This window comes from Triturus cristatus, chromosome 10 (assembly GCF_964204655.1).
Source record: "Triturus cristatus chromosome 10, aTriCri1.1, whole genome shotgun sequence".
Taxonomy (NCBI): Eukaryota; Metazoa; Chordata; class Amphibia; order Caudata; family Salamandridae; genus Triturus; species Triturus cristatus.
The window spans coordinates 98,808,749-98,952,927 of NC_140593.1; the positions used below are offsets into that span (position 1 = coordinate 98,808,749).

Sequence of the window (144,179 nt, forward strand, 5' to 3'; positions counted from 1 at the left end):
ATGAAGGGTCAAAATATGTGTGCATCTTGACTATTGGGTCCACGAGAGGCTCAAGTGATTCTCGCAGATGCATCAATTTAAGAATGGAGCATTCTTTTTTGGCTCAGTGAGCTTTTTTCTCTTGGCCCAATTCGCTCCCACAGGAGTCAGAGTCCCATGGGAGCGAGCGCCCTGATTTGCCACCAGCTACTTTAAAAAACATTTCATGGCAGCCGTTATAGGACTCGGGGAATAAATCTCCTGTCCCGAAGTTAAAAAAAGTAATATGATGGGGTAGGGAAGGGATGCCTTAACCCCCTAGACCTCATGGGTGGGACTCAGAGGGACCGCCCCTGGACAAAAACAAAAACAAAATTGATAATTTTTGCCACGATCTAGAGGGGCTCCAGCAGAAATGTAAAAATAAAAATATGGCGGCAGGGGGCCACATTCTTCAATTATAGGCGCCGAGGAGCCCACCCCTGGTCCGCATTGTTTATTTAAGGGGACAAGGCATGCTGTTCCCCTCCCTGAGCCATTTTAGGCCCTGGGGAGCCCACTCCTAGGGCCACATTATATACATAAGGGGAGGGGGTGCACGGCCCCCCTCCCCAGGCCATTTTTGGTCAGGGGGACCCCATCCCCCGCAGGGCATGAGTTCATAAATTAGGTCTCCCTCCTGAGACATTAATGGTTCTAGAAACCCACTCCCCCGAGGCCGGCTCAGTTGCTGTGTCCTAGGGATCCCATCCCTGGGACATAGCAGTTTCCCTGCCTGCACCGGCATGGGTAGGGACACCTTTGCAGGGAAACTTGTATTTGCTCCCTCTTGGCGGGAGCATTTTCAAATCTCCCATCCAAACGGGAGCAAACGTAAAGTCTGCTCCCAATGGGTGGGAACTTTGAAAATGCTCCCACCAGCTGGGAGCAGATTTTTTTATCTGTTTCCCCACCCACACTGATGCGGATGGGGAAACTGATCAAGAGATTGCACCCGCCCGGAGAGAGCAGCATAAATAGCAGCTTCCTCCAGGCGGGAGCAATGTCAGCTCCCACAGCATGCAGGGAGCCAGCTGAGGCAGCGGGGTCCCTGGGAACCCCCCCATGACCCTCAGCTAGTGTATGGTAAGTGCCCTGGTGGGACACCAGGGTACCCGCCCATAGAAAACACAGGCCCTGGAGGATGGAATACCCGGGGCCAGAATAGGTGCAAGAAGGGGGCTGTACGGCCCCTTCCCCTTTATCTTAATTAGTGGTTAATTAGTGGCCCTGCGGGATGGGGTTCACAGGACCTTTTGAAGGCTTGGGAAGGGGGCCATGCGGCCCCTCTCCCCTTTATGAAAAAAGGCCCTGGGCCTAAGAGGTTCGGGGAGGGGATCCATGTGCCCCACCCCTTTAAAATAATTAAGGCCCTGGGCCACACGGCTGTTATAAAATATTACGTTTTGTAATAAAATATTACTTTCCATTAAAAAAACTAGAAAATTCACTAAAAAAAACAAAGGTTAAAGTAACGTTATTATTGGCTCAAATAAATAGACCTGTTTTTTTTTTTTTTTAAAACCTTAGAAATTTACCAAAGAAAACAAAAGTTAAAGTAACGTTACAGTTAGGTGACTATGACAGTGATAAAATTAACATTTTGAAAAAAAACCCAAAGAAATTCATCAGTTATAGTGAGCATAGTTAGCAATAACTTGTGCCCCCGCCACGTACTGCTTATGACCTCACATATTACATCACTCATGACATGTTCTATGACATCATTTATGACATTACTGATGACATCTCCAATGATATCTTTGATGACATCACCGAAGACATCATCCAAACTTCTTTTGCCCACATTGCTCTATAAACAGGTATAGCATTAATGCTATGAAAGTAACGGCAAAATAGCTCAGAAAAATATAAAACAAAGAATGCCATTACAGATACAACTCACTTGGGTGTAGCGAGCATGTGTTATGTGCAACACTGACCTACTACCATACACTTCGTGGGTAGCCTACTTCACTTTAACAATCAACTGCGGATATATGGGAAACCCTCATTGCACATGGTATTCAATATGTATACAACTGTTCACAGAAAGCCAAGTTCCTCAAAATACTCAAAGTCTGTTCCATAATGAATGCCCTACTACGGACAGCTTGTATCTGCATTAAACACCTGACAGTCACTGAACCTACACAGAGAAATGAAGGTAATATGAGTAGAAAAGTGGGTACTGCAAACGGTGTTCACTCTATGGAGAAAATGTACTCTGTTGTAGACAGTGAAACAAAATATCTTGAGAAATACACTACAGAGTACTAAAAGGTATCTTCTAAGAACAGTGTACACTCTATGAAACACTTGGCGAAAAGGCCATATTCAATAAAATAACCAAGGCATGAAAGTTCTTAAGACAATAATACCTGCAACCTTCACACTGTGGTGAAAACTTTACAGATAGTCCATCTTCTGAAGCAATAGAAGCACATGAAAATAGGTCAACAACTCGTGCACACAGTATTCTCTGTTACGCAGCAGTATTCTCTGTTACACAGAAATTGTCATCTTGAGATGTTCAAAATCAAAAAAAAATACGTTATTTAGACAATCATGGCCATTAAAGTGCCAAGTGCCATAAAAAGATTGAAAGAAGGATCAATACACATTTTTAACTTTGTTATGTTAAAAATCATGCAACGAAAAACCAGCTTGTCGATTATACACGTTCAATCAATTCATGTAGCAAAACAAATTTAGAGCGCATTTTGATAAGACGACTTATGGTGTAAAAAATGAAGAATATCATGTAGAGCAGATAGCATTCTCTCTTGGTGATAATATTGCGGCTCAACTTGGGGTGAACATGTCACAATAGTCGTTGCACTTTTCAAATTGCAGCCATATAATTTAAGTACATCATTAATGAACAAAGAATAAAATCTTTAGAGATTAAACCATATGAGTGAGCCAGTTATTTCTATTTTATTTGCATGTTTTTGAGTTAATAGTGCATCAATAAAAACCTGTGATCTATGCAAAACAAATTAACTATCACAGACTTCTTAGCTGCATAATTTGTAACTTTGACTCTAACAAATCGGCCTAAGAAGCTGCAGCTTTTAAAACACTGGATTTTTCCTTAATAATTTGTACGCAATGTCCACGAATTTTATACATTTGGAAATCGCCTGCCACTGAGCATTGTTTAACAGACAACTAACGGCCGCTGGTAATGTACGTCACCCCTCATTAATCAACAGATGCCGAAGAAATCTTCATCGATCCTCGAGGAAGGCGGGACAAATGCAGAGCAGGTGTGATAACGATTCCTGAGACTGGCCACATAGTCAACATATTTTGGTTTCAGTTTAGTTGCCCATGCAGGTAGTAAGTCTAATGATAAAAAACAGCCCATCCAGAGGTGACAGAATTTCACTTTATAATATGGTGAAAACAGTTCCATGGTGTATTTTTGGGGCCCTTCCCTAGCATAACTGACGAGAACTTGAGATGATTCTGTCTAGTAACTCAACGCTGCTTACAATACTTAATATATAGTACGTAAAATCTTTGCTCTATTGCAAACTTTGTCTGTAGCGCCAAAACACTTGTGCGTAACATGTTTTAAACAAGTTAACTGTCACACAGGGTGCCTCTTCAATGCAAAGATTTATAAGGTGTTCAATACCTTTACATAGCAATGATGTACTACAAGCACATGTGATTCGTAAACACTTAAACACCCATTAGCTGGACAAAGGCTGTACAAAATTAGGTAGAGCAGTACTAAAGTAGTTACCCACTACTATGTAAACTATAAATCAAACTTATACACTTATTGGATGCTGTCTTTCATGATGTCATCAGTGATGTCATTTGAGATGTCATAAGTGATGTCATAAATGATGTCATAGAGCATGTCCTGAGTGATGTAATATGTAAGAGCATAATCAGTGCATGGCAGGGTGCAAGTTATAGTTAGCTTGGATAACTATAACTATGAATTTCTCTGTTTTTATTAATTCAAAATGTTAATGTTATCAGTGAGACGTTCACTTAACTATAATATTACTTTAACCTTTGTTTTTTTCATAAAGTTAAGGCTCATAAGAGATAACTTCAATCAATCAATCAGCATTTATAAAGCGCACTCTGTCACCCCTATGGGTATCTGGGCACTGTGTCTCCATTGAAGAGCCAGTCTTGAGCTCCTTTCTGAAGTCTACCAGCGAGGGGGCTGTGCGGAGCTGGAGGGGAAGGCCATTCCAGGGCTTGGCTGTGATCTAGGAGAAGGAGCAGCCACCGCTGTAGCTGAGACAGATATGAGGTGTGTGAGTGAGGGCGAGTGAGGAGGAGAACATATGTCTGGAGGGTTTGTGGGAGTTCAGTCAATGGCATGTGGTTGGATTTTGAACTCTCTTCTGGATGGGGAGCCAGTGGGAGTTTCTCAGGTGGGGGGATGATGTGGGTTCGTTTGTGGAGGTCCAGTATGAGTCCGGCTGTAGCGTTCTGTATGGTCCGGAGTCTTCTGAGGAGCTGGGTGGAGATGCCGGCATAGAGGGAGTCACCGTAGTCGAGGCGGCTGGTAACGAGGGCTTGAGTGGTGGTCTTTCTGGTGTTGGTTGGGTTTCATCTGAAGATCCTGCAGCACATGCGAAGTGTGTGGAAGCAGAAGAAGGCGACTGCATTGACATGACGTTTCATCGTCAGTTGGCTGTCGAGGGTGATGCTGATGTTGCATGCATGGTAAGTCGGAGTGGGGGTAGGAGGTGTTATTCCTGAAGATCAATACTTCAGTTTTGTCAGAGGTGAGTTGGAGGCAGGTATCTCTCTTTCATTTGGCTATGTTAGTCATGGTGTTGCAAAAGTAGGTTTTGGCATTGGAGGAGTACTTGGTGAGCAAGAGAATTAGTTGAGTGTCGTCGGTGTAGGAGATTATGTTGAGTCTGTGGGATCTGACGATGTCTGCGAGGGGGGTCATGTAGATGTTGAACAGGGTGGGGCTGAGGGATGATCCTTGAGGCAGTCGGATGCTCTGTGTGCGTCCTATAAGGAAGGAGGTGATCCACTTGAGGGCGTCTTGCTGTATGCCTATTTTGTAGAGTCTGTTGATGAGGGTGTTGTGGGAGACGGTGTCAAACTCTGTAGAGAGCTCAGGGCTGATCAGAGCCACAGTTTCTCTGTGGTCTAGGAGTGCTCTGATTTTGTCTGTGGATGCAATCAGACCGGTCTGAGTGCTGTGGATGGCATGGAATCCTGAGTGTGAGGCATCCAGTAGTTGGTTTTGGTCCAGGAATTCAGTGAGTGGCTGGTTGATTGCTTTCTCTTTGCTTTAGCTTAGTTGGGGAGATAGGAGATCAGACAATAATTTTTGAGATCTCTGATATTGGCAAAGGCTTTCTTTCAACTGTTGGTGAAAAAAGTGTTGTATTTAAATTGTTCTAGAAAAATTGGTTGTTTTGAAGTTAGATATATATAAATGTGGTGAGACCTCTTACATTTGTTCGACAATTGTTATGTTGTCTCATATCTTAGGTCAAACCTCCTCACAAAAATGGGCATCTGGAGGGCCATCAGAGCTAAATTGCGGACCTTGGGGGCCCATAAGCGCCATAGCCTGCATTTGCTGTAAACGATGGGAGGAATTGCGTTGCTGGACCAAGATAGTAGCTGAGGTCCAGATGGGGAAGTGCTCTCGGCAGCGGAAGCGGGTGCAGCGCACCCTGACCTCCCTCCCCCAACGGGCTGCATATTGCAGGTGGCGGCATATCCCCTGCTTGATGGGAAACGGAAGGCCAGAGAGCAGCGACAACAGGGTAAGTCTGATGTTCTGTGCATCGGCTGTTCCATGAATTAACTCTTTTTCTGTAGCTCAACTACAAATTAAGGAGTATATGTTGTGGCAGTGCAACATTAGGCACACATTTGCATACGTAGTTGTAAGTATATAATATGCAAGTATATTGAACTTGTATACCTATTTCTTTATATTCCCTCATTCCAAAGTGATTTCCATAGTATGATGATTTGTGACATGGAACTAACAGATATTTCTATCAATATCTATATATATCTCTCTCTCTCTCTCTCTCTATATATATATATATATATATATATAGATATTATCTACTGGCGGTCACCAGTAGATAGTTATAGTTACAACCTAGTTTTCATAGGAAATCTCAAAATTCTATTTTGAATAACTTTGGCGCCGGTTGACGAATCCTCGCGAAATTTTCAAAACTAATGGGGCGCTCCGCTCAGCTCCTACCCTGAAAGTCTCGGGGTGATTCGTCAAGCGGAGGCTGAGAAAAAGGGGGGGTCCCAAAACGCATTTTCCCCATGCATTTTTCCATAGGACCTTTAGACAAAGCTACAGCCCGAACTGCTGAACAGAATTACGTGAAATTTGGCAGAGAGGTAGCCATAAGGTCAAGGAAGTGCCTTTTGCAGGTCTGGTGTAAATCTGTTCAGTATTTCCTGAGAAAATAGCATTTAAAAGCATATCAATATCTATACGTGCGCACCGTGCGCGCAATGTGCGCGCACCCAGCCGTGCGCGAGCGCAATTCTGATTGGTTGTTAGATGTCGGTAAACATTCGAATCGGTTGAAACCAGGAAGTGTCGGCCGCCATTTTGTCTCTCGCAGTCTGAGGGGGTGAAAAAAAAAGGTGGAGAACGTGACAAGGGGGCAGAGTGGACAGTTCCTGACCCCCTAGCCTTGGTCAGGGGGTCACAGAAGGACCCCAAGGGAGAAAAAAACAATTTTTTTTAAAAAAAAAATCGCGAGGTGCGCGCACCCTGCGCGGACGGCACGCACTGCGAACCGTCGGTGCTCGGTGCGCGCACCTCGCGATTTAAAAAAAATAAAAATTTCACGGTGCGCGCACGGTAAAAAACCTGAAAAAAAAAATATTAATAAATACATAACTTAGCATTTAAAAAACCGTACAAATTCACTGAAAAAACCATAGGTTTCACACACGTTATAGTTACGAATTAGCATTTAAAAAACCTTGCAAATTCACTTAAAAAACCATAGGTTTCACACATGTTATAGTTAGCTGGACATTTCACTCGTAAAAAAACAATGAAATTCCCCCGTTATAGTTACTGCAGGCAACTATAACTCACGCGACCGCAATCCTCTGCTGATGACGTCAGATATTACATCACTGATGACATATGTGTCTTTATGAAAAATAAATATTTGTAATATATGTATAGCTAAAGATTAATGGAAGAAGACATGGGTAAATAAGTGTCTAAATACAGTGAAGTTGCGCTTGCCAGTAGGTAGTTATAGTTAGGACCAAGTTTCCATAGGAAAAGCATTTTTAGGTCTCGCCTTGCTATCGCGTAAGCGATTGCAAAGCGAGACTATGGTATACGGGTTTCAAAAGTGCTCCCAAAAAGCAGATTGCATGGCTAGCACGCGCACAATCACGCGCATCGTGCCGCCATGCAATCCGCCTTTTGGGAGCACTTCAAAGGGTCCGCTCCCCCGCCCCCAAGCGCGCGCGCGCCACGCTCCGCCGGGCTTGTTTTTCTTTTTTTTTTAAACTTCAAGCGCGAGGCAATGCTTGTTTTCAGTATTTGCGCGATTTCCTGGACTTCAAACGTGTTCATTTGAAGCTACGAATTTGCTACAGCTTATTTTATTCTTAGCTTAAACTATGCTAGAGTAATAGATGAAATTTAGTCCCCCCCCCCCCCGTTTCACTTTGGAAATTAGTTGAGCAGCTCCTGTTCGGTCTTTCACTGCAGTGGCTCATCACAGTCTACCGCTGCTCCTTTCATTCATTCACTGTTGCTGCTTCGGATATTGTGAATCAGTGTAGCTCTCTGCTGTGGATATGGAGGTGCCCAAGAATGCCCAGGTGAGGTCATGCCCCTTGCAGGGGCTCAGCTGCTGGCTTCGTCCTTTTGACTGCGTATCGGCGAGGTGCAGGGACTCTCATTTTGTTCACGAGAAATGGGTTGCAACTCGAAGCATGGCATAAACTAATGAGTTTAAAGGGGTAAGGAAAGTTGCAACAAAAGTGAGATAGATGCTCGCAGCATGGTGTGCATATTGTTGTATATGACTGCCCCGTCCTTGTAGGCATTTTAGGGTCCCATTCCTAATCTCTCTGTATGTATTGTCAATTTAATACGCACAAGCGTTTTTGACGAGTGGTGTGAAACTTAACTTAAATATGCCCTCTGACAAAAATGTTTACCATATTTTCGATTTGTAATGCAGTGATTCGCTTAGTTGCACTCCGCTCTGATTTGCATGGGAGGTAAATGGGAGAAGATGGGGTTTCCCGCCACTCCCCTTAGGAAGTGTTGAAGGTGAACTCGCCGAGCACGTGTGCTGCAGAGCGCTCCAGTGGCTGCATTTTTTCACCGTTGCACTCGGGCTGTTCGAAGACCGATTTTTGAAAAGCTAGTCAGTTGGGCGTTTTGGTGACACCGGGAGGCGTAGATTACCATAATTTGAGAAGAACTGACATTAATAGGGTAGCACATGCATTTGAACCAACAGTAATTTTATGCTGCCGGTGACAAAGCCAACAAGTCTAGCCTTTGCGAGCACCCATTTTTATGGTCTGGCTAGACTGTCGCCAGACAATTATGTGAGCATTGCTAGATAGGGAGGGGCGTTTTCTTCGCCCTCATGTTGAGAGTTAGCAGTATTTGGCATGTGTGTGCCACAAAAAAGTGCTTGCCCTTCAAACCACTGTGATCATTTTATTTATCCATATGCCCGAGGTTGCATTTTTAGGGGCACACATATGACGTTGTAATGCTGTTGAAGTGTCTCAGATCGCTAGATATTTTATGTTGGTTTTCTTTGGCAGCACACAGATGGGAGGAGGCACTCATTAATAAACAACGATTTTTAGCTCTGGCTTGGCTGTGCAACTACCACATGACCTTTTAACCTACACCAGTATTATTCTACAGTTCTTACCTTCCACACAAATATTTATACCATGCTATTTCCCTCTAATATGTCATATTACCAGAAAATATTTGTTTAAAGCCATACCTGTTGGCATAGCCAGTGCTTGTTTATTTTTTCAACTCTATGCAATATGCAGACGGTACATTGAACACAAATTGAAAACAATATGAATAATATAACAGTAAAAGAGTGGCCTAACATTCCAGTCCACAAGCGAACCAGTAAAATACTGACACTCCCAGTACAAGATAGCAATTGGATGAAATATGCTGACCTATTGCCCCTTCTTGTATACTGTGCACAGAGACAACATGTAAACCACGCTAAAGTAGACTATTGAGAGAGAAACACATTTTTTTTTAAATTCTGAAGTAAGATGGAAATAAACATTTTAATTGAATCAAAACCAGTCATAAAACCTTATGTGGTGATGTGCATATGATAAATATTAGCTGGAACCTGATTTCTGCGCAATATCGTTTATATGCTATGCAGTTTTATTAGCAAAATTTCAGGTTAGTGATAAAGTTTGTGGCCATTTCAACGGAAAATGTCTGTCTGTATATGACTGTGTGCTCCCACATCATACTTTAGTAATATATTTATTAAAAGTGTGAATTTTTAAATATGAACGGAGAAACGATGCCTGTCCCCGTTTTGATGACCATGCTGTTAGCCAACATAAGAGGTAAGTCAGGAGTCGTGTACTATATATGAGGACTAGATTTTTATTATACATGGAGCAAAAGTTTAGTCTATTAAATTAAATAAGAGTTTATGGAGAAATGCTGCACCTCTATATTTGAAGGTGCTCTTTTATGTGATAACGAAGACAGACTTTGGCAAAGCCAATAGGTTTCACCTATGCAAGATCTATAGGCTGTGCATTGATTTTTTTTTTTTAGAGTGGGCTGCTGTGCAACAATGCTTAAAGAAAAAAACAAAGCGATATGACATGTGTTATTTTTTGTTGTTGTTATTTTTTTTAAAAAACCTTAAGCCCTGTCTCACAGCACCACTGCTCTAAGCACTCTTAACAGTTAAGATTTTATGTTGCACTACAAAACTCTTTTCTTTCACCATTGACATAGCCACCAACAATGCCTCAAACATAACTGTGACATGTTTCTTATGTAATTTAGGTGCTGTCAATAAGCATGTACAAGGAATCTGCATTGTACTCGTTGAGAGTATGTTTCCGTCTTAAAAAAATCTAATTGAAACGTTTGAGCAAAAATCACAATTCAATGCTATCCCTCCGTTTCTAATTAACTGCAATTCAGTTAGAGCCTTTGTCACATTTAAACCCTCTGCGGAATTGCTAGTTACAGTTTAAAAACAACGTAAAAGTTGTAGAGTATAAACTTTTTCTCAAATATCAAACTACTTCAGCGTTATGCTGCTTTATTTTCAGTCTCCCTTTTCCTTCCAGTTCACACTAGCTATATCCTTTTCCCTCCAAAATGAAAACTGTTGTGCTCCAGGCCCCGATCCGCCTTATCGTACTAACGTTTGCACGGGTGTGTATATATACACACACAGAGTCCCACAAGCAGCTGTTAAAGTCGTTGCTATGCATGTATCAAGATCACTTCAAGCTGTGATGCACCGCAAATGCAACAAGCATTGGCATAGCCAATAGGTCTCGCCTTTGGGACCTTATAAGTGTTTAGCCATGCAACAGTTGCATAACTAAACACTTATAAGGTCCCAAAAGCGAGACCTATTGGCTATGCCAATGCTTGTTTGATTTGCTTATAACTTTGGCGTCGTTTGTCGAATCTTTACGAAATTTTCCCCAAAAATTATTTTTTCAGATAAGCTCCTATCTTTAAAGTTTGGGGGTGATTCGTCATGGGGGGCTGAGAAAACAGGGGGGTCCCAAAACGTGTTTTCTCCATGCAATTTTCATAGGAAACTTTAGACAAGGCCACAGGTCAAACTGTTGAAAGGAATTACGCCAAATTTGGCAGGGAGAAAGGTCTTGGTCCAGAAAGCACACTTTTGTTTAAATGGTGTAAATCCGTTCAGTAGTTTTTGAGAAATATCAAAATTTACAGATATCGATATTTGAGAATTCTGACATCTGATTGGCTGAGGCGTTACGAGCACGAGCTTGCGGCTCATTGGCTGTGAACGGTTGAATCTAGGAAGTGTTGGCAGCCATTTTGTGACTCAGTTGAAAGGAGTAGGGGGAAAAAAAGAGAAAAATTGGAAAAGAGGGTATAGTAAGAACACTGTGGACTTAATTTAAGCAGTCTGTACGGTGCAGAGGCAGGTAGTTTGAGTGTTGCGTAGGCCGCAGAAATCACGTCCGCAGAACAACGGTGCACAGTATTGCGGCAAGGTTGCGTTGTCTCTGGAAATCCCGTTGGGAAAACATTGCGCCGTATTGTGGCAGGCAGTGTGTAGGGTGCACACACAGGTAGTTTGAATGTTACGTAGGCCGTGGAAATCACGCCCGCAAAACAACGATGCACGGTATTGCGGCAATGTTCAGTAGGCTTGTGGAAATCATTTCAGGAAAACAACAATGCGCAGTATTGCGGCTTTCCTTTAATATAATGCGCAGTAATGTTTACTTATAATGCGGTGTTCACTTTTATCACGGATAGTGTCACTTTGTTAGAGGAAATTTAATATTATTTGGGAGGGCGTGTTCTGTCCCTGTGCGTGGAACAAAATTAAACGTTTAATTGGCTGAGGTGTTCCAACAACGAGCTTAATGTTCATTGGCTGTGAACCATTGCAAGTAGAAGTGTTGCTAGCCGTTCCCTCCACTGAGTAGCAAGGACATCTGATTGGCTCACATGGTCCAAGCAGGACCTTCCAGTGCTTAATGTTCATTGGCTGTGAACCATTGAAAGTAGAAGTGTTGCCAGCCATTCCCTTCCCCTCGCGGAGTAGCAGGGGCATCTGATTGGCTGACGTGTTCCAAGCAGGACCTTCCCAAGCTTAATGTTCATTGGCTGTAAACCATTGCAAGTAGAAGTGTTGTCAGCGATTCCCTCCCCCTCCGCGGAGTATCAGGGACATCTGATTGGGTAACGTGTTCCAAGCAGGACCTTCCCAAGCTTAATGTTCATTGGTTGTGAAGCATTAAAAGTAGAAGTGTTGGCAGCCATTCCCTCCCCCTCAGCGGAACACCATGGACATTTTATTGGCTAAAGTGTTCCGAGTACAAGTTTGCTCCTAATTGGCTGGGAACGGTTCACTGTTGTCAGCCATTTTGTGATGCACTTTAAAGGAGTACGGGAAAAGAAAGTAGTAGAGGGGAGGGCAGGAACACTATTAACTCTGTACAGTGGTCACAAGGTGGTGGACACGGACTGTGAAGGTAAAAATGGTTTTTTACATATTTTAAGGGCCATTTATATAACTTGCGTGGTGCCTACAAATCACGGCGGTCTTCTTTTGATTAAGTCCACGGGTGGGATACTTCCCAGGAGCACAATTTACTTAGAATGTGGTGTTTACTTTTCTGACGGGGAGGTGTGGTTGCGCTGCAAAAATTTCAGTCTAGGTTTGAAACTGTTTTTATTATGCAATCACAAATATACTTTCTTAGGACAGTGAAGCTGTATATATCAGCGGGGTGACAAATAAAAACGCAATTCATAAAATATCCCTTAAGCGGGGCCACACCCTCCCTTTTTTTTGTCGCCTATAGATTATAAAAGTGTTGTCCCATATTCTTGTTAATATAAAAGGGCATCAGTTACTTTTAGATAAAGTAGAAAAGAAGTGCTACAAGAAACACTCCCGCACTACATCATCTCAGGTCACAACAACAATATCAAGTTAAAAACAGCATTTTAGCAACTACTATTTTATAAAACATTAGCAGTGTTACAAACTGTGAGGTACTAAGTTATCAACGGAAATAACTGTAGTATATGTTGTTAATTTCTCGCTCAGATAGATCTCCAACCCCTTTGAACTGCTATAAAGTCACAGTATTCCACAGGAGAACAAGAATAAGGACCACAACAGAAAAATCAAAATTTTTACAATTTCAATTCTGTAGAACTTTGGAAAGTTCTGTCGTAGTGCTTAGAGGTCGCTCACTGCTCCGCTAACAGATCACGTACTCCTATAAGAACATATAGGATAGTAGTATAATATACACTACTATTCCTATATATTCTATAGGGAGAAGGAGAATATTTTCCAGCTGTGAATATGTTCAAAGCTTCTTTTCTCCAGGACTTCGAAATCTTTCGTGTTCGCGCCAACGGGTGATAAACTCCACTGAGGTCAGTATGAATGTGAATGTTACAATATACATACTCACACTATATGATCCCAGGGGGGAAACAGAGTAAGAACCAGAAGCTGCTGATGTTACATATAAATCTTTAGTCTTTGTGCCCACGGGTCACCAACACCTCTGAGGTCAAGTATAGTGTCAATATTATAATAAACAAAGTCACACTATATGAGCTCAAAGGAGCCAGAAAAGGAACAGTGTTTTCTCTATTCTGTCTGTTTCTGAATACAAGCTGCTGATGTTACATATAAATGGCAAAAACAATCAATAACACTTTTTTTCTAAATACAAATCTTTAAATAATCACAAATAGCTACGTATTATAAATATCTGCTGTGCCATAATCAAACAACTAACAACTCCGTAATATGTTTTGTTGTCGCAAAAGAAGAATCCGACGCTAAAAAACTGATCCTGCATCACAGAATGGACACGCGTACATAACTCGCAAAAACAAAACTAATCGATCAACGGGTGTGGTCTATATACTTTTTGGTTATTGAGTAGTCTATGGAAGGAACATGCGGCTCCGCCCATTTAGATGTCATGTTTTACAGTTCACACGTGCTCACGTTTGCACTGTTTAACTTGTGTACGTGTTGGGAAAAGTTACAAAATGTGAGGCGGTAAAGGTTTCGATTTCGATCCTCACACGTATAAGCTCCTTAATATGTACATACGTTGGAGAGCTTAAAAACTGTTACCCGGTAAACCGCGTCATTTCCTTTCTCGTGACTAAAAACATCTATTAATTGCCGTAATTCTAAATAGAAGATATTAAAAAAAAAAGTTCAAAATAGAAGAAAAAAAAATACGTGTTAATATTTTTCATCACTATGGTTTTAAATTAAAAAAATGCCAGTATTTGTAAAGCGTACATCTGTCTCCAGAGAGGTGTCCCGGCGCTCGAGGGCATCGGGAAGATTAAGCAAGGTATTGCCCACAGTGACATAGTGGCGGGCTAAGGTGCCGCCGGAGCCAGGAATCGACCTGTGAACGCTGTTGTTCAAAGTCAGGTATCATAGCTGCTGCGTCACAGTTTTTCCACACTTAGATGTTAATTAGTGCTAATTAAGTTTTAAACATTGTTAAATTATAACTTATAACAGACTACTGTCACAGTTAGTTTTTCACTACAAAAAGAATGCACGTTATTTTTAATTTACTTAAAAACAATATAGGTTTTAGGGACATTGTAGTTAGAAATTAGCATTTATAAAACACTTCGAAATTCACTGAAAAAACCATAGGTTTTAAATACGTTATAGTTAGAAATTAGCATTTAAAAAACCTTAGAAATTCACTGAAAAAAACCATGGGTTTCAGGGACGTTATAGTTAGTTGCATATTTCACTGTTATAAAACTCATATAAAACCAGAGAAATTTGCCCGTTACAGTTAGTTGAGCTAAGCATATCTAGTAACCCCGCAATCCACTGCTGATGTCGTCCCATATTACATCACTCATGACATGCTCAGTGACATCACTGATGACATCACTGATAACATCTCAAATGACATCACTGATGACATCACTGATGACATCAATCACATGATCATCTGATGCAGTTCTTCAGAACCAAATAACACCTTTCATACACTCACTCAAAAGTACATACCACTAATATGGAAACCATTCTCATTCAAATAGCAGTTGCTACATAGCTGCTAACTGCTTTATAGGTCTACATACACATCCACGCACAAATTCATACAGTGTGTTATACACACAGTCATTCATCAATACAGCCAATAATATAACCACTCATACACCTATATAAATACTCACACACTGCTACTTACCCTAACAGTTAATCTAAAACATAGTGAGTCACCCATAGAATTCTATCCAATGCCATTTACTTTTTTTACACAGTTATACACACAGCACATCACTTATTCACACACATATGTACTGTGTTTAACAATTATTGACATAACCATATACTTATCCATGGACGCACTGTCACAATCACTTGCTGTCACATATAGTCACTTATGTACTCTAATTCTGTAAAATACTGCCTTTTACATATGTAATTACTCACACATATATCAGTAACACATTGTTGCATTTACCAACAAAGCTATACATACATACGTTCAGTCACCAATACAGTCCTTAGCTCATACACTCATAAATGCGTACATGCACAAAAGTATTCAGTCACACATCCATGCATGGAGTCACACACCCACCCACGCATACAGACACTTTTGAACATAAACAGGTTCTAACGCAACACATCATTCATGAATATACATTAGCATATAAACATAAAACAATCTTAAACTTTTTAGAAACACAGTCTGTGGATGATGTCATCAGTGATGTCATCAGTGATGTCATTTGAGATGTTATCAGTGATGTCATCAGTGATGTCACTGAGCATGTCATGAGTGATGTAATATGTGACATCATCATCAGTGCATTGCGGGGGCGCAAGTTATACTTAGCTCAACTAACTATAACAGGTGAATTTCTCTGGTTTTATATGAGTGAAATGTGCAACTAACTATAACGTCCCTGAAACCTATGGGTTTTTCAGTGAATATATATATATGTTGTGCATTCTCTTCACCAACATTATTACATAAATATGAAAAAGTGTCAATGAATGAATATTTCTGAGGTTAAATTGAGACACATATTGAGAACCCTTGTTTTTGGTATAAATGTAGTCATTTTTCTGCCAACATATTCCTTTAATATAGTAACAACACAATATGCCCACAGATCCTATCTGAGGGTAACTTTCCAAGTAGTATATTTATGACTGTGTGGTCCCCACACTCATGGTAGAAACTGCACACATATAAAGTTAGGACATACCTATCTTTTTATAAGCGGAGTGTCTGCCACGAGTGAGGAGACTCCGCAGTCTTGCAGATACTACTCATAAAATGAGCTTGTGCATACCAAAAGAACCAAAACGTATACTAAAGTGTAAGTTTAACTATGTGAATCAGGCCCTGAGTATGTAAGATTGCTAAATGTAAAAAGTATTATGCCCTGGCAAACTAGCACACACACCAAGGATGGTCACTTTTAGCCTACCCCTAACCCATACTTACCGCCTATATGTATATAGGGTCATATTTTCTGATAATTAGCATCAATCTGGCTGCCTCGTTTTGGACCATTTGCAATTTTGCAGGTAGGGTTAAGTACAGAGAGCTGCAATTATCCAACCTGGTAGATGCATGTCTTCTGAATCTCTGTCATCTTTGTTGCAATGTAGATGGAGGCCCCAATCAATCTTAATCTCCAATGTATTAACACTATGAACAGGTGTGGGTTTTTGCCCAAGCAAAGAGTGCCAAAATGTATGATTCCAGAAGGGTGTCTGATGATAGGGGAGTAAATGTTTGTTTTAACACAATTTATTTTAAGAGGATTTCATGACATCCAGCTTAGAATACTTACCATGCAGGTATGCAAATGTATAGCTCCTGTGCTAGTGTCCCCATCAAACACCAATGAAATTTATGGATCATCCACATACATAGGAGCAGTTAGACTAAAGGATTGAATCAGGTGGGCCAACAGCATCAAGTATATATTACACAGCAGGGTGAAGATCATCAGCCCCTTTGGTTCTCCGGATGCCAAAATTGATTTGTAACAAATAAGAGCCCATTTCAGCCTAGGCAATCTGATTGGACAAAAAAACTCTGAAAAAAATTAGGATCAGTACTTTTGGAACCAAAGCCACCCAGGTGCTGTAACAGCACCAGGGGCCATATTATGTACTGGGTGCACTGTTTATGTTTGCGCCACAGTGCACCTTTAAAAAGATGCTTGGGGCGCAAACAAGAACAGTGTGTCCAATTACAATTAATGCTCTGCCCTCAGGGCAGCTGCAAACTATTGCTGCCCTGGGGGCAGACCTTTCAGTGAAATATAGAGTGGCAGCTTTAATCAGCCATTACATTTTTCTCTGTGCAGACAGCACCCGCCTTCACTTTAGAGAGGGGACAAAGATTCTCCTGCAGGTGGGTGCAATGAGTGACTGTTTGGGGGGTCCATAGGACCCGGTTTGTCCCCTTCATAGGGCTGCCCTCGGGGGTGCACAGAGAGTGTGCCACCTTTTTGAGGGTCACTGTCAGTGAGCTTCCTAATGGCTTCTTTGCACCCACATCCATAATATGGCACCGGTACAGAGGCAAAGAGATTCCCTCAATAGCACTGGCCAACACCCATGCAAATGAAGGAATACCCTCTCCAGCGTCAGTGGTCCATTCTGCAATGCCAAAGTGCTCTGAGGGTGCACATGCTTGTTGTGCTGCAGGGCACTTTGCGTAATATGACCCTAGTCGTTGACAGTATCAAATGCAGCTGACAGATCCATTAAGATCAGAGCCATAGTTACCTCTTGAACAACATAATCACACAAGTCTTCTAGTATGACCCTTACAACACTTTCTCTGCTACACCCAGCACAAAATCTAGCGTACATAGGATAAAGTAAGTTTTGGGATTTCACAAAAGAAGATAACTGGCTAAATACTGCTCGGTCAAATCATTTTTGGAAGAATTGACACTGGACTATAATTCTCCATGCACTCTGGATCTAACGATCTTTGTCTGGTACACAAGCTATGTACAATGAAGAGTTAATATTTGCTTCAGCAGAAGATGCATTTTTAGCAGGAGTTCTGTATGTCACCTAGCTGGCAGCACATGGCCCCTGAGCCAGATGGCCCACTGCTCTTTATTAGAGACAGACAGCTCTCATTATTCAGCCCAGAAAATTGAGTGAGCATCTTTAGCTCTTCAGTAGGACAAACACTGCATTCATGAATATCAACACTGGCAGAACTTTCAGACAAATAGGCTCTAATTGCCATTATTTTGTGCTACGAAAATCTGAAAACTTGAAACCTAGTTTTTGTAATATTAGGTGCATTTAAAATGTTGTCTGAGTAATGTGCCTCTTTAGTAGATTGCATTGCCTTTTTATACTTACAGGCCGCCTGCAGAGACATAGTTTGTTACATTGAAACTAGTAGTTTACTGAACTAGTCAATGGTTTTGGTGTTAGTTGCCTCCATGCCAAACCCTTGTCTTTTTACACTGTGATATACCTTCTTAGGACGCCATCATAGAGGTTGTGTACTGTTTTTATAACTGTAATACATTACGTATGGATAATTGTATGACTGGATGCCAGATGTGTGCCTGGTGTGAGATGTTATATACAAAACAATATTATATTCCATATAGGTACCCAAATATAGGCTCAGGTAACATCCCAACCTTTCACCTATATTCATCCCTACATTACATACATAACGGGCTGCTAGGACCGACCCTTTACCTACTTACAGTACTGCACACAGAATGCAGGTTTTTCCCTGAATGCTAACCTCATACATTATGCATGAGGATCCTTAGGTTCTTGGAAACTCAGCAAGACTACCATCTCCTGCATAATAACTATGTACAAGGTTAATTCCCGACGCCATCCTAAGTCCGACAGTGGTACAGCAAGGTAGAACCCCCGGGGATACCTCCTGGTATATAAACATCACATCTTGCTGAGATAGGGAGAGGAGATCAGGACTTCCATGCCGACACACTTACGTGAGACGCTGAAGCCCCTGCATGCAGATACTCCAGCTCGCAGTGGTCTGACATCCTTTGTAGGGTGTCTAACCCGAGACCAGGACGGGGTCCCACAGTTACTCACTTCATGTAATGGGGGTTGACTTTATCCTAGAGGGATTCTTGGCTTAATACCTACATACATGCTAGGTACAATTAGGTACATCTAGTTAGGGTAGCATCGTAGGAGTACGCATTTTATTGTCATGTATTTTATATACTTGCCTGTATTCATGATTATATCAGAATGGTAGAAATCTACCATCCTTTTACTTTCCTAGTGCTTCTAATCATCTATATCTGTTACTGTCTGATGAATGTTTCAGCACACCTATTTTACACTAGAATACCGACTGCTCAATAAATACTTATTGAAAACGTCCCTACTGTTTATTCTGTGTATCTCTCTGAGATTAAGTGAGCACGAGTGAATGAGCAAAAAGTAGTACACTGTTTCCACGGTCCTGAGGGATCAGGGTTGTCATGTTCGAGGGTTGCCAAGAACTATTCTCTTCTTGGTAAGAGGAGTTTCTAGTGGCACTCTGAGCTAGCTGGTATACAGGCCAACATACCCGGTGGGGGTGTCTGGAATCAGTCTGGACACCAACCCCGCAGTGTATGTTGTCTAAACGTGCAGATCCTATATAGGTTTTATAGGAACTACACGACAACAGTAGGCGTGAGTCAATTATAGTGACAAGCCAATGATACAGTCTCTAGGCAGGGCATGTTCACTGGGAGACTTTGTCAAATCTGGTCTATTTATTATATTAGGTTACGACAAAGGAAGCAAACCTGGCTTGTTTATTTGTACAAAGCATATCATAGAGCAAAGAAGCCCTTAATGGGAGATTGTCATCACATCGAGTTGAAGCTAATTTGTTATATGGAATCTCACAGATCACAGTAGTAGGCAAGGGTTTTGGCTACCTCCTCCAACAAACTCTCTGGTAGAATAGTTGCACTTTTAGAATCCTTCTTAGGCATCCATAATTTGGTTTGAATATTGTTTGCAACTCTAATTTTGTACATATTTATAATTTTATGACTTTCTGCATCAGCTTTTAGCACAAGATCCATCTGCAGTGATGTTCTTTTCCAGCTCTTGCCATCCCCACCAATTACCACTTATACTAGAACATGAGAGCCAGTGGTAGAAGGGGGAAAGGAGAATATGATAAGAGGGAAAACAGAGACACAGAACTCCCTAGCCTGCCTCATCCCTTCTGGGGTCCAAGAGGGCTTCAAATTCTTGTGCATCTCTACAAGACAACTAGATACCTATAGTAACTTCTCATTATAACTTTGAACATGACTGTGAATAACTGTAATTGAAATTACATACTTTAGTAATATCGCTGTTTAACCAAATTTCTGTGCTTTGAAATGGTTCTAGGAATTCCTGAAAGCCATAAATAATGAAACATAAACATCTTGCTAGATGCATATGTTTACACCTCTCCTAAGTTAGAATAACGACCACACACCATACTCGACTGCTGTAAACTGACAATATATATATGAGAACATCTTTAACGTCTTGTGATTTCCTACTTTTAGCTGTGTATATGTATACAAGACTTTTAACCCCTTATACACTCATGTATTAACATTTGTATACAAACAAGATATTCTTGTCGATTCAGTCCTGATGCCGTCACACAAACTTTAGCAGAACATACCACCCTTGTCTTTGCAATTCAGACTAATCTGCAAAATAGATCAAAATGTATTTTCAATTAGAAATAGCCTACAACTTCAGGACACTTCTCTAAGAGCTAAAATGTCCATAATGCAAGTCTTAGAGAACTAGAGGTTTTGACGGGTAAAAACAAACATCTATGTAGTGAGGGCCGGCTATAGAAACAATGTAGCACAAACTGCCTAGCTAGGATGCCAAGCACTACTAGGGGAGGTATAACTTAAGGTCTAAGATGACCACTACCTCTCAAGATGCATAGGACTCCTTGACCCACAGGGTAACGTTGTTTTCTCCTGATGATCTATCCCTGGTGCGTTCCAAACGTGCAATCAGCTTTAATCCAATAAGTACTAGCATACTGTACTGAATACGTCTTTCCTTTGCAACATGACAGTAAGTGATGCTTCCTGCCCAGTGACCAAACACTTTTTCCTGATTGCTACTTTAAGGGAACGTGTGTACTAGATACAGCAGACCTCAATTGGTTATGGTGGCAAGCAACTTTTATCGGAATTAATGGTTTTTTCGTTCTAATGAGCCCACTTCAGCCATTGGCTCTATTGTCCAGTGAGGGATGGCATTTTGCTTGATCACATCTGAACATCCGCCTGAAAATGAGTACACTTCAATGTCAGGGCTGGTGAGCCAGTCTTTCATTTTTCTATTTTCACTTTTGATGAGTCCCTTTTTATTTCTTTCCTTCTCCTTTTTTTCAACAATTTGGTTGATTGTTTTTAGAGAGAGCTACAGCTCTCCAGACAGTTTTACCAGGACACTGCCTTAGCATTAATATCATCTGCAGTGTGCCACCTTGTAGTGTAGTTCCTATTTCCCTAATAGGCTCTGCGCATTGGAATAATATACACTATAGATTTGACATAGGACTGAGGTCAGTATGCCCCTATCGAGTATATTAAACTTAATTACTTTGTGTGCCAGCTAACTCAGAGGCCACTAGAAATTCCTTGTGAAACAAGAAGGGAGTAGTTTCTGGCAAATGCATAAACATGACAACTTTGTTTCCCTCTAGAATCGGACACTCTCAGAATCGTGGAAACAATAGATAACAGTTTCACTCAGCTAATCGTGCATGCTTAGTTTCTGCAGATTTTACACAGAAAGAGTAGACGGGCGTTTCAATAAAAGGATTTATTGAACAGTCTTATTTCTCGTGTAAGAGATATGTGCTGTTACAATCATAAGACAGTATGCAAGATATATTATGTACAGCGTAAACAGTAGAAAGAAATAATACTGGGCTAGCATTATCTTTTAGCTATGACACATATATTCATATACACAAATAACATAGGCTAAAAATGCGAGTACTCATACGCTGCGTTCTCTAACTAGTTCTACCCCAGTGTACCTAAGTATAGGACAAGGTAAGAAGTAGGTGCTGTATTCTATAGTATGGTATGCTGTAGTTTGTATGCCAAGAGTCCCTCTAGGTTCTTGTCAGCTCCATACCTTAAGAATGAGAGAGGTTGGAATCTCTATCCGGTTCTCGAACTCTAACACCCCGCGAAGGGAGTCAGAACTCTGGAAGCTGGATTCTCTGCAAGCAGGAATGACAGCGTCTTGTCAGTGTGTCAGACAGGGACACAGGCTCCTCTAAGTCAAGGTCTCCTCCTTGCTTGCCGTCGTGGCGAGCAGTATCAAGTCTTACAGCCGAGCTGTGGCTTGCCATGGTACGGGAAGGTATATTCATACCTGGAAGATATTTAGTAATGTTTGCATTGACGTAAAGTCGGGCAGAGGAAGACGTCATGAATGAACCCTTAGGGTATAGTGATTCATGCATAATAAATGAGTTCTTGGAGAAATCAATAATCCTTAGCTAGGGAAACTCCCAACAGCTTAAGGGTCTGTTTTCTAAGAACTCTTTGTGACGTTGGGGTGGACGGATGTAGGTAACCATGCCTGTATTTGGATAGCATAGCTAATGCCTAAATAAGGACTGGGATCCTATGCCTATATAAGGGCAGTGCGAATTGTGCCTATAAAAGGACATGTATCAGGAAAACCTATATACGGATACCTAAAGAGGAATACAACACCCACTCCATTTTCGAATTAACGATTGTACTAAATGCTAAACAATAAAATGCTAAACATTAAAATTGAGTACCACACATTGCTAAAAACATTTCTAAAAGCATACTAAAATAAGTCTTTGTTATAAAAAAAACTTTAGCTAGACATAAAATGCAAAGGTGCTGTACATATTAAAGCTGTTGTTCATTCTAAGCATATGTTTACAAAAGATGCAAAAATTAATCATGAATATATACATAAGATGAAAACGGTTCATTATATATGAAAATTTCAAACGCCATTTCATGTCATGGTACATAAATGAAATTGTGGTGAATAAAGGTGACAATGTGTCCCTGGAAGTGTTCGAAGAAGTCTGTTCTCTATGAATATTTCTACTGTAAGCAGATTGAAATGAATTGCCATGTATATTCAATTTTAGAAAAAAATCAATTCTATGAAGCGTTCCAAGTTTTTATGTTCGATTTTGAAAATATGGAGGCCAAATTCATAACATCCCTGGTACACTGTGAGCCGAATCAAAGTCAGAGCAAGGGTCTGGTGAAAACATGAAATCCTCTACTCCTGTAGACAAAAGATCGTCTACCAATGTTGGTGATAGTTGAATACCTCGTTTAGAAGATTAACTGCACATAGATGTGAAGGATCGCCAGCAGCAATGTTCGATTCCGATGTTACCTGTGTGCCTGTTGATCTATCTGGTACCTCAGCAGTAGCATGTTGCGTCTGCGAGATCTCAATGAATGCTGTCATCAGGATTGGTAGCCTCTGGGGACAACACAGAGCATGGGCCGTTATCGCGTCCAGCAGAGTATCGATATCCGTTGGCATGACTGATGGGAGTGTTAGACAGATGTCTAGCACGCATTCTTCACCGCAAAGCTGGCAGCGAAGAGCAGGTAAGATGCAATCTTGACAGATTGGTCTGAATGACAGAAACCATGTTGTATTTAATTCTCATAGACGAGGTAAGCCCAAATATTGTACTATGCGCTCACGACACTTCTGTTCCAGGAGAGCTTTCTCCAAGTTGCTGGGAGTGACGCCTGTGGATTGGCTTGCCATGGCGTAGTAGTAGGAATAAAAATAGGAGTCCTGCAACGAGTGCTAGAATTAGTGGCAGACCACCAAACACTGAGTGCACAAAGTTTGGAATGATTCCGATGACTGCCTGAAAAGGTGCTAACAGTCCTGAACATATGCTCTAAAATACATGTACAGTGCCGCTCGTATCAGACATATTGAAGATACGTTCCATCATTTCTACGAAATGTATAGGGCAGGGCAGTTTGTACTTATTAAAGCCTGTATCTCAGCCAAAGTCCTTGCAATTTGTAGATCATAGGTTTCTTTGGTCGAGGTCAAAGGCACGGTTTGTTGTAAAAGCATGGCTTTCATTCTGCTTAAAGTATCAAATCGTATAGAAGAAACATTCAATGAAGGCCATAAAGGCGACTCCCTGACTGTGTCTATTTGGGGAAGAATACTTGCATACAGCAAGTGACCCTGGCACTAACCGTTACCAGATATGGGATTCCTGGCAGCATGCCACATCAACTCTGATCATTCAACATGAGGTAACTCCCATTCGAAAGTTGGCCAAACATTGGATTAATCACAGCAGCTGGTGTACCCTGCAGGTGGCAGGACAGGTTTGCCACAGAACCGTTACAAGCCCCGTGTCAACTAATATCCCGACAAATGAGTGACCCACTCAGTGCATTTTCACAGTGTGTACCGCTAATAAACACTTCACGACCCCCAATCCAACATCTGTGTGTGTAAGGAAAATCCCAGGATGTCTTAATGTATTCTTTACCCAACCTTTCATATTTGCCTGCTTGCATCTGTTTGAGGCAATACTGAAAAATGGAAATTTGTAACAGGCAGAGTTATTTTGCCATGAATGATCTATTCTGTAGCTGGTTTTTCTGCTACCGTAAACTGCAATTTTTCCAGTTTTTCAATGCTCAGCACTGTATACTTTGCTCCCCTTTATGCCAGTTTGATTTGTTTATCAGTGAGATTGTATTCTGTAAACAGAGATGACGTGTTGCTGAAACGCCAAGGTCACAGCCTGCACGCAAGGATTGCAGTGTCCAGCCTAATAACATGATAGAACGTAATTGAGATTGGCCTTGTTGCAGCATGCCTAAATCTTGTTCCAGTATGTCAATAGCAGAGGATACAATGTTGCCCAGTGAATATATCCTGGATGTCAGAGTCGTTAACCCATTGTCGACCACAAAGAGAGATTTCTCTTAATTTACACAATCAATTTCTCGTATTCTTTCTGCGGCTTCTACTTGTGTAACCTTCCATATTTCATTATAAGCAGCATAAATGCTGGCATATATTAAATGTTTTTGACGCGGTTTTCTTGGTCCTAGCAAGAAGTCCCGAAAGTCTGCGCCTTCTTTAAGTAAAGATAAGTGTTGTTTCATATCCTCGAGTGCAGATTTTTTTAACCATTCGATGCACAATCTTCCAACACTGTATGTTGTTACTATCCCTGGATGCTATCTTTGAACATAACGTGGGTCTGGCCTACTGATAGTAAAACCCTGTATTCTATTCAGGAATCTTTCTTGACAGATGTTTGTATCTGTGGGCCAGAGCAAACATTTTTCCCATTCAGGATCTGACCTGTTGTGTTCTAGTATGGTGTCTACTGTGACCGCTTTCTGTGAAGTGCTATTACTTGCAGGTGTTGGCACAGAAGGTGTGTTCATGTCCTTGATCTTGGCTAATCCAAGGCAAGGTGTTTGTTGCACAGAGTAATTCAAAAATATTATTTGCTGTGGGATGATACAGGCTCTAAACAATGCCTCTATCCCCTTTACTTGCCAATCTTTAGAACCCCAGACAGATTTTGTGTCAATTGCGTCTTTCCAAAAGTCAAACCCTTGTCTAGACAGTTGGGTAAGAAAGGCTGCAGAATAAATCTGTTTAGTATTTGTTAACATACTTTTCTGTCCTGTTTTGTTCACATTTCTATAGTAAAATGTTTCTGGAACAGATGTATTGTATCCTGAAAAATATGGAAACTTATCTGCAAATGTTTTCGAACTACCCTTTGGTGGTGTAGGACAATGTTCCCATTGGTTAAACATAAACACATTTCTAGGTGTTGCAGATTTATGCAAGAAATTATGACCATAGTGGTTATAACAATACAGCTGTTCGTAGTCTGATGAGCCCTCTAAGTTTTCATTGTTAGAAAATGCAGCAGACCTTTCTAGATCATACATCATGTTATTAACAGTCTCAATGTCCCAATCATCAGAATAGGTACTAGAGGTAATAAAGTCACTTAATGAAATTTTAAATTAGAGTGGAATCTTCAAAAGTTCAGACGGGCCGAATATATCAAAATCGGTTTTGTCCCAAACTGTAGCATCTTGTATAGGAACGGCTGTGATATTCACTGCTGACAAGTCTCTTGCTTCACGATGGGATGATTTGTGTGGCTTTAAAAGTAAGTTCACATGTTTACTTTCTGTGTCCAAATGAATATATCTGCCATTTACGAGCACGCTAATAGTCATTACTAAAGCTGGCCAAAGCAGAAAGAAAAATATTCCAGAAATAATCCATATCAGATGTGTCTCTTTCAGAAAATGAAAAAAGTTTTGTACTTGTTCTTTGTAAGTTTTTTGGGCTGGCGTCGTTTCGGGCTCACTTGGATCCTCAGAAAACGCATCAAAGTTAATAAGTAGCCGGAAAAGGTTCGGTCAATTGCTTGAATTGCATCAGGATTCGTTGAAATCGCTGGAACCAGTTGATCACGTGTTACATTGGTGTAGACAGGTGTGTCTGGACGAACTGTTATTTGAGTTTCAAGAGGGATGAGTTCCATAGCATGGTTGCATAGTCCTTCATCTGTTACTGCTGAATTCTTGATGGTGGTGAGCTTTTCAGTCTGAACCTCTTGGATAGTAGCGAGAGGAGTACGTCTGCTACTAGGTCGGAGTCCACGAGGCCTACTGTTTAGTATTGGCCACATAGTGTGGTTTTATGAGGTCGATTGACACACATCTTTTCTCCTTTCTTCCAGCAAGGGGCGGCAGAAGTACTGTTCTTGTTCCGTGGATAGCTAGGACAGGTACTGGTTGTCTGTAAGAAGGCCCAAATTCCTTCTTGTCCGCAATCTTCTCTCTGACTAGATCCCCAAGCTTTGGGATCCAGACAGGCCTTGCTGGGTCAGCTGTTTTTTCCCCAGTGGTGGTTGGCTTCAAGAACACGCTGCTTTGTTTCGATCTTAGTTCATTTAGATCCTGTAAAACAGCCAAACGATCTTTGATATCAAAGGGCTTATTTTCCACCACTGTGCCTTTACATTCGAGATCAGGAACCCACATCCTTGTCCCAAATAGGACCTCATATGGAGTGACCCTCCCCCCCCAGAGAACTTCTTGGCAAATTGTTTAATGAGCGTTGGACCCCATAAAGATGTTTGACCCACCCATCACCCGAACCTAATACTCTAGCTGTTATAGACTGCTTTATGTCCCAATTTTTCCTTTCCATAACAGAATTTCCCTCAGGATGAAAGGGAGAAGAGTACTGCAATGCTACACCCAAACTGGCCCTGACTTCTTTGGAAGCCAGAGAGCTAAACGCAGGGCTCTGGTCAGAATGTAGTGTGCCAATTGCGTATGTGCCGATAAAGACTCGCAAATCTTTTATAACAGTTCGAGCGTCAGCCGAGCGCTGAGGCCACATCCATAGTAACCTTGACTTAGTGTTTATGGGATTGCATTTGTCCAAAAGGATGCCTGTATGTATATAGTCTAATGGTGTCTAACAATGGTGTCTGTACTGGGCAGGCTACTTCGTAGTCTGGTTTCTGGTGGCATTCTGCACAACGCTGTCTATTGCAGCCTATGCAGTTATTGATGAAGATGTGAATAAGTGTATTCATTCCAGGCCACCAGTACATCTCTTTTAATGCTAATATTGTTTTAGAGATCCCCTGATGTGACAGACCCTCCCCCTGATGTGCTTCATAAATCAAAGCTGCTTTACGTTCCTTGTTTGGAATTACCCTATCCCCCACTCCAGGGATTCGAGCAAAGGGAACGTTGTTTGCATCAATTACATAAGAGTACTTGAGTGGAATTTTTTTGGGTAACGCTGCACCACTACATTTGCTTGAAGCATTGACAGCCAACAATACCTCACTGTCTATTTTAGTTTATGAACGAGTGATCGCAGCTACAGAAGCCGTTTGCACAGCCCCCTTCGCAGCCTCATCAGCCAAAGAATACCCTGCAACGTGAACGCCATCACGTTGATGACGCAGCGTGTGTATCACGTGAATATTTTGTAGTCCGTTTCGCACCTGAACTACTTGTTCCCAAAGCGTTTTATGCTTTATTGTGCCACCTTTTGCATCTTTAAATCCATTTTGAAGCCAATTCTGTAAATATTAATTATATGACTGAACACAGTAAAAGGAATCGTACACTATAAGTGTTGGGAATTCGGTATCCGTATTTTTGAGTGCCAGTTTGAATGCTTGTAGTTCAGCTCGCTGAGCTGTACAATCTCCTAGAGATTGAGTTTTAGTGACCAGAGGTCTGAAGATTCCATCTTGCATGCGACCTTTAACGATTGCGCATGCTGCACTGTAAGCTTGCTTACTCCCTGTAGCGGGTTGTGCTGATCTGTCAGTATAAATTATAAATTCATACTGATCAAGAGGAAGAATCTCAGTGGGCAGAGGACATTCATGTTCATATTGTAGGAATGCTTGTGTTTTTAAATCAGGATCAAAAACATATTTAACATCTGTTGCAGCAAGAGAATTAACCCATTGTATCCATCTTGGATGTAAAGCTTTTGCATTTGGAATGCTCACTTTTGTAACCGACTCTAAGGCTGGTACTGGAGTCATGACAATAATTTGTTTCCCCTGAGCTAGAGCTCTTTCTTTTGCTGCAGCGGTTTGAACTTCTGTCAGTATTTTTTCTGTTGAAGTGAAGCGCATTTCTGCTTGTTTATACAAATGTGATTTGTATGCAATAGGTACTTTTTTACCCTCATTAAATGTTAAATGGGTGAATCCGCATTGACCCGAAATTATTCAGATCACTAAATTGCGTGTATTTACACGTGTTTGTAAGTGATTTGTTGCAAACATGTTAGCTTGGAGTGAACTCAATATTTCTGTGTGTTCTTGTGTCCAATCATTGATTGAAAAATCAGGTTTTATTAATTTGTAGAGAGGTTTAATCCTTTCTGCATAATTTAGAATGTATGTTCTTCCAAAATTTAGGAAACCTAGAATCGACTGTACATTTTTCAGCGTTTTTTGAGGTTGGAGCAGCGCACACTTTTCTAAAAAGTGAGCTGCCAGGCTTTTGCCTTCACTTGAAAGCTCATATCCTAGGAAAAGGACATTGAGATGGGCAATTCTAGATTTTTTAAAGTTTAATTTATAGCCCTCAGAGGCAAAGCCAAGTATAATGGTACTCACCCTGTTCAAGTGCCTATCTATGTCATCCCCTGTCAGATATATGTCATCGACATATGACAATGCCTCATCATCATAAATTTATAGTAACTCTGTTACTCTTGTTGAGAATAACCCCGGACTGTTCTTAAACCCTTGTGGGAGCTGACAAAAGTGATGTGGGGTTCCCATTATTGAGAAAGCGGTTAAGTACCTGCTTTCAGGTGCTATGTTTTGACAAAAGAAACCATTTGAACTGTCTAATGTGGTTTTATATTTTTTACGCACAATGTTATTAATTAATGCTGTACTATGTGCATTTTGCACTGCAAATGTTTTAGAACAAGTGTTCAAGTGTCTGTAATCCAACACTAGATGATACGTTTTGTCTGGTTTGGATACAGGAAACAAAGGACTGTTCATTGAGGAGGTGCATGTTTCAATCACCCTTGGTAATCAAGTTGGTCTAAGATCTCCCTGATCTGTTTTTTAGCTTCTTGCTTTATTGGGTACTGCCTTTGTGCTGTAGGTTGATTTTTTAACTGTATTTTGTGGTGAGGTGAGTCCTCATCCCATCCTAGATGATTTTTGTATAATGCTGGGGCCTGGGCAACTGCCCATTTCCTGGCATAACTGTATTTTAAGTGAATTGGAGTATGGTTGGAGAAGGCTGGCATAATGATGTCCTCGCCATGTGGACATTCCCTGACAAATTCTGGTGGCCAGTCCTGTTCTGCTAGAAGTATATCATAACCCCTCGAAGGTTTCTCCCAAAAGAGTGCTTTCACTTTTCTTGGTATGTCTCCCTCCATCCGGAGTGTTATTTCATATAACCATTGTGGAGTACTAAACCTGGTGTCTACAGTCTCTACTGTTATGTCCTCATTCAAGTCCACTATCTCCAGAAGTTCCTTCAGGTTCAGGCGAGCTATTGTTACTTCTGCTGCACTGTCCAGCATTGTCTGAGCCCATTCTCCATTCTTGAGTTGTGTTCTCAGTATTCTCGGCATGTCTGATCTTCAGACCTGCTACCTTTTTCTTGGTGAATTGAGGTTTTCATTTATTTTTCAGAACGTGTGGATCGTCTTTGGACTTCAAGCGTTCTTCTTTCTGATCTGACCATCCTCTTCTTTCGGATGTCTGTGACGATATCTGAAAGGTACGAGAGGAATCTGTATCAGTATCCTGATACCTGTCAGGTTTTCTCAAATTATCCCTATTCCTGAGGTTATACCTCCTTTCAGAGAGCTCATTTTGAGGAGACCTACCACGTTTCTCTTTTGAATTTTGTTTATTAGTTTCCCACTTCTTTTTAGTAGATGTAGGATTTTGTTTAATAGAGTCCTACTCAGAACCTTCAGACAGTTTTGTCTAACTGTGTAATTCTATTAATTCTTGTATTTGATTAAGTAATTCCTCATCTGACAACTCTTCGATATCAGGATGAGGTGGGTAGCCGGCTAAAATCGGCCATGTTGCTCCTGGTCTACCTAGTGGACCCAGCCTGGTAATGTTTTTGTGATGTTTTAGGGCGCCTTTAAACCAGAGATCATGCTCCTGGTATGTGAGTTGAATTTCAATATCCTCGAAGGGAATATATTCCTCATGTGGTTCATCTTCTTTAAAGAAGTGAAACACTTTTGTTGTTGGATTTGATATTGGGAATACTATCCATGAATAGATTACCTCTGTCTGAAAAGATTTGTGTGCCTCTATCACAAAAACTGCTCTACCACCTCTTGGTGTTAGGCCATGTTGTATATGTTTTAGAGTGATGGCTCTTCTTATATTCAGATGGATAAGAATCGCATCCTCATTGGTTTCATTAAAACTGGTAGAATTTACAACGATATGTAATGCTTCGTCGGCTGGAACAGCCTCAGCATAATCCCCAAAATTGGACATTGTTTTTTGAAAAATGTAGAACAAGTTTCAAGGAAACAAAGATAAGGTGCACAATAGTTTGTAACACTGTATCCTTCAACGTTGAACAAACCAAACAGCTAATATAGGAGTTTTGTCCTATTCAGTTTTGATGGATACTTAACCTTACCCACTCCAAACGTCTTTGGAGTATGTGAGTAGGGGTCTCTGAGAAAAGCACGACTGAGTTACTTCAGTATCTAGCGTTAAATTACTGCCTTACCAAACGTTGAGCGCCATGTAGTGTAGTTCCTATTTCCCTAATAGGCTCTGCGCATTCGAATAATATAAACTATAGTTTTGGCATAGAACTGAGGTCAGTATGCCCCTATCGAGTATATTAAACTTAATTACTTTGTGTGCCAGCTATCTCAGAGGCCACTAGAAACTCCTTGTGAAACAAGAAGGGAGTAGTTTCTGGCAACCGCATAAACATGACAACTTTGTTTCCCTTTAGAATCGGAACACTCTCAGAATCGTGGAAACAATAGATAACAGTTTCACTCAGTCAATCATGCATGCTTAGTTTCTGCAGAGTTTACACAGAAAGAGTAGACGGGCGTTTCAATAAAAGGATTTCTTGAACAGTCTTATTTCTCGTGTAAGAGATATGTGCTGTTACAATCATAGGACAGTATGCAAGATATATTATGTACAGCGTAAACAGTAGAAATAAATAATACTGCGCTAGCATTATCTTTTAGCTATGACACATATATTCACATACACAAATAACATAGGCTAAAAATGCGAGTACTCATACGATGCGTTCTCTAACTAGTTCAACCCCAGTGTACCTAAGTGTAGGACAAGGTAAGAAGTAGGCGCTGTATTCTATAGTATGGTATGATATAGTTTGCATGCCAAGTATGTATGCCAAGAGTCCCTCTAGGTTCTTGTCAGCTCCATAACTTAAGAATGAGAGAGGTTGGAATCTCTATCCAGTTCTCGAACTCTAACACCCCGCGAAGGGAGTCAGAGCACTGGAAGCTGGATTCTCTGCGAGCAGGGATGACATGGTCTTGTCCGTGCGTCAGGCCGGGACACGGGCTCCTCTAAGTCGAGGTCTCCTCTTTGCTTGCCGTCATGATGAGCAGTATCAAGTCTTGCAGCCGAGTCGTGGCTTGCCATGATACGGGAAGGTATATCTATACCTGGAAGATGTTTAGGAATATTTGCATTGACGTAAAGTCGGGCAGAGGAAGATGTAATGAATGAACCCTTAGGGTATAGTGGTTCATGCATAATAAATGAGTTCTTGGAGAAATCAATAATTCTGAGCTAGGGAAACTCCCAACAGCTTAAGGGTTTGTTTTCTAGGAACTCGTTGTGACGTTGGGGTGGACGGATGTAGGTGACCATGCCTGTATTTGGATAGCATGGATAATGCCTAAATAAGGACTGGGATCCTATGCCTATATAAGAGCAATGCAAATTGTGCCTATATAAGGACAACTATCAGGAAAACCTATCTACGGACACCTAAAGCGGAATACAACAACCTCAACCATGGCCCCAGCTTCTAAACCAGGCAGGCATCTTGAACTGGCATTTCCCATAGTGTATCTTTGTTTTACCATTTTAAGATGGCCATCCAGTTGCTTCTAAATGTGGGGGCCATGTTGCAAGTGTAATGCAACAGTACACCATGTAGAACACCATTGCAAATTTATTTTTATTGCATGTATAAGCCTGCCAGTTATAGGCAGCCACATCTTTTCTTTTTCATATTTAAATTTTTAATTTCTCATGCATGTTTTTTTGTGTTTGGGTGTGTTTTTACTGTAGATGGTAAGTAAATGAAAGAATATGTGTCATGATCTGTGATATGGACTCATCTTTCCATGCCCGAGTGTCCCCTCCACCTAAGCATAATACTCTGAACTCACAAGTGCACACTCATTCCAACGAAGGAAAGGCTGGTGGGTCACTCAAAATGTTGGTGCATCTTGGCAAAAGTCTTCACATCTTTGAAGGACACACTATGCCTCGGTGCCTAAACACAAATTCAGAAACATTTCCATTGAAGCCATGGAGCTCTACAGTGTATGGAATTGGCTTGCTGCCATTTGGAATACATTGAGTTTTTTTATGTTTCTGCTTTGTCCGGACAGTTGAGGTGCTTGGTTGGCTCGTCCAGAACCTTATTACTTGTGAAATCCTTGGAGACTATTATCCTTTTGAAAGAATGGCTCAAAGTGAAGCTGAGTACATTTAAGAATTCTATGGATTGAAATTATATGCTGGAAACAAACAAATAGTATAGAGAACTTTTTCAGAGTTAAGCTTGAAAGAGTATTGAACTTATATTTCTAATTGAAGATTTGGATTCTAAAGCTATGTGAAGAGGCAGAAAGGATCCCCATTAACTTTAAAGACTTGGAATTTCACAATGCATATATTGTAAGGTAGTGGTGTGTGTTTAGTAAAGCGATTCATTGGTACCAGTGTAAGCTATATAATCCTGATGAATGTCGGGTTATCTTACAGTTTAAGAAAATAACCTTGAATATATATATAAAAACCTGAGAGCATGCACTCCTAAAACAGATAGCTGTTGTCTTTATTAGAGAAGGGAGTGAGGATTATGAAAAACTCGGGTAATATTAAAGCAAATACATTGTTTATGTTTCAGTTCCACCCACACATCAAATATTAAGGCATAGAGATATTTTGAGGTGATTTAATTTGCTAGAGCATTTTTTGTGACAGTTCAATACAGAGATAAGATAATAAAAATGTCCATCTTGTTTCAAGATATCCACTACAACCCAGTGGATGACCGCTCAGCCCTCCACAGGGCTTGGTCGCCCCACTCACTGCTGCCGCTCCTGCCTGCCTTTGACGCCTCCTGCCTGCAGATTCCTTCGCTCGCTGCCCGCTGCTCCTGAGAATTTCCCGCTGCTCCTGGGAATTTCCCGCTGCCTGCTGCTTCTTGGAATTTCCCGCCGCTGCCTCCCTGCGGCCCCGCCCCCCTGTGATTCCATTCGTCGCCCCGCTCCCGCCACCCAGCTGCTCCTCCCTCCCGGCTCCTTACTTAAGGGGACCACAGAGTGTGACCGCTCAGCCCTCCACAGGGCTTGGTCGCCCCACTCACTGCTGCCGCTCCTGCCTGCCTTTGCCGCCTCCTGCCTGCAGATTCCTTCGCTCGCTGCCCGCTGCTCCTGGGAATTTCCCGCTGCTCCTGGGAATTTCCCGCTGCCCGCTGCTTCTTGGAATTTCCTGCCGCTGCCTCCCTGCGGCCCCGCCCCCCTGTGATTCCATTCGCCGCCCCGCTCCCGCCACCCAGCTGCTCCTCCCTCCCGGCTCCTTACTTATGACGCCCCCAGAGCGACCGCGCAGCGGACGCGCGCAGCGGGAGCGCCGATTGAGCGCCGAAGGTGCGCCAAAGGTAAGCCCGTCTGCGCCCGTCCGCGCCTGGACCGCGCCCAGCGCCAGACCTCCTGGTCCTCGCCCTCGCCAGCACACCCTGCACATCTACGATGCCCAAACCCTCCACGCACTCAACGCCGGCCGAAACACTGCCTGCTACCGAGCCACCCCGAGACGCACCCACGGACCCTTCACCTGCCTGACCTGCCGCTTCACCGGCCTCCGACCCAACACCGCACCTGCTAAACCGAGCCCCAGCAACAAACACCTGATGTGCATCCTGCTCAACACCTGCTCCGTTCACAGGCATGCCGTCGAACTCTGGAACCTCCTCGACTCAACAGCACCAGACATCGCCTTCCTGACAGAAACCTGGATGAACGCCTCCTCAGCGCCCGACGTCGCCATCGCCGTCCCAGAAGGCCACAAAATCACCAGGAAGGACCGCGTCAACCAGACAGGAGGAGGCATCGCCATCATCCACAAGAACACCATCCGCATCACGACCAACTCCGATGACACCTTCACCTCCGCCGAACACCTCCACTTCCAGATACACACCGACCCCAAGACCACGCTCAGAGGCACCCTCGTCTACAGACCACCGGGACCACGCACACAGTTCAGCGAAGACATCACAGACTTCGTCAGCCCGCACGCCATCAATTCCACCGACTACATCCTCCTGGGGGACCTCAACTTCCACCTGGATGACAACAAGGACCGCAACACCACTGCTCTGCTGGACAACCTGGCCAACCTCGGACTCAAGCAACTGGTAACCACCCCCACCCACTATGCCGGCCACACGCTTGACCCAGTCTTCTCATCCAGCAAATACGTCACCTTCAGCCACTCCACCAATCTCCAGTGGACTGACCACAGCTGCGTCCACTTCAGCTTCAGTAAAACGACGACCCACCACCACCCTCAACAAGCCCCCCGCAGGAGCTGGAACAAGATCACCGGCGACCAGCTCACCACCTTCCTCAGCCAGAATCCCCCCACCAGCTCAACGGACCCCAACCAAGCCGCCAACAACCTCACACAGTGGATCACCAACTGCGCAGATGCCCTCGCACCACTGAAGAAGAACCCCCCCAGCAGACGCGGCAGCAAGAAAGCCTCCTGGTTCACCGACGAGCTCATCACCTCCAAGAAGAACTGCCGCTCCCTGGAGAACACCTGGCGCACCAACCAGACCACAGACAACATGACGGCCCTCAAACACGCCACCCGCAAACACCACCAACTGATCCGCGCCACAAAGAAGACAGCCTTCAAGGAACGACTGGACAACAACACCCACAACAGCAAGGAACTCTTCAGCATCGTCAAAGAGCTCTCCAACCCCGACGCCGGAAACAATGACATCACTCCCTCGCAAGACCTCTGCGACTCCCTCGCAGCCTTCTTCCACGACAAGATCGCCAACATTCACAACAGCTTCGGCCCACGAACCACGAACCCCACCACCGAACCGATGCCCCCCACCGCCACCCTCCGCACCTGGACCCCAGTCAGCACTGAAGACACAACACGCACAATGAACACCATCCACTCCGGATCCCCTACGGACCCCTGCCCACACCACATCTTCAACACGGCCGACCACATCATCGCACCCCACCTCCGCGACATCATCAACGCCTCCTTCAACACCGCCACCTTCCCGGAGTGCTGGAAACACGCCGAGATCAGTGCCCTGCTGAAGAAACCAACTGCAGACCCCTCCGACCTCAAGAACTACCACCCCATCTCGCTCCTCCCGTTTCCTGCCAAAGTCATCGAGAAGACCGTCAACAGACAGCTAGTCGCCTTCCTCGAGACCAACGGATTCCTCGACCACTCGCAATCCGGCTTCCGAGCCAACCACAGCACGGAGACCGCCCTCATCGCAGCCACAGACGACATCAGATCCCTAATGGACAACGGGGAAACTGCGGCCCTCATCCTCCTGGACCTCTCCGCAGCGTTCGACACTGTCTGCCACCGCACCCTGGTACAGTGCCTGAACAACACCGGCATCCAGGAGAAGGCCCTGGAGTGGATCACCTCATTCCTCGCCGGAAGAACCCAGAGAGTCCGCCTCCCCCCGTTCCGGTCAGCGGCCACCGAAGTCATCTGCGGTGTTCCACAAGGGTCATCGCTCAGCCCCACCCTCTTCAACGTCTAGATGAGCCCCCTCGCATCCATCGCACGTCAACACAACCTCAAGATCATCACCTATGCCGACGACACCCAGCTGATCCTCTCCCTCACCAGCGACCCAGACGCCGCCAGAGCCAGCCTACACGAAGGGATGAAAGACATCGCCGAATGGATGAAGAACAGCCCCCTGAAACTGAACTCAGACAAGACGGAGGTCCTCATCCTGGGATCATCACCCTCTGCCTGGGACGGCTCCTGGTGGCCCCCCGCCCTGGGAGCCACCCCCAAGCCAACGGACCACGCACACAACCTAGGCTTCATCCTGGACTCCTCCCTCTCGATGACCAGACAAGTCAACGCCGTCTCGTCTTCATGCTTCAACACCCTGCGCATGCTTCGAAAGATCTTCCGGTGGATCCCCACCGAGACCAGGAAGACGGTCACCCAGGCCCTCGTCACCAGTCGGCTGGACTACGGGAACGTCCTCTACGCCGGCACCGCCGCCAAACTCCAGAAGAAACTCCAACGGATCCAGAACGCCTCAGCACGACTCATCCTGGACATCCCCCGACACAGCCACATCTCCGGACACCTGAGAGACCTGCACTGGCTCCCCGTCAACAAAAGAATCACGTTCCGACTCCTCACCCACGCACACAAGGCCCTCCACGACCTGGGCCCCAATTTCCTCAATAGCCGCCTGACCTTCCACAAGCCCACCCGCCAGCTCCGCTCCGCCAGCCTCGCTCTCGCCACCGTCCCCCGAATCCGCAGAGCCACCGCCGGAGGAAGATCCTTCTCCTACCTGGCAGCCAAGACATGGAACTCCCTCCACATCCACCTCCGGACAACGCAAGACCATCTCGCCTTCAGGAAGCAACTCAAGACCTGGCTGTTCGAGCAGTAGCGTTCCCCCCCCCCCCAGCGCCTTGAGACCCTCCGGGTGAGCAGTGCGCTATACAAATGCCTATGATTGATTGATTGATTGAGTGGATATCAGCGAGCATTCCAGTGAGGAGTGAGAGTTGTGATAGCCAGTGTCTCTGTTCTCTCTCTTATCCCATTCCCCTTTCCCCTGGTCTACTGGTAACCAACATATTCCTATTGTGCGTGATTAGCCGCGAGTACAGTGAAGTGCAGAGAAGTTAATTGTCCTGTTGGATCAAGAATTCAGGTTAGTGCGTTCAGAGAATGAGTCAGTGGTGGATGAATGGATGCATGAGTAAAAGTATGAGTGAAAGAGTGCATGTATAGTGACTTGAGTGCCTACACTTAGGGCCATATGTAGGTAGCCTCACATTTACCGATTCATAAATACCGAATTTTACCGATTCGGTATTTATGAATCGGTAAATGTGATGTAGGTAATGATTCGGTAAAGTTTACCGAATCGGAAAAATTCGGTAATTATGAATCGGTATTTACCGATTCGGTAATGAGGCATACCTTCCCATTGATTCCTATGGGCCTGGAGGCCCATAGGAATCAATGGGAAGGTATGCCTCATTACCGATTCGGTAAATACCGATTCGGTAATGGGGGGAGCATATACAAGGGTGGCAGGGTGTCACATTGACACCCTGTTGCACCCCTGAATCTTGCATTTGTGCACATGTGGCGCACATACATGCCCTAAGGGCATGTATGTCTGCCACATGGCACTCTTAAATCAGCAAAATGTTGCTTTTTGCAAGGTATTCGTTATTTATCACCAACCTGTATTTGGTGGTAAATAACGAATTCTTAATACTGATTTTCACTCTTTAGAGTGCTCCCTACATTGCATTTCTGGATTCGGTATTTACCGAATCTGTATTTTACCGATTTCTTAATTTCCGTTTCGGTAAATACCGAATCCAGAAATGAGCCCCCTACATAGCAAATGCCTAAATACCGGTCGGTAATGGGATATTTACCGAATTTCGCCCGTTACCGACCGGTATTTGGCTTCCTACATGAGGCCCTTGGAGAGGTACTTTCAGTTATATGCAAGACTGACTGGCATTGCAACTAGTTCCTGGTGCTTCCTGTACTCCTGTCTGTCTGCTCTCCAGTCCTTGGGCCATGTGCAGACACACATAGTTGGAAGCATAGCGCACCACACACATCCATATTCTTTCACAGAAGCACACATATTCAAAGACACATATCTGCACTGATACACACATAGCTACTTGGAGATGGAGATAGACCTACAAAGACACATACACCCCGTCGAAACAAAATACGAACATGTAGCCGCTTCTTCACACACAGCCAGGCACATCACATACACAAATAAAGCTCACACTCATATAAAATTAAATAGTTACATTCACAGAATCACACATACACATGTCGAACAAGTACATACAAAACACTCACACAATCAGAGACGCACAGGCAGAAATAGTTACACAGATAGGCAGGCGTGCAATTAAAATGCCCCCCGCATATCAAACAATAATCACAAAGAGAAATATGCAGAAGTAGAAACACGCACGTGCAAATAGAGGAAGGACCACACATATACAGACTCACACATATGCTCACAGAAAAACAGACATGCACACAGGCACCAAAACACAGATGAAGACACAGGTCCAGTCACACTCATCCTGTCTCTCTCTCTCACACACATACACCATTCTGCCATACACTCCTGTAATTCTTACTATCAGATCAGTTCTAATTAATGACTCCATTTAAAACCTCAGTAGCCTGCTATCTTCCACGGTCCTCGTCTGCTGGAAGCAGGCCGCCCCTAGCGAGCCTCGTCCCTGCGTCCTCCTGCCGAGAGATGCTGACGGCCCAAGGGCTGAGATGAGAGTCAAGAGCAGAGACACGTCAAAGAGCTTCGAGGAATCTCCGGAGCCCAGCCCGCCTCCCCGGGAGAAGGCAAGCGTCTTATTATGCTGCCAACCTTATCAGCCGGTGCCATATGCTGCTCTCAGGGCTGGGGGGGCGGCGCAGAAACGCCTCATAACGGATTCTGCAGAAGCCAGCCCCCCACTCTCTCCCCGAGCTCCCCTGCCTGTGTGCCCGCCTCGTGTGGACGACAGCATCTAGGCGCTTAACACCTGACACCTTCAAGGTCATCCTTTCCCCTCTTCATAGTCACAGTTCTCATTTGGTGTTAACTAGTGAGGTGTCAACAGGACAACACGTTCCCAGCCACCGACTTTCCTTATACACGTCAAGGGCCTTGTGTAGGAAGGAGGGGGTCGCATTCTGAGCGGTGTTTTGCACCCACTGCTTTTCCACCTCGCCTTCATTTTGTGATGTGAATCATGTACTAATTGGTTGCGTCGCAAAATGCATATTCGTAAAGTCGCGAGACCTCCCTGCATCATAGTAAAAGCATTGCCACACAGAAACACTGTGGCCTAAAGCTCAAGCACAAAACTATTGCCAAGGGGAACATATACAGGGAAGCGTGGATCTGGCATTCCTCAAGCCACGCGCATGTTACTTGCTATAAATAGGCATGGTACATATTTGAAGTGTAGTTTAGTAAACCTATTCCCATCTAGATATGCTTACCTTCACACATTATTTGTAGTTGATACTTATACCACAATATTTTTGTGTTTCAATATTTTACCCTCAATATTCTGCTGATATACTGTATGAGGCAGGAGGCATTGTATGACCCTTGCAAATGCCTATGACTGCAGGAATGGGGGCTTGTAGGGCCCAGCATATTTCCACCCCTGCATTTGCATTATCTGTACAGAGAGAGTTCTGAGTGAGTAAATCTATTACAATGAGCAAGGAGAGGGCGCTCTGGGGAGAAATGCCCTCAAAGTTTGTGCATGCCAATCAACCTACTTGTTTGCACATATTCACAAACAGTTTCCTGACCTGTTCCAACCATGTAGATGATCAGAAATGTATTCCTGTCGAGGAGGGATCCAGTTCTCCTCTGAGCATTGGAACTGGCAAGGAACACTCCCAAAATTAGTGGGTATAGAGAAGAAGGTGTTTCTGTCCACTGTGTGTAGAGGGGGGCGGGGGGGGGGGGCGGACCTCGTGGAGCTTCACTGTGAAGAATTACGCGGAGCTATATAAAAAATTGGTATGATTTCACAGAGTTCCGTGAGTGGACGGAATTCAGCACGTCGCGCTGCTCGCACTGATTTTCATCACCAGGAGCTTGTCCAACACTGTAAAATCAGTGCCAACAGCACCAAACAGCACGCCCGAGAGCGCCGCTTCATTCTGCTGCCGGAATAGATTTACTACTAAAGTGGCAGCTTTCTCAACGCAAACGGTCGCGACTTGCCGCTGCTGCTTGTGTTGAGGAATCTCGCTGGGAGGCATTCTAGTGCCCAAAAATCATGATAGGAGACACAAGCTCTCGCTTGCACTCGCCAACTTAACGTTGGCGAGCTGCAGAAGAGAAAAAACTCCACCACGCGTTGGTTTGTGAAGTTTTGCCTGAACTCCACATTCCAAGAAGATAGTAGTTTTGTGTTGGTCCTGTCATTGGCGGTGCTGGTAGGGACAATGGGTGATGCAAGCTGCCGTGTCCTCCTGAAGAGGGCCCTGCACTTATTTTTATACAAATTAAGCATTGCATTGTGTTACGATAGGGGCTGCAAAGTAAATCCCAATTTTACACTTTGTGACTGTTTGCTTCACTATTGTCACACAAGCATGAAGCCAAGTGCTTGTAAATCAGGGCTGGAGTGTGGTTTTTGGGGTGGAGGGATGGGATGCTACGTTTGTGTGCTGAGGTAGGAAGAGTGCGACATGTTAAGAATGTGTGGAAGGGGAAAAAGGGAAATACGCCTTGCACATGTGTGCTGTGGAGGAGTGTCAGGGTGCCTGTTAAGGGAGATTCTTTGTTGTATTCCTTGTATAGCTTTTGAGGTGAGAGGAAGGGTAAGACACCAAGGGGAAAATGTACAAGCCCCTATCGCCACCACAATGTCACCTATAGTGACATTGTGGTGGCGATAGGGGCTGCACCTTATATACAAGGCAGCGTTAAGCCACTTAACGTGGCTTAACTCTGCCTTGTAAATAAGGCCCCCTCTCATGCTATGCTTAGCGTGAAAGGGGTGGACATTGGGTGTTGCGGTGGGCGTTCCACCGCAACACCCATTCATTTTGACGCTGCCCCCCATGTACAAGAGTGGCTTACATAGGAGGCACGGCCAAAATTTAGACCAGGTAAAACTGGTCTTAAGATGGCGAAACAATGAGAAATGCATTATTTCTCCTCGTTTTGCTTTTTCCATGTGTGCTGCTTTGTGCAGCACACATGGAAAAAGCAAACTGCCATGGTTTGTTTATGTAGAGGAATGTGCCCCTTCCTGTACATAAAAACAGTTTTAAAAAAAATGCAATTTTGTCACTTTCATGTGTGCTGCATGAAGCAGCACACATGAAAGTGACAGGATGGCATTTCTAGGATTGTTTATGTGCAGGAAGGGACACCTTCCTACACATCAACAATCCTCCCCTGCACGCAGACACCCAAGGGTGCCTGCGTTGGCGCTAAGTTGCTAAACTTAGCGCCATCGCAGGGGGAAACGCAGGGATGTGCCACATTCTTGTAAATATGGTGCAGCCTTGCATTTCAGAAGTGGAGGAGAGTGGCGTTAAGCCAGGAAGGCTAACGCCTTTCTCTGCCACTTCCTTGTACATATCCCCCTAGGTATGTGTGGGAGTGCAGGAGGGTTGGCACACCCAGTGTTTGTATGTGTTTAAGGTGGAGTGGCAGGAGGCCGAGTTTGTGCTCCTGGGCAGGGAGACATGTCTAGTAAATATGAGGACGCTAGATGGGCAAGAGGTAAGGAATGAGTGGGTTGAGCTGGTGCAAGAGCAGGGTAGCAGGTGCCATATTAAGGTAAAGTAGCAGAGGTCCTGGTTTGTGATTTTAGACTGTGCCCAGTGCGTGGCACAAACTTGCACCTGCACTGGAACAGCACACAACTGAAAGGAGGCTTGGGGATTAGGAACAGCTCGTCTGCTTTTCAACACAAGGGGGCTGCCCTGCTTTCAGAGATAGCCCTGTCGGCGGGTGCAGGCAGAGACTGTACCCACATATGCAGTCATACACAAGTGGATCAAGAGAGGAGTTGTTGCATGCCTGCATGCCTGGCTGGTTCAGCGATGTGATGAAGTAACGGGGCCCCTGCTAAACTGATACACAGCCCAGGCAGGGAATATACTAGTTAGAAAAAATGAAAAAACACCAGGCGCAGTGTGTATAACATATGGACCACATGTCGACTCTAGACTAGACAAATATTTTTTAACAATGCAACAACAATGAATACACACATGAATAAAGAAAGCAAATAAATACATTATACATTTCTTTAATATTCTTATATATTTTTTTGATACAAAAATATATTTTTTAAATAAATATAAATAAATATACCTGATACTAACAATGAATAGTATTAGTATCCACATATGTTTTCTTCCTAAAGATCTACAATATAAATGTATAGAGATGATGGTGTCATCAACTACAATTCAAGTTGATATACATTTGTTGGAGTACATGACTTTTTCTTAATTATAAATTCTCTAGATTGAATCAGGATAATAGATACTAGACAATTAGATGATGACGACTTATGAATAGCCAAATAATGATCTTTCAGAAAAGGCGGGGCAGAGAGTGCATTTGATAAAAGAATAGACACACATACAGCTTAACTGAGCCCTGTTGAGAGGCAGAAATGAAATTCCATTATACAAAAACATTCCAGTATGCTCTGGCACTCGTCTCTCACCCCTTCACTGCCCCTGTCACACCTCTGAATCTTTATTTTTCTACAACCTCCTAGGAATGCCACATCTACCTCTCCCCCTACCACTGTTTAACCCTACTCAATCACTACAATCAACATACATACACTCATGAGGATTATTGTTCTGGCCAAAAAATACAGTGGGCTAGCACATAGACCTTGATTACAAATTTGTAATGTTACTCTAGATGCTGACGGGCTGCAGTACATCAGGGTTCATCTTTAACATTTTAACATATGGATATGGTCTTCTATGACAAACAGTAGTGTCTTTTTTATCTCTCGCTTAGTTCTTGCATTGTTTTTTAATTTGTCAATTGTGAATACATTTGTTGTAGTTTTATGAAGGTTTTATCAATGCTGCTGCTATTACACACAATGTATTTGTATGATTAAGTTTTTAAATCCTGTGAACATTTAAATAAATTGTATTTACAAATTTGTAATCAAGGTCTATGTGCTAGTACACTGTGTTTTTTGGTCAGAACAATAATCCTCATGAGTGTATGTATGTTGATTGTAGTGATTGAGTAAGGTTAAACAGTGGTGAAGTTATCTCCAAAGGACAATCCTTTGCTTTTTTCTGATTGAACCCTAGTCCTTTGGGTGTTTAAGGGTCCTTCTCACTTTGTGTAAGAGTCAAATCAAAATATACCAGATTTTTAGATAGTGGGGAAAAGAGATAGGTGGTGGGCTGGGCCGCTGGGAGGGGGGCCCCCCTCCACGTGCTTTGCAGGGGGGCCCCCTCAAGTTTCATTACGCCATTGCTATGTGTGTTTCTGTAGTGTCTGATATCCTTTCTTTAGCTATCTGCATACCACCTAATTTGAGGACTGCCTTTTTACAGCAGTGAACCCCTGTTTGTAGGAAACCACACAAGAGTAGTACAAAAATTATAACTGGAAGCAATGAAGTGAAAAATTTGGACACCCATAGGGGGAGCCAGGATAAAATACTATGAAATCAGTCCTGCTATGGGACACCTCCCTCCTTCATCATGTCAGCTACTAGACGATGCAGTGCTTGGATGGCAAGAGTGAGAGTTTTATTTTTGAGATCATTTCCAGGAATAAACGTACCACAGGAATCAACAGTCTTGGGGGGCGTGGCTTGGGAGCCAACGATGGTGGATGCGTGAGCCGGAAGCTCCGCGCCAGCCGTGATGATTCTCCTGCCTACCGTGGTGTCCGCCGGAGACCAGGGGCGCACTGTGGTGTACCTGACGGCTGTGGTCTGGGGATGGGGCTGCCCCTGACAAAGATCTCCAGGGACCGGAGTGGAGTGGGCGCCTTGTGCTCCGGACGGGGGCTGAGCCTGGTCTGCGGTGTGCCTGGAGTGCCGCTCTGCAGAGAACACATCGGAAGGGAGGTGGGGCCCTGTGGGCGCTGTGAGGCGCCGAGCCAACATTGTGGCCGGGCAGAGAAACAGAGTGCGGGAGAGCGGTGTCGATGCTCGGGGCGCCCCCCCCCAAGCTGGAGGTGCGAGTCTGTGACCTGTATTCCCCCAGACCTTCCCAGGTGTTGCTTGACAGTTGACAGTGGAGTGGGGGCTTCGAGTGAGTGGTGGGGGCCAGGAGCAGTGCCCTGGGCCCGAGCTGCGACCTGGTGTTTTCTCCGCCTGTGAAAGGCAGTGGCAGTCCTGAGCGGGGTGCAGAAGCTGGTGCGCTCTGCTTATAGCAGACTGAGGCCTGAGGCGTGGCCTGTAGACCAGAGTGCGGTGGTGGAGTGCGACGGCGCTGAGCTGGCCGGGCTTCTGAGGGCTGCGCTCAAGTTGCGCCTGAATACCAGACTAGGGAGTGTCTGGTTGCGATGGGGGGTCCCCCGCAGTGGTTGATGCCCAGTGGGGGAGTGCGGCTGCCGAGTCTTTGACCCGGCTTGCATATTTGGTGTGAGCTGTGCGCTTTATTGGTGGATCTGGAGGCTGAGGGGCCCACATGCTGGAGTTGGTTGGCAAGCACGCTGTTGGAACTGAAAGGGGAGTGCGCTCTGCCCAGAGTAGGTATGAAACAGGACTGGGGAGTGCAGCGCTGCCTGGATTTTGGAGCTGAGTGCTGCACCTGGCTGCCTCCCCGGATCACGGCCCTGGTGCAGTACTGGGTGGCCCCCATTGTCCCTGCCACCTGATTGAGATGTCTTTTAGGGTAACCTGGTTCTGAGGCCTTGTTCTGTCCACTGCGAGGGCAGGACAAGGGAGTGAATCACGAAAGCAGTGAATCAAAAGTCCCCGGGGGGCACACAGTACAGTGCAGGGTGCAAGAACAAGTCATCCAAGGTACTGGAACTTTGGGTCTCTGCCCTGGAGTGGTGGATGGCTGACACCCTGGTGGCTTCCCCCCGACCACCTAGAGAGGGGCTCACAAGATCCACCGTTGGGTATTTCACCCCGCTGGTGATGGGGAAACCTAGGGGAAAGCAGGTGGGGTCTCCCCTGGACCATGATGATGTGACATCAGACCTGGTGCACAAGGAATCGGAGGGTGAGCCCCCGGAGGTCCCCGTCCAACAGCAACTGGCAAAAATTCTAGCAGCCATTGCTGACAGTAAAGCAACGCTGCACCAAGACATCAACACTGTGGCAGTGGTTCTGGATTTGTTGAGGACGGAACATGCTAAGCTAGCCGACGGGGTCAAGCAGACCGAATCCACCCTGGTGGTCATTGCCCCAGCGCATCAGTCCTTGTCTACTCAAATGGAGGAAGTGTCCAAACGAGTGGCTGCCCTGGAGTGGAGTGCTGAGGATGTAGAGGGAAGAAATCGAAGGAATAACGTGAGTCCTGGGTTTGGCGGAAGTGGTAGAGGGTAACGATATGATCCAGTACCTGGAGAGATGGCTCCGTGACGTGGTTGCACCGGAGGGCCTTTACCAATATTACACCTTGTAGAGGGCGCACTGTGTCCTGGCCAGGCCGCCAGCCTCGGGGAGGCCTCCGCATCCAGTGGTGGTCAGACTGCTCCACTTCAAGGACAGAGATGCGCTATTGCAGAAAGCACGCACGGAGGGACCATATTTGGTCGACAAAAGCAAAGTGTCCTTGTTTCCCGACTACACGTTGGAAGTTCAGAGGCGTCGCACCTCCTTCCTTGAAGTCAAAAGGGCTCTGCGCGATGAAGGGATCCAATACTCCTTGATGTTCCTGGCATGACTGTGCATAGTGCTGGATGGGAAGACACACTTTTGTGAGCACCCTAAGGCTGCTTGGGAGTGGCTGGAAGCCTATAAGACGGAGGGTAGGCTCGAGACGCTCTTGAGGGCGGCTCGGCCTTTGGCCAGGGAGCCCAGGAAGTGGTTGCGGAGGAGGCAGTGGCGGGGTAGTTCGAAGAAACTGTGCCCGTCTCAGACTGAAAAGGAATGAGCAGAGGCATCACAGGCGGTGGCAGTTATGATGCAGGGTCGGCGATTGTCGTCGGATGGCGGCACGGGTTTGAAGAAAGGGACTGATGACTCAGACTCTGATGGGTCCCTCAGTGACAGTGTTCAGCTGCCAGTTGTGACTCCGAACACAGCAGATGATATTATGTCAAATGTGAGATGTTGTTTAGGGTGTTCCATTGGTTGCTCCTGCGCCCTCCTCCTCCCTTGTGCTGCCTCTCACCCCCCCCTCTGTTTTGTGCTCATGTGCCTGCTTCCAATGCATGGCGTCTTGAAGTGGGGGGTGACAATGGCAATGGTCAGGTGCGCTCGGGGGGTGGGCTGGACTGGCCTATCACGGCTGGCGCACTCTGGGTGTTTATTGGTATGTTAGTTAGACGCCCGTGGTGACTGCCATGCTCCCCTTAGGTCCTAGCCTTGTCGCTTTGGGCCTCCTCTTGTTGATGCTGTTTTGTCTAAGGTTTGGGCGGGTGGCCGTTGCTAGACTGTCCTGGGGTCAGGGAGTTGGGGGAGGAGGGGGAAAATCATTTTGACCAATGCATACTCCATTCAAATTCATTTCCTGGAACATACGGGGAATGAGGTCAATGACCAAGCGCCATAAGATTTATGCGCATGTGGCTCTTTTACAGGAAACTCATTTGACTGGGGGTGAGGTGGCTAACCTACACAGGAGGTGGAGAGGCCGAATTTATGCCACCACTTACTCTGCTTTTGCTAGGGAGTACTGATATGGATGAGACCTGGGGACCCCTTTGAGCACACCCGCACCAAGGTAGATAGTGAGGGCAGGTACGTTCTGGTGGCTGTAAGGTTGGCTGGGAGAGAGGCGATGTTTGGGAGTGTGTATACGCCAAATGTAGATCAGTTGATATTCTTTCGGCTCAGTTGGTTGACTATGTGGGGGGGCACACTGTGATTGCTGGTGATTTTATTTGTGTGGCAGATACTGTGGCTGTCAGATCCCACCGCCACAGTTGGGGGCCCAGACCCACCGGGTTGCAGCAGGGTTTCGGAATTGGATCAGTCACTGGTGCCTGGAAGATGCCTGGAGGCTACAACATGCAACAGACAGGGAATACTCCTACTTCTCCCCTATGCTTCAAGTCCACACTAGGTTAGACACCTTCTTGTGCTCTCCTAGTTTCAGTACCTCTGTCACGCATACTGAGTACCTGGGTAGGACATTATCGGATCATAGTCCCCTGCTGCTGACGTACCAGCCTCTTGAGAGGCGGCCCCTGATTCCGCTGTGGAGACTGAATCCGCTAGCGTTGGAGGACGCCCCTTTCCGGGACTCTCTGAAGTCCCTTATTGAGATATATGTTTTGGTTAACGCCGGGTCGGCGTCCTCTGTCTTGGTGGAGTGGGAGGCATTTAAAGTGGTGGTGCGTGGCCACGGCCTGGGGCAAACCATTGGTGCACAGCGGGAAATTAAGCGCGAATTGCTGGATATGGAATCTCGAATCCGGCGTCTAGACAATGTTCAGGGGTTGAAGGCTACTGCTGCTGAGCGCCTGCAAGTGTCACACGCCAGCTACAACGAAGCGTTAGGAAGATTGAGGTGCCACAGTTACCGTGAATATCTTGACAGGGTGCAGAGGGAGGACGGAAGGGCCGGGTGACTCTTAGCATGGTTAATTAGCGCCGATCACGCAGGTTCAGACGGATCCGGGAGTGTTACTTCACGACCCTAATGCCGTTAACACCCAGTTTAGAACCGTTTATGAGAAGTTATTTTCTAGCCCTGGGCCGGTCTCTAGCTCGGATGTTCGGGAATTTCTGGAGGCACTGTCATTGCAGGCTCTGGACAATGAGGTGCAGGAGGACCTTGGGAGCCCAGTGACTCTACATGAAGTTAGAGCAGCTGTCACAGCCATGGCAAAGGGGAAGACGCTAGGTCCGGATGGACTTCCGGTGGAATTTTACAGGGCCTACATTGATCAATTGGCCCCCAGACTGGCGACCCTATATGCAGAGTCTTTGCACTGAGGTGCCTTTCCTTAGTCGACCCAGAGTGCGTCAGTGGCGCGCAAGAATAAGCAGGCACTAGGCTTAAATAGGGATTTCATGTTGGTACATCCTACCCCAGAAGTATAGTTGACATGTACGCCACCCTGCCTAGTGAGATCATTGAGAACCACACTGAAACTCTGCTGTTGTAAACGTTTTGTCGTGCAATTGTGGAAACGAAATCCATATATGTTAATAAAGCTATGTTTAAAAAAAAACAGGAATCGAAAATCTTGGCAAACACCCCACCCTCCATCGTGATAATCAAGTCCAACAGATAACGATGTTGTATCACCATGAGGCAGATGGCTCTTAGTTCTTCCTTGATAGCATTTAGGCCCAGCTCAGTGTTGTTGATCATCTTCAGCTGCCACTTGTTCAGTGCATGGCCCATTGTAGTTTTCCATAGGTTAGCCTAACTCTGCACGATAGATGCAGCATTTCCTTTGCGCACATTACTATGTAAACACGTTTATCTTTGTGCTACATTGCATTTTCACATAGAACTTGCAGCTGTTTGCACAATCCTGTTTTCGCGTTCTGTTCTTTCCTGTGATTTAGTCTGAACACATCAGACCAGGTCAAACAACAATGTCCCTTGTTATTTCGTTCTGGTCAGGTGCTAGCACCTAGACACAACACATGAGTGCAGCTGTTGTTTGTGAGAATTTTTGCCTTGTCATATAGGTATATCCAGTAATGTTACATACATAGAGAGAGAGACTTTTCAGAGAGAAGATCACGACTGTACCTGAGATATAGAATGTCTACCTGTGTACGCTAAGGTACGGGGTCCGCTACTAATCCAAGAGATCTTTGTTATATAATTATTCCACTTCTTTAGAAGGGGAGCGGGGGTTAGGCTTATCTGTCTTATAAAATGACAGGGCTTTTCATAATATATGGATTACTGGCTATACTAATGGTCTTTTTGTTAAGCATTTGTTTTCTGATTGTGGCACGAATACTGCATTCTAGAGTTTAAATAAACATTACAAACTTCCATCATGTCTCTTTCATATCTTATTGTGGATGAGTATGAGTGTGAGAGCAAAAGGGGGTGTCCTGTTACTGCGATCCCTGAGAGGGTCACTTACATATCCCTCTGGATATGGTTAGTAGGGCAAGTGAGACACTATAGCTAGCTGGACTCAGGCTGATGGGTTCCGAGGTAGTGTGGTGATTAAGTTCCTACTTACTGACCGTCTATGGTCCCCAGCATAATTCTGTTCCTGAGCAGAAGCCCTGCAACACAGCATTTCCCACCTGGTTATCTGTAACCAGCGGGTGTTCGCCTTCATTTGCAAGGTGAAGAAGGATATGTACCCTCCTGTGTTTCCTTGAGTTTCAGAAAACAATGTAAATTCTTCCGGAATGTCCTTGTACTGAGCTCAGCCAATATAATCAGCAGTTCTTCTTCTTAGAATCTGATACAACAGTGTTGTTTTCTTCTGTAGCGGATGTTCGGACAACTTAGACGGATCTACTACAGGGATGACCAGGGTTTGGGTGTAGATGGTCACGAAGGTGCAGAGGCCCTTCCATCTCAGGACGAGCTGAGTGTAGGCAAGCTGGCCACAATTCCAGTACATATCCATCAACGTGGAGGTGCCCCATTGCAGGTCCCTTATATGCAGTAGTTATGTTATGTTATGTTAAGCAAGGATTTGTAGAGCGCACAGCTACTCAACAGAGTGTCCCGGCGCTAGGACAGAAGAGACAGAAGACCTGAAACTCTAAGACCGAGAAGGGCTAGTTCATCCAGGTTATTGTTGGAACATCCAAGTTTTTAACAGTTTTCTAAAGACCAACAGGGTTGAGGCCTGCCTGAGTGGTAATGGCAGTCTGTTCCAAGCACGCTCCGCATGCACCTGAAAAGAGCGACTGCCACAGCGTGCTCTACAGAAGCTAGGCGTCCTAATTAGATGTTGATGTGCTGATCTAAGCGATCTGCTTGGCATATAGTAGAGGATTCTTTTCCGAATGTAATGGGCCCTCAGCCCGTGAAGTGATTTAAACGCAAGAACTAGGGCTTTAAAGAGAATTCTGGACCAAACCGGTAACCAGTGTAGATTCTTCAAATGATGAGAAGTCCAATCTCTGGGCCCTAGCTTGAGTACTGATCTGGCGGCTGAGTTCTGAACAATCTGAAGCCTGTTCAGTAAGAACTCCGGCTGGCCCAGATAGAGGACATTAACATAATCCAACCTGGAGGTGAGAAGAGCCTGCATCACCGTCTTTCTATGCGGGATCAGTAGCAGATAGAGAAATGTCCTCAACATTTTCAGGAGACCGAAACACGTGCCAGCCACTGTCTGAACTTGGGTTTTCATGGATAACATGTCATCCATCATTACTCCCAAGTTTTTGACAGTGTTAACTGCCATCTGGGGAGGAGACATTTCGTCTGGCCACCATTGTTTCCAGACATCTAGAGGGGGGGTACCAAAGAAGATAATTTCCGACTTCTCTGGGTTGCATTTAAGTTGGTTAGATTGAAACCAAGCAAACACTTCTGACAGACAATTTCTAATCTTCTGTCCGTTAAAATCTTCCCCCTTCCTACATGTGAACAACAACTGAGTGTCGTCCACGTAGGAAATAATCTTCTCCTCACCAGCTTCCGCCAAATTAGCCAAGGGGGTCATGTATAGATTAAACAATACTGGGCTCAACATAGAGCCCTGAGGGACCCCCACATTTAAGGGAGGATTCCTGGCTGAGAAGGGAGGAGACCAGACCTCTTGCTTTCTATCCTTCAAAAAGGAGGCAAACCATTTCAACACCATGCCACCTAAACTACACTCCTGCAATCTCTGCAGTAGGCGCTTGTGGGGCACGGTGTCGAAGGCTGCTGAGAGGTCCAAAAGAATCAGTACAGCTTTCCCTCCCTTATCTAGAGTCTCTTTGATGGTCTCAGAGACCTCAAGTAGGGCCGTCTCTGTACTAAAATTGGAACGGAAACCTGACTGGCTTGAGTGGAGAAGATTATTTGCTTCAGCAAAGTAGGAAACCACAGAGCGTACATATTTTTCTATTGTTTTAGCAAAAAACGGGAGCAGAGAGATGGGTCTATAGTTGGAAAGTATTGTTTGGTCTGCAGTGGGTTTTTTCAGCAGCGGAATCACTTTCGCACTTTTCCAATTCTCAGGAAACTGGCCAGTGCATAGGGACAGATTCAGGATACTATTAACTGTAGGTTTCAAAATCTTTGCCATAGAGGCTAGAAATTTAGCGGGGCAGGGATCCGATGGAGAACCCGACTTCAGACCCTTCATTATTGTTAAAGAAGATTTCTACAGGAATAGGGGGAAAGCAGGAAAGGAAAAGATTTCCTATCTTGATTTGATAATCGTACAGGGAGGAGTCCTTAGTTTCGGGCCTAAAAGAGGATTGGATCTCTGTTATTTTCGTATAAAAGAAATTAGATAACTGATTGATCCCATCCACGGAGAAGGAAGGATGATTCGACCCAACATTTGGTGACGAGAAGCTTTTCACAATGCTGAAAAGTTCTCTACTTTTATTCCCCGAGGATTCAATTTTACGTGCAAAAAATAATTTCTTTTCCTCCTGAATCCTCTTATGATAGGTTCTTATAGTTTTAAAAATATTTTTCAAGCTAAAGTCTTTCCTCCATGCTCTTTCCAGACGTTTACAGTCCTTTCTATCCTGAATCAAAGTGGCATTGAACCATGGAGCGGAGCGTCTAACGGGTTTAGGCGGTCGCGGGATCAAAGGGGCAAGGGCCCACGCGCCTTGCTTAACCCACTGTTCAAGGGATTCTATGTCCTGCTTCACAGTTGTCATTTGAATCAAGCGGTATTGTTCCTTTCCCTCTCAAACACAAAGAATACAGTGTAAGTTTCCGTGCAATTAGGGGTTACCCTTCACTTCCAACCAGGATCCCAGATTTCCCTGGCATGGACTGTCTGTGCTGGCGTTTGACTACCTCCCATGGGACTCATTTCACCTAGAGTCATCAAGGTGAACGGCCCTGCAATGGAATTCCATAATGATGGTCCATTTGTCATTAAAAAAGGCGGCCCCAAATATGTTAAGGGCCACCCTGGGACACAGATGGAGTGTTAGCGGACGTGTTTGGTGACTGGTGCGGTGGTTTTGCTACCTCCCAGAACCTCTTTTCTACAAAGTCTCAGGACGAAAAAGTGTCCTCCCCTATAGTACCCCTTCTGCGCATTCCTGTCTAGCTTGGTTTGAATGTCGGTTGGTTCGGTAAAAGGTACAGTGCTGAGGGGTTGGTCTCATACAGGGTGATGTTTACTACTGCTCAATTGGATTCCACTCAATCGGGTTGTATCTTGGCCTTAATCCTACATAGGTACAGATGGACAAGACATTGTGCTTTCTCTGGGGCTATCACTTAGAATTAGTAAAGTCTACTGCACCTACGGCGTGGGATGTCAGCACACATATGTGACACAACCTGTTCGTGGTTTGAGTGCCCACTGCGGGCATGTGCTTATAATCAATCAATCAATCAATCAATCAATCACTTATTTGTAGAGCGCACTAATCACCCGTGAGGGTCTCGAGGCGCTGAGCGGGGGTGGGGGTGCAGCTACTGCTCGAATAGCCAGGTCTTGAGAAGTCTCCTGAAGATCAGCAGGTCCTGGGTCTGTCGCAGCTGTGTGGGAAGGGTGTTCCATGTCTTGGCAGCGAGGTAGGAGAAAGATCTGTTGCCGGTGGAGGTCCTGTGGATGCGTCAGACGGTGGTGAGGGCAAGGTCAGCAGAGCGAAGCTGGCAGTTCGGGGTGTAGAAGGTGAGACGCTTGTTGAGGTAAGCTGGACCGGTGTTGTGTAGTGCTTTGTGGGCGTGGGTGAGGAGCTTGAAGGTGATCCTCTTGTTGACTGGAAGCCAGCACAGGTCTTTCAGGTGGGCCGTGGTTGGCGGGGTATGTCGAGGATAAGCCGCGCGGAGGTGTTCTGTATGCTTTGGAGCCTCTTCTGGAGTTTGATCGTGGTTCCCGCGTAGAGGGCGTTGCCGTAGTTCAGTCTGCTGCTGACGAGGGCCTGTGTGACCGTCTTTCTGGTTCTGGTGGGGATCCATCTGTAGATCTTGCGGAGCATGCAGAGCATGTTGAAGCAGGAGGAGGAGACGGTGTTGACTTGCTGGGTCATTGAGAGCGATGAGTCCAGGATGAACCCCAGATTGTGTGCGCGGTTGGCGGGTGTGGGTGCGGCTCCCAGGGCGGCAGGCCACCAAGAGTCATCCCAGGTGGAGGGAGTGGATCCGAGGATGAGGAACTCTGTCTTGTCAGAGTTGAGTTTCAGGCGGCTGGTCTGCATCCAACTGGCGACGGCCTTCATTCCTTCGTGGAGGTTGGTTTTGGCAGTGGCGGTGTTTTTGGTGAGTGAGAGGATCAGTTGAGTGTCGTCGGCGTAGGAGACGATGTTGAGGTTGTGCAAGCGGACGATGTTGGCGAGCGGTGTCATGTAGATGTTGAAAAGGGTAGGGCTGAGGGATGATCCTTGGGGCACGCCGCAGATGATCTTGGTGGCTTCGGAACAGAAAGGGGGAGGCGGACCCTCTGGGTTCTGTCATGAGGAAGGAGGTGGTCCAAGGCTTTGTCGCGTATTCCTGTGTCGTGTAGGCATGTGCGTAGGATGTGGTGGCAGACGGTGTTGAAGGCTGCGGAGAGGTCCAGGAGGATGAGGGCAGCAGCTCGCCGTTGTCTAGTTGGGTCCTGATGTCGTCTGTGGCAGCAATGAGGGCGGTTTCGGTGCTGTGATTGCTGCAGAATCCGGATTGGGACGGGTCCAGGATGTTGTTCTCCTCGAGGAAGTGGGTCAGTTGCCTGTTGACGATCATTTCCAATCTTATACCATGTGTTGTGTAGGAGTGCGCTCTGTAGTGAATGAGGAATGTTATGTTATGTTATATGTGATTTATACAGCGCACGGCTACTCCAAGGAGTGTCCCGGCGCTATAACTGACCACAGACAACCGACAAGAAACGGGAAAATACATGCCCTGGAAGCCAAAACCCAAAAAGAAAGAAGGGGGGGAGAGCTAGAGCATAAAAAGCCACGTCTTCAGATTACGTCTGAAGGACAAAAGATCAGAATTTTGACGGAGGGAGATAGGAAGACCATTCCAAAGGCGAGAGGCCATGACTTGAAAGGATCTTCCTCCAGTCCGTGAAAGCCTAAATTTAGGGATTACGGCGAGAGATTGAGAGGAAGATCTTAAGGAACGTTGAGGAGTATAGGGCTGCAATCTGTCTTGTAGATACGGGGCTCCAATCCCGTGAAGGGATTTAAAAGTCAGGACCAAAGCCTTAAAGTAAATTCTTTTCTTCACTGGAAGCCAGTGAAGTGGAGACAACAATTGAGAAGTATGAGTTCTGGGTTTGATAAGAAAAATAGACCTGGCTGCCACATTTTGGATAGTTTGTAACCGACTTAATAAGTACTCAGGAAGACCCAAGTATAAAGAGTTTACATAATCAAGTCTAGACAACACCAATGCCTGTACCACGGTTTTCCGGTGAGATATAGGAAGAAGAGGAAGGAAGTTTTTCAGCATCTTTATTATCCCAAAGCAAGTGCCGGTGACATTTTGAATTTGCATCTTCATGGAGAGAGCGGAGTCAAATTTAACTCCCAGGTTCTTTACGAGTGTCACTTCAGAGAGCGGGGGGGGACATATCATGCGGCCACCATGAAAGCCAAGCTTCGTGAGCTTGGGGGCCAAAAAAAATAATTTCTGATTTGTTGGAATTGCATTTTAATTGGTTATCATTAAACCAAGTAAAAATCTGCCCGAGACAGTTTCTAATACCTTCCCCATCAAATTCCAAACCCTTTTCACAGGTGAATAGTAATTGAGTATCGTCGGCGAAAGATACTATTTTAGCTCCGTATTTTTCAGCCACACGGGCGAGGGGGGCAATGTACAGATTAAATAGTGTGGGGCTAAGGATAGATCCCTGTGGAACCCCCACATTCAGGACAGGAATTTCGGCTGAGAAAGGTGGTGCCCACACTGTTTGAGTCCGATTGCTAAGAAAAGATCTCAACCATTTCAAGACCAGTCCTCCGACACCGCCCCTTTCCAACCTTTGAAGTAAAAGGTTGTGTGGGACGGTGTCGAAGGCCGCGGAGAGGTCGAGCAGCACCAACACTGCACTGCCACCCCTATCCAGCACTGTTTTGACCGTATCAGCCACCTCCAGCAGAGCTGTTTCTGTGCTGAAGTTGGCTCTAAAGCCGGACTGACTAGGGTGGAGAAGATTATTAACTTCAGAGAAGTCAGTGATAACTTTATTTACAAACTTTTTCAGCACTTTGGCGAAAAAGGGTAACAAAGAGATTGGTCTGTAGTTAGTAACATCATTGGGGTCGGCCTTGTATTTTTTTTAAAAGGGGTAAGATTTTTGCGCTTTTCCAGGTTTGCGGCATAAGTCCCTCCTGTAAGAGAGAATTTAGGATAATATTTACCATAGGATTAATCACTTCTGCAATAGCTGAAAGATTTTTAGCGGGACAGGGATCGGAGGGTGAGCCGGACTTAAGGCTCTTCATAATAGTAAGGGACTGATTGGGGCTGATATTGGGGAATTTCGTTAGACTTATGGCTTGCCCAAAATCCGAGGTCTTATCTTCACCAAGATTCCTCCTAAAAGAGTTTTGGATGTCCATAATTTTCTCATGGAATGCTAGTGTTTGGTTCATCATAAGTGTAAGTGAGGGGAGAGAGGTCCCTACGCAAGTGTTGTAAGAATGTTGAGGTAGGTTCCATGCAACTATGCACACTTTTGGCTCCAGAGGGGCACAAGAGCACCCATGCTAAAGGTGTACAAGAGTACATAAATACTTAACTTGGAAACATTTATAGATCTTGGGATGGTCTTCAGGGGAGATGTCTGTCATCTGGGCACCCAGGGGGGTCTTGTCTTTGGTGCAAAAAGAGTCTTTTATAAAAAGAGAAAATGCCTGTAAAGTCAACTTGTAGTCTGTGTTCTCCTGTGCCTTCGTTTTAGGGGTACACTCTATAGCTTCATTGTGCATGAAACTTTCTAGTGTGGAACTGGAAGGAGGGGGTGGCACATATTAGGAAATGGTCAGTTTAAGTTGTTTTAGCGTTACTTTATAAGGACTTTGGTCCCCGCTCTCCTCGCTATGGCAGGGCGAGTACTTTTCTCTGTGGGCTACTTCTGTTAAATGTATGTGTGTGTGTGTGTCATTTTATCAGTGCGGGGTGTCCTTTCGATCTGCATGTGCTGCATGCAATGTGAGGGGAAGTGAATGCTTAATAATTTTTAGGGGTTTTGTGGGTAATGGCGATGTTTCTGGATGGTGTTGTGTGATGCTGCTTCTAACGTAGCATACTGGAGGTAGTCTGGGAGTTGTTTGTGGCCCCTGTATGTCTCTGCAGGCGGTGACAGGGATTTTGTTTGTTTGTTGTGTTTTCTACAGGTCAGGTGTGCAGTTGGGATTCATTGTGATAGGCCCAATGCAGGTAATATTAATGGATTCGATGGATTTTCCCTGAGGATTAGATGTCATGTGGTTGCTTGCTTCAGAGTTTTGAGGACATTCTTGTTCTGGGTGTGGGGGAAACCTGGCTCCTGACACTGGATGTTTGCTTTGTATTGAAACTGTAAGTGGGCCTCAATTTGGTGGAAAGCCTGGGGCTGGTAACACTTAATTAGCTCGCACAAGGTTGAACTTAGATGACTGGTCCTGTGTGCCAGTATTTATACACCACTTGGGGGCTGCACTGCTCCCTCGTCAGACTGTCTCACCCCCCGGGCGTGGCCAGCCAACCCCGCCCTGTGGGATCAACAGCGGTCTTTTTCAATTTTTGCTGGACCAATTTGGTGTTGTCTCTTTGGGCTTGCTCCTGCTTTTCCCTGTCCTTCTCCTGTCTTTTCCGGGAATATTGTAATATGTGGGCCTGTATTTCTCACCAACGTTTGGTGCCTAAGCCCAACTATGCCATCTAGTCCTGTCGGTAGCTCAGTGGGTATTCCCTTTTTGAGGGTGTTGTAAAAGAACCGTGTAGGTCCAGGGCTGCCCTGTCTCTTGTCCCCATCTTTCCCTCATTCTATCTAGAAAATCAGTCACGGTCTCCCCAGGTTTCATGCTCTCTCCCATCAATCCGCTTATGTCTGGGTAGTCAGGGAATATCTCCCTCAGGTGCATCCATATCTGGTGTCTGAATGAGTCATGCTTGGCGTTGATCAGTGTGACTGTGGGGATGCAGGCTTGGGAAAACACTGTCGGTCTGCTCCCCAATGAGGCTGCTGAGCAGACTTTTGGTGTCACTTATAGCTACATTGATTCCCGCTGTGGTTTTCTCAAAACATGAGCTCCACTTTCCTGCCTCGCCCATCAATGACGGCAGCTTGTTCCCGATCCCTTCTTTGTCCACCTGTGCCCATGACACATGGATGGTTCCTTACACACCCTTCTGTAGTAGTCGACATATTTTGGCATGGAGCCACTCTGCCAGTTTCTCCCCGACTTAGGGGCAGATTTATGAGCCCCTTGCGCCACTTTTGCGTCACTTTTCCCATGTTAAAAGTGACGCACAAGGGGCTCATAAATCTGCCCCTCAGTGCTTCCATCTTCTCAGACATTCCTGCATGTAGGGGAAGTTCCATCGTGGATCACCCCCTCCGTGCCAGATGCAATCTTCCGTGACTAGCATGTCCTCTGGTTCGGAGGATCCCTACACCTGCAATGGTCTATTATACCGGCCCTTCTTTCGGTCCAGTAGGCCAACAGATGGCAAGATGGCGCACAAAGTCCTCACCGTCTACTCTGGACACTATCCCTCTAAGGGTCAGTTTGCATGACCGGCACATTCAGGGGGAGTGGCGGATGTCCTCACCATCGCTCTCCTCGTGCGTCCATAAAGACACCATTCTACTTCTCCTATGTCTTAGTTGTGTTTCAGTTAGGCTATCCAGATTTCTTATTTCTTGGTCGGCCCCTCTTCTATGCTCAGGCTCATCCTAATGTGGAGCACGGGACCTAGCTCTGGCTGACTCCAAGGCAGAGTGCATTGTTCTACCTTCCCATTGGGCTTCCAAGGTGAGAGCTCTTTCTCTCTCTATTCTCAACTAGAGCCTCGCCTCTAACTCCCACCTGGGCTGCCTTCTTCGTTCAATGCTGCGTGCTGTTCTTCTTGGTAGTGTTTTATCCTCACTCCCTGAAGCTTCCTCCACAGCTTGAGCATACCTTAGGGGAGCATATCCTAATGCTCCCCCCTCAGCTTTGGACCTTGGAAGGCTGGAACCCCTATCTTCCCCTCTGCTGGTGTTATCCTCCTCCAGAACTGCTATGAACCTCCCTCTGACTCTAGGGCGTTCGGAGAGGCGGTTGGGAGCATGTGCTCCTCATTCCGCTGGGGCTTGATGGGCTGGACCGATGGATGGGGGTTCAAACTTCGAGGGAGCCTGGCACTGGACTGGGAGGTGGCTGGCTTCAACTGGACAGGTTAGTCTGGTGGTCTCCCTACCCTAGGTCTGATGGCTTGCTGCCCGGTGGGAGGCCCACTGCTCCCCTCGACCAGTGATTGGTGTAATCCAGCACTGGGGCAGCTGGGATGGCAAGCATAAGAGAGAGCACTTCCCTGCTTGTGTATGGTGGGGGATGTGCGCACGCCTCACTTGCGGGCTCAAAGACAGCCCTACAGGACAGGGCCACCTCAAAGATGGCCTATAGTTCTAGTACGGCCTCTCGTTTAGCCATCTTTTGACATACATGTCTTGCCTGTATGTGTGTTCTTGTGTGCTCTATTATGTTGGTATCAAATGTTTCCCCCTCAGGCCAGGGAAATGCGTATATCTTGGTATGGGTGTGCCACTCATGGAAGTGTTTTGCCATGTCTCCATGATGGATTAGGAGACTAGTTAAGGAGTCTGTAAACTTTTAACTTACTTGAGATTTAAATAATTGCAAATTCTACTGTGATCATGGGGAAACTATGTACACTGGGTGTACCGGCAACAATCCGCTGGTCATGGGCTCTATTTTAAGAAAAACAATGCATCACAAAAACACTTAACAATTGACAAAGACAATCCACTGAAATAGTAACAACCTGTAAGAAAGCTCAATGGTTAGTTCAGAACAGGAAGAGCGGATTTTTAGCAGTGAAACAGCAAATATGAATTTGTGGGAACAAATGGTTTTTATTTAAAATGCGCCTAAACTTACTAACAGGCTATACCATTTAAGCATGAAATACAATTTCAGTCTCAATTTACAGAAGTTTTGGCCGGCAATATATACAGGCCTTGTTGTTCGATTACACATTATTGTAAAGCATGTAGATTCCGAACTACTCATGAACCATAAATACAACGATCTGATAAGGGGGACACAGGTGACTCTCGACCTCAACGAGAGCTAGTGTGTGCCAGTGTGTATGTGTCCAACTATCCGGCATGGGGAACACGTCATCACTGCGTGTGGTGTGCATGCTGTGCGCTGATTGGCTGAGTGTTCCTAACTAGAAGTGGCATCTGACTTTCTGGTATTTTGGGAACGCGCACCTTTGGCCAAATGTGTTCAATCTCCTCAGGCCTGTTTGTGGTGTAAGTGCCTATCTGGATGAGTATTAGGGCTTTCCCAGTTTGCGTGTTTGTCTACGGGCTGAGTGTAACCCCACCTGTGGCCTATCAATCAGTAGGCTTGGGTTTGGGTTGCAGGGCCTGTCTGACCACGCATCTCTGACTTGGGTTGATGGGGAGGTCATCTCGGGTGAATTCGACAGCAATGATACGAGTTTGTTATTACGTGTACATATAACATGGCGGTCATTGATATCATCTTAACCAACATTCTCATTATTATGCATACATTTGTCATAGAGTGTACCAAGATTGTTTTTACTGGTATTGGCATTGCTATGCATGCAAAGATTATGGCATTCCAATTACTGGTATTGACGTTGTTATGCGTGCATAAATCATGGCGTACATTGACATCACATTCACCGATATTAACAAATGAAACAGATTTGCAGCACAAAAATAATATTCTGTATCACAAAACTTATTTTTTATTTCACAGTTTTTTACAACCCATGCTGCAATATCCTTTGGAAGTGAAGGGGTGAGTACAAAAAAACGATTGCTATTATTCTCCAATGCATGGGGATTCACTTGTAATAGGTGTTGTTTGGAGCGGAGATACTAGCCAGAATGGTTGATCACCTGACCTTCTCGCCTAACTACTCCTAGTGCATAATCAGGCAAAAGCAGGAGATGCCTGGAATCTGTCTTGTCTCAGGTTTGCCTGCTTGCATCTCAGGTGATTTAAAGAAAATTCTCTGGTGGGTTTTGCAAATTCTCCAAACGCTTTCCTTCGCCGATATAAACGACTATCGAAGTAAATAAAAAGCTCTTACATATGAGAGCAGACCTAGGACACTTGGGCGTCACTCTCGCGCACGTCCCTGGCTGGCCCAGGGAGGCAGGGGCTTGACAGGCGCCTGTCTCCGGTTCCAGTCGTTAACCGGCTGAGGCGAGGGGTCAGGCCCCCTGATTTGCATGAAGATGGCGCCAATCGCCAGATGTCCCGGCCGCAGAGAGAGCCGTCTCACGGCCGGTGTATCTCTGATTTATAGCAGGACAGCTCTCGGCATTAGCGTGTTGATGAGCGCGCACAGTCATGCATACTAATGCGAAGGGCATCAAATATTTGTGACAAAGGCGCAGAAGAGAGGGTGAGGCAAATGTGCCGAAGCAGGCAGTCCAGGTGGGGGGCGGTGATCTGAAAGTGGGGCGAGCAGCAGGATTCCTGCCATAACTAGACAACAAGGAATGTTTGTGATGAACCAAGACAAGGCGCGCACCCAGCACTTTCACCTGAACTGAAAGCATCTCTGGGGACTGACTGGTGCACCTGAGAGAACACATTAGAACTGCATAAAAGCAACTACACCTGAGAAGATGCACATGTACAGTGAGACTATATTAGGAATAAGAACAATTTATTGGCGAGCATTTATAAATTCCCTCCTGCCCAGAATGCTAATTACAACTGGTGAGAGTACAAAAAACAAGAAGTTTCACACATTTTCATGTAAATCCGGCTGAAAATGGTTTCGACAAGTGAGAAAACGTGAAGCAGCGTTTTGCTTGTTACTGTGGGCGCACAATTTCTTTTAACAGCCGTACAGTAGGAAAATGTCTTATGCTTGAGAAACAGGCAACTGTGCTAGATTTTAATATTTAACATTTTTTTGTTGCACCCCCAGGCTACGAAGACATAAATAATTGACCTTTCACCCAGGAAGCATGTCGCCTCTCCCCCTGATTCAAACTCTGTGATAGAAGCAGGATCCTGGCTCAATTAAGGTGGTAACGAGCCACCGTTGTATGCTGTCAACACAAGAGGGCTCCAGAGTGGAAGTTAACATCTTAAATATGCCACTTTTGCTTGTGGAGTCAGAGCACAAAAACGGCAAAATGTTATTTTGCCTGGGACTCAAAAATCATTGAGCTGATACTGTGGGCCTCATTTATGAGAAGTGACGCATCGCTGCGTGAAAGCAGCGATGCGTCCCTTCTCAGTGCGCCCTCCTGGCGACATGATGGATGCGTCATATTTACAGTATGACGCATCATGTCGCAAGGAGTTACAGATACGTCAGTATTTCTGACGTATCTGTAGGCGCAAAAGTGACACATTGCTGGAGTGTGACAGAAAAGTGATGCAACTCCAGCAAAGTGTCCTTTCACATGGGGCAAGCCCCATGTGAAAGGGCCTGCGTCAGTCTTACGCCTGCTGTGAGGCAGGTGTAAGATATTGACGCATTTGCGTCCTAGAAGTGGTGCAGTGAAATCTCATAGATTTCACTGCATCACTTCTACGAGGCTTACTTACGTGGGAACGCCCACCCTGAATACATGATACCTGGCGCAGGTATAATGTGACGCAGGGGTTTACAAAGTGCCGCATCTAGGTTGATGTGTCACTTTGTAAATATGGTGCAAAAACGCTCACTTTTTACGCCACTGGTGCGTCACAAAAAGTGGCGCACCAGCGGCGCAGAAGTGACGCAAGGGCTCATAAATAAGCCCCTGTGTACCTAGCTGCGTGTCCTTAGCTAATCCATCAAAAACTGATGTCATATTATTTGCCAAATGCAAATGAACTGACCAAAGGATCCTAGGTGGGCAGATCATTTGCATCAGCCCCAGTCACTATTGCCTGCGAGTCTGGATTGGTGAAAAGGATTTAGGAGTAAACCCACCTCCTCATTGAACTAAAGCAGCCAAATTGATATTTGCACTTAAAAATCTACATTATAGCCAATCAAATCCCAGCAATTGCTCCAATTATCCAAGTGATGGCTATATTGTCCGATTTGTGTTGGCCCTGGGGTTGGAGAGAGTGTATCAAGCAGCTCCTTTGTTAAGCTGTAGATGTAGCGTGATGTGTAGTTTCAGAGTCATTGTGCTCTTCTTGATGTACTGTGCAATTCTAATAGCTAACTTATGACTTTTTGCTTAGGGGGTGCCTGTGGTTTGAATGCCTGAGCCTGTTATAAAGAAGCAGTGCTGTTCACTAATCATTAATTTGCATGTATTTGTTTTATTGTACAGTCATGGTAATCTGTTGTTAAAAGATAAAAGCATAATGAGTATAGGGAAGGTTGTGCCAGCATGGGTTGTCGTACTTTAATCTCTGTGACCGCGTAGGGGACAGGGCCCCACCCCTGTCTATCCCGGTATTAGCAAACCGCAAATGGTTAATGCGGTATGTACGAGTGCTTTATATATCGTTCTAGCTATGAATGCACTGTGTACACGTTATTCTGCTTCACTACGCGGGTTCCATTTTGGAGGCAGTGGCCATCTTGTGATTGCCCTCACATAGGCTATAATGAAGCAACTACGGGCCTTGGTATCCATGTGCCTTTCCATGACTCTTCTGTGACCTGGGCGGCTCGGTTCTACTGCCCCAGGTCAAACTGGTCTCACGAGCTCCCCTTCCTCCGGCCACCTGTGATTAGCATCAGGGCTCAGCGCACCATAAAGTCCTTTCATCACACACACGCCTCCGGCTAATCACTTTCGCACCTGCTTGTTCCTGCTTTATGGCTTGTTTCCCAAAACAGGAGATGCTCATGTTTATTGGGGCCTATTGATTATCTAATGTGGGATCTGAACCTTGCTGTGTAAATAATGGTGGGCTGGCTTAACTGGAATGTGGGATGGTCATCATGACTCTGCTCTTTCGTTTGAACTGTACACTTGTTTATTGCCGTATCATAAACCTAGGAATGTATGCCTGAGGAAGGGAAAACTGTATTTAAGATGTAGTCCGTTTCTATGATTTTCAGCAGTCTCCTGAGAACATACACGCTGTTGTACTTCTAGGATACCTGTAATTGGTCTGCAGCCAATAAATTAATCTTTGACTTCACCTAGAAGACTCTGTGTTTCTGTAGGTCTGGAACAGGGTGAACCCAGAAGTCATAGGGTGTGTGCCCCTGCACCGCTGGGTCTAAAATACCCAGTACTTCAGTTTGGCGCCCAACTCGGGACGATTTCAGCGGTACCGGTTCAAGCCAGAGGTTCGTGAGGAGCTTCGTGTGGAAATTCTGGAGGAAGGCCGCCACTTCATCGACCCCTGCATGTCGACGTGGTCCGAAAGTCTTTTCTGCGAGGTTCTCCGCGTCCCGACGGCTACGAAGGACTGCTGCCCTGATTAATCGACCTGTTTTGGACCCTTGACGAGTTTTGAGAGAGCGAAACAATCGAGAGAGTCTTCTGGTGACGCCATCGATCAGCAATATTTAGTTAAGTATAAGTGGAGCGTCTCCCATTTGTTTGGTATCCCTCGGGATCGTTTTGATTTGGAAATTTGGAGTTTGCAAACGCCAAAGCCAAAGGACTCGTGTATTCACGAGACTATCGTAATCGATAATCCTCTGACGTTTAGATCTAGACTAGTGAGCGAAGATGCCTGGTTCTAGAATATTTGGTAGAATATTTTGTTTGGGTTGTGGAAGAGATTTCCAGCTGGAGGAATCATGTCCGGTTCCTCCGGTTGGAACTCCAACTTATGAGCTCTATGTAAAACATGGCGTAGGCCCTATTGCATATAACGAAGTGTGGATCCACTACACCAGAAAAGACGGTGTTTTAAAATGGCCCCAAAATGGTAGTTTCGATACCGATATTTTAGATAATCTGGAAATTAAATTGTTTAAAAAGAAAGCCCGGCCGGCGATGTTTGATTCTTTCCGCTTGTGGCGAAAGGAAGCCAAACAGAAGGAAATTAAGCTAGCGAAAAAGAATAAAAGGGAGAGAGGTATGACAGTAATGCAAGCAGCTGTACAATTCAAAGACAATGAGGAGGAGCAGATGAATGAGCAATTGCACAGGCAGCGTAAGTTAGGGATCGACAAATGTTACCCAGCTTTACCGCACTCTAAACAGAATGAGTTAGAAGAAAAGGAGAAAGATCCCCTGATGTTGCATTTGTTGAGTTCGCCACCCCCGTATGCTCAAAATGCCACGGCGCCTCCCCAGCTTGTGAATATGCCACCTCCAGTCAATATACTGCAAGCCTTGCCGCTACCGCCAGCTGCTTTGCAGCCGGCTCCTATCCCTATAGCGCAGTCTTCTCAAGGGCCGCCAGTTGTGTTTCCAACTGCCCCCGCGCTTCCTGCGACTTTGCCTAGCATATTGACTGCCTCCCCTGATACTCTTCCTTGCACCACTCCAGTACCTGTTTCTGCATCCTCTTTTCTCCCCTCTGTTTATCCCCCTGTTTTCGCCTCAGCTTCTACTTCAGCGCGACAGCGCTTAGCTAATGTGGTTACTACATTAATGTCTCCTCTCTTTGAGTCATTTGGTGCGACTCCTGGTTTACAGCGTAAGCAATTGCGCAGTCAATTGCCTAACCCCGATGAGAAAAAGGTAATAGATCGCATGGCGCGTAGATGGATTGTTTTCCCTTCACTGTATGATGTGGAATCAGTTGTCAACGTTTTCCATCAATGGGATGCCCAAAACAGAGATATGTGTTTGAGAAAATGTGCGAAATTCTCTGTGAAGAATTGGAGGATAGTGGTAAAGACCCGAGCCCGCAGGAGTTGTGTAGAGTGAGGTTCGATTTTGGAACTGGTACAATTGTGGATCGCGAGGTAGATAAAGCAGTTGCGGTTGTATTATCCTTCAGGAATGATGATTGTCAACAGTCGTTGTTTGAACCTGATGTCCCTGTGGGAAAAAGGGTAAAAGCACGCCAATATCCAATGCGTGAGGTTCCCCCAGTTTGGAGACCTGCTGAACCAAATGCTAATCCACCTGTCTTAGCACATTTTCAGCGTATTTGGGTACATGTTCCATGGAAAAGATCTGAGGTGTTAGCACTTAAGCAGACATTGCCTGATCCCCGTAAAAACCCTACCGGTTATTATAAGGAGTTGTCACAAACTGCAGAATCCTGTGTAATGAATCTGGCTGATATAGATATGCTGTTTGGGAATGTGGTTCCACAGCCTTTGTGGGGATCCATTCGTAATATGGATCATGCTGCAGAACTAGGGGACACATGGGCTAACATCATCGCTGCTGACGCTAGACAGATTGGTGGCGCGAAACCAGAGCCTTTAATAGCAGAACTCCCTGGTAGAATCATCACGTATATGAAGACAATAATGCCCGCGATGCGCGTAAATTGGGACAAGCTATCTGCATGCAAGCAGAAGAAAGATGAAACAGTGTCAGACTTCTTTACCAGGTTTGAAGAAACGTTTATTGATCACAGTGGGCAAGATATGAGTACTGAGGGTGGCCAACGGTTATTTGTGGATAAATTTGTGCAGAATTTACTTCCTGACCTGTGTAAAAAGTTAAAAGATTCAGAAAGTTCTTGGGCTGTTTCCTCTTCAGCGCAAATACTGCTACTGCACAGTATTACGAGAACAGAGATAAAGATGAAAAAGATAGAACAGATAAAACGAAGGAACTAAAAACAAAGGTCCTTTTGCAGCAGGCCTATCCGCCACGTGGAGGTCAGAATAATTATAGGCAACCCCAAGGTGTCTATCACCAACCCCAACAATTTCAGAACAATCAGCAAATGACTGGGTATTATCAACCACGTGTCCCTGTAGGTCCCAACCAATGTTCATACTGCAAAGAGGAAGGTCATTTTAAATATAGTTGCCCTAAATTAATGCAGCGGAACGGTAATGCTTATGGCGCAAGAGGTAGGGGTGGTCAGCAAGTTCCTAGAGGCAGAGGGCGTGGAAATGCTCCCCAGAACGCGCGTCCTCTGCCGCCTCAAAATACCATCAATAGTTTTGACCAGCAAGCTAACACAACTAGTAATACAGCTCAGTATTACAATAATGATTATTATGCAGAGGACGGCGATGCAGAAAATAATGATTACTAGGACAGCCGTAGACAGAGAGAGGGAGTTGTTTCAGTGCCAGTGGATCAGAGCGGACCGTATGTTGAGGTGACTACAGCAAATGTAACGGAGCCCTTTCTGCTAGACACTGGTGCTGCAAAGAGTTCAATTATGCATTCAAAACTCCCTGGCGCACCTTTGTCTGGCGATATAAATGTTTCAGTAGGTTTTTCGGGCGCCCCAGTTAGAAACCCGATTTCTAGTCCCATGTCACTTTCTATTGGACCTTGCGAGCTGAAAGCACCCCTGATTCTAACAACAGGTTGTGGTGAGAATTTGCTAGGGTTAGATTTGTTGAAAAGATTACATGCTACACTGTATTGTTCACCGTCAGGGGTACAACTTACATTAGGCAGGAAAGTGATTTCCCCGATGTACTTGTCTAAAAATACAATGCCACCTGAATTGTCATCCCTTCCGGATGTCCTTTGGGCTACTGGTCCCAATGATGTGGACCTCTTGGAGATACCGCCATACGTGGTAACTTTAAAGGCTAATGTCAGACTGCCACGTATTCCCCAGTACAAGATCTCTAATGAAGGCCAGAAAGCATTGTTAGACATTGTCAGCGATTTGATTAATAAGGGTGTAATTGAAGAGACAAGAGGCAACGTTTGCAACAGCCCGATTTTACCTGTTTTAAAACGAACGGACCCTTCACAGCCACCTGTTTACAGATTTGTGATTGATCTTAGAGAGGTTAATAAGATTGTTGTGCCACAGTTTCCAGTTGTCCCTGATATAACTGCCTTGTTAACGATGATTCCAGCCTCTGCTGCATGGTTTTCAGTGATCGATTTAAAGAATGCTTTCTTTAGCATCCCAATTGCAGAAGAGAGCAGAGACATTTTTGGCTTTAGTCTGGGAGGCCGAAGCTTCCGCTTCAAACGCGCTCCCCAGGGCTTCTGTGAGAGTCCATCCATATACAGTCAAGCTTTGAAAGCGCAGCTTGATGCACTTGTTTTACCTAGTGGCGCTATTCTGATTCAGTACGTGGACGATTTACTAATCGCCGCGGATACTGAAAAGATCTGCAAAGAAGCCACATTGTCATTGTTGCGCCATTTATCTGCTTTCCATCATAAAGTGTCTCTCTCCAAGCTGCAATATTGTCGACAAGAAGTGACCTACTTAGGTCATCTCTTATCGAAGGAGAGAAGGAAACTGACCCCAGAAAGAATTCAAGCCATTGCGCAGTTGAGTGTGCCAAGAACACAGAGAGAAGTGCGTGCTTTCTTGGGCATTACCTCATACTGTAGGCACTGGATCCCAAATTTTTCCTTGTTGGCAAAACCTTTGTTAGCCTTAACATGCAAAGACACACCGAATCCTATCCCATGGTCTGAAGAGTGCCAGAAAAGTTTTGTGGAATTGCGCAATGCATTGTGTTCAGCACCTGTGTTGGGTACTCCTGACTACAGCAAGCCTTTTACATTGTATGTTCACGAGAAAGATGGTTGCGCATTATCAGTGTTAACACAGCCTTTTGGTGATAGACCGCGCCCATGCGCATATATTTCATCAACCTTGGACCCTGTAGCGAGGGCATTGCCAAGCTGTCTGAGAGCGACAGCTGCTGCAGCTATGTCTATCCGACAATCTGCTGGTTTGGTAATGGACAACACATTGATCGTTATGGTTCCACATGCTGTAGACACATTATTAAACAGAACCAAGACACAACACTTGACTAGTGCGCGATTATCAGGCTATGAGCTCACACTGTTAGCAAATCACATACACATAAAGAGATGCAACACGCTGAATCCAGCTACGTTATTGCCAAATCCAGCAGACCTAGATGAGAATGAGCAACATGACTGTCTGTTCAGAACAGAAGAAGAGACGAAAGGGAGAGTAGATCTAAAAGATACTCCCCTGACTGAGTGTGATGGTACTTTATGGGTGGATGGTTCGTGTTTCAAGCTCCCTAATGGTGATACGACTGCTGCATATGCTATCACGACGTTACACACGGTCGTGGAAACTGCACGAGTGCCACATAATTCGGCCCAAGCAGCAGAATTAATCGCCCTCACGAGAGCATGCGTGTTGTCTGAAGGAATGAGAGTGAATATATACACAGATAGCCAGTACGCCTTTGGCGTGGCTCACAATTTTGGACGACTGTGGAAAGAACGTGGGTTCCTGACGTCGCATGGAGATAAAATTCAGAATGGCAAGTTGGTGAATGATCTCCTTGAATCACTGACCCTACCATTACAAGTTGCGATTATGAAATGCAGTGCGCACAGGAAAATCACAGATGATGTTGGACGTGGGAATGCGTTTGCTGATGAGATCGCGAAAGAAACAGCACAGAATGTAAAGACTAGAATGTATATTGCAGGCCCCGCAAGATGGGTTGATGATGTTGGGATGTGTGAAAACACAATAGAGAGTGTGAAGTCGCTTCAAGCTGAAGCTACAGAGAAAGAATTAAGCAAGTGGAGAGAAAGTGTGGGTAAGTTAGATGAGAATGGTTGTTGGATTGATCTGACAGAACATAGGCGATGGTTGTTGCCCGATGCATATGTGCTTCCAGTAGTTACAATGGCACATGGGATGGCATATATCAGTACGAAAGGAATTTGTAAGTTGTTGGCTCCAGTATGGCAGAATGCTGGGATTCCCAAGTGTGCAGAGAATGTGGTCAAGAATTGCATGGTATGCTTGAAATACAACCCTGGTAGGGGAACCCCAACTCCAGCTGGTCATTTTGCACCCCCATCATACCCATTTGAAGTTTTGCAGCTGGACTTTATCCACATGGAAAGGTGCAACAACCTGAAATATGTACTGGTGGTTGTTTGTGCTTTCTCGAAGTGGATAGAGGCTTATCCTCTGAAAGATAACACTGCCCTGTCCACAGCCAAAGCTCTTGTGAAGGAGTTTTTTCCCAGGTTTGGAATGCCAAGAATGGTGTGGTGTGATAATGGAAGTGAGTTTGTGGGTAAAGTGATGAAGAATGTGTGTGAAGGGCTAGGTATAAAGCAAAAGTTCCACGCCGCAAATCACCCCAATCAGCGGGGTTAGTAGAGCGCTACAACGGTGCTCTAAAACTTAAGCTGGCCAAAATCCAGGCGAGCACCGGTCTTAAATGGCCTGATGCTCTGCCTTTAGCACTCCTGTCCACCAGAATGACCATACACTCACGAGTGGGACTTAGTCCCTATGAGGTCGTCTTTGGCCGCCCGGCTAATGTATGGGGCGCGCCAAGACCGGCGAAATTCAGTGAGATCGAGCATCCAGTACTACTCGATTACTTGTATGATTTGACTGTTAAACTGCGTGTTTTACATCAACAGGTGCATGATACTCTTCCTCAAGCTTCTGAAACTCCTGGACACCCTATCGACCCTGGCACATGGGTGCTGATTAGAAACTTCCAGCGCAAGAGCAACGACGAGCCTCGCTGGATCGGCCCTCACCTTGTACTTTTATCAACAAGATCAGCGGTGCGAGTGAAGGGGAAGAAACACTGGATCCATGGCACCCACTGCAAGGTAGTTCCCTTGCCCCTGCCATATAACCGGTGGGTCCAGGAGGGTATCGCCGACTCTGAGACAGACACTGTACCTCGTTTTGTATCATTCAGTGATGCACGCATAAAAGGCACAGTTTCAGACCAAGAGAGTGACAATATTCTGCAAGAGGCTGTGCCACTGTCAAATCGATTGGACACCACGGAGCCTGAACTTTTGTTCCAAGACCAAACAGCACCTGGCCGTCTCCGCTATAATTTGAGACCAAGGCCTATGGACAAATAAAGATTTCCTTACTATTTCCTTTTTGACATTTTAGCTCTCCCATCTGAAGGACTTTCTTGATTTTTGTTTTTCGAACCACCATCCGGGTTCAGCCGCAGGGTCGCGGTGCCAAGACTTTGGGGTACAGGCCGAAGACGTTAGGTCAACGGTTCTGGTTGGTCTAGGGCGTTTCCCTGGACTGACAGGCGTACTCCTTAGCAGAAGAAACTCATCCGCCGCGAGCGGCCCGATTAGAGGATGGAGTTTTTTTAAGATGGAGAGACCCGTTGAGGAAATGAACTTTAAAGCAAGGATGTGTAGAATTGTAAAAAGTAAATGTTTTGTATTTCTGTGCCTATTTATACTGTGTAGTATGATAATGTTTACTGTGGGATTTGTGTTTTTCTCCTCCCAGGAGCCCATTGCACCCACTGTACAGCCTATACCTCTTTCTACTGCCTCCTCACACTCTTTTCATCCTCTGCCTGAACATGAACAAACCAGACGATCAGAATTTGTAAATAACTCGTTTATTCAGCTCTTGCACCAACACCAACTAGTAATGAATACAACCAATTGCTGGGTCTGTGGGTTAATGCAACATACCATTAACAAGGGTATTCCCTATTTGGTGCTGCCCTTTAGTTACAATGGATCGTCATGGGCATTCCAGACCATGTTCCTCTACGCTCTAGATGCCTACTCCCCGCGACAACCGCGTTCCATCAGACCTAGTACAAATAATAAAGCCTTAGTGAGAGGAATTGCCGATATGAGTAGGGATATTGATGCATACTCATCCATTCCCAAAGAAGAGCTGAGAGCTTATGTAGGGTGGAATGCGACGGGGTATAGTATTAGTCTGGGTGAAAGACAGCGAAAAATCTCATCTCCAATCTGGGTCGTACCCCACATAGGTCGGTTCTGCTTACAGGGTAATGGTCAGAATCCTAGAGCCCAACTGGGAAGAAGTGACTGTACTGAAACGTACACTTTCCCGTCAAAGTTTTCTCCTGCGTTTTTGGCTGCCAAGGGTACATATTTCATCTGCAATGACCGAGCATACACATGGTTGCCCCCTGATTTCTCGGGCACATGTTATATTGCGAACTTGCTACCACCAACATTTACTGCTGCCGCTGACTATCACAAGACCAGAGTTGTGAGGGGCGTGATTAGTAAGGAGGATACTGCCGGTCAGGAAGCAGGAGACTTCTTCTTGGGTTTCCTGCCGTTTTGGGGACCTATGGTAAATAGTAGGAACCTGAGACAACTGACTCGTGTGGTTGAATCCACTGTCAATGTAACGGCTGGTGCCCTTGGTAATCTGACCGCTGAGCTCCAAGCGGATCGCCTTATGACTTTGCAGAACCGCATGGTTCTAGACGTTATTCTTGCAGACCGCGGTGGGGTATGTAAGGTTATCCAATCCAGTTGTTGCATTTTCATACCAGATAACGCTCCAACAGTCTATCAAGCCATCTCCAAACTCCATAAAATATCTGAAACCATACACGTGGATAAGGGAGACTGGTCACTGGTGGGGTGGTTCTGGGAACTGATATCTGCCTGGGGTTGGAAAGTTCTAATGGACATTGGAATGATCTTAGCCATTCTTTTCCTGTTCTGTCTGTGCTCCTGCGATATGTGGCCTCTGTGCTACCTTATGTGTAAGGAAACCTGTATCGAGGGACGAGCTAAGTAATAGGATGATGCTACAGCAACATCTCCATGACTTTGTGAACATTGACCTAGACTCGGATTAAGATGAGTATAGTGATTGCCTATGTAAGGGCAAAAGGAGGGTCTGTCGTACTTTAATCTCTGTGACCGCGTAGGGGACAGGGCCCCACCCCTGTCTATCCCGGTATTAGCAAACCGCAAATGGTTAATGCGGTATGTACGAGTGCTTTATATATCGTTCTAGCTTTGAATGCACTGTGTACACGTTATTCTGCTTCACTACGCGGGTTCCATTTTGGAGGCAGTGGCCATCTTGTGATTGCCCTCACATAGGCTATAATGAAGCAACTACGGGCCTTGGTATCCATGTGCCTTTCCATGACTCTTCTGTGACCTGGGCGGCTCGGTTCTACTGCCCCAGGTCAAACTGGTCTCACAAGCTCCCCTTCCTCCGGCCACCTGTGATTAGCATCAGGGCTCAGTGCACCATAAAGTCCTTTCATCACACACAAGCCTCCGGCTAATCACTTTCGCACCTGCTTGTTCCTGCTTTATGGCTTGTTTCCCAAAACAGGAGAAGCTCATGTTTATTGGGGCCTATCGATTATCTAATGTGGGATCTGAACCTTGCTGTGTAAATAATGGTGGGCTGGCTTAACTGGAATGTGGGATGGTCATCATGACTCTGCTCTTTCGTTTGAACTGTACACTTGTTTATTGCCGTATCATAAACCTAGGAATGTATGCCTGAGGCAGGGAAAATTGTATTTAAGATGAAGTCCGTTTCTATGATTTTCAGCAGTCTCCTGAGAACATACACGCTGTTGTACTTCTAGGATACCTGTAATTGGTCTGCAGCCAATAAATGAATCTTTGACTTCACCCAGAAGACTCTGTGTTTCTGTAGGTCTGGAACAGGGTGAACCCAGAAGTCATAGGGTGTGTGCCCCTGCACCGCTGGGTCTAAAATACCCAGTACTTCAGGGTATCCCCCGAACTATTTGTATACCCCATTACAGCTTCAGACGTCGTAGGTTTATTGGAATATGCCTCTTTCTCTCTGACCTCGCTAGCGGGTGACGGGGGATTTTAGAGCACAGAAATGAGTGGTAAGAGGTGTGCAGTCTGTGTAATTATCCTGGAGAGTCATTGGACCCAGTCTTGGATACCTGCCCAGCCTGCTTGCCTGTAAGAAATAAATATATAAAGACTATGGCAAGAGAGTAAAGTCCACTTGTAATGAGGTCATATTTCAGGATTTGAGAGGGGAGGGAGGGCCTGTGGTTAACTGGTGCAATTGTTTCATTTTTTTTAAATAGCTTGAATGTCCTGCCCATCAAGGCTGTGGAATTTCTTTGGCGGTTATAATGTTCCATTTTTGTTCCCAGTGGGGAGGTATCAAGTAGTCACTTCTGTAAGCTGCAGATGTAGCATAATGTGCATCTTCAGAGCTATTAAGTGTTCTTTAATTAATTTTCTTAGCTAACACTGCAACATTTTAATTGCTAAATTTATGGGTTTTGTATTTTTTGAGTGCCTGTAATTTCAATGTCTGAGACTGCTTTACAGACACAGTACTGTTCCCTTATCGTCCCTTTGTATTCATTTGTTTTGCTTTGCTGCGTTGATATGTTTTTGGATTTACAGATTTGTTTGTTCACATATTAAAGACGAGTTTACACACACACAATTTCTTACTGATAGTAGGAAAATAGTGCCCCTTTGTTAAATGTACCTACTGTGTAATATTTTGCTTCTGACTTGTTTCCACAACACTCTTCTTTAATGGTACAGTTCAACTCTGCTCATACAGTCTGTTCAGCAAAGGGGTCCTTTTAAGGTCTAACTTACAGACAACTTTTGCTGTCTGGTGTTGAAAGAACTTCTGTGTACAGGACCAATACTTAGAGTGGGTTTGGGTCAGCCCATTGTATATACTTTATTGGCTTTCTTGACAATCTAATTTTCTTGTTTCTTATTCAGTGTCTTTCCTTCCTCTTGTGTTTGTTCCAATGCCCCGTTCAGGAGCAGAGGTTTTTACAGTGTTTCTGTTCGGATGCATTTTGTCCTACACTTCGTACAACGACTTCTTTTTTAGGTCTCGCCTTGCTATCGCGTAAGCGATCGCAAAGTGAGACTATTGTAAGGGGCATTTAAAAGTGCTCCGAAAAGCGTATTGCATGGCGAGCACGCGCACAATCACGCGCATCGTGCCGCCATGCAATCCGTTTGGCATCGCACTTCAAAGGGTCCGCTCACCCGCCTGGAATGCACTCCCCCGCCCCCGCCAAGCGCACACGCCACGCTTCGCCGGGCTTGTCTTGTTTTTCTTGTTCACCTCGCCGCTCTTCTGTCGGTCTCATCCACCCTCTATCATTTTCTCCTGCCCTTTCTTAACTTCTGTGTCTTTGTTTGCTGTCATTGCTTATTTCTTTCTTCCTGTTTTCATCTGCTCTCTCTCTATATATATATTATCCTCGTTGCCATCCTCGCTTCTCTGCCATTCTCTTTTCTCTATCACGCTCTTGTCCTGTGATTTGTGACCCTTGTGCACGATGTTTTGTACGGCTTTGGTTTCATACATTTTGGGAAGCTAGCCTCGGTTTTTGTGAAGCTTATGCACATTGGAGGGCTTTGTTTCTATATGTTTTCTGAAGGTGGCCACTGTTTTTGTGAAGAGCATGCTGCAGTCACTGAGCTCTCTGCCTGCAGCTTTTAGACAGTCTGCCTGTTGCATCCTCCCTGGCCGTCTTCCTCCGATTCACATTCCCTATCCCTGCAGCTTGGTATTTAATCCTGTGAGTGCCCATTCCGTGCCACCGAGACAAACTGGCCATCTTTTTTACAGATCCTGCATACAGAACAACTATTAATTCCCTATGTGACGCGCAGCGTAAACAACACTCATTATCGGGTTTCTGCTTTAATCATAATTGACGAATGTTTCACAAAATGTAGACACCTCTTAGTCTACATCAGACCCCTGTGCTGTGAACCAGTGACTGCAGTGTAGAAGTGCACGGTATAGCCCCTTCCCCCTCTTTATAATGTAAACAATGGAAGCCCAGCCCTTAACATAAACAATCCTGTTTAAAGTGCTAGCCCCTGCTGCAAATTCTCACAAACAGCGCTTTCATCTCCCCCCCGCCCCCCACATCCCTCCCCCAAGCCCCTTCCACTCCTACACACGGTACAGGTCTTATCAAAGTCGTGCTACGTAAAATGTCCCTTTAAAGCAAAACGAGTCTTCAAACCCAAAAAGTAAGTCTCAAACTGAATTATCCCTCCCTACAGAATGTATATTTTTTCCTCATCTCGTCAACCAAGATTATCCCAGTTTCTCGTATAGTCCATGGGCCAAATTCGGTCTCACTGTCAAATCATTATTTTTTTTTGGCAATTTTATATAACGCAAACACGACCCAAAGGGGTTCTAGGGCTTTACATGAGCACCGGCTACATTACACAAGGTCATATTAGTCTCTTTTATACACTGAATTGCGCAGGATCACAGAATGTTAAGCTAATGCTGCTGAGACTCAAACATGGTTCACCAGTTTCAAAGTTGGTTACTCAGGCCCTAGCGCATTCCAAGTCAACTGCAATTTAAAGGCAGCAAAGATCACTGGATGCAGACTGCGCCTCGCTCTTAGCAAACATTCAACCCCACATAATTCAACACAGCGCTACACAATTATGTGGCACACAATTTCACAACACACAAATGCACACCACAAAATTCAACTATTGACCATCGCATAATTTCACACAACACAAATCAACACAATTCAACTCCACATCATTCGAAATGCCACATAAATACAATCCATCAAATTCAACTCCACACATTTCCACTCTGCTCCATGCCACCTAATTCCACTTCACATAACACCACTCCATGCAAAATAATTCCATTACACTCCACGCAACAAAATTCAACTCCAGATAATTCCACTCCACATAATTACACTTCAACCTACATACTTACACTTCACACCACATAATTACACTCCATATCTATCCACTCAGCTCCAAAACACATTACACTCAACAAAATTCAACTTCGGCATGCCCTGTATTTACACTCCACATAATTCCACACCATACCACACAATTCCACACAATGCCACGCCACACAATTCAATGCAGCACAATTCCATACCACACAGAATAATAACACTCTATTCCATACCATACAGTTACACTCCACATAATCTACTCCATGCCACATAGCAACACTCCACATAAATACACTTCACACCATGCCACATTATTTCGCTCAACATAATTTCACTCAGTGCCACACAATTCCACACAACACAATTCAACTCCACACACTTCCATTCCACGACACAAAATTCTACTCCACAACACATAATTCAACTAGATACCACATACATCCAATCCACACCACAGAATCCACACCATGCCACATAATTCTACAACATACTACATAATTCCACTCAATACATGGCACTTTACGACACACAATACCACTAGACATATGCCCACTAAACTTAATACTGCATAATTAATATCCACATAATTCTATTGCACACCATACCACATAAATCCACCTCACAGAACTCCACTCAATGGCACACAATTCCAAGTGCATGATATCGGCAGGACTTTCTGATTGCAAAACTGACTAGTTAATTTTTTGTGAAGTGCACTGAAAACAGGATTTATCATTAAAGATATTTAGACATAGGGAAAAGCTATACAGTAGTAGTCACTAAATAATAAGCCATTATTCTATTAAATAAATGTTAACATTTGTGAATACATCAAATGAATATTTTTGTAAACAAAGTAAGTAAGTGAGTAATTCAAATAATACGACAAATCATCAAAAAAGGTCATACTCTTTGATAAATATTACGTTAGAAATATGCCAATTGATTATTGTCACATATGAGTGCGCATTAGGTACATTGTGTAAGAGAACTCCATTTCTCTCATTGTTTTATGGGCCAAAGATTGGAATATGTAAGTAAGAGCATCTAAGAACAGAATAAGAAAGATATGATTGACAGCTATGAGTATGTGCGTGAAAACATAGGCCTAGGAGGCCCAAGTGTGGACCCCACCCCCCATAAAATCAAACGAAACAATGACTTGCCAAAACATTTCGATTTGTGTACAGACATGTTTTTTATTTCTCCAAAACATAACATCAGAGAAAAGTATAGCCTTAACATTAAGCATTCTACATGAACCAGAGAAAGATTAACAGCTGTCTTCACATTATCATATTTAGAAATTATAGCACATCTCAAAGACAGTACGAGCTAACAGTTGCACCCTGCTAAAATTACCAGAGAATATATATCTAATTACAATTTCTCCTGGCAGGATAATTTACATAGCACTCAGGCCCACAATTTACAATTCTACTCGGACCACCATCATCCCTAAGCGATGGTCCTCGACCTCCATATTCCGAACAGCTGCCGAGAAACCAGATCCTGCCCAGCACCAGATATAACGAGCATTTGCAATGCAATAGGTCTCGCGTTTTAGAAACTTTGACCTATTGGTATTGTAAATGACAATGCCTTCGATTACTGCAGGCTTTTTAAACACGTAAATAAAAGGCATTGTCATTTACAATGCCAATAGCTCAAAATCCCGCAATTGCGAGACCTATTGCATTGCAAATGCTTGTTTCTTTTGAACTTCATGGGAGTATATGTGTCACCGCCCCTCTCTTGTGTTTGTTTTTTCTTTTTTTTTAAACTGTTTTGTCCCCTTTCCGGTTCACATTTTGCTGTCATCACTTCCTCTGTTGCTTTCCCACCTTTCCTAACTTTATGTTGTTTTTAAATTTTGTAGCACTCAATGGGAGTGTGTCTTTCTCCTATGTCTGCTTATGTGTCTTTTGTCCTACCATGCCTACCACATCTATGCTACCATGCCTACCTATAAGACCTATCATACCTCCTTAGCATACTTAAACTAATATACCTATTTACCACACTTGTAAACCATGTCTAACATACCTGTCTACCTACCGTATCCACCTTCAATACCTACCTACCATATCTGACCTACCACACCAAACTTACTCAACCTACCATACTTATCTACCATAACTACCTGTCATACCTACCACACCTATGTGCCATACCTACTATAAATTTAATTTCTAACCTACCATAGCTCGCCTACCATATCTAACCAACCATATTTTCTACCGCACGTACCATAACTACTATACCTAACTCTCCATACCTAACCTACCTACCATACCTAACCTATCATACCCTTTACAATAAAAATAAAACTAACAACACATCCTAACTCTCTCAGAACCGCCACTCTCTAAACCAAAAACAGTAACACTCGGCATATTAAAATACAGCTCTATCAACTTAAACATTTACTAACTCTTTGAACATTTTTAATAACAAATAAAATTAAACTATCATTCTTTCTTCTTTACTAACGTTATACTATTGTAAAATAGTAAATTATGCACTATTAATCTAAACAAAAGCATACCTAACTAATGCATTATTTAAAAAGTAAGTTTCATTTGCTTTTGATTCCTTATAAATGTTGTGCAATTCCAACTTAGAGCCCTTCCTGCCCTTATCGTAATTGGGCCCTGACCGTCGGTCAGAGCCCTCCTGCCCTCATCGTAATCACCGTTTCGGATTCCCTTCCAACCAAGCCATGTCGATGGGCTCGGTAGGAACGGAATCTGAATTAGTCTTCCGAATGGCTTATGACGGAGAGCTCGGAGAGCCCGTCCGCCATTCGGAAAGCCCACAGTAATCCCCCGGCCGGCTCTTTCCGGCCGCGGGATTACGATGGCAGTTTCCCACTGCCTTTTTGTGCCGGCCATTCAGGCACAAAAAGGCATTGGGAAACAGCTTTGGGGCCCCCCCAGTAGGGCCCCCAATGGGTGCAAGGCTGGCGAATGGCAGCCTAGTGGGCACCTATGGTGCCCCCTGTTGATCCCTGCACCAGGTGGCAGGCACCTCACCTGGTGCAGGGATGAACTGCACCCCTGCTCTTTGCTATGAGAGTATGCGTTCCGTTCGGAATGCACGCTCTCATAGCACAGTATAGGATTGTGACTGGATATGGTTTACTTGCATCCTAATTCCTGGGCTGGAAGATTGGAGGTTGTTCGGTTCAGGAACGATGCCGGACGGACTTGGGTCGGCCCGGCATCATACTCTGCCCCATAATTTGTGTTCTAATGTTATAGCTATGACAGAAGACGCTTCTCCTTTAATAATGTTATTTAGCTAAAGCAATAATTACAGTATACAACAAAAGCACCAAGTAAGACGTATTGACATTTTCAATGCTTATTTTTTGCTTCTTGATAGCTTTATCTTGGGGGCCTAACACTCCCAGGGACATACAGGGCCCTGAACTCTTCTAGCTGTACAATGATAGTCTGGGGATTTGTACCAATACCAGGCCCATCCTTAGTATGCTTGGTCTGTGTCAAGTGGGTGTGGCTTAAACTAAGACCCTGGCTTTGCGTTTCTTAGGTTTGTTTTCCCACCTACAGATGCCTGAACTTAGTTAAGTGCACCAATGCTTAAATGTCGAAAGTACAGGTTGTTGCAGCCTCACACAACTGCACTCAATACATAGTCAATGTGGTGTCTGCGCTTTCTGGGTTACTAACATTCCCTTAAAAGGGGTCAGGGAGCGGGACTCAGCGGTAATTCAAACCCCATTGTCTTCTTTAGAAATTCACGCACAAGTTCTGCACTTAGAGATTAGACACTTTATAAGTAAAAGTGTTTCATTTCAACAGTCTCATCCTATTGCCTAGTACATGTAAAATAACCACACAGAATATTATTAAAACGGCACTAATGCATGTTAAGAACCACGAGAATAATATGAACGTTTCTACCATAGTTGAAATGTCATTTCTGATTGGCCATTCACCCTAAAGACAACTTCTAGGTGCGACACTGTGAGTAGCTGAACTTTCGTAGGATTCAGAACACTGCACGCATGCTTATAGCACGAAACTGTAGTTATCAGCAGCCGGGAGATTGTTCCCTTGAAAGGAACACAGACAACAGCTGGGCTCAGCCCCTCTCTGCTCATACTTGGCTTGGTATCAGCTCTCAACAAAGGACTGGATGCTGCGGCATGTGGTAACCTGTAGATCTCTGGCAGCATCTTATGCGATATCGTGAGCGAAGACCCTCTCTAATCCAATGGCCACTTGATGAGATTCCTATACTGTTGATCACCGATCTTATCTTAAATGGGGAATTTCTGACATAGCCTGTGTGTGTCAAACTACTAGTCTTGGACACATTAGTATGAAAAACATGGTAGAAATGCATCAATTCAGACTGAATTGTTCATGTTGCTGTTATTAGGGATGGGCGTAACTTTTATAATTCAACATATCATAATGACGCGGAATTACCTAAACATTCAGGAAGATTTAGCTTGAATAACGCGAGAAGAGTAATTCTGCATTTAGGGTTATTTCTTTTTTTGCGCTAAGAAAAACACGCTAAACACAAAAGAACACAAATAGTGAGTGTGAGCTTGCTAAATGTGCTCAAGGGGTAGGATTTTCCACCAACTTGATATTTTCTTAGTGCAAAATCCACCCTTGTGTCCAACATGAATGTAGGGATCTATTTTGCGCTCAGAAATTGAGCTAAGGCAGCAAGCACAACTAATGAGAGCGAGCAGCCACTCGTGCTCGCTCAATGTGCTCTCGTGCTGGGATTCCCCCTCCCAAATTAATCCTAATTATGCAAGGAGGAGTAATTGCATCATTATCGGAAATTCCATGTCATACAGTAACATGGAATTACCGAAATGACTCCAGTTACTCCGCAGTGACTGAAATTCCGCCCAGGCCTAGTTGTTATTGGCTGATCTTGAGATGCAGACATCAAGGCCCTTTTTACAGACTGATGTCGCATTAGGCGTCTTATTGATCTTATTGTCTGGATGACGTGACACCTTCACAGGTTCTTAGAAAGTTAAGGACAGATGGCCACTACGTCAAAGGTAGACTTGCCGATGAGTAGGCAGAAAAGCGAGTCTTAGCCTGCTCAAAATGGAGCCTTGTCTTGGGTATTTATGTCACCCCCGGATTGCACATCTGAATATGATGCAGTTGGGTCAAATGCATACCTATATAAATTAGGATTCCATGCTCTCGGAAATAAGATATAAACTTCTATATTTAAAAATGAATTAATAAAATCAGCCCATACATAAAATCCATATATTTAAAATATCGTAAAATATAAGAAATAGCATAAATTAAAGGAGTGAGCTCTACATGAATACTTTTCTCCAAACCTTGCATGTTTTCAGTGATGAAAATATTTAACATTTTACATTATTTAAAAGTTGCTATGGGAGTCATTATCAATAAAATCATTTTATATCATGATGTTTGTCAAGAAGAAATGCTTTTTGGCGATTAAACAAACCAGGCATGATGCTGAATATACCCAACTGGAAACATAAATGTGGCTTAAAGAAAAATAATTTGTTAAAATTGTATCACTTCACGACACAGGCTTTGTGATAGGTACAAATTCCTGTGCATGTTCTTTGTCAATCATCAGTTACCCTTTAGTCCTCCTCTGATGAAATTTTGATGACCTCTGGTTCACTATTACCATGCGTGTGGTTTTGGAAAAAGACAGCTGTAGTTGGCTCAGGAAGTCAATGGACTAGGAAGTAACTCTAAAGCACAGAGCGATGGTGGAAGCTCCTCGTCTGGAGGCCTGGATGACAGCTGTGACTCCAGCCAATCTCCAGGTAACTCTTCGAAGAGTGACATTGGTGATATTGATACATCATAGTGAGCATCTTGCAGTAGTGACAAATCCATTGCTTGGCATTGCTTCTGGTGTGATTACAATGATTGCGGAAGCGCTTCCAAGTCTAGTAATACCTAGGCCTGGGTGGTAAATTCCGTTCCGCTCGCGGAATTTGGGTAATTTCGCGTTCCGCGGAGAACACGGAATTGCCCAAAATTCTGCTTTCCGCGGCTTCGCGGAATGTTTTGCTTGTTCGCGATCTCAAAATACGTGTTCGCGAGATATTTCCCCCTGAGCATGCAAACAGTGGTCGCAAACAGGAAAAAAGCATCGCGAACAAGCAATTCCGCGTGTTCGCGACTAAGCAAATTCCGCCCATCCCTAGTAATACCACTGTAGCTGCTCCAGAAGTAGTTCCAAAATGATTTCAACTGGACAATTCATGCACATGAAGACGGTTTCACTTGCAGAGTATCTATTTTGTGAAACGACAACATCCAATTTTCACTGAGTTCAGAAAGCCATGCATGTCTCAGATAACGTGCAAAGGTTTCTCTGCACTTTGGCTCAGATGGATACGTGTACTCCATGTTGATGGTTTTCATTTCAAATTCGGAGGAAGATGACAATAACACAAACGATGAGTAGAAAAATGGGGCAAACTCATCTAAAAGGCCTAGAGAACAAAGAGTGAAAAAATTATGATATTAGTCCGAACACCTCTTTAAAACCAGTCACCAAACCAGATCTGATGTTCTTAAAAAGTGCCTAATACCAGTTGTAGACGTGTTGAAAATCGTATGAACGATAACAACAAAATGAGTTGATCATCGTGTCTGTAACAGCCTCTGAATAACAAAAGCAGTTCTGGCTGTCTGTAAGTTATAGATTTCTGACACAGACGTTAAAGGGACTTTTTTTTATTGTAAATGCATGTCCTTCTTAGCAACAATAGGCCAATGGACACCTTTGATTGCATGTTGAGGCGGTGGGGACAAAGTTATTCCATATCACTCTATTGTTTTAGAAATCATAATCACGTAAGGTTATCCAGGTTCCTACCCGCAGCAAATGATATTGGTTTATTTAAAAAAAGCTTGTGGTGCGTGGGGATGGATAAAGTGGGAATAACCAACAGGACACAAATGAATCAAGGCATTACACATCCCATGCACCGAACATGAATCACACAGCAGTGAATGGCCGGGAGGATTCTCACAGCCAGAAACTGATAAATGCAGGTTCATCTTCATCTTCATTTAAATACATGTAAGAAAAGGGAAATTTCCACAAATGGAATAGATGTAAATTGTAAATTTGTTCCCCTCCCTAATGATGTGCACTTTTGAAAATCATGAAAATGAAAAGTTGTAATAGGCAGGATATTAACTTCTTGTGTAAGCTGTATAACAGGTGGATTTTCACCAACTGAAAAAGGTGTTTCTTACATTTGCTCATTGATTATTAATGTGTATGTAGATTCTTTTTTGGCCAATTGTTTTATTGATCAGGGCCAGATTGTAAGGCTCAAAAATGGCAGTTTCATTCAGAAGTTGCCATGGCACATAACCTGATCAAAGAGTTTGTAAAGCCCAATTTAATTGCAATATAGCTCTTAACTGAGCCTTGCCATCCAGTATAAGATGTAAATCTCATTGAATACGATCTAAGGCTAGGGGCGGATGTTATTTAAGGAGTACACTCTTTTGGAAAGTGTGTGAATGGCCTTTATTGATCATTTTAAAAGCTGCTTGCAGGTTTTCTTCATTTATCTGTTGAATGCTTTCTGCAGCTTTATCTGAGTATGTGTTGCATTCATTATAGATGGCATTTATATCTGTCACTATAAATTGTTTATTTCTAGTGGGGCATGATCCAGGAGGAAATCAGAAAGATCCATGTCTTTGTTAACTATGGACAAATGCTCTTTCACAGTCAGAAGCCTGGAATGTGCTCATCAACGATGACACAGCTTCCCCACACAATATATTGCGATGACTACAGGTGTGCGACTGTTATATCATTGATCAGGGCGATTGGCTTTAGGACAAGGGACATTGGGGAAAAAACCATTTTATGCATGTTTTGGAATCATAAGGCCAAGCATAATGATAGGCCTCCAGAAAGGAACTAGGAGGAATTATAGGTTACATTTTGAATCATTTCATTTATGTACGATATGTTCATTTGAGTTTGCCAACTGGTGAATAGTGTAGAATTAACCTTTGGTATTAAGGGTTTCTTAAGGTCTTTCTTGGTTTCAAATCCCAGACAGGTAGTCTGATGGGTAGTTTCAGCCATAAAAAGCATTTCATTTGGTATGCTGCATGCTCTAAACAGGGCTTTTTTTTAACCCCGAACCTGCCAAAATTTGGTTTCCCAAATGCTTTTCTCATCTATATTTTCCGTCCATTACTCATATCCCTGTATGGCTAAGTTCTGGTTAAATTCCTCTGAGTAAATCATTTTATTAGTAGTGATTACATTTTTCTGGAGATGTTATGCTCATTGTGAAAATAGAAAGCTGACGGATGTGACCTGTCCTCACTCTGGAAATAGGGAAATGTATTTAAGAAATGTGGATGACTATTAAGGGGTGGAGCTTCCCAGTGCTCCTACTGTGTATAACTGTATATCTCTTGAGGATACTTAGCTCTATGTAAGTAATAGTGTGCATAATAATGGAAACAATATATTTCTTTATAGTTCAATGTATTCAAATAAGGATCTTCATTATTCAAAGTGGTTGCACCTGTAAATCGGATATTTTACGTTTTACAGTTTCAGTATCCCAATCATCTGAAACGGAACCAGGAAAAATTGCATTATTCATTGAAACTTTCATCACATATGGAAATTGCAATGTGTAGGAAATTTGGTAACTGGTTGAGGGGTGAAACCCTACTTAAGCAGCAAGCACTATCCTTGCCAGGGTGAAGTGCCAAGCAAACCCCAAATTAATCTGTGGTTAACCCTCTGGTAGCTTGGCACAGAGCAGTCAGGCTTTAACCCAAGAAGGTTTCTAAGCAATCAGTAGAACCAGAATTTTAAAGATTTAAGTGAATAAAGCTGCAAAAGACACAAAGCGCCAATTATGGTTATCTGGCCTCGCCGGACCAGAACAAAGTCACAAGTTCAGGCCGACTGCGGTGGAGCCCTGGCCAGCTATAGGGACCCAGTTAGGTTCGCTGAACAAGAGTACCTTAAATTCTCTCTGTGGAGTGTTGCGAGGTCCCCCATCGAGGATGCATCATGCAGCAAAGGTGATGCGAGGTCCTGGTCTGAGATTTGTCATGCAGTGTGGTTCCAAGGGGCTGCAAGGTTGGGATGCAAGGCCCTGCATTATTGTCGAGAAGACCCTAGATGAGGTGTTTGCAATGCAAATTCCTGCATCGAGGATGTGTCATGTACTGACTGGTTCCGAAGAAGTTGCTGGGCTTGTGATGTGGAGTCCTGCATTGTCATTGAGGCTGCCACTGTCAAGAAGCTTGCGATGTAAGGGCCTGTTTTGCGCAGCAGCAATTCCGATGAGGCTGCAGGCTGCGAGGGCGATGTGAAATCCTTGCGCCTGGAAAGTCCGTGCAGCAGAGGCGATGCTCTGGTTCTGCTCAGGGTTGTGCAGTGCAGAAGAAGGGATGCGTTGGTTTTGCTTGGTCCATGGATTGCTGGCAGGGCACCTTAAGGTCCACTTCCGAGGGTCCAGGACTGGGGTGCACCACTTGGCAGGGTAAGACTTACAGTTGCAGAGTCTGGGTGCTTGTTGCAAGGCACTAGCCTTTGGAATCACTCTGGTGGTCCTGGGTGCATGTTGCAGGTCAGACCTTCTCTGTATTAGGTTGGATCCTGTCTTACAACCCATTCACTAGTGTAAATGTCCCTGATATCCTCGGGTGCTATGCGAGAGAAGACTACTCGTACTACTTCCTAGCCTTGGGGTGCTTCCCTAATGAGTGGAAACCAATCATCTCCTGTTAGTATAATGTCAAAGTCTTCAGCTAAATGTGGCCAGAAAACGTCTTTAATTGTGCGTGGTATATCCCCTTCAATCTGTATATCCAAATAATAAACCCTATTAGGAAGATTTAAATGTTTCACTATGCATGCCTTTACAACGCAGTTTTTACATCGCAACATCCTTTACAACGCACACATTTACATTGCATGCCACTACAACGAATTGTTTAAAACTACTATTACAACGCCTACCATTACATTGCATTTAAGGTAACTGTTGGATAGTGTAGGGGTAAAAATTACTATTCTAACTCCAGGGGGTGCAACAGTAGGGTAAGTGTTAGATAGTGTAGGGGTAAAAATTACTATTCTAACTCTAGGGGGTGCAACAGTAGGGTAAGTGTTGGACAATGTAGGGGTAAAAATTACTATTCTAACTCCAAGGGGTGCAACAGTAGGGTAAGTGTTGGATTGTGTATGGGTACTATGCGTTGTAATGACATGCATTGTAATGACATGCGATGTAATGCCTGCGTTGTAGTGACATGACTTGTAGTGTCATGCGTTGTAGTGACATGCAATGTAATGGCTGCGTTGTAGTGACATGCGTTGTAAAGAATGTTGCGATGTAATGACTACGTTGTAAATGTAGTGCGATATAATGACTGCGTTGTAAAGGTTGTTTCCCTAAATTATAACTACCCAAACAAAATGTCCGAGATACGGGAGATACGGTCCGTCTTTTATCTCTCCCCACTGCTTCTTCTTACCCTCTGTTATTGGATATCCTAAACTGAACCCTCATTGTCACTTTTAGGTTTTAAATGAGGTTTAGGTTTCATGTACCCAAGGTTTCATGGCCCACAGAGGTGTAAACCTCTGAAATTATTCTCAGTAGTTCCCGTTCATGGTCTTGAACTGGAACGGCTGCAAGCCCTTGGTGAATGGCCGAAGCCGAAGTTCTTCCTTACTGTTGCTAAGGGTAATCGAGGAGGAGACTGTGGAAAAGTGTCCCATTAGCTCCATACCTACGTCCAGAGTCAGAGCAACCCTGTGCTTATTTTGTACAGGTTTCAAGACTTAAGGGAGAACTGCCAGTGAAGGCGAGCTATGCCTGTCAGTGTAAATGCATGTGAATCTACTTCCCAGGGACTGCACTCCTCTTTGGGTAGGACTGGCACATTTGGGATATATTTCCCAAATTTACCAATCAAACCTATAACCTTCATTGTTGGCTGGTCGCCATCACCAATGAGGCCTACCTTACCAAACATAAGTTTTCTCACAAGGTTGCTATCATGGAAACTGTCAGCAAAATTGGAAATATGCATAATATAGTTTTAAAACCTATGTAGAACCCCTCGTCATGTGTCACAGTGCTTTTCTGGAAATACATATGTCACATTAAAGCCATGCCTGATTGTATTGCAACATGAATACAATAATTTCTTAGAGTATGCATTCGACAGACTTACGGCCTAGACGGCTAATAACTATTTGAATGAAAATCCTAACAAATGTGTGCTAGAGCCCCATATTTTATTCAGAACTGCATTCTGACATTAGTCTCATTAACAAAACAGAGAACTGGAATCCTACTGCTCTCTGGAATCTGCAGAACTATGTGTAGTGATTACAGCCGCAAGGCCATCTGACTTGTACGGATCTGAATTGGAAGGAATCAGAAACAGTTATTTATTTTTATTTATTTATTTGTAGATTTATTTAGCTTGTACAAGACCTGGGAGCATTTGTCTTTGGGAGTGTGAATAAAGATGTTGTGATCAACCATATCAAATGCCACTGACAGGTCGAGGAGGACTAGAAGGCACGAGTCTCCTTCGATGAAGAGATGAAAATCATCATCAACAATTTGTACAACCCGGTGTGAAGCCTGATTGGAGGTTGTTGAGTAAGTCATGTTCTTGAAGGAATTTCCTAAATTGGATGGAGACACAGATTTCCAGGATCTTTGCCATGAAAGCTAGGGTGCTGATACATTTGCTTGCCTTTCTGGAAAGCACTTCTGCAAAAAGGACATTGCCAGTGTTCAGAAGAAGCAACATAAGACCTGCATGGGAACATCCTTTCCTCTCTCCATGGGTAATAATTGGCGACACAGGTATAAAAGGATGCTAGAAATAGAGAGGAGAGGAACACTGGTAGTGGTTGCCGAGGGGACATGCGGAAGAGCCTATTCCGACTGCAGATCGAACAATGTCATATATGCAGTGAAACTTGCATGACTTGAAGTAATTAGGTATCATAGCCAACCACAGATAATTAATAATATGGCTGGAAGCATATATGCAAATTAAGTAGGGATTAGGCTATTGGAGTACGGATGTGTGATTAAATATTTTGGAGCTTTTCTAGCAATTGCTCTAATTTTTATAATTGCTGAGATTTTCATGATAATCACCATCTTTCTGATACACATAATTTGTAGATGAATAATGCATAACCATAAACAGTAAAACTCATGAGAGACACCTGCTAATTCTCTTTTTTCCAAAGATAGAATGATACATACTTTTCCTCTTGGGGCTTTGGAGATCTCCTGGCTGTGCCCCCTACACAGCAGGGAACAAGACACCCTTTTAAGAAGGTCTAAAAAGGAACATCTTAGTGCAAATCACTAGCCCAAGGTGTTATCTGAGGGCAATACCTCAACCCTTGCTTGTCAAGTAAATCAGCGTGGGCCCGATTGACAGAGGTAACTGATACTTTTGAGTAATTTCTACTTTTGAGTAATTTCTGCTTTTGAGTAAGCGTAATACGTTTCAATATTCACAAACTTCTAGTGTAAATTTACTACAAAAGTGAAGTTGCATGTCTCCAGCCCCTGTGTATAACTGTCTTACTCCTGTATGAGTCCCTTCCTAATACCCTACATGGGACTCCCTAAATCAGTCTTACTCTTTACTAATCCCTTCCCTTTTGAAGTAAGTCTGCCCCATTTTCCACCAACACCCTCCAGTGCCTCCCACATTTACTCCTAAAATGTAAACATGCATGTGCAGCAACTGTGTGGTCAGGGCGGAGAAATCCACACTCGTACGTATAGGGAGTGCGGAGGTGTAAACTCCCTAGGTAGTTTGTGAAGAACACTTTGTAGCATGCTTTGTGGTAGTACAAAATGTACAAAATGTACTACGAAGTGCAGCTGGTATATCAGACCCAAAGATTCCATGTTACAAAATTTATAAAATTACAAATATATGCAAAATTACAGTTCACAAAACAATATACAAACCATCTGAAAATGGCCTAATGCAAATTATCACATTGCGAATAATTTTGAGTGTTTGTCAGAAGTGGGTAAGCAACAACAACATCCTAGCCCACAACAGTATCATGTGACATTGCATGTAATAAAATATCCATCAACAGCCTTTAACATAGTGTAATGATGCACCATTAAAGTCCCACTGGCTTTAACAGATCCTTTAGGACGGCTACTTTCGGTGTAACTTTCATAATAAAATATGAGACCTATGCTATCTGACATACATTTTTCTAAAGGGCAAATCAAGCATGTAGCCTTTAACATGGACTTGACACCATAACCACATCAGCCGTACAGAATTCAGCATAAGCTTTCCCACAAGGCAACCCTTCAGGGAAATCAACACCAAAAACGATGCGTTCCGCAGTAATCTGTGAAAATCCATGCAACGCTAGGCCAGTCTGCAGGCTTTAACATTGTGTAATAACAATCCACCCTTACAGGCGTATTGGTTTTAACATAAGGACTTTGCTATAAGTAAGTCAGACCTACTGCGTTTTTTGTACATTTTCAGAAATAATGTGACACCTATGGCTACTGGCAATACATTTTCCCAATGAACTGATCTAGCTTCTTGTCATCCCAACTCAGGCCTGGTGTGTTGCACATGAGCTTTCCCACAACACAGCTATCAGTATACTGGTGATAAAATTACAAATATTTACAAAACTATGGCTAGCAAAACAATATGGAACCCTTCCTAAAATAATATAGCAAGAATTTTAAATGTACAAATCTTCTACAATGAGGGTTTTTCACAGGGGAATAGCCGACAGCAGTACCCTTGCGTACTGTGGTGAGCTATAAGATCGCCTTTAACGAAAGAATTTCCCACAAGCTTTACCACAGGATAATGACAATCCACCCTTTAAGTCCTATCAGTTTCAACATATGCTTTTCACAATAAATTAGACAGGCCTACTGCCTTTGTTGTAACTTTTCATAACAAAAAGATCAGGTGTATAGCTTTGGCCAATGACTTGACACTATAACCAAATAAGGGCACAATTTAGTTATAGGTGGACTATTCGTTTCTCCGCCAGGACGACTGAGTAAAATTAATAAGTTGCCATTCCTGTCCAGTCAAAATCTGCAGTGAAGTAAAACAAAGTTTGGGCGGAGACAAACCCTCAACTCTGTTCTGCTTCTTAAATCTCTTTTTCTGTTGATCACATAAGGTCTGGCAACAACAACACTGCCAAGCCAGAACTAAAAATAATAGAAAGAATGACTGTCATTGACTCCTCAAGACCTGGCTCTTCGAGCAGTAGCAGCATTCCCCACCCCTCAGCACCTTGAGACCCTCACGGGTAAGTAGTGCGCTCTACAAATGCTTTCATTGATTGATTGATTGATCGACTCCATTTCTCGTCCTAATTTGTCTAAAGATAGCGTCTGGCTGCTTAAAAAAAAAACACGTCATTTTATTAGCCATACTTCGGTGCCATCTCATCAATGTTTGCTGTGTGTTGGAGGCCCCCTTACCTCACTGCAGAACATGTACTGGCAGCTTCTTGAAGCGGGTAAAAGCCTTTCTGTGATCTTATTACAGCCCCGTTGGGCTACAGGGCACCATCCATGCATCATCGTAATGTCTTGTCACAGTGACAAATAGCAGTGAGAGCAGCAGCCTATTGTGAGTGGGCTTTTTAAAAAACTTGATGCTAACTTACCGAGACAGCTACTCCATTTTCCTGCCACGTCGCCACATGGTGTTACCTTCTTTCCCATACCCAGTGACCACACAAACCGTCAAGGGAACGGGCAAGACGGTAAAATAGCTTGGCGGGTTGAGATTTACTGCAGAGAACCGTGGGTAGCCTGCAAGACACAGCGGGTCTGATTCAGCCTTTCATCTTTTGCAGGTGATAAGCGGATCACCATTGAGTAGGGAAGGAGCGCATCATGCGGTTTTGCAGTTTCACTGCCTTGTAACAATTGCAGGTGTTTTCCTAATGGTGTGGAGTGGGGACATCTGATAACCCAACAGTTGGACACTTATTCGGTCTGCAAAAAATAAGCTTTTTCCATAATGAAGGGCTTGTGCGTGTGCTACATAAATGGTTAATGTCAGCATTGTTAACCCACTGATATTGCTACATTTTTTTAAGTTGTTTCCGAAATCTATTCAATCACTATTTAAAATCTCAACAAATGCGACATGATTTGTTTCACCAACTTAATACATTGCTATTGTGATCGTTTATACCACATTTCTGCGGTTTGCACATGCTGTTTCAGGCTGAGTAGGATTGCTGGGATCTGAATTCAAGATCTTCCTACCACTGCATATATCAGCAGTGAGCATTTAACTCTGAGTCGTCCGACCTGAGAATTAGTATCATTTAGTCTCGTTGTTGTAGTCGGAGGTGGAAATATAATCTGTAATCGAATGATTCGAACAGCGAGAGTTTTAATGTATGGATTGCTGGATATATTAAATCCAGCAGGTTTGAATGAAGAACAAAACATTGCTTGTTTTTTTTCTTTCTAGAAAGAGCATTTGTTCTTGTGTTTTAAACCACAAACAGCATGAAATATTGATGAGAAACCCAAAAAGTGTAACACTCTTGAACTTCGAGTGAAAGAAAATACGTGTGACTCGATGAGATTCTACAATAGTCAACATAGATCCAGGGCTTTAAGTGGGATGAAAAAACTGGGGGGGAGGGTGTCTCTCAACAGGGCGTGGCCAATGTAATTAGGGGCTTGGCTTAAAAATAGGTGAGCTAAAAATCTGTGCTGAGCATAGTGTGCCGCTCGACTTGTATTACGCGGTTTCTGTCTTTGCATCCAGATATATGATACAAGTAACATCAAACCTACAACAAGTCAGGACTATTGGCTTTGCCAATGGTTGTTAGTTGCATAAGATAAATGAGCAGTAACTACAACTTGTATATAATATTTAAAAAACTTCCACAATGTTGCTGCTCCTGAGTTTTAAGAAGAGAAGGGAAATCTGGATAGAAAATTACTCTTTTAAGGATTTCCCTTCCCCTACAACCCTCACCTGGCATGACGTCATGGCCGTCACTTCTCCTCTAGTGAGAAGTGAGCAGTGTGAGCAGCGCACAGGATGTGCCTGCTGTCACTGCAGTCCGGAACAAAACGACCATCTGTGCGTGGGCACAAAACAGAGCCCGATAGAGACCCGTTTCGAGGCCCCCTTTAAAAAAACTGCCGGTGCTCAGCACAGGTGAGACCCGGCCTACTTAAAGCCCTGCATGGATCCACTTTAAAAGAAGAAAAACTGCATAAACCACCATAGTTAGAAACTCGTGATTCTAATGAATACAATTTCTGCTTGAATGCAGGAAGAAGAAGGGGGGCCTCCGATGTGTATTGGTGGAGTGGGCGGTCAGCACCATAGTGCCGGCCTATTGCCCCCGGGCTGGGGGCTAGAAGTCATCCTACTGCGATTGGTGCAGACTATGTTTCCGGAGTGACCCCATGGTGCCGCAGACTGCTAGGGCGCGGCGCTGCACGGAGTCGAGGAGGGTACGGCACCTGACGGGGAGAGGTGGCATTCTTGAGAGTGTAGATGATGCCAAGAAGAACAAGGGGGACGGGAGGTGAGCCTGCAGTTGCCCCCTACTTTCAACTCCCCTTTGCTCGATACTGCTGATGTGCCATCCCCTTCAAGAGTACACCTCGGCATATGCAGGACTGATGAGGCGTGCAGGCTGGAGCCATTGAGTTATTGCATATTTATGCATCCATGGAAAAATGCTGTCCTTATCTTGCAATAAAGTGCAACCCACCCACAGTACCTTTACAGATGGTACGTATGTATTTGTTGATGGTCTTCGCAAGACACAGACCAAGTGACTGCTTCACTCCACCAGTCCATCATTTCTTAATCCTTGAGTAATGAGGCTACCAAACCCCTCTCAGTGCTGAACCCTATTTTGATATTTGAGCAGTTCATTCTGAACCCTTCATATTTTACCACAAAAGATAATAATGAGGCTAAATGTGTGTCCTTTCCACCATGTGTTGGAAGTTCTAAAAGTACCCAGACTTTATGGATTCTCCGGGAGAAAACTGAGAAACTAATCAAAATATAGCAAACATTTGATTTTTATTTGGAAAATTGGTGAAAAAGTGCTGCGCAAAAAAGTCAGCCTTTTTTTCTCTGAAAACTGCATCAACAAAATGTTTGCGATGCTAAGATTTTTATCTTTCCACATTTGAGGAATAGACAGAGCGATTTAAAAATCACAGTTTTTGCATTTTTCTGAATGGTGTTTACTGTTTCTTATTTTTGCAGTTTATCCTTTCTTGCAGTTTGTGGGAGAAACATATGTGAAACCAGATAGCTGCCCATTAAAAAGAAAAGTAGACAAAAGTAAATAGGAAAAAACAGAAATAGGTGTCAATGTTTTCAACTGAAGTTTTCTCACCTATAACCAATGTACAAAAGTAATATAATGTTATGACCCATCACATTTATATACTGTGTTTATTGGTTGTCCAAAAATACTCAGTACTCACAGCCTAGGGTGACCAGATTCCCCAAAACAAACAAGCATTTGCAATGCAATAGGTCTCGCGTTTACGCGAGTATGAGCTAATGACATTGCAAATAACAATGCCTTTTATTTTAAAAGGCATTGTCATTTACAATGCAAATAGCGTAAATTCGTGTAAATGCGAGACCTATTGCATTGCAAATGCTTGTTATTTACTGCTCCAAAATAGGCTTCTGACATCTTTGAATGGTAAATAAAAAAACAATGACTACACCCTGCCATATGCATGTATGTGTGGTCATATATACGTTTTCAGACATCATGCCGGACAGCCGTACTATGCTGACCTATACATGTGCAGTGCATGCCTGCTCATGCAAGTGCTTGTACGTCATTGCACTTTTTTTTTGCCAATGTTCGGCATTGGCAAAAATTTTTTTTTTTTTTCGCTGATGTGGAACAGCATTGACAAATGCGTTAGCAAAGTCAATAGGTGTCCATTGCTTTTATAAGCATGACTGATTGTCTTTGCCAATGCTTGTTGTAGTTTTCGGTAGCTGCCTGTATGTGCTTTGATACACCGAAGGGAGAAGGCATAGCCAGCCTGGCAGCAGGGAGGTCTGCAGGTGGGCCTGGTGAGCTCGTGCAGGAGGATTTAAGGGTAAGTGCAGTGGCAAAAGGTGCTTGGGCTATTACCATCGGTTAGAACCTTGCAGGCGACAGAGCATACAATGCCAATGGGGGGGAGAGTGGGCAGAGTATTTCCACACCATGATCTTGTGCCCGAGGTGAGAAGTGTTTTTCACTCTGTGAAAGCCTGCGCTGCGCAAAGTAGCAGGCTGGGAAAGGGTGAGAAACAAAAATTCAAGGAATGGTAGTAACATAGCGAGTTGCAAGTGTCTTGGGGCTCACCATTTCAACAATGGGAACTTCAAGAAACAAACATTGGCCGCGCGGTCGTGAAATTAACGCCGCGCGGCCATGAAAGAGAAAGTGAGCCACACGGTAACATGGAAGGGGGGGGGGGCGGTGAGTGCTAAAGCAACACAGGGAAGGCTGGCATATGGTGATCACTTTCGCGGCCGCTTTGATGTTCTCAATGGCCGCGCCGCTCACTGAGAACATCAAAGCGGCCGCGAAAGTGATCAGCAGGCTGACAAATGGTGCGCACGCCCGGCGCAAATGCACTGTAGTTGGCGGCCTGAAAAGCACTAGTTTGCACTTCCAAATCCCGCTTTCTAAAGCTCTCGCCAGAGCAGCGCTAAAGCACTGGCTCAGGCGAGATCTAAAAACCAGGACAGGTCATAAACATTGAAGTAGGACTACAGTTTACACTGGTGGCTGACTGGATCTTGGTGCAGGCAGTGACTTCTGACTCCAGTGAGCAGGGTCATGCTGGCGGTTCGGACACGCTGTTGCCCCAATGGCTGGCATAATGTCATTCTTGCTGCGTTGTAGAAAGAAAAGGGAAATCCCGAAAGAAAATGTCTCTCTTTAAAGGAATTCCCTTCCCACAACAACCTCATCTGGAGTGATGTCACGCCGTAACATCTCCAGTAGTGAGAAGTAAGCATGCGCACATCTTTTTAACACCAGTGCGTACTCAGCCACTACTCAAAAACCGGGACATTTCTGTGCTCATCCCAGCCACTATCCCAAACAAGCATTAAAAATGCAATAGGTCTCGCCTTTTATTAAGCTATAGCCATTTGCTTTGCTATACAATACCATTAGCAAAGCAAATGGCTTTAACTTAACCAAAGGCAAGACCTGTTGCATTTTCAATGCTTGTTAAGATTAATAAGAATGTTGCCGGTGTTACAGTAAGCCTATGATTTGGTGGAAAAGAGACTAAGGGCTTCATTTAGAGTTCGGCAGGCGAGATACTTCGTCACAATGGTGACGGATATCCCGCCCACCGAAATATAAATCCCAAAGGATATTATGGGATTTATATTAGATATCCATCACCGTTGTGACGGAGCAACCCGCCCACCAAAATCTAAATCAGGCCCTAAATACTAAAAGATGTAATACTGGTATGTGTTGTGAGTGAAAAACAGCATAGTCGTTGTGCGGGAATGCACAGTCTGATAGACTGGAGTTGGCAGAATTATTTAAGGTTCAGTAAATGGAATGTGTTTTATTTTAAATATTGCCAACAAATATGATGCTGTCTGAATAAGATGCTAACTTCATCCAGTAAATAAGATGCCAGCTGAATAGGATACTAACTTTAGCCTCTGAATAAGACACTGACCGAATCAGAGGCTAACTTTAGGATCGTCAGTAAGTGCGCAAAAGTTGCCAATGCTGTGTGGGTGCTGCCTAGAGCAAAGGCCGACTCTGCCTGAGGCTCTAGCAGCAGGAGACCGAGGAAGGTCTGGCTGAAGCAGGAAGGTTTCCTTTCTTGAAGAGCAGCAAATTGAATTCAAAAGAGCTATTCCTGCTGAAAACACAATTGGGGAGTTCGGATGGAGAGGCCGTGCCAGGGTGAAGCTGAATCCACAACTGGTCCAGACGAACTGAGTACAAATAAGAAGCGCACATTGTTCTTGTTTGCATACCTGTGTGTGATAAAGAGCATCAATTTCTGCTACAATATTACCCGGGACAGTCTCCAACTTGTCGGGACTGTCCCTGCAAAAACGAGACAGTTGGCAACTATGCATTGTATGTCTTCTTCGCTTTTCTATTTATTTACTTTACAGTAAGAGCAAAGCCAGTTTCTAGACGATTAGATTATGCATATAAAGGAAATTAATGCTTTGTTCTGGTCACAATTAAGTGGCACGTATAAGAATTCAAATGTCACTCATGTCAATCTAAAAACAAAGAAATGGCACACAAAAGCAAAGTGAAAACTTAGCAGCTATTCACCCACAACTGGCACCCTCGCTGGCCGTGAATTGAGCTGTGTGTATGATAAACGGAAACCCTCTGACAGCTGGAAAGAAGGATGATATTTAAAAACGCTTGCATGTTTTAATTAACTAATGAAGACACTGTAAGCGCACTCCCAACCAAATTCCAACGGCCAGAGCGGGGGAGCTGGGGAACCAGGTTCAAGTCTCGGCGTCCGCTCAACATCCTGTGATTGTGGGCAAATCGCTTAATATCCCCGAGCCTACCAAAAATGAATGTGTCCTTGTGTAAGTAACTGGTGCTCGTGTAAAGCGCTCCAATACCTTCGGGTCGAGTTCACGAATAAAAAAAACTGAAACAGATGAGCTTCTCAACCGTGCAAATGGGAGGAAACCTGAGAGCTTTTTTTGTTGTAGATTTATATAGCGCGAAATCGACCTTTACATGAGCACCAGTTACGTTTCATAAGGACACGTTCATATTTTGGTGGGCGCGGGAAGATTAAGTGATTTGTCCAGCATCACAGGATGCAGAGCCGACACCGAAGCTCAGCTCGAACGCGGTTCCCCAGCTCCAACGTCGGCAGCTCTGGCCTTAAGGCTACATTCTCTTTCCTTTACGTTTGCCACTTCCAGTAATTCAGACTGTTACTTCCACCACTGAATGATCGGTGTATAATGTCTAACATCAAGTGTTGTGCCCTTCTTTGATGCACGTGTGAACCTGCCCCTGAGCCCTCTAACAGCCTACTGACAATACAAATACAAAAATACAGCGCATTAGGGAACTAACGTTCTCAGCCACCGCTGGTTTCTGCTTTTCTCTGGCTGGCTGCTGGGAGTTGTAGTTCAAAACCACGCCCCCCTCATGTTCGTTCCTTTCTAGTGAATAGAGAAAAGACTCACCTTCCCAGAGTTATCTGCGCGCATCCTGCTTCCTGCTCGGACATATTTTCTCGCTGTGTCAGATTGTAAACAAACAGCAGGGTATTCTTTTAAAGAGAGAAGAAGAGCTTTGCACGGTTTAGAGGCAGGGGCCGGGACCGGCAGGCTTCTGGAAGATTCAGAGTGGGTCTGTGCAGGTGCACTCAGCGGTTGTTAGTGGGAGGTTATAGCCGGCAGCTGCCGTAGCAGCGCAGAGTTCAGGGCCCTATGGACGACAGCAAGGTAAGCGCCAGCAATGCAGCCTCAAGGTGACGCCCCCTGCCTATAGAGATGTCCACATAGCTCAATTTCCTATCTGCCGTGAAAGCACAATTTTATGCTTGCTTGTACGCTGCCCATTTTGTTCGGGTTAGTAATGAGAGAAAGGAGAATGTTGTGCGTAAAAGGCTAGGAAAGCATTTGCCTAGGTGTTGCCTAGCACAGACTTGAAAACTGTGTATGCATGCATGTTAGTAACGTTTGTTACCCGCTATCGTCTATGGGGTGAGTCTGATGATACTTTCCATTGACAGGCGAAGATGAATCAATGCGCTCCAAAAGACAAGCAATGCTCGCGGGAAGCCTCGCGCCAGCTCCTGGGGTCGAGTGGTGGCTGCGCTCGAGCACACCGCCATGCACGCATGGGGACAAAAATATGCACGCGCATGTGCACAAAGATGGCGTCAGACTGTCCACATGCGCGTGCATTTTTTTGTCCCTATGCGTGCATGTTTAGCTTTGCGGATGGCGAGAGCAGCCATCTTTGTTCTTTTGGATGCGCATGCATTCAGCTTTGGCTGAATCGATTCCAAAAGGTCCTCTCCATGTCGAGGGCAGCGCATGCGCTGCTTTCGCCAGGCGAGACCTAAAAACAGGAAATGTATTCAGTTTGGAAGAAAGTGTCGGGACACCGGGACACTTCACAAAAAACCGGACCATCTGGGGAACACCGGGACGTCTGGTCACCCTATCACAGCCATCTACTAAACTGTATCTTATAATCATTTTTCATTGTGCACAAAACATGCTTCAATTCATGAGGTAAAATATTAGGAATAAAAAAGCAGGAAAAGTCTGCATTTTTAGAATATGCTCAAGAATCTGAATTTAGGATTAGTGGTTACTTCTGGGACCCTGAATTTGGGATTATCCATAATGATGTGTGATTCACTGGGTGTTTTGCAAAATGTTATCGTCCTTCCACGCATACATTTGGGTGCCACAAATGGATACAAATTCAAAAGAGAATCCCAAAGCACACCCAATTCAAACGTCTCATGCACACATACAAAGCCCTACACAACACAGGACCAGAATTCCTGAAGAGCTGCATGCACTTTCACCAACCCACCAGACACCTACCCTCTGCCTTGCTCTCACTCGCACACATTCCCCGCATCCGCAAATGCAAAACAGGAGGCTGCTCATTCTTCTACATCGCACCCAAGACATGGAACGACCTCCCTCAATATATCAGAGCCTCCTCCTCACTTCTTGAGTTCCGCAAGAAACTGAACGCCTAGCTCTTCATATAAGCACCTTGGGGACCACACACCTACACACCTGCTCAAGCGCCTGGATACCCTCTTGGGTGATTGGTGCACGATACAAATCGACATAACATAACATAACATAACAGATGTTTTGCAATTCTAAGGCTCCATGCTTTTCTCAATAAAAATGATACCCCGCTTGTGTGAGTGGCCTTCCACTGGTAACAGGAAAAGGCCCAAGATACAATGTGAAGAAATTGAGATTTTTCCTTGGAATTTAGATTTTTCCGGTCATGTGGGTAGCTAAGGTATTTGGTAGGGGTTGGTATAACTGGTCTAATCCTTTCTAGAGTAATTACTCATAATCACCGCAAAGTTACTCATAATTATGCACAATTACGTGTAAAGCTTACTCCAGCATTCAGCCCTATTTTTTTTAGAGCAAAATAAACCCTTGTGTTTAAAATAGACTACAGGATGCATTTTGCACTAAGAAAATAGCACTAAATGGTACAGGACACAAACAGCCGTAGCCAGCAACCGCTTGCTCTCCTATAGTTTGTTGTTCCTGCACTCCTGCAATACAAGTTTTGGCCCAAATTACTCATAAGTACTCCAGCTGGCATAATATTGTAATTTCGGTAATTTTGTTTCACATGAGTAATGTGCAATTACTGAAATTACTCTGATTATTCAACCATAAATAAAATTTCACCCAGGCCTAGCATTTGGACCCAGGGTTGCCTGGCAACGAGAAAACTCCTATCCTCATAAATTTGTGAATATGACACCCAGGAGAGTTCAGGCTGGTGTGGCGTATGTGAATCCCAACACCTTTTCTTATGCAGAATTTCCTGCAAACATTAAGCTCTGTATAAATGTATAGCTCTCTCAGATTGTCCCTTCCAAGGGAAGGAAACATGGTTTTGCACCTGGGAGCCTTGGGTCACCATGTCCCCCGTTCTCCCGCACCCAGGAGAGGTATGGGGCTAGGGGAGAGTCTCCTGCTGACATAGAAGCTAACCCCCCCAGTGCAAAAAAATAACATTTTGTCTTTTCTGGGAGCAGAGGGGAAATTACCTCCACCCCCAGGGAAGTGAACACACTGGGCACTATTTTGGATTTGACTCCTATGCAGTTGGTGGCCTTGCAAACTTCCCCCTTCTCTACTCCCCCAAGTGAATATAAAGTGTGAGCAACTCCTGTCTGAGGTGAAATTTGCTTACAAATTGTAAGCCCTGAGAGTTTGTGCCCTAATTGGCTTTTGTCATCTGCTTGCAATCATCATATATATAGTTTAGCTTTATTGGTTCTTTGAAAATTGTTGAACTACTTGCTTTTCCGTTCCCCTTATTGACTTCTTCCAGGGTTTTTCTGCTTCTAATGTGTTTGTATCACACTCTCACTTCCACTACATTGCATTGATATTCTCTTCTCAGATCACACACAATCATCAAATTTCTCTATGCGCAAACATTTCTCCAAGTACAACATTTGAGCAAGAACGTTTTAGATAGAAAACAAATACGGCACTTGCTGGATGACGGATGCCCAGGGATTAGGTCAGGTAATGGAGGAGAGGTCTGTGGCCAGTTCTGATACCAAGACTGCACCTGAGGGAGAGGATCATAGATAAGAATTTGGAAGTGATTTCTTTACTTTGTGGGCTTCCAAAAGAAGAACATGGCGATGCAGTACTGCACAAGTGCAACCTGTGCCACAGAGGAACAGTGACCCTGTAGCGCAATCTCTAGTACAAACAGGCTGTACGCAGAACATAGAAAGAGTATTCAATTGGCTGCCCCCCCCAATAGATCCCTACATCTATTTCCCCCTTCTACTGGCTATGCTGGATGTAAAGCTAATATATTGCGATTGTTTTCCAATTGGCTACTTCCAAATTTTTGTGGATGACGTGTCCCTTGAGGAAATTGTGCAGCAATCACATTTTCATGCTCAACAGTTTTTGTGGGATCACAGAGAAACTCTGGCACCTCATTCTAGGGCTCACTTGTGGACTCCCACTTCACTTGGGGAGCTTAAAATATTTTGGAGCCTTACATTGCTCATTGAAATATTGCATAACCTATCAGTACAGTCTTGCTGGTTGTCTGTGGTGGTTTGTGCAACACCCAGCTTCCTATCAGTCATGATCCGAGATTGTTTTTTGACACTGCAACCTATGCTTCATTTCAGTGATAACTCTGCAGTATTGCCACCCAGTCATCAAGACCATGACAGATAGTTCAAAATTCTGTCTACCACAGATTATTTCTCTGTTAAGTTTCCTGAGATTTATACTCCAGGGAAGAATATAGTTTTCAGCAAGTCTTTGATCTTTTGAAAATGGTGGCTGCTGATTTGGCAGTATATACCAAGCAAGAGAGCTCGGTGTGGCATCAAGCGCTATGTGTTGTGTGAGAGCTCCACTGGTTATGCATTTTGGCTAAGAGTGTATACTGGGAAGGTCTCTAGTATAAATGCCGCTGCTTGCTTTTTCACATTAAGAAGTAGTGAAAAGATATCATTGGACCTTATGCAGTCATTTTTTCACAAAGGTAGTAGCCTTAATGCGTACAATTTCAGTGCAGAAGTATCGCTGTTCAGCAAACTCTACAACGTTGTACAATGCTGGTAGCTGGCACTGTGGCTTGTGGGACAATTTAAAGTCACCCCAAAGGAATCTTTTATGAGCTTGTTAGTAAACAGCTCCTAAAAGGTCAGCACCGTGCATGGCAATGCATAAAACTGCTTGGTCTGAAATTCTCTGACAGACGAGATGTTCATGGTTTGAAGTCATTCTAAAGTGCAGAAGCTCAACTGTATACTTGAATATAACACATACATAGATGTGGTTGAAAAAAATGCCCTGACACTTCAACCATGTGATGCAACTCAGAAAACTTGAACCAGAAGCAAGAAGATGGATAGCTATGTAATCCATTTGGCAGCATAACATGTAGATGTTGTCCATTGTCAAACTACCAAGAGAAGGCTGATGTCTTTCCTTGACTCAGAATTTTCTGTCATCATTATCCTCACAGTGGTACAAGCAGTAGCATCTACTTCATCTTTTGTGGCGAATGTTGCAAACCTGTAGGACCAGCAATTTGCAGACATCATTTCTAAAATAGGGAAGAAGAGTAGACAATATTACAAATGCAGAGTTTGTACTAGGCGAAGAAAGAAGCAGGATACTCATTGCTACTGCCCCAGAGCCCATTTAAGCCAAGTCTTGGCCTTCAACTTGCATCACTTTACACCACACAAAAGTGAAGCCTTGGGAGGTGGACAGAAGTGGAACATTCAGTTGAAGAGTTAGTATGTGACTTTTAATGGGAGTGCATTGATACATTACTTCCATAAACTATTACTTGACTTACCTATGCACCTCTTGAATAGTTTCATCCAAAATGGAAAGCCTTTCTAATAGTTCCCACCTGAGGTATCGCCAAAATTACTGTGTTCTTCACTGATTCTAGTAAATAGGTACATGTTAGTCATACTTCCTACCTGCTTACGACCTTCATCCTCCCTCAGAACATGGCGGATTGTACATCTGTCATTTTACAACGGCGTTATGGACACTGTATATAGTGGTAGATGGGACATCATCACATTTTGCCTGAGTATCTGTTCAGCTAAATCAGGGGTCTCCAGCCTTTTCTGTAAATCCCCATGAGCAACTGAAGGCTAAGAAACTCTTACATTGTTACCAGACACCCTCATGCCCAGCTTCATTGACTGTAAGCCAAATGCCCATAGAGCCAGATACTATGGTTTGATCAAAATACTTCAACTAGGGCACTATGACAAGGCTGCAATGTGTGGCAGTGAGAGCTTGGTCTTTGGAGATGTATGGACATGTGTGTGTACGAATGGGAGGTATGTGTATGGATGACTGAGAGCTTGCTTTGTTTATACTTGTGGCACAGGACATACCTTTGCCATATGTGGCACCGTTACATGATTAACACAAACATACAACCTTTTTTTTTAAATGAGAGAAATTTAAAGTGCAGAAAAAGGTTCTGTAAAAATTATTACAATATGGAACAATTTCGGCACTTTAATGGCTGCATTTTTCAGGTATAAATATGGCACTGTACCTACCACCCGCTCGGAGCAAGATGCCTGCTGTGTGTAAATGCTACACTTTGAAACGGCTTCACATTTACAAATAGCAGGCATATTTCTCTCAGTGGCCTGTAGACACGGTGCCATATTTATAATAGAAAAATACAGCCATTTGTTTAAATCGGAGGAATCCAAAGTCTAGAAACATGCTTCATAAAGCATTAAGATGCTTTTTACCCCTCAACACCTTACCTCTACTTCTCCTTTTTAATTGTGCCTCATTATGCTGTAATGCTTACGTTGTTTTTGTACAATTTTGTTACAAGCTTTGGCAAATAAAATTCCACTCTATGAAATTAAATGATTTAAATCATAGAGCTTGACTTGATGGGTAAGAAGAAGTCTGCATTTTTAATTTCTTTTGGAAGAGACGGTTATTTGTAAAGAGATGAAGCGCTTACTAGGGCTGTAAGTTGAGGAAAAAAAACACCCCCCAGAAAATATTGAGGGCCCTGTGCCCCATCATAAAAAGTGAAGCATGGTCTCTACACCACTTTCCCCAAATTGGGGCCAATAGTCGCCAGCTGCGAGGGGCTCCCACACTCTGTCACCGTGCAGACCGGTGAGAAGTAGATGACAGACACCATGTGTCGACCTCGTGTGTAGGGGGGGGGTGACATGGCAAGCATTGGCTACAGAGCTTCGACAGTGGTGGCCGAGGCAGTTTGCCTCGGATATGCCTGGGTACATTCTACTGTGTCTTGGAAAACTGAATGAAGTGCAACCCCTTCAGCACTTGACTCTCAGTGTTAACTATGGTGAGCAGTCCCAGGCTTCTCAGGGTGGTAGTGTGGGGTGCTCAAGCTCTGCACTCAACAAACACACATTAGTAAAATAAATAAGTGCCCAACCTCATGCTAGACTTACAAAAAAAAGTACTTTAATGCACACTAGAACTTAGGACTATGCATATGAAAATGTACACAGTGCACGTTTTTCTCATGGTGCTAGCGTAGGTCAATGCCTCTTCCCACTATTGAAGCCGGTCCTCCCTTATGGTCCAGGCGGTTCCTTCAGCGCATCTGGTTCTAGTGTGATTACCCTCAGTTGCAGGTTACCCCATAGTCTTGTGTTACTTTAGTCCTTTTTAACTCAGTCCACAGGTTCTCACTCAATGAGTCTCTTTTGGTCAACTGGCCAGTGCCTCTCGGGCGGCTGCTTGGTTCTTCCGATGCTCGCTCGCTCACCCTGTTGCAGGCTGAGCACCAGTCTGCAGTTCCTCTTCTCCTCAGCGGTCGCAACTGGGTGATGCTGTTGTGGTCATAGACAGCTGCTCAAGAGAGTCTTCTTACGGCTACTTGGGTCCAGATGGGTACTGGGGCGGCTATGCATGACCTGTGGTCAAGCAGATAGTGAGTCCCTGTACAGGCCTTGCTGGTTGGAGAATGGACCATAGCTTCAGGCAGACTTTGGTCTCAGGTTGCACAGCAGCTGTGGGTCGCACAACAATTGAGTGCAGGTGCAGCAGCTCTGGGCCAACTCCTAGTTTCACAATTCAGGCACAGCGGCTTAAGTTGTGCAGCAATATCACAGATCAGACTCAGTAACTCAGGTCGTGCCTTAGTTTAACAGACTGGGCTCAGCAGCCCAGGTCCCATGGTAACTTCATGATTCTCACCGGGAGTCACACTGGAGAGTTGGGGGCCCACTGACACCAAAGCACATAGATCACCTATCTACAGTCCTCCACAGACACACTGCACCTGGGTCACGTTGCACCTTGCTTCTCCTTGACAGTTACTCCTGGAGGGTAGGCAAGCTCCTTCCCTCTTGCAGCAGGTAGGTTTCCTTCTAGGTGCTTCCGGGCAGGTAATAAGCTCTTCAGTAAGGGGTAGACTCGGTGATGCCCCTCACCTCTGGGAACCTGGCTGTCAGGCAGACACCAGCTTTGGTTGAACAGTACTTAAAGTACTTGTGGAGCATTCCCTTCCTTTGTCCTACAGAACTTGGATCTGGAACAACAGGTGGGTCAGTGGGAACCACTTTTAGGCATTCAAAGCAGATACAAGATGTGGATCCATTGTCTGGACTTTCAGAACTAGGTTGCAGTGGGTTTCTTTTCAAGTGTCCTCTCCAGGCTGGTCGCCAGACCCAGCCTTTGTATGGAGTGATGCTTCTTAGAGCAAGGTAGGCTCCAGCCGGAAGCACCCACAACAGAGGCACAAAAGTGCGAGCTTTCTGTACTTCACTGTCATCAGCCACACCACAGAGAGATCAAGGGAGAGACAAAAGACAGGTCTTAGCTAAGGAGTCCCTTCAGTGCTTAATTTAAGCCAGTGGTTGCTAGTGGGGACCACTGTCACTCATTTTTGGGGACCACCACATATTTTTCCTTATCAGACATTTACAGAGAGTGAGTAAAACACACAAAGTGGAAATAAGGTGATGGACAAAGACAGAAAGACCATTGCAAAGGGGGAAAATAGGAACTTGCAAGAGTGAGACAAAGGGGCGGGAGTGTCTGGTAGTGGAATTAAAAGGGATGGGATGCCTTGGTATTCGGTGTGCTGACATGTAATCGCGCCGGATGGGGGTCCTTGAGCAGAGCTTTGGGCACCAACACTCATTCTGTCACAAACTAAGCACTGGGTCCCTTTCACCTTGAATAACAGAATGTAGTACCAACTTTCACCACCATCATCAACAAGATGCCAGTGCTTTAGGGAGGCTAATCAGCAGCTCCTCCCATCGAAAGGTCGGATGGAATTTCTAAAGGAGCCTTCTCTTTCTCCACTTCATTGTCTAGGACTCCTCTCTCCAACTTTAGGAATGTAAGCAATACTCTACCAATGTCTGGGAAAAGAGCTTCACCTCCAACTAGTGCCCAAGGTCAGGCCTGTGGTTTACCAAATGGATCCCACAGGCCTCTATTACTCTGGGCAGCTCATGCACACCATGCATGTACCATGCAGGCCACATACACAAAAACGCATAACATACAGTTGGGATGTTAGTGCTACCGCTTTCTTTTGGACTCCTCGTAACTTAGCTATAGAAGTTGAATTGCTTCCCCGATTCAATTTTTTACACTTCTAACTTTCTGCAAGGGACCATTTACCCCTCAATAAACAGCTTTGGAGACAACAGAGGCCAGGTGAAGAAAGACAAATGAAATGTAAAAAGTGTGGTAGAAAAAAATCTAGGTGAGGCGAATAGGCCTGGCTGTATCCCAGCTCTCACTAGTATAGGGATCGGCTGTGTTGCACTTAGGAGCTACCAGTCACATGTACACCCATAGAAGAAAGAAGGAAAGAGTACTGTCGGCCACTGTAACAGAGCCCATATAGCATCACTTCACATCCTGTGATATAACGTCCTGTGATGTGGTGGAAGCAGTTTGGAAGTTGGCTCTCCTGGTCTAGAAGTAGAGATGATCAGGAAGGGAATTTAAAAGTTTGTGAATTAATTTGAAGAAGGCCCCTGATTGAGTGTCAGTAGTTCCAAACAGGACAGTGACGACTGAAACCTAGGGCCTCATTTACAAGAGGCCTGCACTGCCGAAGCATGACTTTCAATGACATACGATGGTGCAGGCCTCTCAATCCTTTCTACGAGACCACGAATAGCCACCCTGCGTTTCTTTTCATGGCCTCATAGATATGATGTAAGGCAACGCAGCCCATGTCGCTGCGTTGGCTCACCTTATGTCCGGAAGGCATGTTATGGGCATGTTCCTACACATCGCCCATGGATTTTGGCACACTCACAGATTTACCACATAGTGGAAATCTGGAAATGTGTCAAAACCGTGCGCATCCCCAGGGGGTGGCAGAACAATGAGAAATAACGTTATTTCCTCCTTGTATGTTTGCTGCATTATGGAGCACACATAGAACGTGGAAAATGACTCCATTGCTTTTATGCAGGAAGGTGTTCCTTCCTGCACAAAAACATTCATTCCAACAATGCGGACACCCATTCACCATGGTGCAAGGGTGCCTGTGTTGGTGCAAGGCAGCTATTTGTGCGCCTTGGAAGACAACAATGCGCCGTATTGCATAGATACAGCACATTCCTACCCTTTTTTTTACGCAGGGCAGAGCAGCAAAGTGACTTACTGTGCTGTCCTGTGTCAAAATCCTGTAAATGAAGCCCCTGGTGCTCACGGGATCAATGAAAATACTATGATGAGAAAGAAAACTCTTCCATTGTAGGAATATGTGGTCATTCATCAATAAGAACCTCGTTACTTCCAATGTACATGCGCCTGAATTATTTCCCAAGTCTGCTGTTACATTGTGCTATATTAATACACAAATGAGCATACAACTTCAATAAAGGTACTCTGTGCTAAGGGTGAGCAAAAACAGGCCTTTGTTCCTGTGAGATTATGGAATGCAGTAAAAAGTAACAAAATTGTGCTTTTAGAGCCTAATACGGTTGCCTCTGTCTCACATGTCTTTTTAGGTCTCGCCTAGCTATTGCGTTTACGCAATCGCTAGGCGAGACTCTAGTAAGAGGGGCATTTCAAAGTGTTCCCAAAAGTGGATTGCATGGCGAGCACGCGCACAATCACGTGCATCGTGCCGCCATGCAATCCGTTTGGGGAAGCGCTTCAGCCCACTGGCGCGTGCACGTGTAGCCACAGCCTCGGCATCATACTTCAAAGGGTCCGCTCCCCCGCCTGGAATACGCTTCCCCGCCCCGCCACAGCATGCCGAGAGATTGTTTCCTCATGGCGCCTCTCACAACTGTCCCTCCCCCACCACAGGGCTAGTCTCACGGACGCATTGCCATCCATCGATTTCACTTTCATGCCCGGAGGAGGCGGCGGCAAAGTAGTCCTTACAATGTAAGAAATACTTTTAATCTTTCACTTCAACTTCCACAGGAAACTACTGAGAAGAGATTTCTCCAATTTTGGTGAGCAAAAAGAGCTTTTAGCGGCTTTTTTTTTTTTTAGGTTTCACTATGTTTTCTGTTTGAGACCGTTCCGCGATTTCCTTCCGTAGACAAAAAAACAAGCAAACCCTCACGTTAATAAAGATGCTTCTTAGATTTCAAGACCTTAATCCATTTTTTTTTACATCCAAGTAAGCGGTACGGGACGCAGAAACAAAAGAAAATGCGGTCCACAACAGGAAGGGAAAATCCTTTTTCTTCACTAAAGACTTTTACATTTGTGAATTATACCGCCGTCCAGAAGCGACACAAAACCAGATCTATACCGTCCAGTTAGTGAACAGTAGCAAAAAAAAGCTGAAATGTTTTAAAACCGCTTACCTTTAAATAGGTTTTCAATCCTGTATAGTGGAATCGGCAGAGACGTGCACACTTATAAAGTTATAAAGTTTCAAAAGTGCACAACATTATAGAAAGGACGTCCCAAGCAATTAGTTGCACGTCAGTTATTTTCTCTACCAATGTTTTGGAATGTACAGTGCTGGTTTTTCCATCAAAGTTCCGGTGTCCTCGTACAAAACATACAACATAAGAGAAAAAAAAAATAAAGCTCCACAAAGTATCTGTATGCCGCGGGACTCCTTCCAAGTTCTGATGTCCTCTTTCCTGTCTGTAACTTTTCGCGAGCTTGTCCACCCTCTCCTCCGGCCCCAAGGAAAAAAGTTTATTTTTTTTCTCTTGCAATTCCGCACAAATCCACAAGTCGTTTGGGACCTTGTTAGGGGGTTGTTTATCTGCTCCTGTCCCCACGCATTCCCTTATATGCACACATTGCAAACACTGTTTGTTTACTGTATATTTATATTTTTAACAAAATACTAGCTCCAATACTTTGTAAATCATTAACTTCTGTTTTTACCATAATCTTTCAGAACTAGTGTCATAGCAACATCAGGAAATGTATGCGTGCTTTTTCACTGCCACTTATGGTTTTTGAAAAGATTTTGGTCTTTTATGCCTCAAAAGTCATTATTTACCTTTTAGATAATATCAAATTCGGTAGCAGCAGCATGCATTTTTATAAATGCTTGACATGTTTAGGGGCTCTTTCACATTATAAACATTTCAACCTCTGATGCCTTTTCAGTAATTACATTGTTTAGGTGATTACACATTTTAAAACATGTTTTCATGCCACCAGCACACAGTTCAGTATTCGCTACTGCTTGTATTTGTCACCCCGTCTGAGCCACGCACCCCACACCATACACACAGAAGGCCTGGCTGCGTCCATTTACAGCTTGCTGGCTTTTCTTTTAATATTGTTCTTTCATAAAAGCGAATACTTGCTTCTTTTAAAAATAATTCTTACTCCCATGCACTATTCTGTCACTAGTGAACACTCTATGCCATTTCATTGTATAGGTCCTCATACATTTAGCATTTCCACAATTATTCCGTTGGCTGCAGAAGCCTCTCAAGTAAGCTTATTTTTGTGAACAAACCATAAAGTTTACTTTGACAGGATGCAGAAGCCTCTTAATTCCCTTTATCTTTATTCCCAACAACCCGTTTCTACCATTCAGCACCCCAACATATAAACAGGAGGCCTAGCTGCAATAGGTCTCACATTACTATTGGTGTGGCATTATTATTTGAAACGCCAATAGCTCAAACATTCAATAATGCGAGACCTATTGCATTGCAAATGCTTGTTTCATTAGAGCGTGCATTTCCGTTAAAAAAAAGTCTCACGGGATATCGGCAAGAGACTAGTTCACGAAAACAAACGTTCCTTCGCAATATATTTTTTACAAGAAGGAGTCTCCCAGTTGCAAAAGTTATGTGAAATTGCATGATGGGAAATTTCAAGTAATGCCGGGAATTTCAGACAACACAAAATTGGGTACATTTCACTAGCGCAAATACAATTCCTCCCAATCCTACAGCTGGAACATTGCTATGAATGTTACATTTTAATACAGACAGAACATAAAACAATTTATTGGGACACCGCTGCGGATGCTCCTCTGTGATATTGCACCCCCAGCGCCCCAGGGGGGCTTGGGGGGGGTAGGCGACCGTAGGGAGTCCCCACCCCCGGGCAGTTTGGGAGGGGGTGTGGGGGGGGGGGTCTGCCGGCCTCGCGCGCCCTTTTTCGTATTTGGGCTCCTTTTTTAGCCAGATGTAGCCCAAATATAGCCCAAGTGTAGCCCAAATGTAGCCCAAATATAGCCAGGTATAAAGCACTGCGGTCACCTGCTCCCGGCCACCATTTTAGGTTTGGTGACCTGGTGGCTGGGAGCTAGGCTAGTGGAGTGTTTTTTGTCAGGGTTTTCAGGTTGTGTTGTCAGGTTTTGCGAGGATTTGTCGGTGTTAGCGATGGCTGATCAGGATTATCGAGTCCTTGAAGCCCTCCGGCTGCTATCGGAGGCGGGCCGGATGGACCTGGTGGTGGGTGAGGTCGCGCGGCCGGCGCGCCCTCCGCGGCAGGCCTCAGCGGGAGTTGCAGCGGCAGTGGCTGCTTGTGCTTCACCGAAGCGTTCAAGGATGTCGGTAAGTGAGCGGGGCCGTTCGCGGGGGAGAAAGGCCCCCGCTCAGTACGGCAAAGCGCGTCGATCAGGGTCGTATGAGGTGGCGGGGGAGGCGGGTGTTGCGGAGCATGCGGCCGGGTCCGGGGCGGGCTTTAATGTGGATGCCGCGCTCCTGTTAGCATCTCCCGCGGTGGGGGGTAAGCGCGGGGGCGGGCGGGTATCGAAGAAACGCTCCTCGTCTGGGCTGGAGAGCAGGAGGGAGGGGGGTCGCGTAACGTACGAGGCCCGGACTGCCGGCTTGCGGCCGGCTTCGTGTCAGGTGCGTTCGGGAGTTTTGCCTGTCAGGCCAGTAGGGAGGGAAGTGAGTGAGAGTGGTTCTTTTCCCTGGAGTGTGGGTGGGCTTGTGGTGGGAGGGGAGGCGGCAGGGGAGCAGGTGCCGGTTCATGTGGTTGGTGAGGGGTCCCATGAGGTGCGCTTGGGGGATGAGAGGCACTGGGTTAGTGGAGAGGCAGAACTCGGTAGCCCCTTGTTGTTCTCTCCAGTTTCTTCTGTTGGGGGCACAGCTGTATCGGTAGGGGCGAGCTCTCTGGGTGAAAGGGAATGGGCGCAGGGGGCAGGGTGGGGTTCGCGGCAGGTTTTGAAGGCACGGGGTGAGCAGGTAGTTTTTGGGAAATCGTTTTCTTCAGGTGGGGGGGCTGGCCATCATGCAGGGAGGAGGCGCAGGGGAGGGCTAGCGACATGGGGGGTAGGGGGGAGGGCTGGTTGTTGGACGTAGGGGAGTCAGCTGGGGGGCCTGGAAGGAGAGGGCCTAGATATATTCCCTTCGTGGGCTGAGGGTGTTCGGGGCCTTGCTGGGGAGGGTGTATCGGGGTGGGCAGGCGCTCGGGGGCAGGTCAGGGTGGGGGGGGACATGACGGGGGGGGGGTTTGTGGGGCGAGCGGTCGGGACGGCACGAGGTTGGGCAGGGCGCTGTCGGGGGGGGAAGGGTATAGGGAGGTTTCGGAGTCTGCTTTGGGGCACGCTATGCTGGAGTGGAGCGGGGAAGAGGACGAGGGGGTGTCTTCGCAGCTAGTGGGGGGGAGGAGAGCTGGTTTTTCTAGTGGCGGTTTCTCAGTTGAGGGTTGTTTGAGTGGTACCGGGTCGCGGGTACCAGGTAGTTTTCAGGGTCCCAGCACACCAGTCCAAACCTTTTCTTTACAGGGTAGGATACGGAGCAGAGCAGCAGACTCGGTAGGGCGAGGTGCGGCCCATTATCGCCGAGGAGAAGGGAGGATGAGGCCCTGCGCGGCACATTCCGTACCGGCGGGGGATCCCGTCGCGGCCAGCTCACGAAGGTCCGGCGCGACCTCGCTGGCCCCAACGTCACGGCGGTCAAGGTGGACGGAGTTCTCCAATGGGATGGATTGTTATGTTAATCGAGGTAGGGGGGAGGACCGGCGAGTACAGTCGGCTCCCCCGCGAGGTGGTTTTAAGGCCGCGGAGGCCGGTTGTGCTATTTCTGGGTCCGGTAAGGCCCGTGTGGTGGAATTTGCTGAGGAGAATTTGCTGGTGGACGAGCCAATATTGCTCGATTATGAGGAAGACAGCCCCGAGGAAGGGGAAATACGGGGTTATGAGGAGGGGGGACAATCTCATGTTTCTCGCAGTCTGTTACAGGTGTCAGGTGCGGCACACATTGCACAGCCCGTGGTGGTGAAATCCAAAGGAGAGCACGGCCCGTCAGCGAGGGCGCATCCTCCAAGGGATTCTTCTGAGAGGTCGGCGAGGCGGGCGGAGTCGGTCCGCACACCCTCTTTAGAGCCAGGTGAGAGCGCTAAAGCACAGGCCAAACCTATTATGGTGTCTGTGGGGTCTGGGGAGGAGGGGGGAGGGGGTGTGTCGGAGGGGAGATTATATAAGGGGAAGTATGTGAAAGATACAGGGGTTGGCACGGGGACGGAAGGAACGTTGCCGGGGGCCAAGGTGGAGAGTGGGTCAAATACGGAGACAGGTGATGGTAAGGACAAGCCACAGAGCAAAGAGTTAAAGATCAAGAAGCTCCCGTATATGGGGGTGACTAAGCCTTTAGGTGCCCATTTAATGTTAGCAACTAAGGAGCGTATTTGGAAGGGCGAATATGTGGAGATTTTAAAGCTCTTACATAGGGAGGTGAGGTCTAAGGAGGGCTCTAAGGAGGAGGAGTACGAATTGGCTAAGCGCCCAAAGGTGCCGCTGACGATTGAAAATTGGACGGCGGCATTTTTAATTTATGCCAGTGTATACTGTGAAAAGTTTCCCGAGCGCTGCGTGGCCATATTCAAGTATATGGATGTTATACGGAAGGCCCAGATTACAGGTAATGGTTACGCTTGGGCACAGAATGACGAGGAATTTAGGGCCCGTATGGCTTGGGATTCAGAAGCAAAATGGGGTGAGCTAGATAATGATCTGTGGCAACATACCATGGGGGCCGCACCAGGAGGTAAGATTATTTTTACGGCTAGTGGTCTGCCTCTAGTTTATCGTCCCTTTCAGGGAAAGCCCACCCGGGGTGGGAGGCTCAGCCGCATCACAGACTGGGGTCGGGGCATGTTGGGATTTCAACAAAGGCCTGTGTACTCGGGAGTATTGCAAATACCGTCACGAGTGTTCCAAGTGCGGCAAGCGGCACCCTCTCATCAACTGCTGGGGCGTTAGGCCATCAGGCGGACAGCAAGGGCAGCAGGCAGGTGCAGGGATGTCTGGCAATGCACAGCAGTCGCAGGGTGGATGGGGGGGTAGGGGCGCACAGGGTTCTGGGCCAAAGGGCTCCTACGCCAATTAAATTGGCTCAGCTGGAGGAAGCATTGGAGGGCTACGGGGATTTGGTGGCAAAACAGACACTTTTGGATGGTTTCACGTGGGGTTTTCATTTGGGGTACCACGGGCCCCGGCAGAGAAGGTGGGCGGATAATTTGAAATCCGCATCAGAGCACAAACTGGTGGTGCGTGAGAAATTGTGTAAAGAAGTGCAGGAAGGGAGGATGGCAGGCCCGTTTGGAGAGTGGCCAGTTCATAATTTGATCATTTCCCCTATTGGTGTGGTGCCCAAGAAAGAGGAGGGGCAGTTTCAGCTGATTCAACACTTGTCATGGCCTGAAGGGTCGTCAGTAAATGATTTTATCGATGAAGACGCTGCTTCGGTGTCATACTCCTCAGTTGACGTCACCATGTCACTTGTCGTGACCGCGGGCGCAGCTGCATGGCATGGCAAAGTGTGATATCAAGTCGGCTTTTAGGCTGCTCCCGGTTCATCCGGATGACTGGCCTTTGTTGGGTATACAATTCGAGGGTAAATGGTATGTGGACAAGGCGCTACCTATGGGTTGCTCGGTGTCATGTGCTCTTTTTGAACTGTTCAGCACTTTTTTGCAGTGGTTTTTCACGCATCGCACTGGTCACAGCTGGGTCACCCATTATTTGGACGATTTCTTCTTTGTGGGCTCTACGGGCTCTTCGGAGTGCCGGCATGCTCTGGAATCTTTTCATGAGCTTATGGAGGAATTGGGGGTTCCGTTGGCTCCGGAGAAAACAATGGGGCCCGATACGGTCATCTCCTTTCTGGGAATTGAGCTTGACTCAGTTGCGATGCAGGCTCGTTTGCCTGAGGATAAGAAATCCAAAATGCTGGCTTTGCTGGACACGATGTTGGCCCGACCGAAGGTGACAGTAAAGGACATCCAGGTGTTGTTAGGCTATTTGAATTTTGCTTGCAGGGTGGTAAGGGCGGGGCGGACTTTCTGTAGGTGCCTGGGCCGGGCTTTGGCAGGTCAGCATTTACCTCACCATCACGTGCGTTTGTCGGCAGGCGTGAATGAGGATCTGCGTATGTGGTCCGTTTTCTTGCACTCCTTTAACGGGGTACCATTGGCCAGGGATGAGGATGTGCAGTGGGATGTGCAAATGTTTTCGGACGCAGCGGGCAGCGATGGTTTGGCATTTATTGGCAGGGGCGATGGTGTGCTGAGAAATGGCCACAGGAGTGGAGGAATGGTGGGCGGAGCATTGCCTTTTTGGAGCTTTTTCCACTTTTGGTGGCTTTGACCATTTGGGGAGAGGAGCTGGCACATAAGAGGGTCCGTTTCCGTGTGGACAACATGGCGGTGGTGCAAATAGTCAATAGGCAGTCAGCCAGGGATGAGCAGATTTTGAAATTGATGAGGGTGTTTGTGCTGGGCTGTTTGCGCTATGATATTTCATTCAGGGCTTTGCATGTGCCAGGTGTGGACAATGACATTGCGGATGCTTTGTCTCGTTCGCAGTGGGGGAGATTCCATGGGCTGGCCAAGGAGGCGGACAGGACACCGACCCCGATGCCGGAGCACCTCTGGTCTGTCGGCAACGTAGGGTATTTCAACTGGTGGTAGGTTCTTTGTCTGTTTCCACTCGTACAGCATATGCATTGGCATGGAAGGAATTTTTGTCCTCAGGAGCTTGTAGGATGGAGGAGTCGTGGCGCAGTTCGGAAGATGTGGTTCAATTTATCCTTGACCTCATTGAGAAGGGTCTGTCTAGAGTCACTATTGCTGGGAAGCTGGCAGGGATTGCCTTTATGGGTAAGCTTTTTTGGGGTTATTCCCCGTCTGCTGGGGAAATAGGACGCAGGATGCTTGAGGGTTGGGCTAGAGAGCGGGGTGGAACCGTGATGTCTCGTTTACCTATTTCTTGGCAGACGTTAGCACGTTTGTTGACAGTTTTGCCTGTAGTTTGCAGGGATGATTTTGAGGCTGCGTTGTTTGCCACCCTTATGGTGTTCATGTTTTTTGGGGCGTTTCGGGTTTCTGAGCTCCTCGGGACCAAGGTAAAGCGGGGTATTCGTTGGCACGACGTGTTTTTCACGGACACAGGTGTGAACATTTGGTTGGCTAGTTCCAAAACAGATCAGAGAGGGGTTGGTAAAGGGGTGTGGTTGGAAGCGGGAGCCCCTAGTTGTACCTGTCCGCTGCGTTTGGCGAGGCAATGGAAGACACTATCAGGGGGTGATGGGGGCGATTTGGTTTTCCGGCACATCGATGGGTCGCGCGTCTCTGACTATCAGCTGCGTATGGTCCTGCGCAAAGGGTTACAGCATATGGGTTTGGATGGGGCACAGTTTGGGACGCACTCTTTTAGGATTGGGGCTGTGACTGAGGCGCATAACCGGGGTTGGTCTCAGGGCGAGATAATGCGCTTAGGGCGATGGTCATCAGATTGCTTTAAAAAATATGTGAGAGAAAATGCAGCTTCGGAGCCTGCGTCCACCTCTTTGTTATGAGTCTCATTCTTGTTTTTCTTTTCAGGTTCGGTGGCTGGGCCACACGCAAAGGAATTGACAGTGTGGATCGTGGGGCATTCCTTCGTCAAGTGGGCACATGTTCAAGCGTGCAAAAGTTATTTTGGGGGAAGTTTGGGTTTTAATGACAGCCTTTTTCGTGTGATCTGGAAAGGGAAAGGGGGCATGCTCTGGAGGGAGCTTATTCCATGTTTGAATAAAGCCATGGTGAGGGGACAATGCCCGGATGTTCTTTTAATACATTTGGGGGAAAACGATCTTTGTAGTGTGAAAGGGGTGGTGTTATTGCGTGCCATGAAAAGGGATTTGGCGTTGTTGAGGGAGCGTTGGTCGGGTTGTCACGTGCTCTGGACGGAATTGGTCCCGCGTAGGGTGTGGAGAGGGGCTTTGAATCCCAGAGCTATAGACAGGTCTCGAAAGAAGGTGAACGCGGAGATCTCCTGGTTTTGTCGTGATTTGGGATTTGGAAGAGTGACACACAAAGATATTCGTTTCGAAGCGGTAGAATTTTTTCGTGGTGACGGGGTACACCTGTCGAGGTTGGGCATGGACCTTTATCTGTTGGAACTTAGGGAGGTGTTGTCTCGGTGTTTGAATGTGCGGAATCTGGCTCGGGGTGTTTAAAGCTCTCTGTTGGTGGGGGGGCAGAAAGAGGAGGGGGTGGTGGTTTCACCGCACCCCTCTTTCTGGGTGGCGGAGGTTATGGTGAATTTTGGACAGTTTTACCGGAGGTTGGTGGAGTTATGCTGTTGAGTTGGGTTATCGTCAGGGAAAGGATAAGGTTGGTAATTTTTTTTTTTTTTTTTTTTTTTTTGAAATAGTTTTTATTGAGCAACAATTCGGTCACAAGTATGGGCCTACAACCACCCGGGCCGGCCGCTAGGTACATAAGGAAATATACACACATCAAAGTTGCAATCCGTCCCCAGGGCACTGCCCCGCAGTGGCTCAAGATAGGTCTCGAAGAACAGCAAGCGTCAGTCCAACAGTAACAGAAACAAAAGAAAAACAATAAAAACAAAAGGCGAGTTACGAGGGATACCAGTGCGGTTCAGGCTCCCCCCGGGAAACTCCAGTCAGAACATTTGAGCAATCCGCTAAAGAGAGGAGTACCGGGAGGCCGGGGACGGAGGGGGGGGGGGAAAGGGGGGTCAAGGAAGATGAACGTCCCTATGTAGTTGTTACAAAAAGCGCCAGGAACCGTCGAGGGTCAGGGGGACATGGCGATATCAGTGTCTACCAGGGGGGGCGCACAGATGCCTCCGCGATACGCATTCCATTGGCCCCAAATTCTACCCCATGCCCCCGGCTTGCCACGGGCCACATACACTGTCTTCTCCCGAAACATACACCAGTCCATATTCTCCTTCCATACTGACACGGTGGGCGGCCGTTGAGCGCCCCAAAGTTGCGCTATATCCCTCTTAGCAATCATGTTCCCTAGGGCCGCCCACCGAGTCTGAGCCGCGTTGTAATCATTGGGCTCCCACACATTCAGGACACAGCGACGCACCTCCGGCAGCAGTACAACCCCGGTGACCTGTCCCATAACCGTGTGGACCCGGCGCCAATAGTCCGCCACCTCGCGACACTCCCAAAGGATATGAAGAAAGGTGGCGCTGAGCCCGCAGCCTCGTTTACAGAGCCCGTCGTCGGAAAATCCCATCGCGACCAAGCGCGGACCCGTAACATACACCCGATGGAGAATCTTGAGCTGTACCAACCGGAGACGAGCCGGAATGGCAACCTCCTTGGGGGACGACAGTGCAGACTGCCAGTCTTCGTCATCCAATTCGACCCCATCCCCAGTCCAAGCCTCCCGAAGGCGCACCAGGAGATCCGCCCGGTGATTAATCAATTTTTTATAAATTAAAGAAATAGTACTATCAGGGACATGTCCGTCAAGTACGCGGTCCTCGAGGGGCGAAGAAACAGGGACCGTGGTCCCCTCCCCGAAGACCGAGAGCAGGGCGTGTCGAACCTGGGCGTAGCGGAAGAACTCCCTGTCGGTCAGCTCGTATTCGGCCTGGAGCACCGCGAAAGTCTTGACCGCGCCCTTGTGCCACAGGTCTCCCACTTTGCTGATACCAATCGTGTCCCCCTGGTCAAACCCCTTGGTGGTCCACAAGCTGCCCAGGCGGTCGGAGGCAAACAAGGGAGTAGCACATGTCATTCGCTCACTCCAGCCCGTGGCCGCAGTGGCAGCCCTCCAGGTCCGCACAGCAATCTTAGTAGGACCCGTAAGGGTCCGGTCAGCCAGGCGGGAATAAAGTGCCCTGTTGTAGTTCCCGCCGGGAAGCAGGAACTTGTCCATCTCATACGCCGGATTCAAGCCGGGCGCATACGTGGCGTGGTTGATGGCAGATAGCTGCGAGGCCCAATAGTACCTGCGAATGTCAGGAAGCGCGATGCCCCCGTCATACCAGGGGAGAGTGAGCTTGGCAAGAGCAATACGCGCCCGGCCGTTCCACACCAGTCTCCTCTGCAGGCTCTCCACCTCCCGAAAGTAGGCCACTGGGATAGCGTCAAAGGAGTTCTGGAGTGCATAGAGGAACCTGGGAAGGGACATCATTTTAAACAGCGCGGCCCGACCCAGCGGGGACAGGGGCAGCCTGCACCACCGGGCCGTGTCCTCCCGCAGCCGCCGAAGTGGACGCAGAAGATTCTGCTCGTAGCGAGCCACCGGGTCCAGCGAAACGTATATCCCCAGGTACTTAAAGCCGCTCAGAGATATTTGAATAGGGAGCCGAGGCGGCAGGAGAGGAGGACCACCAGCGATGGGATAAACGCAGGATTTAGACCAATTGATCGTGAGACCCGAATTGTTCCCAAAGGAGGTCAGAACGTCAAAGAGGACGTTGAGTGACTGCCGCGGTGAGGTGAGGTACAGGAGAATGTCGTCCGCATACAGCGAGACCCGATCTTCAAAGCCCGGGCCCCACCGGATCCCTCTAAGCGAGGGGTCCCAACGGAGCCAGGCAGCGAGTGGCTCCAGGGCGAGAGCAAAAAGCAACGGGGACAACGGGCACCCCTGCCTCGTGCCCCTGCCGAGGGCAAAGGGCCGAGAGACCCGCCCATTCACCACCACTTGAGCCATGGGTCCCGTGTAAAGGAGCCTCACCCAGCCAATAAATCCCTCCCCAAAGCCGAATTTATCCAAGACGGCCCAGAGGAATGGCCACTCAATAGTGTCAAATGCCATCGTGGCATCCAAAGAGACCAGCACGGCCGGCTCGGTGAGGAGCTCCGCCCTGGCGAGGACCCCGTGCAGACGCCGCAAGTTAAGAGCGGTGTTGCGGTGCGGGATGAAGCCGCATTGGTCCGGATGAATAAGGTCGCACACGACACTCAACAATCGATTGGCCAGGACTTTCGCCAGGATTTTAGGCTCTGCATTGAGCAGTGAAATAGGCCGGTAAGAGGTACAGCGGTCACGCGGCTTGCCCTCCTTGGGGAGAACGACTATAGTGGCCAGGCGCTGGTCGGCCGGAAGGGAACCCGCCGCAAGAGAGTCGCGGAACATGCGGCCGAGGAAGGGCGCAAGCTTATCAGGACGCAATTTGTATAGTTCAATGGGCAGACCGTTAGGACCCATAGCCTTGCCCGAGCGAAGGGAACGAATCGCGGTCGCTATTTCATCCGACGTTAAGGGGGCGTCCAGCCGCTCCCGGTCCTCAACGGACAGGCCGGGCAGAGCAATATCTCTCAATAGGAGGCGAGAGTCATCTTCGTCCCTGTCAGTCACCGGGGAGTACACCGCCCGGAGGTGGTCAGCGAAGCATTCCACAATCTCATCCGGTTCAGTCACACACCCACCATCCGCAGCACGCAACTCGGGGACCACGCGATTCACTCTCTCCTTTTTGTCCAGCCACGCAATCAACTTTCCCGCCTTGTCCCCCGCGTCATACAATCGGCCCTGCTGCTCCCTATACATAGTTTGGGCCGCGTCAGTGACCAGGGACCTATATTCGAACTGTTTCAGGCTAAGGGCATGTAGCCCGTCCGGAGTAATATTCGCCTCCAAGGCCGACTCCAGCCCCGAGACGTCAGTCTCCAGCTTCACCACCGCCTCGCTCCTAACCTTCTTGGCCACCACTATCTGGGCGAGGGCGTGTCCGCGTATAACAGTTTTAAAGGCTTCCCAAAGGGACAACGCAGACGACACCGACCCCTCGTTTTCACTGAAGTATTGGTCCATGGCCTTAACCAGGCTGTCACGAGTCACAGGGTCCCGCAGGTACCAGGGGTTAATGGGAGCTATCCGCCCTGCGGACCGCGGCCCGGTGTCAAAGAGAAGCCACAGCGGAGAATGGTCGGAGATACCACGCGCCAGGTGTCTGACCTCTCGAATCCGACCAGTCTGCGCCGCTGGCATAAGGAAGTAGTCTAACCTGGAGAGACTCCCATGCGCCCCCGAATGAAAAGTGAACTGGCACTGGGTCGGATGCAGTAGTCTCCAACTATCGACCAAGCCGAAGGTCTCCAACATCCCACCCAGCCATGACTGGGCAGCGGGGAGGGTCCTCGGTGGGTGACGATCCAGTTCACCCGAAACCACAGAATTAAAGTCCCCGCCCATGAGCAGGAGGCCGTCCGGGAGGTCAAGCAGCATTCGACCCAAATCAGCAAAGGTGGAGTTCTGGAGGCCCGGGGGGACGTAGACTGAAACCAGGGTAAGGGGCTGCCCCTCCCACCTCCCAATCAGACACACATAGCGCCCTCTGTCATCCGAGACTATCCTCGTGATCTCCACCGGAAGGGAGGTTCGCAGGAGAATGCCCACCCCCCTGGAGCCAGTTGTGAAACCAGAATGGGCTACGAGGCGGTATCCCCCTCTGTGCATCGCATGGCAGACATTGCCGACCAAATGCGTCTCCTGGAGAAACACCACATCAGGGGTCAACCGGCGCAAATATTGCAGTACAACACCCCGCTTAATACGGTCCCCCAACCCATTGACGTTCCACGACATAAGCCTCAACCCGTCTCCCCCCATCCCCTCCAATAGAGCAAGAAGCCCCCAGCCCGCAGCACCGCTCCCAAATATGGATAAAAATCAATTCCTCGCCCTGTAAACAAAAAACACACAACTAAACAACCCCTCTTCCCCCCAAACCCCACCCCAAGTCCACCGCCCCCCACCCTGCACCCCTGCGGGCCTAAGACCCCCCCCAACTTGCAGTGTGCCTGTCGCCCCGCTAACCCCATTCTACAAAAAGACCCCGGAGGAGGAAAGGGACCCGAACCCGCCCGCACCCCTCACGGGTCCTGGTAAAACACAGTATGCAAAAGAAGTAAGACCCAACTGTACAGTGCAAAAACGCAAAAGCAAGGACCAAAAGTCAGTCTAAGGGGACCCGTCACCTGCAGTGCCCCCAGAGGGCCCGGGCCGGCCACCCCCGTCCGGCAGCGAGTCCAGCCAGTCACTTGCGGCCACAGGAGTGTCAAAAAAGACTGTCCGCTCTCCATGCTCCACTCGAAGTTTCGCCGGGTAGAGCATCGAATACTTCAGGCCTAGCTCGCGGAGACGGCGCTTCACCCCCTGGAATCCCATCCGCTGTTTCTGGACCAGTTGCGTGAAGTCCGGGTAAAAGTTGACGATCGAGTTCTCGTAGCGGACCGGGCCACGGGTCCGTGAAGCCTGCAGAATAGCATCGCGGTCCCTGTAGTGGAACAGTTTAGCCACGATAGGCCTCGGGGGGGCCCCCGGCCGCGGCCGGCCGCCAGGAACCCGATGGGCCCGCTCCACAGCGAAGAATTTACTTAGGCCAACTGGGGACAGCTGCTGCAGGATAAGTTCCTCGACCACGAGGTCCACCGGGCTGCTGTCGGAGGACTCCGGTACCCCAATGATACGGATATTGTTGCGTCGGGCCCGTCCCTCGAAGTCCTCAAGCCGCCGGGCCATGTGGTCGTTGACCACTCTAATGTCCCCAAGCGCGGCCCGCAGATCCGACACCTCCGCACCCAAAGTGGAGGTCCGTGTATCAAGGGCCTGGACCTTCTCGTTGGTTTTAGAGAGGTCGGCCCGAATCAGGGTGACGTCGATCGCGACAGTGTCGATCTTACGGGCCAGGGCCTCATATTGCGTCGCGATAGTTTCCCTGATGCCCTCGATGGCGCCCATAATGTCCTGTAGGGAAGGTTCCGCAGCGACGGTCGTGCCTCCCCCCGCAGCATCCGGGGAGAGGCCAGCAGCGCCAGGGGACCCCCTGCCCTGGGTATAGCGGTCCATGTTGTTGCTCTGGACCGCTCCCCCGCGTAGTGAGGCCTTGGTCTTGCGCCCCTCCGGTCCCCCTTTGCCCGCCATGTGAGCGCCGTCACTCAATGGGACCTCCGATCGAGAGGTGCACGGGTGCCAGAGAAAGGATCACAAACTGTCGGTGTAGGGGTCGGAGGCGTCAGACCCGTCCGTAGCAGATGGAAGCAAACCTCGGGCAGAGGCCCAAGAGGCACCCCGCCACCTTGAGCACGCACGCCAGCTGATCTCCTGAAGGCCAAAATCGAAACCGAAAGTGCTGAATCGGTGACTGGCACCGCGCTGAGGCCGCTGTTGTTCAATTGCAGTCCGGCCCCACGGATCACCTCCACCCCGGCCTCCTCCGTCGGGTGGGTCCCAAAAGTTCCGGCGACGATAACTCAGGATTCCCAGGTCCGATTAGAATTTTGGAAAGAGATATATAGTCAGCTGGTCTTCTTCTCTCAGATTCCATACACCAACTCAGGATAGTCTCAGGATTTATTCCGAGGAGCAGAAAGGGTCCGGGGAGCCCTGTGCTCACGCGACCATCTTGGATGCGCGCTAGGCTCCTCCAAGGTTGGTAATTTTAGTTCGGTTACACAGTTTGGGGGCCGATAGCTGTAAAGGGGCAGGCAGGGGAGTTTGGTTAACGGGAGGTTTGTATTTAGAGATTGTTGGGGGGGTTATACAGGAATGTAATGTTTGATATTGTGTAATGTTGTATTGTACGGGCGGGGGCGGGCTCGAAGGAATTTAGGGGAGGGGGCGGGGGGGCGGGGTTAGGCATGTTATATTTAGTGAGGTCTAGTTTTGGAAGGCGTTCGGCCAAGGTTTTATATTGTAATGTGCACCTGTTTCCAATAAAGCGGCCTTTTACACACAATACTTGGTCAGTGGCCTGCTTCCCCCCCTCCACCCCTCCCTCCCAAGGGGGGCTTGGGGGGGGGTAGGCGACCGTAGGGAGTCCCCACCCCCGGGCAGTTTGGGAGGGGGTGTGGGGAGGGGGGGGTCTAACGGCCTCGCGCGCCCTTTTTCGTATTTGGGCTCCTTTTTTAGCCAGATGTAGCCCAAATATAGCCTAAGTGTAGCCCAAATGTAGCCCAAATATAGCCAGGTATAAAGCACTGCGGGCACCTGCTCCCGGCCACCATTTTAGGTTTGGTGACCTGGTGGCTGGGAGCTAGGCTAGTGGAGTGTTTTTTGTCCCCTCCCGCCCTCCCCCTCAAAAAACACTCTCTTTTTCGTTTTCCCCCCCCTTTTTTATGGGGGTAAAATTTTAGTCTATTTTCCCTCTTTCCCTTTTTGTATTTTTTAGGCGGTCTTCTGGGGACAGGTGTGCAAGGGGTTTTTCTATGTTTGTGCTTTGTCGCTTGGAGCAGGTGCTGTGCGGAGGTTATGGTGAATTTTGGACAGTTTTACCGGAGGTTGGTGGAGTTATGCTGTTGAGTTGGGTTATCGTCAGGGAAAGGTTAGGTTGGTAATTTTAGTTCGGTTACACAGTTTGGGGGCCGATAGCTGTAAAGGGGCAGGCAGGGGAGTTTGGTTAACGGGAGGTTTGTATTTAGAGATTGTTGGGGGGGGGTTATACAGGAATGTAATGTTTGATATTGTGTAATGTTGTATTGTACGGGCGGGGGCGGGCTCGAAGGAATTTAGGGGAGGGGGCGGGGGGGCGGGGTTAGGCATGTTATATTTAGTGAGGTCTAGTTTTGGAAGGCGTTCGGCCAAGGTTTTATATTGTAATGTGCACCTGTTTCCAATAAAGCGGCCTTTTACACACAATACTTGGTCAGTGGCCTGCTTCCCCCCCTCCACCCCTCCCTCCCAAAGAGCCCTTGGCTGCGGCAGATGGAAGAAGTTTCTTGCGTCTTCACTCGCTCCATTTCTTCTGCTGCGGCCGAAAAAGGAGCCGTTTACGAGTGAATTGTCCCGAAGTCCTTCCGGCGGAGGGATTTAATGTTGGGTGCTAGCCGTCGTCTACGTACGCATGACGTATGCTAATAATAATCGTCACTTAAATGAGGAACGTAGAAAACATTTACACAGCACTGATGGCCTCACTCTTCTTCTCGCCTTTGCTTTTTACCCAGTCATTCTCAAAAAACTGGTTGTGCAGCTTTTCACATTGTCGGCGGCACTTCAACAGATGTTCCTGCCTAAAACCTGCAAAGCTGCACAACCACCGACAAGACAACTTCTGAAGACATCTATGATCCATCTTTGATTTGCAGGTTGTGAATATTATTACCAACATTAATATGTTCTTTTATGTTGAAAATCGTGAAAACTGAATTCTAAAATAAACTAAATGAACAAGAATGAGATGGGCACTAGCAATTTTTATTAAAATACCAATTCCAATCGTAGGACTTCATTTAAGTTTTGGACACTCGCCTGATGGAGGACCGGCGGCCATACTGAGAAATCCCTGCCTGCCGGGTGGACATCTCTATGCGCACGCTGCTGCAGCCGCTGCTCTGGAGGCGCAGGTGAATACTGAGCGGGTGTCATGTATGTTTAGCTCTGGTTGGACAGCAGTCTTTTAAGAACTCTTTGGAGCATTCCCTTCCTTGGTCATGGAAAACTTGGAAGTGGAACAACAAGTGGGTCAGTGGAGCCCACCTTTAGGCATTCAAAGCAGACAGGAAATGTGGACCCACTGTCTGTACCGTCAGGACCAGTTTTCCTTTCAAGTATCCACTCCAGGCTGCTCACCAGGCCCAGCCTTTGTGTAGAGTGATGCTCCTTGCAGTAGGGATGTCTCCAACTTGGAGAACCCACAATAGACATTCAAAGTGTGAACTTTCTGGTACTCACTGTCATCAGCCAAAGTAAAGAGTGATCAGGGGAAAGGCAAAAGGCCAGCCTCACCTTAGGAGTTCCTTTCATCTTGAACAACGGACACTGGAGTACCACCCTTCTACCCCATCTACAAAATGGCAGTGCTTCAGGAACACTTACCAGCTCCTCCCAGCAAAAGGACTAAAAGGACTAACATCATTTCCTTACCCACTTCAGTGTCTGGGTCTACTGCTTCCAGCTTCAGAAATGTCATCAATACACTTCCAATGTCTGGGAAATCAGCCTCACCCCCATCTAGTGCACAAGGCCAGGCTGGGGATTTCCAAGTGGATCTCGCAGGCCTCCATTACTCTGGTTCACTCATATACTTTATGCATGTACCATGCAGGCCACATACACACACAACATACACTTGGGATGTTAGTGCTAGCACTTTCTTTTGGGCTCCTCTTAATTTAGTTCTAGAAGTTAAATTGCTTCCCCGATTCCATTTTTTCACATTTCCACCTTTCTGCAAGGGACCATTTATTCCTGAATAAACAGCATTGGGAACAACAAAGGCCAGGTAAAGGAAGACAAAAGAAATGAAAAGGTGGTGGAAGAAAAAATGTAGGTGAGATGAATAGGCTTGACTGTATCTCAGCTCTCCCTTGCATAGGGATCAGCTGTTTAGCATTTATTGGCTTACGATCACTTGTGCAACTACAGAAAAAGTGCTTCAGGCCACTCTGACAGAACCCATAAAGCATCACTTCACATATTGTGATATCACTTCCTGTGATGTGGTGGGAGTACTTTAAAAGTTGGGTCGAATGGTCTAGAAGCAAAGATGGTCAGAAAGGGAATTTGAGAGTATATTAGGAGGTTCCGAACATGGCAGTAATGGTTGAAGCCTAGTGATCATGGCTGCATTGAAAAGGCTGTGATGAGAAAGAAAACTCTTCCACTTGAGGAGTATGACATCATTGCTCAAAAAGAACCTCATAACTTCCAGTGTTCATGTTCCTAAATCATTCCCCAAGTCTCCTGTTACATTGTGCTATATCCATACCCACACGTGCATGCAACTTCAATAAAGATACTCTGTGCGGATTCAACTCAAAACTAAGGGTGAGCAAAATCAGTTCTTTGTTCCTGCGAGATTGTATGAAATACCATCAAAATTTGTAAAATTACGCTTTTAGAGCCTAATAGGGTTCACCTCTATCTCACACGGATTTTGTTAATCCAAGCGGCCATTTCAGTTAAAACGTCTTACAGAATACCAGCAGGAGACTAGTTCAAGCAAAAAAGGTATTTATGCAACATTTTTGTTGTTGTTGCAAGAATGGTCTACTTGCAAAAGTTATGTGAAATTACATAATGTGATATTTCATGTAATGCCAGGAATTTCACGCAATACAAACAGCGCAATTAAAACTGCTCCCTGGTCCACTTATGGAAAAGGGTCCTAAATGAGTCAGATTACAACATTTGTATACAGCCAGACCATTGAGCAATTTATTGAGACACCACTGCATGTGCTTCGGTGTGATATTGCACCCCAGTTCCCTCACACCCATATAGTGCAGCAGAAGAGCCCTTGGCTATGGCAGGCGGGAGCTCTTTGCTGCTTCCTTCATGCCATTTCATCTGCTGCGGCCTTAAAAGGAGCAGTTTCCAAGTGCATTCCTCCTGGCCAGGGATTTCATGGTGCATGGTAGTCGCTTGTGACGTATCCTATTGCTTTCGCATAGTCTAGTGAATGGAGTATTGCGAGTGGTCCCTGTTGTTAAATGTTAACACTTTACTGGCTTGTTCTTATTGTGTGTATTGCTAGTTCTCGTCTACAGTGCCAGATCCTGAATATTTTAAGCAGAGATGTAACACAAAATGATGGGACCCCCTGCAGAACGTGATAAGGACCCCTGAGTCTTCCATATCTCACATATATTCATTTACTTTGGGCTAAATGGGGCCAATGGTGGCCACCACATACACAAAGTGGAGGGGCGGGGGAGCGCAGGAAGAAGCGCGGAAGGAAGCACAGGATGGGGTGTGGGGGAGGGTGGGGAGAACATAATAAGAACAATAAAACCTTTAAAGAAAGTTACACTTACCTGCTGTCGGCCTCCTCCCGCGTCTCGCCTTGGTGCTAGGAATTCCTTGACCCAGCAGACACTGCAGGCTGCGTCACAGACTCCCTGTCCAATCCCTGCACTGCTCTACAGCGCATGGATTGGCCTGAGCAGGCTAGAAAGACGCCCTGCTCAGACCAGGGGGTCTGTGGGGTTTCTCTAACTCGACTGTTGAATACAGCTAGAGAAACGTAAGTGCATATGTGAGTTTTGAGTCGGCCTGAGACAGCCAGCCAAACAAACATGAGCACTTGGGGTGTGCTCCTCCTCCCCGTCCCATGCCTCAGCCCCGCCCCTCGCTGCACACACTGGCTGAGCCAGCGGCTTAAAAACAAAACAATCCGGAAATATCATTTTATTTTTCTGCTGCTGGCTCTGAGCAACAGGGGCAACGCTCCTCCTCCATCGTGAAGGAGGTGCCCCTGAATGGGGCTTCCCCTCGAAGGGTTGGGGGCCCCCCTGCGCTGCAGGGGCTGCAGGGGCCTGTGTAACACCCCTGATTTTAAGTACTTCATGTCGGCTAGAAGAGCGACAGTGATCAAATCTACCTTTCAGACCAAAGAAAGGGCACATAACAACATAGGCATCACTTAAATAATGAACAAAGGAAACATTAAGATACCACTGAATTTGCTCAAGTTTCTCGCTTTTGGTTTTAGCTCGGCCATTCAGAAACATTTTGTTGTGCGGGTTTTCACGTTGTACCGGCGGCACTTTGACGCATCTTCATGCCTAAAATAAATTAAATAAAATATAACAACTGATAAGACATTGGGATGAGCAGCTGCAGAAGAGATTGTTGTACCTTAATTCCCTTAAGTGGGCTACGTCTGGAATTTACTACTATTTATCTTTTCAACAGAGATCTGTGACTCATGTCTGGTTTGCAGGTTGTAAATATTATTGCCACCATTATTACGTTCTTTCATATAATAATAATAATAAATTCTTTATTCGGTTTTTACAATTAAAAAACCATAAAAGAGCAGTTACAAATAGAACATCGCACATAGATTAAAGAATAATGAAAATTAAAACTAAACAATTATCAGCTCATATAGTTAAAACCAAGGTTTTACAAAAATTCATTTCATCTACAAATACTGGGATCAAACCGCTGCTTACAAATTATTCCTATGTTGCAGAATACATTTAAGGAAGTTAAGAACAAGATAACAGGTCAATTCGGAATCTAGGCTTTGAAGGCGTAGCATTGCCGGTCGACACTGTCTTAGTCCCCAGCTCTTTAATAAAGGTAGTAACCAGACCCTCCTGTGTGGATGATGAAATTTACAAAACAGAATAGTGTGTAAATTTGTCTGAGTTGACACTTCATCACACGGACAAGGGGTGGAAACCTTCTCCCAGCTGTTTCTCTTGGGGAAGGATACTAGCCTAAAAAAGGAGTCAAATCTAAATCTTGTTAACAACATTCTGTGATAAGTGCTAATCTGTAATGTCAAATAAGGTTGGATGGAGTAAGTGGCCTGAATTAAATTAGCATGAACAACCGAGGGTTTCGATGCCACGGAGGTCAGCCTCAGGGACTCCAGATGCGTTAAAGCCAGTTTTTTAAGTCCTTTCTTTGACAATTCATTAATTTTTTTTGGATCTGTGTAATAGATCTCCAAATCTAGATCCTTAAAAAAATGTTGTACATAGCACAACCATTGAATTGATACAGAATGGTCTATGGCCATTGCGTCCATCAGAATTTCTTGTGAGAACACATTGTTCACGGAAGACCAGATACGACGCCAGAGCAATAGCGGTTGAATTCTTATCAGGTCCTCAAGGTAGGGAATACCGAGCTCCAGATGAAGGGCATATACTGAGGAGCTCATTGGTGCTGCTAAGAGAAATCTTAAAAAGTTATTTTCGGCGACCTGAAGGGTGCTGATTTCTGCGATTCCCCACAGTCCTGCTCCATAAAGGGCAATTGCCTGGCATTTAGCTACGTACATTTTTAACAGCTCCACTGGAGGCCTTTTCCCTAGCCTCTGTGTAAAACTTATCAGGGACATTGTTGCTCTTTTTAACAAGTGACATCTGGCCTCCACTGCTGCTCTCCAGCTAAGCCTATCATCAATCATTATCCCCAAATAGCAGTACTTCGTAGTTACCTCAAGTTTTTGCTCTTTAAGAAAAATATTCTTTACACATTTTTTGGCTCGCCCGGCTACCATGACAAATGTTTTTTTCACGTTAACCTGTAAATCCAGGCTACCCATGAACTCAACGTATCTATTTAGGGATTTTTGCAGTTCGCGTGGGGTGCGGGCCAAAATGACCGCGTCGTCGGCGTAGAGCAAGGCGGGTATCAATCGCCGTTTGACCCGGGGTAGGTCCAGAGCCCCCCTCAACATCTCCGCCTCTAGGCCATTTGTGTAGAGGGAGAAGAGGAAGGGGGCAAGGACACATCCCTGCCTGACGCCTCGCTCCACTCCGAACGGCGTAGTCAATTCACCCTTTGTGCCAAAACGCACCCTAGCGGTGGCACCCGAATATAGTTCTCTCATAAAATCTACGAGAGATGAGTCCACTCCCATCAGTAACAAGATATTCCAAAGTTTCGTATGTGAAACGCAGTCAAAGGCGGCAGATAAATCTACGTATACCATATACACAGTTTCTTTTTTTCCTTGGCAGTATTTTCCCAGGATCAGACTGAGGTTCAGGGCCTGCTCTACCGTTCCAAACCCCTCCCGGAATCCAAATTGAAGGTCTGAAATAATGTGTCCCTCCTCTGCCCACTGCTGTAGTCGTTCAAGAACGATTCTACCGACCACTTTGCCTAGCGAATCTAAAAGGGAAATGGGACGATAACAATTGACATCTTGGCGGTCACCTTTTTTAAAAATTGGGACCATGATAGACTTTGTCCAAGAGTCCAACAGTCCCACTTTTGCCACTGCTATGCATACTCTAGTTAAAATGGGGGTCCAGAGGTCCGGGTTAAATTTAAACAAGTCTACTGGGACCCCATCGGGGCCTGGAGCTTTCCCGCTTTTGCTAGCATTCAAAGCCGCTATAACTTCAGCGATATCAAAAGTTAGGGAGATGGGATAGTTGACGTTTGGAAGACTATGTTCTATTCTTTTACTGGTATTTACTGGGTTTTTAAAAATTTTTGAAAAATGTGCCACCCACGTAGCCTCATCGATAGCCACTTCTATCTTAGGGGTGTCTGCGCCCAAGAGATATGGAGTTTTAACAGTACGCCAAAAAGCCAAACTATCCTTAGATACAGCGCTAGTGTGCAAATCATCCCACAGTTTCATTTTTAATTCAGTGATTCTTTGCTTCCGTGCGGAGACATATTGACGCCTCAGCATTTGAATTAATTCTGAATCTCTCACTGTTTTTTTTAGTTCCTTTTTTAAGTTGGACAGGGCCGTGGTACAGGAATGATTAAACCATCCTTTTTTGATCGAGGGTGACCTCCTAGATGTTATTGTAAGAAGTTCCTTAATCTTTTCCAGTATTAGTAGAAAGTTGGTTAAAACAGCTTCTTCAGGTAACGTTGGATCAAGGCAATTGGTTATATTTACATATGACTCCATTACCAATTTCGCCGTGATTATCTCCGGATCCAGCGTCTCCCACTTTACTGTATAACCATTTGTCCTGCCCAACTCCAATTTATTTTGAGCGAGCATAGAGGCGATTACACTAGTTTCCGGTTGTCCCTTCAATTGTTGGAGTTCTAGTCTAAGAGCGGAGTGGTCACTAAAAGTATTTAGCAGTACCTCAAAGGACCTTACTCGGGGTAATAAGCCTGGGGAGAGAAGAATATAATCTACTGTAGTGCTGAAGCCCCTACCCACATACGTTGGTTGTAAAAAGTTAGAGTCCGGGATCAGTTTGTTTACTATTTCCAGTTCTAAATCAACCAGCATATTGTTCATTGCAATCCCCGTTTTACTATGATTAAAGTGCATGATAGGAGCGTTCTCTTCATCCACAATTCCACATCTATTTTTCCCGACATGAGGGCATGGGTGGATATTTAAATCTCCTCCACATATAAGGTGGACTGGCCCCTTACCACGTGGAGAGTTATGACCCAATTTCTCCTTAATTAAATTGATGAGAGACAAAAATTGTTCCTCGTCAAGATTATTATAGACATTGAGCAAAAGAATGGGCTCACATTTATTATAGAGGAGCTTTAATAGTTGGAAATTTGGATCAGACAGCACCAAGGATGTTTTGAGATCATTGATTGTGTTGGCAATATATGTAGTCAACCCTCCCTTGGGTCTTCCAAAACCGCCCCCCAACGCTGGCGTAAAATACGTTTTATAGCCAGGGAGGTGAAGCTCTATCAGGGACCAAGTCTCCTGGAGACATATGATATTCCCCCCTTCCAAAAAATGTATCAATGAGCCGTCTTCGATTTTTGAACGAAGCCCTGCTATATTCCAGAAAAAAATGGATAGAGAATGCAAATCTACATTATGCACTGTTTCTTGGATTGAGGAATCCATAGTGGAATTAGATGTTAATTGGGAAGAGCTATGATCGATGGATTTGAAATTAGTTGATGGTCAATCGACCATTTCAAGAACACTAAATCTGTTGTCCGTGGGAAACCCAAACCAGGTTTCCCTTTGGGTTGGCTCTCTATTTAACATCCGCAATTGATGGAAGCCCCAGTCGTCATTTCCTCTTCCCCGAAATTGTGGGCCTGGATTTGTCCTATAACCACCATGCTCATGGTAACGGGGGCCCACTGTGTTCCAACGATTGAAATAATTATCGTGGACTGGGGCTTTAGTTTCCCAATAAGGAGCATTGGTGAATTGAGCATCCCTGGGCGACCTGGAGGGATAAAAAAAAGGAGAGACGTCTAATACCTATTTCGCCCTGGGTGTTTGGACGCTCCCAAGAACATATATGGTCCACCACCCATGGGTGGTCAAAGGAAATCAAAATACAGTCGCCCGGAATTGATTTCCTACTATTTCCCACCCACGGGGTTCTACGGACCATCAAGATCCTAGATGACCCAGGTTCAGTAATGGGACAGTTGTTATTTAACCAAAACTGCACCTTATTTTTCAGTGACCAGGTAGTTTCCACGACGTGATCTTCTAACTCGGGAACTCCTACCATAACTACCACATAGGGGCTTGCTTCTGGAGGTAGGTCAACTGCCAACCTTTTTTTGCAGCCCCTCGTGTTAGCCATGGTGTGATCAGTTGTTACTTGGTTAGGGACCTGTTTGTTTTGTTGGAGCGTCTTTTTTCCCTTGAAAGGGGAGTTTTTTGGCCCTGGCTTCGCTGCTCCCAAAACATTATTCTGAGAAGGATGACAAATGTTGGAGTTAGCAATAGGATCTTCTGTTCGCTCTATAATGGTTGTTTCGGGACGTGGTGATTTAGATGTAGAATCAGAAGGGGCATTTTTAGAGTTTTTTTTTTCCGTATATGACACCTTTTGAGGGGGAGGTTTGATACTTTTCTCTTTTTGTTTATCCCCCCCCCTATTACTTGTTTTGGTTTCGTGATGTCAATAAGGAGCTGTAATTGTTGTTCCATCCGAGACAACCTTAATTCGAGTGGGGTAATGGTAATTTTTAGAAGGTCTGCTATGTTGGCTATTGACACAGGGTTAAAATTGTCTCTTTGCAGGTAAATAGGTGAAGAAGAACTCGAGTTAAGTACGCTAAGCGAATCTAAATTTTCATGGGTGGGCTGATTAATGACTGATTTACAAGGGTGGGGATTGTCAGATGTGGGTGTTGAAGGTTTTGGTTCGTCTAGGGTACTGGAGTCATGAGGGATCGATTTATTAGGTTTTGTTCTTCTTTTACTAATTGCCCCCTCCCTTTTCCCTCTAGTAATTCTTATTTCTTCCGGAGTTATTTCGGGGATTAGTACTGGCGATTTTTCTAAATCAAGACTTAATTGAAAATCGGAAAGTTGTGAAGCTGAAAGATCTACATTATTTGGTAGACTTCTCCTACCTGTGGGAGAGGGGCCACAGCCCCCAATTCGGCGGGACTCGGGGGTTTTTGCATTCTTCAAGTTTCCCATGGATGACCGCTTTGCCAGGGCTAAATCTAAAGAGACCCTACCTTCTAGTAGGGTGATGCTTTGGTCAATAAAATTGTTCGCCTTGGTGATAAAGTCATCCATAGGACCCAAACGTTTTCCCCCTCCTCCCTTTACTTTATCTTTAGACCCTCTCGTAAGAACCATCTCCACAATCGAGTGGAACAATTAATCGGCAACAAAATTTTGGCGCACAGTGTTTTCACCAGGCTACTTAGAGCTCTCAAACGATGAGCTGGGTTAGGTTCTGAAAGTACCTCGGTGTTATGGAGAGGGCCCGGTCCGGTCTCCTCCGTTCTCGGACGGCCTCAGACGGCCCGCCCTTTGCCCGGGCTTAGCCCCGGGCGCTCCCGCGCGCTCCCGCGCAGCGGGTAACCAGGTTCTTTAAATAGTACAGTACTTGGGCTTGGGGGCGTGTCGGCCAGGGAGAGCAGCCCAGGTGTTGGTGGTTGGGCTCGCAGGGACTCCTGGACTATGGAGTCCCTGCTGCTCGCAGCCCCGGTCCTGAATCTTTTCCCCTGGATGGCAGGCAGTCCCAATCAGCAATCCTCCGCGGTGACTGAACGCGAAGCGGGACCCGCAAAGCGGGTCCGGCGAGTTGCTGGCGCTGTGCACTGGAAGGGCTGGGATGTGCAGGGGCAGTCCGGCGTCAACCCTGAGGTAAGCAAGTAGTTGTCCCACTGTTAGGGAGAAATCCTTCGTCTTTTACTCCGGTGGGCTTGGGGGCGTGTCGGCCAGGGAGAGCAGCCCAGGTGTTGGTGGTTGGGCTCGCAGGGACTCCTGGACTATGGAGTCCCTGCTGCTCGCAGCCCCGGTCCTGAATCTTTTCCCCTGGATGGCAGGCAGTCCCAATCAGCAATCCTCCACGGTGACTGAACGCGAAGCGGGACCCGCAAAGCGGGTCCGGCGAGTTGCTGGCGCTGTGCACTGGAAGGGCTGGGATGTGCAGGGGCAGTCCGGCGTCAACCCTGAGGTAAGCAAGTAGTTGTCCCACTGTTAGGGAGAAATCCTTCGTCTTTTACTCCCGTGGGCTTGGGGGCGTGTCGGCCAGGGAGAGCAGCCCAGGTGTTGGTGGTTGGGCTCGCAGGGACTCCTGGACTGTGGAGTCCCTGCTGCTCGCAGCCCCGGTCCTGAATCTTTTCCCCTGGATGGCAGGCAGTCCCAATCAGCAATCCTCCGCGGTGACTGAACGCGAAGCGGGACCCGCGAAGCGGGTCCGGCGAGTTGCTGGCGCTGTGCACTGGAAGGGCTGGGATGTGCAGGGGCAGTCCGGCGTCAACCCTGAGGTAAGCAAGTAGTTGTCCCACTGTTAGGGAGAAATCCTTCGTCTTTTACTCCCGTGGGCTTGGGGGCGTGTCGGCCAGGGAGAACAGCCCAGGTGTTGGTGGTTGGGCTCGCAGGGACTCCTGGACTATGGAGTCCCTGCTGCTCGCAGCCCCGGTCCTGAATCTTTTCCCCTGGATGGCAGGCAGTCCCAATCAGCAATCCTCCGCGGTGACTGAACGCGAAGCGGGACCCGCGAAGCTGGTCCGGCGAGTTGCTGGAGCTGTGCACTGGAAGGGCTGGGATGTGCAGGGGCAGTCCGGCGTCAACCCTGAGGTAAGCAAGTAGTTGTCCCACTGTTAGGGAGAAATCCTTCGTCTTTTACTCCCGTGGGCTTGGGGGCGTGTCGGCCAGGGAGAGCAGCCCAGGTGTTGGTGGTTGGGCTCGCAGGGACTCCTGGACTGTGGAGTCCCTGCTGCTCGCAGCCCCGGTCCTGAATCTTTTCCCCTGGATGGCAGGCAGTCCCAATCAGCAATCCTCCGCGGTGACTGAACGCGAAGCGGGACCCGCGAAGCGGGTCCGGCGAGTTGCTGGCGCTGTGCACTGGAAGGGCTGGGATGTGCATGGGCAGTCCGGCGTCAACCCTGAGGTAAGCAAGTAGTTGTCCCACTGTTAGGGAGAAATCCTTCGTCTTTTACTCCCGTGGGCTTGGGGGCGTGTCGGCCAGGGAGAGCAGCCCAGGTGTTGGTGGTTGGGCTCGCAGGGACTCCTGGACTATGGAGTCCCTGCTGCTCGCAGCCCCGGTCCTGAATCTTTTCCCCTGGATGGCAGGCAGTCCCAATCAGCAATCCTCCGCGGTGACTGAACGCGAAGCGGGACCCGCGAAGCGGGTCCGGCGAGTTGCTGGCGCTGTGCACTGGAAGGGCTGGGATGTGCAGGGGCAGTCCGGCGTCAACCCTGAGGTAAGCAAGTAGTTGTCCTCATATAGAAAATTTGCTTCTAAACAAAACTAAATGAACAGGGTTTAGTTGAGCAGAATAATTATTATGTTGAAATCAATTTCAATCTTTGGAGAGGACCACCCGCCATATTGGGAAACCCCTGCCTGCCTGGGGGATATCTGGGTGCCTTCTGCGCATGCGCCACTGCAGCAGATGCTCAGAAGGCATATATGCCTATATGCTTTTAGAGCAGGCAAGCAGGGGATTTTGGAAATAAAATCAGGAGTATTTATTTTTCCACATTGACTTATATTGAAACAGAGCCAATTTGAGGTGGGAGACAGCTGAAATAAAGCCATTTTTTGGTTAAAAAAATCGAGAGTCTCACTCCTGAATCGGGTCAATTGGCATGTATGTGAAGGCAAAGATGAATACCGAGCGGGTGTCATGTTTGTTTGGCCTGCTCGGAATTCATTTCTTGTTTTCTTCTCAGAAAAACTAGCAAGTGGAAGTAGTCTCAGAAAAAAACCCACAAATGGCCTTGATGCGCACGGAGATTTCTCCCAGCTTGCTGGGGGCCATTTTTAGGTCTCGCCTGACCCAGCGCATGCGCTGGTCTGGCGAGACTTATTGAGAGGTCTCCAAAAAGTGCTACAAGGCCAGCCTAGAGCTACAGTGCATGTGCGCGGGCGCGATCGCCGCGCTTTACCGCGATTACTTTCACTTTCGCGGCCGCACGGCCGCTTTGATGTTTGATCGCGATCACTTTCGCGGCCGCTTGGCATAGCCAATAGGTCTTGCTTTTGGGACCTTATAAGTATTTAGTTATGCAACTGTTGCATGGCTAAATACTTATAAGGTCCCAAAGGCGAGACCTATTGGCTATGCCAATGCTTGTTTATTTTCCAATGCCTTGGGTGGTGGACCTAAGGAAATCAGTGGTGGAAGCCCGTCCCAAAAAGGGTGAGCCAGAACCACTTTGATCTGGTGGCTCAGTGATGGATGGGTAGACAGATGTCTGATTTCTAACGTTGGAGTAAGCCAAACTTCCGACATTGAAAACCCAGGGTTTTCCCTGGTTCTAAATGAGGTGGCGGTAGGTGGGAATGCACCAGAATCCGTGTGTGGATGCATAGGAACGCCCATTCTCCACTTATGGCATGCCTTCCCAATGCAGAGTAATGTAAGGCCGTGATTTGCGCGGCCTTGTGCTATTCTGGATTTACCAAGTCACGCAAGGCCATGTAAGGTGACGTTGCGTTGCGTTGGTAAATCTGACTTAAGCCCTTGCATTGCCTTGCGTGACACAGTGGCAAACACACAGGCTTAGTAAATGTGTCCGTCAGTGTTCCCAGGGCTAGCGCAACGGATACGGGGAACAAAGTCCTATGCCCTTCTGGGTCACACGCTATAAATGTCTAAAGCAAACCTTCACTGTTTATTAATGATGTGGCAGCTAAAACGGCCAACGCTAGATAGCATCAGATGTTGGCGCTGGCATGTTATCTTCATTCCCTGATGAAACATATATATTTTAATACCTGGAACAAAGCACCCAAAGGCACCCTGCTTGACGTTCTTCGCCTTGTCATTTCACGGATCATTGACAGTCATGGGTGTGCACTAGAAAACTGACTGAAGTTACATTGCCCTTAATCTTCAGAAAACCCCCTCCCTGAGGAAAGCTAATGGTGAGCTTCCTCTCTCTAGGATCTGTCTATTCTTCTGAAGAAACTGTTTTTTTTAATCTCCCTCTGTTTCTGGTTACTGTGACAAGATAGAAATTATTGTTCTATCAACATAGGGCAGTCTTGAAGCATTGCTTAAAAGGTAAAAACAAAGTACCGGAAACAAAGGTTTTTCTAAATAACTCGCTGCTGGAGCTGCTGAATGCCATCATTGTTGAATACCAGGGCTTTCTGGTCTTGATGCCTCCTAATGCCTCTTTTTTCCTCCACTCTCACTTAGTGCCTCTTTGTTTCAATCTTGAAGGCTCTTCTTCATCCTTGCTTTCTTCCATTGGTGCTGATTTCCCATCTCTCTCTTCCTTTTTCTCTTTGATAGTCTCCCAGTTGAGGGTGTGCTAAGTATTTTCTTTTTAATCAAAAGAGGGACAGGGAGCCAAGTTTATGAGGTCCTGCTCACAGGCCCCCAGAGACGAACAGTTTGAGGGGAGTGAGCAGTTCCTAGTTGGACAAGGGGGAAGGAGGGAAAGGCAGGTCTTTCTTCGTAATGCCCTCACACACCCCAAGGGATTTCATGCGTCATCATTTGGGCATTTGCCCCTCGTCAAGCCAGCGCTGCAATGCCTGATGGGCTGCCGAGACCGGGGCTCTTTGTCGGGGATCTTTAGAAGAAGCCGTTTGGTGCGTGCGGGTGTGGGGACTAGGTAGTGCGCGAGAAGTGAAGTGGGATAAAATAGGTCTGGAGCAGTCCTGCTTAAGTCAAGTTTTTAATTATTAGGTAGCTCTGGCCTAGTTAAAATAGGTGTAGGTGCCCCTATATTGGAGTAATGTTCCTAAAGGGCTGGTAAGATGTCAATGGTCAACATGTTTCGTGCCCAGAATGTCCCTAACGGGTCAATTGGCACTTCGTCAGGACCGTGAAACTAAATGTGATGGGTGCACTACCGTCTGGTAATATGAGTCAATTATACCAGAGGTGGTAGGGAGTATCCTAGTAGACTTGTACTGGGGTATACTTTAGACCTGTGGAGAGGGGAGAAAAAGGGGGGAAGAGAGAAATGGGGAGGAACGGACAACAAAGGGAAGTAAACAAAGTTAAAATTAAAATTAAAATAGAGGCAGTTGTCAACTCTATAGCAGTAATTTCAAGTCAAGAGAACAGCAGTGGCAAGTGAATCACATTGATTTGAGACACACTATTATGCGTCAAGGATAAATGCAGAAGTACTTGTCATGAGAGTACCTGGCCCAAGGTTAGTCTTTAAAAGTAAAAGAAGCGGTGTAAAAAGGGCGGTGCTAGTACTGTGACTAAGTGTCTAGTAATACAGTGGCTGTGAAATTATCTCGATTAGAGGGCTCAATGGAATTCATGCAAAGTGTGGTATGTGACCTCATGAGTATCACAATTGCGTATGTTAGCTGCTAGTCATAAAGATAAACTATACGGTAAAGGTATAGTCAAACGAATGTCGGCACCACGAATTGTGATGACGGACATGCATGGTAAGGAATTCACGAGTCAAGGCTCCGTGTGGCTCGCAAGACAGAGAGGAGCGGTAGCTTCGAATAGCTCGCCGGTGGTGAAGTGGCATGAACTAATGGTTAAAACCGGATGCAATAGCAATACATAAAAGCCATCGTAACCTTAGTCAGGCAGGTGCGCACGGAATTACTGACAGCGTGGGAAAGTAGTGATCGGGTGGTGCCGATGGCTGGGCGAAGTCATCAGGAAGGCGCGGTATAACGTACTTCAAGGGTGATGTAGCAAGGATGGTAACTCTAAACAACAGAGACAATTACATGTGGAAGGAACGGTGATACACTCACCCCTAGCTAAACAGTCTAAGGATGGCGGGGATAGACCAGAGCACGTTGTTGCTCCGAACGCTGAAAAAATAACAAGCAAACAGAGCACTAAAAATCTAGCACCAGGCGGTGATAGCCTACCGGTCAAGAGGGAAGTGCAGGCGTATACTCACAGGTGTAGGTGGGCAACTAGCATTCGTCCTACCATTGCTCAGGGCCCCGTGAGGAAGACTTCCGGTATTCAGCTATAAATAGCGGTGTGTGGAGCGTGAATGAGCGTGGCGGCCATGTTGGAAGGATGTTATTGGGAAACTTTATTGAGAGAACATGAAAAATGTTCAAGTATCCAGCTAGAGAGTGTGGGAACTTAATGGCACTCAAGGAGCGTGGATAATGTTAAAACGTGGCTGCCATGTTGGAAGGAAGAATCGGTAAACTTAATTGAGAGGAAAAATGTTTGTGTATCCAACTCGAGTGTGTGGGATCTTAATGGCACTCGAGGGGATTAAATAGTTGCTATCTTGGAAAGCCGATATTCTGCTGAGAAAGGCCATGTGTAAGGGGAACTTATGATCGTGTTTGCTCCTCGAGAGAGAGTGTGCTACAATAGAGAGGCACTCATAGGAAAGGAATTAATGTAAAAACAGTGGTTGCTATCGTAATTAGTGATGTCATGTTGGGAGGTGTATGATACCATGGAATTTCCATTTGTGATGGATTGATACTTCGCATAGGCAGTTTATTTGAGGGAAGAGTACTTAGTGGTGTCATATCTATGTCTAGAAGGCATCATTATAAGTATGTTACAACAGTGACATATCCGTGCCTGACTAAGGTGTCATGTGCTTCCTAGAAGTTGTCAAAGGTATGTCATGGTAGCGGCCAAGTGGGTGGTGGGCGGCAAGGTGGGGCAGCAGAGGGACAGGTAGTCCTAATGGTGCAGTTCTGCCCAGGGTATGTCATCATTGAGCCCTCTAGTGTGTCCTCCCAATTTAAATACCCAACATTGTTCTTTCCTGAATAAGGCTTCCTTGGTGATGGTGGGAAAGGCTTCTAGGACCGTCCACTCTAATTCGTTGGGGGTGTGATTTTGTTCTACATAGTGAGAACACATTTTAGTATTTGTTTTTTTGCAACAGAAATTACTCCTATGCTCAGTATATCTTGTCTTCACTGCGCGCGTAGTCATCCCTATGTATTGCCAATGACAAGGACACGTAATGCGATAGATACAATTGCGTGTGTTGCAATTTGTGTGTTTTTTGTGGGTCCAGGTCCAGTTGTGGGTGAGTTGGATCGTTTTAGTCACTCGTGTTAGCGGGCAGACTATACATTGGCCGCAAGGATAGTGTCCGGTAACCGGGGGCAAGTTCCATAATGTGGTGGGTGCTGTGGAAGCAGATTTTTTTGGTCTGGTGTTGATCAATAGATCCTTCATGTTGGCCGTTCGTTTGAAGGCAAACCGAGGTTTGCCAAGGGACAGCTCACCTGTATCATGTAATTTCCAATGTTTGTTTATGACCCTTTTTAACATGTTTGACTCAGAGGTATAGGTTGTAAAACGAGCACGTAACACCAACAGGTCAAGCCTCCTTGAAACACAGACTAAACCCGAAACTGACCTTATTACATTTGTTACGACCTATACCTCTGAGTCAGACATGTTTGCATATTTATATTTTTATATTAATGCACATCTGTTAATTTTACATTTTTATAATGTGATTTGTATAGGTGTTTGCAATGCTGACAGTGGCATGACTATTTATTACATGGCTCCCTGTCCAGGAAAGATGCCAGTACCATTAGTTGACACACGCCTACAAAGCCCTCCATGACCAAGGACTAGAATACATCAACCACTGCCTTCCAACCACCCCTCGATAGACCTACGCTTTCCCTTCCTCACCCTCACACAGATACAGCCAAAGGTGCAGTGGAGGCCGTTCCTTCTCGTACCTCGCTCCCAAGTCCTGGAGCGACCTCCCTCCCGAACATCACCCTCTCTGGTGGAATTCAGAAAGAAACTGAAGACCTAGCTTTTCGACTGAACCCAGCAGCCTAGCACCGGGATACGTTTGCGGGTGAAAAGCTGAGCTCTACAAATATGTATTGATTGATTGATTGACATTAAGGGGCCGATTCTGATCCTGTAAAAAGGCTGTACGAATAGTCGTACGGAGCGTTTTCTCCATACGACTCGTACCAGGTAAACTCATTCTACAACCTAGGAAGTACGATTCGTACAGAAACCCTTTTCCTGTACGAATCGTGCAAAGACCATACAGCAAAAAAATACCCACGATTCCGATCCGTAACTGCTTGTACGCGACGTCCGTACGGATTTAGGCAGCGTTGTACGGACCAGCAAGTACGATTCGTACCTACAGCACTTCTCACGGCTATTTTTTTCCGGGAGCCAAAAAGTGCCGGAAAAGCTAAGTACGCTGCGATGCACGACGAAAAGGGGGCCCGGTACGCGACGTACACGCCATCAACCACATCATACGTGTCAGCATGTACGGTGCCTATCCCAACATTGCATATGTACAGTGCGTACATATGCGCTGTTGGGGTACGCACCGTACATAGGCCAACAGTGCATATGTACGGTGCGTATGTCCGCACCGTACCCCCCGCGTATGTCCGCACCGTACCCCCCGCGTATGTCCGCACTGTACCCCCCGCATATGTCCACACCGTACCCCCGCGTATGTCCGCACCGTACCCCCCGCGTATGTCCGCACCGTACCCCAGGCATACCCCAATCCTGGCGTATGTACGGTGCGTACATACGCGAGGATTGGGGTACGCCGGGGTACGGTGCGGACATATGCAGGTGGGGGGGTACGGTGCAGACATACGCGGGGGGGAGGCTGGGGGGGCCGTACGACTCGTACCCCAGGCACAAGTGTACCCAGGGTAGGGGTCGTACAAAGTTCGCTCCGTACGGGACGTTTTCCGTATGCTTGTGTATTCGGAACGCCGGTACGGATCGGACTTGTGCGCTCGGACTTCAGTTTTACGACTTGTAAGTAAAACTGTCCGGGGACGTCTCGTAGACCTTTTCCCGATACGATTCGTATGGTTTTTTTTACGTACGAATCGTACTTCACCGGTTGGACGGGACTTGTACGATTCGTACGTAAAAAAATACGGATACGAGTCGTACGAGAAAATATTTTCCCGGATCGGAATCAGCCCCTAAATGTATTATTTGATTGTTATATTTTTCAATGTATGTAGGATTTCATATATTTGGGTGCAATGATTTATTGCTTTAGGTTTGTACCTATATTAACTAATAAACCCCTACTGGAATAGAAATTGCCCTTTTCAGTGTAAACATATTAACACTAATAAACATATGCATTCCCACAACCTAAAATGCCATTCAAAGGAAATAAAATGAGAGAAAATGTGTAATTTTTTATTTCCTCCTGAAATATGAATTTGGTGTACAAAGCAGCAGCAGGAAACACGAGCCCAAGATTAGTTCGCCTGCATTTTGTTGTTTAGGGTGGCCACCAAAATATTGCTTCTTTTCCTTTTTTATTTATTCCTGTGTTATATGTTTGGATTAAAGGCACAGCATTTAGAACCATGTTTTCAGCTCTGATCTGATTGTGTTGTACACAGCAGAGAATATGGGAGTATTAAAATCATATTTAATCTTTTAGCAGTGTTTATTTCTGTTACTGACTGGTGAAATGGCTGGCACAGAGGAGTCTTGGCAAATATGTACCATCACATGTCCCCCTAGACACAGAATGGGTGAAGCCCGTTGATATACCAGGCCTCTTTTCTCACAAGTACTGGTGAAATGTCTGTTGTCACCATGTGCATGAGACAGTGATGAAAGCATGACTCAAGTTCTTCTACATAACAAAGCAGTGTGACAGCAAATATTTACTACTACAAGGTGTTCAATGCTCAAGCGTGACTCATTCAGCTAATCCTGTATTTTTTGCCAACTGCACTTTTTTCCTGGGGTTTATGATCCCACACTTACAATGTTAATAACAAAGTCTCACGTAGTAGACTGCAATGTGATGTCTTTTAAGAAGTTATTACTGACTCAGAGGGGCATATTCTCAAGAACGTGTGATAATCATCGCAAAAGTAACTTAACGCAACCTACAACATCGCAGTCTATCGCGGGAAATTTACGCTGTGTTAACAAAATATTCACGGTGGTACCATGCGAAAGTCACCAGATAACACGTCAAATGGCCGCGTTAAAAACAATGCCACACAGCAAAAATGCGAAAAACGAACGCAAAAAAACTGCGGGAAAATGCACTCTAAAAGCAGAGCAAGAAAAACACACCAGAAACAATCAAAAGTGAGTAGCACCATGGATGCACCCTGCCCGAGTGCAGAGGCCAACGCGAACCCTACAAGCTCAAAACCCAGGTGACCCCCCTTGCAAAACCAGGTAGTTTTGTGATAGGCAGTTTTGATGTTGCCTCAATACGTTATGGGCCCTTGCCTGTCGCGGGTACTTGGGCCTCCCACACGAGTGAGGCACCATTTTTATCGGGAGACCTGGGGGAACGCTGGGTGGTAGGAAATTTGTGCCAGCCCGTAGATGCTACAACTTTCCCACACAAAAATGTGTGGGAAAAGTGATTTTTTCAGCTAAATTTGAGGTTTGCAGGGGATTCTGGGTAAGAAAACGTTGGGGGATCCACGCGAGCCATACCTACCTGGAAGCCCCGGGGTGTCTAGTATTTAGAAATGTGTGGGTTTGGTAGGTTTCCCAGGTGGCCGTCGAGCACGGGGACAAAAACCCAGGTGACCCCCCCTTGCAAAACCAGGTCGTTTTGTGATAGGCAATTTTGATGTCGCCTCAATACATTTTGGGCCCTTGCCTGTCGCGGGTACTTGGGCCTCCCACACGAGTGAGACACCATTTTCATTGGGAGACCTGGGGGAAAGCTGAGTGGTAGGACATTTGTGTTAGCCCGGTGATGCCACAACTTTCCCACATAAAAATGTTTGGAAAAAGTGATTTTTTCAGTTAAATTTGAGGTTTGCAGGGGATTCTGGGTAAGAAAGCGTTGGGGGATCCATGCAAGCCATATTTCCCTATAATCCCCCAGGTGTCTAGTTTTCATAAATGTGTGGGTTTGGTAGGTTTCCCTAGGTGGCTGCCGAGCACGGAGCCAAAAACCCAGGTGACCCCCCTTGCAAAACTTGGTTGTTTTGTGAT

At 45.8% G+C, this 144,179-nt stretch overlaps 1 protein-coding gene across 1 annotated transcript; it reads left to right on the top strand.

The window, feature by feature from the left end:
* Positions 1-45,617: 45,617 nt before the first annotated feature.
* LOC146788953 (uncharacterized) lies at positions 45,618-116,029 on the top strand. Its single transcript, XM_085630987.1, has 4 exons — positions 45,618-45,992; positions 50,066-50,194; positions 114,151-114,517; positions 115,038-116,029. Exons 1-4 carry the CDS (start codon positions 45,618-45,620, stop codon positions 116,027-116,029), a joined length of 1,863 nt encoding a protein of 620 aa, XP_085487113.1.
* The last annotated feature ends 28,150 nt before the right edge of the window (positions 116,030-144,179 follow it).

Excerpts from the sequence above, each read along its gene's own strand:
- LOC146788953 (XM_085630987.1), top strand. The coding sequence starts at position 45,618 with ATGGGGAAACCTAGGGGAAAGCAGGTGGGGTCTCCCCTGGACCATGAT. Across the intron at positions 45,993-50,065 it reads GAAGAAATCGAAGGAATAAC|CGGATGTTCGGACAACTTAG; the intron begins GTGAGTCCTGGG and ends TTTCTTCTGTAG. Across the intron at positions 50,195-114,150 it reads GCAAGCTGGCCACAATTCCA|TGGTTTTTCACGCATCGCAC; the intron begins GTACATATCCAT and ends ACTTTTTTGCAG.